Source organism: Hibiscus syriacus, unplaced genomic scaffold (assembly GCF_006381635.1).
Source record: "Hibiscus syriacus cultivar Baekdansim isolate YM2019G1 unplaced genomic scaffold, ASM638163v2 tig00110597_pilon, whole genome shotgun sequence".
NCBI classification, from domain to species: domain Eukaryota; kingdom Viridiplantae; phylum Streptophyta; class Magnoliopsida; order Malvales; family Malvaceae; genus Hibiscus; species Hibiscus syriacus.
The window spans coordinates 7,073,253-7,217,431 of NW_024062795.1; the positions used below are offsets into that span (position 1 = coordinate 7,073,253).

Here is a 144,179-nt window from a genome sequence, read left to right on the forward strand (position 1 = left end):
AAAGTATATTTAAAGAAGAAGAGGGAATTTATTAAGTGTGAAAAAATGGTCGTAAGAGAGAGTTTAAAATAGGAAGGCGGCCCGATGGCTAGCTATATGGCAGTCATCTTCCTTATCCTATGGCTGGTATCGTAAAGGGCACGTATATATATATATATATATATATATTTGTTACTCAATATTTTTTTTAATTTGATTCATCCATTCATTAATTCAAATTAATTATTATATATATATTTATATAAAAAAATTAATCTGATTTATTTCATTTAATATATCATTATTTAAATATTTAGTAATATTTTTAAAAATAATGTTCTACCCCACTAATTAGTATATAGTTTTTTTTACATAATGTAGGCATATCGAGATTTATTTTTTATGATTTCTATATATATATATCTTCCTTGGTTTTGACTGGGATTCGATTTCGTAAAGGATGACTAGTTTTGCATGAGAATATTGTTTATTGTTAATGGTAATGTTCCACTTATTACAGAGAAAAACAATATTTACAGTCAAACATTACCGGTCAGCATATGCGTTCCATTTATTTTAAACGTCTAATCTATCCGATCATTTTTTAAGGTTTGAATAATTAATTTTAATAGTATGATGAAAGTAAATTTGGTCGTGAAAAGTATTCTATAATAAAATTTTATAATTTTTATTTTAAATTAATCAATTAATAAATTAAATAATCATAATGAAAGAAATGTATTATTTTGATATCTTAATTATTGTTTCTTCATTTTTCTAGGAATCGATTCAATGAATATTAAAAAGTTTTTCTTTTGAATAGTTTAAGATGAGTATAATTTATTATTTGTTTAGAATTTTTTTTTGATAGGAAGGAAAAATATTATTAATAAGATACGAATCAACTTATGAGCCTTGTTAAAAACCTCCCTAATTTAATTGGAGGAAAAGAACGCTACATAAGATGACAAAATAGACTACCAAACCATCAACGAAAACCAGGCCTACTGATGCAACAAAAACGAGCAAAGACAAATCTAGAAAAATCAGTTCCATGACCAAATTAAGCTAATACTACAACCAACACAAACCACCAGAACAAAGAAAACAATATAAAGAAAATTGTTCGAATATAAAACATATAAAGAAAACAATATTCTTTTTAACTACTAAATCGAGTAATGAATTGATTGAATTCAATGGATGTAGAGACGTTTCACAGGTGCTGCAACTATTGCATGTCCTATGCTTTTTTACTATAAATCCCAAAGGGGAAGTAAAGTAAAAACACAAAACATAGAGACGAGGACGAGTCATATTGTAAGAACATATGACATTTTAACTATAATAAAATTAATATTTTACATGTCTACTACGTGTAAATAACAAAAACACGTTACGTTTTAGGTATATATGTATGCTCTATTTTAAATTATTATTCAATAATTAAAAAAGAAAATCCACGACTGATTAATAATATGATTCAACAATCACCGTCTCAAAACACATTTCCTAATTATATAAAATTTATCATATTTATATTCACATGGTTAATACTTCATGTTAATATGTATCGTGTGTGAAAATGAGTAATGACACAAGTGGTTGAGATTCATAATTTGAGCTTGTAAGGTCAAGTTCAAATCCTGCCACCATTACTCTTGGTGGACAATCTGTAAATTTTTATATAAATATAAATTAAATTTTAGGTATGCCTTAACGACTGGAAAAATTATTCCAAACCTAATTTTTTTGTAAAATATATATATATCGTGTGTGTGTGTAGGGGCGAAGAAAATTCGACGTGACAATAAATGATTCGACCCATTTTCAATCAATTTTTCCAAGAGAGAGAATGAAGGGATTGAGACTTTTGTGGAATTGTACTAATGAGCTTGAATATTACTTACTTCATTAAACTTGGAAAATTATTATTTTTTATTCCAATAAAAATATTATAATTGAGATTATTTTAGTAAAAAAGATAAAAGTAAAAATATGAAAAATAATATATTTATGATATTAAAAAGATATAGTGTCAAAGTTTACCTTAAATATACGTCTAAACGATTATTCTAGTTCTTATTTTTCTTAAAAAAATAGCTTTCAACATTTAATTTTAATTAATTTTTTAAAATAAAAATTAATAATTGATTAATAATCAATACTTGTTACTAATGCTATATTTTCACAAGTGTCTAATTACTAATTTAATTTATATCATATTAATAAAAATAATAATGTTATATATATTGTATAATCAAAAAATGATATATCATATATCAAATCATCAAAAGTAATGATATATCATATGATATATTAATAATTAAATTTATGTGAAAATATCGTATTAATAAAAATTATTCATCTTAATTAATTATTTTTATTTACAGGAGATTAATTTTAATAAATAAAATAAAATTTTGAGATATAAAATACTGAAATAAAAATACATTATGATAATTTAAACAAAATTATCAATAATTTATTCTCTATCCCAATAGCTAACTAACCTAGCCTGTCATAAGCCAACTAGAGCAGGTGGATTCGGACGTGGTGCGGGACAATATGAATATGATCTAGCTAGCTAAGCCTTTAGATAACAGGGAGACGACGTCGTAGTTGCTTGTTATCTTTGTAACCTGTACATGAAACATTAATATTTAGGGTAGACTACACCAGGGGTCAACCAACTATATGGAAGCATCTTTTTTTTCCCGTCTAATTATAGAAATTTTTTTCCTTCATCACTCAACTAATCTATCTTTTCATTTTGATCATCAATCTTTTAACTTTTGACAGAAAGATGACGTGGTTAATCATAAAATTGACATAACAACAAATTTTGTCTTAACTTTTATACATTTCACCAATTTAGTATAAATTCTAAAAAATTGACATTTAATCTTTACACATTATACTCCTTTTGTTTCATTAAATATCAATTTGATTCTAATTTTAATTTTTTCTCTCAGTTTGTACATAATGTAATAATTTGATTATAATCTTTAGATTATCACCTCATGAGAGTTTTACAAAGCGTTGCTTTCTTGTACATCCCGTTTAGTCTTCATTATATAGATATGGAGATTAGACATCTTTGTCCAATTTTTAATAAATTGTTTAGATTTTTAAAGATTAGGATAAAGTTATTGTAACGTGTATACGTTGAAGGACCAGAGATAAATCGAGTGGGTGAGTGGGGCAGTCACACCGTGAAAATTTAAAATTATCATATATTTTAGATTTTTTCTATGTATTTTTTTATTAAAAATATGTTTTCCTCCCTAGAATTTTATAAATACGTTCCTTCCTAAAAGTTTAGAGATTTATCCCCTAACATAAAATCTCGCATTTGTTCCTATAAAAACGTATAAAACCTAACAGTTAAATTTGTTATTATATAAATTTTAAGAGTCGAATAATATTATTTGATTATTTATAATTTTCAGTATATGTGTAAAGAAATATCTATCAAAACATATCGAGATTAAATAGTTATTTTAAACTCGTCATAAACTTTTAATTAGTTTAATAAAATAAATCGTTTGATTCTTTAAATAAAGTTTAGAGTTTGAATTCTTATATTATGAATGCAATAAATTAAACTGAGATTAAATATTTATTTTTATTTATATGTGTAAAGAAATATCTATCAGAACATATCGAGATTAAATAGTTATTTTGAACTCATCATAAATTTTTAATTAGTTTAATAAAATAAATCATTTGAATCTTTAAATAAAGATTAGAGTTTGAATTATTGTATTATGAATGACATAAATTAAATTGAGAGATTTGCGTAATAGTCTATTTGAATTAGTTATTTAATACATTAGATATCTATGATCATAAAAGATATATATTTAATTTTTTTTGTTAATATGCATATTTATAATATTTTTAAAATTACAATTTTTTTATATTTAATTTATTGAATTAAATTAAAGAATGTTCTAAATTAATTGAGGTGGTAATGGAATTGAATTTAAAAAATATAATTGAGTTACGATAATTACATGTGATATGTGGAGACGACTTTTCTAATTAATTTTACAGAAAGTGGAATGATTTAATATTTCCGAATCCACTTCAATTTTGGCCCATTGTTTTGCAGATGTCCAGACACGGGGTGAATTCACGAGATAATGTTCTCGAACTTTTTTATTCACGATATAATGCACATCCCAGATTAATTGCTGAAATGGGATGAATTCTACAGCAACCTTGGAGGTCGCCATGGCATCCGGGCGACCTGTGTGGAGGTGTAGGTCGCCATGCAATCAAATAGTATTGGAGCATGCATGGGGGAGTTGTGGGATGCATGCTGTGCATGGGACGTGGGAATGCATGGGGGAGTTGTGGGATGCATGCTGTGCTTGGGACGTGGGAACTGTGCATGGGCCATGCACGTCGAACGGTGTAGGTCGCCATTGAGTCACGGCGTGGTAGGTAGGTCGCCATGGAGTCTCGGCGACCAAGCTCTGGAACTTTCCTAGCTGTATGCTTGCGTTGCATCATAGCTGAGAGATTCCTGCATCCGTAGTTGCATGTGTTGCATCTATAGTTACGTTATTGCAGCGTTAATTTAGCTGCCAAATGCAGCAAATATTATTGTTCAATTGCAGCCTTTCAATGCTCAATAGTTATACGATGCAATGCTAATATTATTTGCTTCAACAGTCAAATTTAATGACTCTGTCCAACGCTCAGTTGCTTTATATAAAGGATATGGGGTTTAGGGTAGAAGCACAAGCAGAACCAGAAGCATAAGCACATATAAACTTTGCCGAGAGAAATAAAAGGAAGAAGAAGAAAAGAAGATAAAGGCTCAAACATAGTTCGTGAGGTAATTTTTTTATTGTTTAATTTAGTTTATTATATGAAATTATTAGTTTGTTAGTTTCGGGTTTAGGGTAAAACTAAAATCTAGTTAATTAGTTTGTTAGTATAAATTATTAGTTTGTTAGTTTAAGTTATATTATATTAGTTTATTAGTTTAAGTTATATATTATATTATATAAAAAATTAGTTAATTAGTTTCTTAGTTTAAGTTATTAAATATAAAAAAATATTAATTAATTTGTTAGTGTCTTTAAACGTATATTAGGTTGTTCGTTGAAGTTGAAGTTATATCATAAAAAAATTAATTAGTGCTTAATTAGTTTGTTATTTTAACTAAGTTATATTATAATAAAGAAATAGTTTATTAGTTTAAGGTATATTATAATATATTAGATTATATAAAATTAATTTGTGGGAGCTATTGTTGTTTAAATAAATATTTTGTTTACACATACAGGACATTATTTCACAACATTTGCCCACGTACAGATTGATTCGAAGAAAGAAACAAGGTAGGAAAAGAAAGTAAAGGAAGAAGGCATAAAGACGTGAGTAATTTATTATTTTTTGTTGTCCATTTTTTGTTGTTGTGTATGTGTAAATTAGTTAGTTAGTAAGTTTATATTAGATTATATAAACTAATTTGTGCGAGATAATTTCCGTTTTAAAAAATATTGTGTTTAAAAATATTTAGTGTTGTTTTAAAAATATTTTGTTTAATTTACATTGTATGTGTATATTAGTAAGAAGTAAAAATTAATTGAATGAAATAATCCGGACAACGCATTATCTCGCGAAATAATTATTTCGAGAACATTATCTCGACAGTTTTGCCTAACAAATTTGTTTGATATTTTTAAAAAATAAAAAAAATTATCAAACTAATCATTATTATTAGTAATAATTATTAAATGATTAGTATCAAATCTAAATCATTAAATATTTATAATAAATAATTATTAGTGATTATGACTAAATCATATTATTATTAAATCATTAAATATCAAATCATTAGATTAATAGTAATTATCAAATCATTATTAGGTTTATTAGTAAGCAATCAATAAAGTTAAATAATAAATTTTATTTGATCATTAATATAATAGTATATTATATTATATTTAATAATTTATGAAATTATCTTATCTAATTTTTTAATCTAAATTAATTTATTTTTTTATTTGTAGAGAAAATGAGCAACAACTTTTTCACGATTGTCCATTATAATGGACAGATTATGGAAAATGAGGTCGGAGTAGTTTTTCAGTCTGAAAAACCAATAAATATGATGTTCAAAAAAGACATCACATTTATAGAAATGAAGCATAAGATAGAAAGAAAAATTCGAGCTGCAGTTGATGGTTTGAGGTATAGGTTTATGATATGCTCTAACGCAGTCAGATATGCTGCAGTTCCACTTGAAGAAGATGATGATATTGGAACCATGGTTGGATTACATGAGTCAACCAATATAGCAGTTATTGAATTATTTGTTGATGTGCGTAACATATGTGATGTTCCTGGGTCATCAAGAGGTGTGGCTCAAAATCCATCTGAAATGGCTTTATATAGTCAGTTTGAGGAGCCGACATACAGGTTCCCGAACAGTTTTATGGCACTATTGGAAAGTGTAAATGAAGTCGGGGGACATCTACAGCAGCAGAGTATGAGACGAGAAACATACCGGAATTGGTTGTTGATATTGACGCTGAAAATCGATGAGGAGAAATTCATGATGATTCAAGCGAAGATGAAGAAACTGAAGAACCCGTTTTGGGCGGCGACGAAAATATTTTTGGTGGAGGTGCAATTGATGAAGTTCCGACACCGTATGAAGCTACTCCTCACATGTACGAGATAGACTATGATGCAATGAGGGCACCTGAATTCCCAGACATGCCACATTTACCTCCGTACCAAATGACTGAATCATTCGATAATTCTGGTGAATTTTCAGTTGGGGTGCAATTCAGAGGAAAAAATGAAGCTACGCTGGCGATTAAAGAGTACTGCATCAAATGCCATGTTGATGTCCATGTTACAGAGTCCAACCAGAAAACCCTATACGCAAAGTGTGTAAAATATGGCCCAGAGTGCAAGTGGAAGATCAGAGTGTCGAAAAATCAAAGGCACGATGTTTGGGTCATCACGAGGTACAATGGTTCGCACACATGTTTGCGAAACTCCATCGAACAAGACCACCGACTATTGGACTCCGATGTAATATGTGAATACGCGAAGGCAATGGTTGAAAAGGATCCAAGGATATCTTGTTCAGTGTTAGTTGCATCTATTCGAAGGCAATTTGGATATCAAGTAAAATATGGCAAGGTGTGGAATGTGAAAATGAAGGAAATGAAGTTGACATATGGAGATTGGGATACATCGTACAATGAGCTACCACATTTGCTACAAGAAATGAAGCGATTTATCCCAGGAACTATAGTGAAGTCTCAAACCATGCCCGCATATGACGAAGAAGGTCAACTTCTGCCAGGGAAGAAAATATTTCATAGACTAAGGCATGTATTGAAGGATTTCCATTTTGCAAACGTATGATCCAAGTAGATGGTACGTGGTTGTATGGTCAATATAGGCATGTACTTTTGATGGCAGTTGCTCAAGATGGTGAGCGAAATATCTTCCCAATTGCATTCGCCATTGTTGAGGGAGAGACAACAGAGGCTTGGGATTTCTTTTTGACCAATCTACGTCAATATGTCGTTCGTGAAGATGGAGTTTGCTTGATATCCGATAGAGGAACGGGTATTTTGGCGGCAATTGAACGACCAGGAAGTCGTTGGATACCTCCGTATGCATATCCGACATTTTGTATCCGTCATATTGGCAAGAATAGTATCGACCAGTTTCATAACGCACATATTCGTAGCGAGATAGTCATCATGGGTATGTTTTATTTTCAATATTTGTGTATTTTTTACGTGGTTTTTTTAATTGCGGTTTAACACAATATATTATGGAACAAGATACGAACTACCTCGACCAAATTTTGACAAGAGATTGGAGAATTTGAAGGTATTTTACGATGATCAGCGTGTTTGGAAGTGGGCTTCAAAAATACCGCGGGAAAAATGGTCGCAAGCATACGATGAAGGTCGGAGATACGGACATATGACCACAAACCTTGTTAAGGCCATTAATTCGGTACTAAAAGGTACACGCCATCTCCCAATAGCGAGTGTGGTGAAAGAGACGTACTTTAGACTGGGTAAAGTTTGGTCGGACAAAGGCAAGGAAATTGAGAGTCTCATAAATAGAGGTAAAACTTGGGCTCCTACAGTGGTGGAATCAATTGAAGCAAATGAGCGATTGGCAACATCAATGGTTGTTCATAATTTCGACCGAGTTGGTCATACTTTTGTCATGTCGTGCATATGTCGTAACGTCAGAGGAGAAGACCAAATATTTAGAGTTGATTTACGACACAAATGGTGTGATTGTGGTCGTTTTCAGGCATGGAAATATCCATGTGCTCATGCAGTCGCTGCATGTATGTATGCTGGTGTAAGCGCATACACTTATGTTGATGAATGCTTCCACCTACGTAGGATATTAAATGTCTACAGCTATGTGTTCAGACAGATCCCGAATGAATCATATTGGCCCAAAAAGGATCATGATGAATGGCTACCAAATCCAATGCTTCGCAGAAGTCCAAAGGGTCGACCTGAGTCCACTCGAATTCATACCAGTATGGATTTCCATGCTATAGAGAGAGGTCAAGCAAAGAGATGCGGATTATGTAGGGGTGAAGGCCATTCAAAAAATAATTGTCCTAATTTACCAAGATATAGGCCTCATCATTAGTAATCATATATGTATTTCTATGTATTTATTAATCATTATAAAATAATTTAAAAATGATTTAAATATTTAATGATTTGATGATTTAGTAATGATTTGATAATAATCATTATAGTAATGATTTGATAATAATCATTATAATAATGATTTAGTAATAATCATTATAAAAATGATTTAATAATGATTTAAATATTTAATGATTTGATGATTTAGTAATGATTTGATAATAATCATTATAATAATGATTTTATAATAATTATTTAGTTATTATTTAGTAATTATTTATAATAATGATTTAATACTAATGATTTAATAATTATTACTAATAATTATAGAATACTAACAAATAAGTGTACAAGTGTGGATTACTGAGTTTAAATTTATACATAGTCGAATTTATTAATGATTTTTAAATATTTAATGATTTGATACTAATGATTTACTAATTATTATTAATAAGGATTTATTGTTAATATTTAATTATTTGATACTAATGATTTAAAATAGTTGATTTACTAAATATTTAATTATTTGATACTAGTAATGATTTGATACTAAAAATCATTGTTAAGGTTAAAAAAACTAGTCTAATTTCAATAAATAATTTGTAATAAATAGAAAACGAGTTTACAATTGTTGTTGATGCCGGGGTGTTGTTGAATGATAATGTCGGGGCGGACGTCTGATACGTTGTGGTCGTTGTGGCTCGGGAGTATTGTACCCATCCCCCTCATTCATTGGGGGTATTTGAACTGTCATGTGTTCAAAGCCATACGTCAACGAAAACGTAGGAGAATAGATGGGTGCCTCAGGCTGTACAAACTCTGGTATATATGCCGGGACAGTAGAATCATCAACTGCGTGATGCAACGATTGTGGTGCACTATTATCCATATCGGTCATTTCCGCTTCAGGTTGTAGAGATGAACTCCCACTCCCACTCGGTAGAGAGTATTCAGCTTTACCAAATCTTTTCTTAAACCTCAAAAATTGTCGCCTCTCTACTATTGTTGTGAGGAACGGCTTTCCATTATCCAAAAAATAAGCAAGGTAAGCCGAAGTCTCAAAATTAAAGTCGTCGTCTTGAATGGCGTCAAGAGTTGGCATGAATGAAGCCCTATTGTTCCAAGCATTAATGTAGGTTGCATGCTTCTCAACCCAATTAACGCTTTCTTTACGACGACCATCAAATCTGTACAGGTCGTCATGCGTCTCAACCCAATTCACTGGACGACGACCATCTAAGTTTTGGAGGAGGTCATGATCCCATGGACTCCGCGGAATAGGTTGGTGGAAGTGGAATTGCCTCAGCACACTATCCCCAAATTGGATCTCAACAAAAGCAAAATTGATCAATGGTGTAACAACACACCAATATTGAAACCCATCTAAAATATCGTGTGGTATCAACGCAAATAATTCTTCATTCATATATGGTCTCCAATTAAACTGTAAAATTACAAAAACAATAAAATTGATTTAAATCAAATAATATAGTTAATTTAAATAATAATTAAAAAATACAGATTATGCATACCTCCTTTTTGGCCTTAATGTCGATCTTCAACCTGAACTCTTTAATGTTGTTGTGCACCAACCCTGTGCCTTCAATTTTATGCCTCCATCTGTATATCAATCAAAACAAAAATAGAGACATTTTGTTCAATAATTTTAATCAAAATAAATATTTTTTAATTAATATTTTATATTAAAATAGAGGATTCATATTACCTTCCGGCAAGTGGAAAGTCAACCGCAGTCCGACTAATCGATGTCAAAAACGGAAGTCTATGCCAATCCCATGATTGTAGCAGCAACAGACATCCACCGATTTCTACTGTATTATTATCATTCACGACTAATGACGCCTTGCACATCTCACGATACAAGAACGCCAATATCGCCGAACCCCAGCTATATTGCCTACAATTCTCAAAATTTGTTAAAAAAAGAAGATACTGAGTGTGAACATAACTACCGGATTTATCAGGCATCAAAATTCCCCCAATCAATTGTAATATATATGCTCGTGTTGCATATATAATTTCGTGCTCCGTACTATTTGATTGAAGTTGAAATTCATTCTTCAACCATGACAACCTCACCCGCCACCCTTTACACTCTGGTGGTACGGGCGCTTTCCCAAGAAACAAGTTGCAAAGTTGTTCCACCTTATTAAACTCATGTGACATTACCACCGGCATCCCATTAGTTTGGACCCCGAGTTGTATTGCCACATCCTCCAAAGTTATCGTGCATTCGCCACACGGCAAATGAAACGTGTGCGTTTCTGGTCTCCAACGTTCAATCAACGCACTGATCAAACCTGGGACCAACTTGTAATCTCGCACAAATGTTATATACCAAATCCAGCCTCTTGCAAATTTTCTTCTATCAGTGGGTGTGGCTTGGGCACTTTATGTAGTCGAAGACGAAGGACTCGCTGCTCGTCCTCCTACAATTAAATATTTCAAAAAAATTATCACAATCATAAAATAATATTCAAATATTTATTAATTATAATTCATTAAACAAATATTTTATTCACCATTATTCCCAAATGACTTGAAATATGTTCATTGTCAAGCCTCAACAGTGGAATTTGGTCAGCCATTGGAATGAATCTGTAAAAAAAATTAAACAACAATATTTAAAAAATTATTTAATATAATCTAATATAAACTAACTAACTAATTTACAACACTAAACTTTAATATAATAACTTATAATATAATAAACTAATAAACTAACAAACTAAACTTTTTAAAATATAAGTTAAACGTAAACGCTAAACCCTTAAACAACTAATAAAATATTCTTTTATATAACTAAAACTAACTAATAAACTATTTTTTCATTATAATATACTACTAATAAACTTACTAACTAATTTTTTATATAATATAAATTCAACAAACAAATATAACTTAACTATTTAACTAACACAAACTAATTAAATAATTTTTTTTATATAACTAACTATTAACAAAACAAACTAATTAATTATTTTTTAACTATATAACTATCAAACATATACTAATTAAATAATTTTTAATTTATGTATACTATAACTTAAACTAACAATCATATAACCCTAAACTAACGAACTAATTAACTGCTTTTTGTTTTACCCTAAACCCTAAACTAACAAATTAAACATTTATAATAATAAACTAATTTAAATATAAAAAAATTTACCTTATCTCCCTTTCTTCTTCTTACTTTCCTTTCTCCCTTTCTTTCTTTCTCGGCTGCAATCTCTTATCCCTTTCTTCGGCTACAATCTCGGCAACCAAGCTCTGGATGCAATCTCTTCTCCCTTTCTTTCTTTCTTTTATGTTCTCACGATAATGCACACCCCATATATAACCGGCTGCCTCAATTATTTCACCAATAATTCACGCAGCAATGGTTCAATTATTGTACCAATAATTCACGGCTCAAATGGTTCACATGCATGCATCAATAGCTGTAGGCATGCAGCGGGGAGCATGAGGGGGAGCACGTGAAGGAATCTAAGTTGTGGCTGTATGTGCATGCATGAGGTCTCGTGAGCTAGGACTACATGGGACTACATGGCGACCTACTTGGTCGCCGGGACTACATGGCGACCTACAAGGTCGCCGGGACTACATGGCGACCTACAAGGTCGCTGGGACTACATGGCGACCTACAAGGTCGCCCAGGCTGCATGGCGACCTCTCCATTGGCTCGTCTAAGACTGCATGGCGACCTCTCCTCGTATAAGACTGCATGGCGACCTCTCCATTGGCTCGTATGGCTCGTATATGGCTTGTATGGCTCGTATGTCACCCCGTATGGCTCGTATGTCACCCCGTATGTCGCCTGGATTGCATGGCGTCCTACAAGATCGCCTGGATTGCATGGCGTCCTATGGCCATCACTGTAGAATTCACCCCATTTCAACAATTAATCTGGGATGTGCACTATATCGTGAATAAAAAAGTTTGAGAACATTATCTCGTAAATTCACCCGTGGATTTTACCTTATTTTACCAAACAAGGTTCTTGTGCCCACGTGTCTGGAGGGTGAATTCATGAGATAATGTTCTCGAACTTTTTTATTCACGATATAGTGCACATCCCAGATTAATTGTTGAAATAGGGTGAATTCTACAGTGATGGCCATAGGACGCCATGCAATCCAGGCGATCTTGTAGGACGCCATGCAATCCAGGCGACATACGGGGTGACATACGAGCCATACGGGGTGACATACGAGCCATACAAGCCATATACGAGCCATACGAGCCAATGGAGAGGTCGCCATGCAGTCTTATACGAGGAGAGGTCGCCATGCAGTCACCATGCAGTCTTAGACGAGCCAATGGAGAGGTCGCCATGCAGCCTGGGCGACCTTGTAGGTCGCCATGTAGTCCCGGCGACCTTGTAGGTCGCCATGTAGTCCCGGCGACCAAGTAGGTCGCCATGTAGTCCCATGTAGTCCTAGCTCACGAGACCTCATGCATGCACATGCAGCCACAACTTAGATTCCTTCACGTGCTCCCCCTCCTGCTCCCCGCTGCATGCCTACAGCTATTGATGCATGCATGTGAACCATTTGAGTCGTGAATTATTGGTACAATAATTGAACCATTGTTGCATGAATTATTGGTGAAATAATTGAGGCAGCCGGTTATATATGGGGTGTGCATTATCGTGAGAACATAAAAGAAAGAAAGAAAGGGAGAAGAGATTGAAGCCAGAGCTTGGTCGCCGAGATTGCAGCCGAAGAAAGGGAGAAGAGATTGCAGCCGAGAAAGAAAGAAAGGGAGAAAGGAAAGTAAGAAGAAGAAAGGGAGATAAGGTAAAAAAATTTTATATTTAAATTAGTTTATTATTATAAATGTTTAATTTGTTAGTTTAGGGTTTAGGGTAAAACAAAAAACAGTTAATTAGTTTGTTAGTTTAGGGTTATATGATTGTTAGTTTAAGTTATAGTATACATAAATTAAAAATTATTTAATTAGTATATGTTTGATAGTTGTATAGTTAAAAAATAATTAATTAGTTTGTTTTGTTAATAGTTAGTTATATAAAAAAATTATTTAATTAGTTTGTGTTAGTTAAATAATTAAGTTATATTTGTTTGTTGAATTTATATTATATAAAAAATTAGTTAGTAAGTTTATTAGGAGTATATTATAATGAAAAAAATAGTTTATTAGTTAGTTTTAGTTATATAAAAGAATATTTTATTAGTTGTTTAAGGGTTTAGCGTTTACGTTTAACTTATATTTTAAAAAGTTTAGTTTGTTAGTTTATTAGTTTATTATATTATAAGTTATTATATTAAAGTTTAGTGTTGTAAATTAGTTAGTTAGTTTATATTAGATTATATTAAATGATTTTTTAAATATTGTTGTTTATTTTTTTTTTACAGATTCATTCCAATGGCTGACCAAATTCCACTGTTGAGGCTTGACAATGAACATATTTCAAGTTATTTGGGAGTAATGGTGAATAAAATATTTGTTTAATGAATTATAATTAATAAATATTTGAATATTATTTTATGATTGTGATAATTTTTTTGAAATATTTAATTGTAGGAGGACGAGCAGCGAGTCCTTCGTCTTCGACTACATAAAGTGCCCAAGCCACACCCACTGATAGAAGAAAATTTGCAAGAGGCTGGATTTTGGTATATAACATTTGTGCGAGATTACAAGTTGGTCCCAGGTTTGATCAGTGCGTTGATTGAACGTTGGAGACCAGAAACGCACATGTTTCATTTGCCGTGTGGCGAATGCACGATAACTTTGGAGGATGTGGCAATGCAACTCGGGGTCCAAACTAATGGGATGCCGGTGGTAATGTCACATGAGTTTAATAAGGTGGAACAACTTTGCAACTTGTTTCTTGGGAAAGCGCCCGTACCACCAGAGTGTAAAGGGTGGCGGGTGAGGTTGTCATGGTTGAAGAATGAATTTCAACTTCAATCAAATAATACGGAGCACGAAATTATATATGCAACACGAGCATATATATTACAATTGATTGGGGGAATTTTGATGCCTGATAAATCTGGTAGTTATGTTCACACTCAGTATCTTCTTTTTTTAACAAATTTTGAGAATTGTAGGCAATATAGCTGGGGTTCGGCGATATTGGCGTTCTTGTATCGTGAGATGTGCAAGGCGTCATTAGTCGTGAATGATAATAATACAGTAGAAATCGGTGGATGTCTGTTGCTGCTACAATCATGGGCTTGGCATAGACTTCCGTTTTTGACACCGATTAGTCGGACTGCGGTTGACTTTCCACTTGTCGGAAGGTAATATGAATCCTCTATTTTAATATAAAATATTAATTAAAAAATATTTATTTTGATTAAAATTATTGAACAAAATGTCTCTATTTTTGTTTTGATTGATATACAGATGGAGGCATAAAATTGAAGGCACAGGGTTGGTGCACAACAACATTAAAGAGTTCAGGTTGAAGATCGACATTAAGGCCAAAAAGGAGGTATGCATAATCTGTATTTTTTAATTATTATTTAAATTAACTATATTATTTGATTCAAATCAATTTTATTGTTTTTGTAATTTTACAGTTTAATTGGAGATCATACATGAATGAAGAATTATTTGCGTTGATACCGCACGATATTTTAGATGGGTTTCAATATTGGTGTGCTGTTACACCATTGATCAATTTTGCTTTTGTTGAGATCCAATTTGGGGATAGTGTGCTGAGGCAATTCCACTTCCACCAACCTATTCCGCGGAGTCCATGGGATCATGACCTCCTCCAAAACTTAGATGGTCGTCGTCCAGTGAATTGGGTTGAGACGCATGACGACCTGCACAGATTTGATGGTCGTCGTAAAGAAAACGTTAATTGGGTTGAGAAGCATGCAACCTACATTAATGCTTGGAACAATAGGGCTTCATTCATGCCAACTCTTGACGCCATTCAAGACGACGACTTTAATTTTGAGACTTCGGCTTACCTTGCTTATTTTTTGGATAATGGAAAGCCGTTCCTCACAACAATAGTAGAGAGGCGACAATTTTTGAGGTTTAAGAAAAGATTTGGTAAAACTGAATATTCTCTACCGAGTGGGAGTGGGAGTTCATCTCTACAACCTGAAGCGGAAATGACCGATGTGGATAATAGCGCACCACAATCGTTGCATCACGCAATTGATGATTCTACTGTCCCGGCATACATACCAGAGTTTGTGCAGCCTGAGGCACCCATCTATTCTCATACGTTTTCGTCGACGTATGACTTTGAACACATGACAGTTCAAATACCCCCAATGAATGAGGGGGATGGGTACAATACTCCTGAGCCACAACGGCCACAACGTATCAGACGTCCGCCCCGACATTATCATTCAACAACACCCCGGCATCGACAACAATTGTAAACTCGTTTGCTATTTATTACAAATTATTTATTGAAATTAGACTAGTTTTTTTAACCTTAACAATGATTTTTAGTATCAAATCATTACTAGTATCAAATAATTAAATATTTAGTAAATCAACTATTTTAAATCATTAGCATCAAATAATTAAATATTAACAATAAATCCTTATTAATAATAATTAGTAAATCATTAGTATCAAATCATTAAATATTTAAAAATCATTAATAAATTCGACTATGTATAAATTTAAACTCAGTAATCCACACTTGTACACTCATTTGTTAGTATTCTATAATTATTAGTAATAATTATTAAATCATTAGTATTAAATCATTATTATAAATAATTACTAAATAATAACTAAATAATTATTATAAAATCATTATTATAATGATTATTATCAAATCATTACTAAATCATCAAATCATTAAATATTTAAATCATTATTAAATCATTTTTATAATGATTATTACTATATCATTATTATAATGATTATTATCAAATCATTACTATAATGATTATTATCAAATCATTACTAAATCATCAAATCATTAAATATTTAAATCATTATTAAATTATTTTATAATGATTAATAAATACATAGAAATACATATATGATTACTAATGATGAGGCCTATATCTTGGTAAATTAGGACAATTATTTTTTGAATGGCCTTCACCCCTACATAATCCGCATCTCTTTGCTTGACCTCTCTCTATAGCATGGAAATCCATACTGGTATGAATTCGAGTGGACTCAGGTCGACCCTTTGGACTTCTGCGAAGCATTGGATTTGGTAGCCATTCATCATGATCCTTTTTGGGCCAATATGATTCATTCAGGATCTGTCTGAACACATAGCTGTAGACATTTAATATCCTACGTAGGTGGAAGCATTCATCAACATAAGTGTATGAGCTTACACCAGCATACATACATGCAGCGACTGCATGAGCACATGGATATTTCCATGCCTGAAAACGACCACAATCACACCATTTGTGTCATAAATCAACTCTAAATGTTTGGTCTTCTCCTCCGACGTTACGACGTATGCACGACACGACAAAAGTATGACCAACTCGGTCGAAATTATGAACAACCATTGATGTTGCCAATCGCTCATTTGCTTCCATTGATTCCACCACTGTAGGAGCCCAAGTTTTACCTCTATTTATGAGACTCTCAATTTCCTTGCCTTTGTCCGACCAAACTTTACCCAGTCTAAAGTACGTCTCTTTCACCACACTCGCTATTGGGAGATGGCGTGTACCTTTTAGTACCGAATTAATGGCCTCAACAAGGTTTGTGGTCATATGTCCGTATCTCTGACCTTCATCGTATGCTTGCGACCATTTTTCCCGCGGTATTTTTGAAGCCCACTTCCAAACACGCTGATCATCGTAAAATACTTTCAAATTCTCCAATATCTTGTCAAAATTTGGTCGACGTAGTTCGTATCCTGTTCCATAATATATTGTGTTAAACCACAATTAAAAAAACCACGTAAAAAATACACAAATATTGAAAATAAAACTTACCCATGCTGACTATCTCGCTACGAATATGTGCGTTATGAAACTGGTCGATACTATTCTTGCCAATATGACGGATACAAAATGTCGGATATGCATACGGAGGTATCCAACGACTTCTTGGTCGTTCAATTGCCGCCAAAATACCCGTTCCTCTATCGGATATCAAGCAAACTCCATCTTCACGAACGACATATTGACGTAGATTGGTCAGAAAGAAATCCCAAGCCTCTGTTGTCTCTCCCTCAACAATGGCGAATGCAATTGGGAAGATATTTCGCTCACTATCTTGAGCAACTGCCATCAAAAGTACATACCTATATTGACCATACAACCACGTACCATCTACTTGGATCATACGTTTGCAAAATGGAAATCCTTCAATACATGCCTTGAATGCCCAAAATAGTCTATGAAATATTTTCTTCCCTGGCAGAAGTTGACCTTCTTCATCATATGCGGGCATGGTTTGAGACTTCACTATAGTTCCTGGGATAAATCGCTTCATTGCTTGTAGCAAATGTGGTAGCTCATTGTACGATGTATCCCAATCTCCATACGTCAATTTCATTGCCTTCATTTTCGCATTCCACACCTTGCCATATTTTACTTGATATCCAAATTGGCTTCGAATAGATGCAGCTAACACTGAACAAGATATCCTTGGATCTTTTTCAACCATCGCCTTCACGTATTCACATATTACATCGGAGTCCAATAGTCGGTGGTCTTGTTCGATGGAGTTTCGCAAACATGTGTGTGAACCATTGTACCTCGTGATGACCCAAACATCGTGCCTTTGATTTTTCGACACTCTGATCTTCCACTTGCACTCTGGGCCATATTTTACACACTTTGCGTATAGGGTTTTCTGGTTGGACTCTGCAACATAGACATCAACATGGCATTTGATGCAGTACTCTTTAATCGCCAGCGTAGCTTCATTTTTTCCTCTGAATTGCACCCCAACTGAAAATTCACCAGAATTATCGAATGATTCAGTCATTTGGTACGGAGGTAAATGTGGCATGTCTGGGAATTCAGGTGCCCTCATTGCATCATAGTCTATCTCGTACATGTGAGGAGTAGCTTCATACGGTGTCGGAACTTCATGAATTGCACCTCCACCAAAAATATTTTCGTCGCCGCCCAAAACGGGTTCTTCAGTTTCTTCATCTTCGCTTGAATCATCATGAATTTCTCCCCATCGATTTTCAGCGTCAATATCAACAACCAATTCCGGTATGTTTCTCGTCTCATACTCTCCTGCTGTAGATGTCCCCCCGACTTCATTTACACTTTCCAATAGTGCCATAAAACTGTTCGGGAACCTGTATGTCGGCTCCTCAAACTGACTATATAAAGCCATTTCAGATGGATTTTGAGCCACACCTCTTGATGACCCAGGAACATCACATATGTTACGCACATCAACAAATAATTCAATAACTGCTATATTGGTTGACTCATGTAATCCAACCATGGTTCCAATATCATCATCTTCTTCAAGTGGAACTGCAGCATATCTGAGTGGGTTAGAGCATATTATAAACCTATACCTCAAACCATCAACTGCAGCTCGAATTTTTCTTTTTATCTTATGCTTCATTTCTATAAATGTGATGTCTTTTTTGAACATCATATTTATTGGTTTTTCAGACTGAAAAACTACTCCGACCTCATTTTCCATAATCTGTCCATTATAATAGACAATCGTGAAAAAGTTGTTGCTCATTTTCTCTACAAATAAAAAAATAAATTAATTTAGATTAAAAAATTAGATAAGATAATTTCATAAATTATTAAATATAATATAATATACTATTATATTAATGATCAAATAAAATTTATTATTTAACTTTATTGATTGCTTACTATTAAACCTAATAATGATTTGATAATTACTATTAATCTAATGATTTGATATTTAATGATTTAATAATAATATGATTTAGTCATAATCACTAATAATTATTTATTATAAATATTTAATGATTTAGATTTGATACTAATCATTTAATAATTATTACTAATAATAATGATTAGTTTGATAATTTTTTTTATTTTTTAAAAATATCAAACAAATTTGTTAGGCAAAACTGTTGAGATAATGTTCTCGAAATAATTATTTCGCGAGATAATGCGTTGTCCGGATTATTTCATTCAATTAATTTTTACTTCTTACTAATATACACATACAATGTAAATTAAACAAAATATTTTTAAAACAACACTAAATATTTTTAAACACAATATTTTTTAAAACGGAAATTATCTCGCACAAATTAGTTTATATAATCTAATATAAACTTACTAACTAACTAATTTACACATACACAACAACAAAAAATGGACAACAAAAAATAATAAATTACTCACGTCTTTATGCCTTCTTCCTTTACTTTCTTTTCCTGCCTTGTTTCTTTCTTCGAATCAATCTGTACGTGGGCAAATGTTGTGAAATAATGTCCTGTATGTGTAAACAAAATATTTATTTAAACAACAATATCTCCCACAAATTAATTTTATATAATCTAATATATTATAATATACCTTAAACTAATAAACTATTTCTTTATTATAATATAACTTAGTTAAAATAACAAACTAATTAAGCACTAATTAATTTTTTTATGATATAACTTCAACTTCAACGAACAACCTAATATACGTTTAAAGACACTAACAAATTAATTAATATTTTTTTATATTTAATAACTTAAACTAAGAAACTAATTAACTAATTTTTTATATAATATAATATATAACTTAAACTAATAAACTAATATAATATAACTTAAACTAACAAACTAATAATTTATACTAACAAACTAATTAACTAGATTTTAGTTTTACCCTAAACCCGAAACTAACAAACTAATAATTTCATATAATAAACTAAATTAAACAATAAAAAAATTACCTCACGAACTATGTTTGAGCCTTTATCTTCTTTTCTTCTTCTTCCTTTTATTTCTCTCGGCAAAGTTTATATGTTCTTATGCTTCTAGTTCTGCTTGTGCTTCTACCCTAAACACCATATCCTTTATATAAAGCAACTGAGCGTTGGACAGAGTCATTAAATTTGACTGTTGAAGCAAATAATATTAGCATTGCATCGTATAACTATTGAGCATTGAAAGGCTGCAATTGAACAATAATATTTGCTGCATTTGGCAGCTAAATTAACGCTGCAATAACGCAACTATAGATGCAACACATGCAGCTACGGATGCAGGAATCTCTCAGCTATGATGCAACGCATGCATGCAGCTAGGAAAGTCCCAGAGCTTGGTCGCCGAGACTCCATGGCGACCTACCTACCATGCCGTGACTCAATGGCGACCTACACCGTTCGACGTGCATGTCCCATGCACAGTTCCCACGTCCCAAGCACAGCATGCATCCCACAACTCCCCCATGCATGCTCCAATACTATTTGATTGCATGGCGACCTACACCTCCACACAGGTCGCCCGGATGCCATGGCGACCTCCAAGGTCGCCCGGATGCCATGACGACCTCCAAGGTTGCTGTAGAATTCACCCCATTTCAGCAATTAATCTGGGATGTGCATTATATCGTGAATAAAAAAGTTCGAGAACATTATCTCGTGAATTCACCCTAAAATCCACATTCTTTTTATTGAAAAATACATTTAGTTGAGATATTCATCTTAATTTTAAAATTTAAATTACCAAACATATTTTTTATGTAAATCAAAACATCAATTAATTGAGATATTACATCGAATAATGATAAAATTAATAAAATATATCTTTACTCTCGTGATAAAATAAGAACTATTTTCGTAAACAATCTTATGAATATCCTAATTTAATAAATTTAGAAAATAAAACCATTTATGTTTAAGATGATAATTACAATTATTAGACTAAAAATTTAATTTCCCGCGATAATGACGCGCGAGAAATCTAAAAAAGACAAAACGAGGCAACGTCACGCAATCAACCCCGCCAAAACACACAAGAACAAAGGTACGTACATTGCACGCGATTACCAAACCCCTTCTTTGAAACTCTTCCCCTGTTTAACACAAATCGTCTTATCAGTTATCTCATTCTGTTATTCATTTCTCTTATTCAGAAATAGAAGAAAGAAAAGGGGGAAAAAACAGAAATGGAAGATTATATTTATTCGTTCAGTTCATTCTTAGTTCGCTCTAGAGTTTCTGTCAATCTGTTCCTTTCACAATTCGAACCTCTGGCTCTGCTCCTCGCCCTTCTCCTCACTCTCCTCGTCGCACGTGTGCTTCACTCGCTTTTTTCCGTTATTCACGACAAAGGGCTCAAAGATACGCTCCTAGGCTTGTTCATGAGTTCATTCAAGTAATCTATTAAAATCACTATCTTTTTATTTGATTTTAAGTTTCTGAGCGGAAGTATTCCTTTTCGTTGACTAATCTAATCCATTCGGTTTCCGTTTTGCAAAAGGTTGATTCCTGGCGGTAAGAGTTATATTGACGCGGAGAAGCAAAAGGTCATACGACATATAAAGAGAGAAATATATATTTTTGTATAATTCAAGTCATATTTATTGATTTTTTTGGCATCAAATTTTTACGTGCAGTTTTGTCCATGCAGTGGATTAATTTTTAGTTCTCTGATTCGTACATTAGAAAAATTCTTCTTCTTTTCCTTTTTGTTTGGGCAATAAATGAAATAACTGGAAGCATTTATTTCGTGTCCGCTGAGTTGCATTCAAAGCATTAGTTAGTTTATTGGTATTATGATTCAACAGAAATTCCAACTCTGGCTGCTACAATTCCCTGGATTTATTTAACTGCATTTATTTGGCATCATAGACTATGATTTTCATTTTCTCTCTAATTGGGATTAAGTATTTTGTACCTACTTTTTTTTTTTCATTTATTAAGGAATTCATAAATAGATCAAAGGCTTGCAGTTTGGGTTGTGACACTGTAGTAGGGTCGCAGTTGTCCTATTGTTTGGTATTTTTCAAGATGGAAACGGACTTGATCTTTGTTTGGACTTTTAACTAAGCATGAGTATTGTTTTCATTTAACTGAAAGAGGTTATGAGAGAAATAATGTTGGAATTTGGTGTGCAAAAGCCAAAGCCTAAAATGACACCATTAAGGGTGTTTTTATTTATTTATTATGCAGCGATACAGTGGAAGCTAAGTGTTCCTTACACTCCTTTGACTGTTATATTTTAATTCTCCCTAATGGCTGAAATTTTGCTTAAGTGAGCGATTATTCATTATAGCCTGAATAAAAGAAGGTTTTGTCATTGTTCACGTGTTGCTGAGAAACTTGTTTTCTTGCTTCTAGGACTAGAGTGCCAATTTCTTCTCTAGATGCATCATGCAACTTTATTTTCAAATTTTTGTTCTATAAATTTTATGCGTCACTCAATCAGGACTAAGAACATTTTGTCTTAAATGATAAGATCTTTCCGTCTTGAAATTAGGATTGAGTATAATTTGGTACATGTACCGGTCTGCTGAACAATGCAGATTGTGGACAAGTGGCAATCAGGTAGCAAATCCAAAAGAGACGAATGGAGGACAGAGTTGCCGACCACAGGTTTTGGAGAGGGCATTATAGAAGATATGAAAGATGCAAAGAGCAAGGATGTTGATTGGAAAGGAAAATGCTCTGGTACAGTGTATGTTTATAATTTTCTAGGAATTTTTTTTTTGTGTTTTGCTACATCAAATATAAATATCAATTTTGTTGAATTATGCTTGAGATTGATAAGTTCTTGGTTTACTTTGGTCCAGGTACATTGGTGGAAGTGAATCTGAAGGACATTTTTCTTTGATCAGTGAGGCATGTTCAATGTCAGTAAGATACCCCAAATGTGTCGTCCTATATTCCTAAGAACATCTCTATTCTTTTACTATTTGCAATGCTTGAAACTTACTTGATTGCACTGCAAGTTGCATGGAATTACTATACAGTATCTTGGTTTCCGGCAAAAGGTGTTAAAATACACTATTTGCACGAGTTAAAAATTTCTGTGTATATATATAAATATAATTATAACTGCAAAGAAATTATGTCTGCCCCATTCTGCTTTCAGCTACCCATCTTTAAAAAAGATGTTGACTATTTTCAGGTTTCAACATACCAATCCATTACATTTAGATGTGTTCCAGAGTGTGGGGCGATTTGAGGCTGAAGTGGTTGCTATGACAGCGGATCTACTTGGCAGTAAAGAGAAGGCCTCTGGAGGACAAGTTCGTGGAAACATGACATCTGGAGAAACTGAGAGCATATTGTTTGCTGTGAAAACATCTCGGGATTACATGAAGATGAAGACAGGGATTACAAAGCCAGAAATGTAAGGGATAGCTGAATCTATTCCCAAGCATATTATTTCATTAATTTCTTATCAATACCAATTTTATCAATTTGAATTAATCTATTCCCAAGCATAGGGTGATAGCTGAATCTGCACATTCTGCATATGACAAGGCAGCACAATATTTTAATATCAAGCTCCGCAGTGTCCCTGTCAATAAGGAATTTAAAGCAGATGTGAAAGCCATCAGACAACATATTAACAGAAACACTATCATGGTATAAGTGCTTATATTATTTTAGCTTTTTAGCTAAGTTCTTTGTTATAAAGTTGGCCTGACAAAAGTCTTATGTTTCTGCAGATTGTTGGATCTGCTCCTGGGTTTCCTCATGGAATCATTGACCCTATTGAGGTACGCCACTACTCATTACATTTTTAACAGGGTAGGAAAAGCTTTTAAATGTAATTTTATCAATGTTATATTTTACTTGTGGGCCTTACTGATAAAATATAACATCTTTCTCACAGGAGCTAGGTAAACTGGCTGATAGCTATGGAATTTGTTTCCATGTTGACCTTTGTCTTGGTGGCTTCGTATTGCCTTTTGCTCGTAAACTCGGGTATATGCTTCTGAACTCTCATTTGTATGACATTATATTATTTATTTTCTTTTTGGACTAAGATATTAGAGTTGTGGTTGTCATCTTGTCATTTTTATGTTTGGTTCTTGTTCTTTGAAGGCATAAAGTTCTCTATTGTTGATTTCGTGCCGACTTCCCTCATTAAGCAACTGTCTTCAGGTCATCAGTAAAACGTTGTCAAAATTGATGTCAGCCTGTTTTTAGTGTTTTTAGTTTAAATGACTAACTGATTATTCACTTTATTCTGAAGAAGTTGAGTGTTTTTCCCCTTTAAGGGAAATTTTTTTAATCTCCCTTATGCTGTTGTTGAATGTGCTAAGGTTTTCTTACTCTGGAAAAATGCCTTCACCTTGATCAACATCCTTTTCCCTCATGAATGAATAATTTTCCTATTCGAGTTTTCGATGCCATTGGGATGATGTTATCTGTGTAACCAGTAAATCGGGTGCAGTTTTATCAGAAAACTGTTTTATGAGATTGGGCTAACTTTATTCACCATTTCAGTGTTTCACTATGATACTATCAATACCTTCCTTCGTCGTTTTTTTATTTCATCTTAATTAGCATATGCCTTGTATGGACTACAGGTAGTGATATTCACTGTTTGACGCGTGAATGCTTGTTTGGAAATGTTACTGTTTTGTTTTTGAATCGAGTTAGACAGTATATCTGGGAGCATAAGCTCTTAATGTTTCTGTTCTGTCTTTATCTGAGGAATTTTGCCTAAAACTGGATTGGTTATCTTATCTGTTCCCCTTGTCTCAGGTACCAAATTCCACCATTTGATTTCACTGTTAAGGGAGTAACTTCAGTTTCAATCGATGTGCATAAATATGGGCTGGCTCCTAAAGGAACAAGTGTTGTTCTTTACAGAAATCATGAAATTAGAAAGGTACATATCAGTTCTATTATTTGATTATATATATTTGCTAGCGTAAAAAAATTAAATTGGTGATTTGGAGGTATACATCTACTGGGAAATGTAAATTTTATGCACAAGTTCTGTAATGTGTATTATCTATTTTTGTCTCTTTGATTCTGCCTTTTGCTTATGCACATTCTACTAGCAGAAACTTGAATAGAAATGTCAAGATTAATTTTCTGATAATATTGGATAACCTGTAGGGTTTATCTCAAATAATAGTCTAATATATTTTCTTACGTTTCTGATCAAAGTTCTTTATGATATGTTTTTCTTTTCATGTCATCTTGATTGGTGGCTACAAAATATTATGCTGGACTTCTTGGTTGATAGTTCTCCAACAGCATCAATTTGTAGCTGGCTGGTAGAATCTCTATTGTCAAAGAAAAGGAAAAAGAGAAATAAACTTGAGAAGGGAAAGGAGGGCGGGGAAATGCTTATGGTTGTTTCCAGCATATTAAAACTGAGGCGGCAGATTGCTTCTAGGATAGTATTTCAGATTGTCCCAATTAAAAATTTAAGATGAGACTGGATAGCAATAGCTCGGCATAACAAGGAGGATTACTTTGAAAAAGAGCAAATACTGTATTGATAATAGCCTTCAGATGCTAGAATCAATTTTTGCTTATGTAAGAAATGCTGTAGCAGTTCTCTGCATTATGAATGTGCTCAGGGACGGACACATGATTTTATGTTAGGATGTGCGAACTTAAGAACTTATATTAGAAATTTTGGGATCCAAACTTACCAAATTCCTAGGGACGCGAAACTAGATTATGAACATAAAATATAAAGAAAATACCTAAATTATATGGGAATTTGAAATTTCCAGGGGTGCAATCACATCCCAGCACCCCTCTATCCATCCCTGGCCGAGCTTAATTGTATTTGCTTAATTTTTTGTTCATGGCTAGTTAGGGGTTGTTTATTTACTTCAAAATGATTAAGCGCTGAATAATTCAAGTGTTGAATGATTCAAGTGCTGAATGATTCAGAGGCTCTGAATGTGACATGCTGTTTAATAACTGGCTCTGAATGATTCAGAATGTACTTCTGTGCTGAATCATTCAGTATTGTTTTGCTTAATCAATTAACACCGAATCATTCAGAGGTACGAAATAAACGCGCTGAATGATTCCATTAAGAGGTAACAAACAACCCCTTAATGAGTGGTCAGGTGGGCTGTATGTGTCTCCAACTATAGCTGGAAGCAGGCCGGGAGCATTGATTGCTGGAGCTTGGGCTGCAATGATGTCTCTGGGACAGCAAGGTAGCAAAATTCCATTTTAGTCTTCAACGCCTGAAGCTAGCAAATTGCCATCTGTACTATTAGATTATCCAGTTCTGTTTTTGGGCTGATTCTTTTCCTAACAATCCATAGGTTACCTGTAGAATACAAGAAAAATCATGGAAGCATCAAAGATGATCGAGAAAGGGTTCGAATTTGTTTCACTTTTTTCTACTGAATTCCTTAATTTTGAGATACATAGAATGACCACCACTTTAATTGCAGGATAAAGGAGATTCCGGAGTTGTTTATCATTGGAAAGCCGGACATGACAATTGTGCCATTTGGATCTTCTGTTCTAGACATATTTGAAGTCAATGATAGGGGTGCACAAAAAATTCGAATATCCGATTTTACGAAAAAAATATCCGAAACCGGATTTGGGAAAAACCGGTTTTTTTTAACCGGATCGGATTTTTTTAAACCGGTTATTTTAACCGGTTTGGAGAAAAAAACCTAGACCGGTTTTTTTACCGGATAAAAAACCGGTTTGAAAAAAACCGGTTTTTATCCGAAAAAAAAACCGGTCTGGGTTTAAAAAACTAGCCGTTAATATAGCCGTTGAGGGGGTTTTGTGACCGTTTTTGACCATTTTTTTCTTTAAAAAATTACCATTTTACCACCCTAAACATGTATAAATAGGTTGGGGATGTATTTGGTTGATTACAAATTTCTCAAATCTTATTACACAACACTTAAACATCTCTCAAATCTTATTTTTGTAATTTTTTGTTCATCATGAGTAACACGGTTGAATCTTCCGTCGGGGGAAACCTTGAAGTCGTGAGAGTGATCGAACACACTCGAAACAAAGACATTTGGGATCACTACGATTTATGTGAGATGTCAAATGGCTCGAGGAGGGCGCGTTGTAAACTTTGTCTAAAGTTTCTTGCATCGGAAGGAAACACAACGTTGAAGAACCATTTGACAAAATCATGCAAGACACTTCGCTTAAGATCAGATCCTAGTCAATCGAATCTTACACCGCAATGTGGTGTTTTTGTTTACGACAACGAAAAATTACGAGAAGCGTTTACAAAGTTCTTGATTACAAAAGTATTGCCGTTCGACCACTTTGATGATGAAGATTTCACGATAACAATTCAACAACTAATGCAACCACGTTATACTCAAGTAAGTCGTACTACCCTTAGAAGAGATGCTATAAAAATGTGGCGTACGGCGAGGGAAAAAATGATTTTAGGATTCCAAGAACACCATTATGGTGTGTCGCTTACATGTGACGTTTGGAGTTCCCCTCATAATACCGGAAATTCTTTTTTAGCCGTTACGTCACATTGGTTAGATCAAGATAATTGGCAAATGATGAAAAGAACAATCGCGTTTGAATTATTCGGTGAGCCGCATACCGGTGCTAATTTATTTACACTTTTAAAAAGAGTAATTTGTCTTTATAAATTAGAAAATAAAGTTTTTTCTATATCCTTTGATAATGCATCGAATAATACAAACGCGGTTCCAAGATTGAAAATATTACTTTCACCGATTTTAGACGGTGCGTTTTTTCATACCCGTTGCGTTGCACACATAATTAATTTATCCGTGCAAGCCGGTTTGGAGGTTATTGAGCCGATTAGATTAGAATTTAAAACAATGATAAAATCGGTTCTTTGTAACAACAACAAAAGACTAAATGATTATAAACGGTTTTGAAAGTCCGTTAATAAAAAAGCTTTGGGTCCTAATTTGGATTGTCCAACTCGTTGGAACTCAACTTAGATGATGATGCATACTGCCTTAAGACAAAGGGAAACATTGCAAACATTTCACGATCGGCTTTTCGAGAGGGGTCATGTCCCAAACATTTATCCGGATTCGAGTTGGGAAACTATAGCCAAAATAACCGATTTGCTTGAGGTTTTTAAAAATGCAACAACTTTTTTATCCGGTGTTTATTACCCTACTAGCCTGTTGGTTATTAATCAAATATTTTTGTTGGCTACCCGACTAAATGACTTTGAATTTGAAACCGAAGTTTTTCAAGAAATTGGCTTTGCAATGAAGGAAAAACTTTTAAAATATTTTAAGGAGATTCCCCCCATTTTTACTTGTGCCACCGCTTTAAACCCAACGTTAAATGTTGGTGGGGTTGAAACACTAATTGAACAAATTGCGTTTGCTTTTAATCTAACCGATGATGAACCCAACTTTGTCCAAAACCAAATAAATTATTTTAACAAATGTTTTCGAGACATGTTTGCAATTTATTTAACTAAATACGGATCAAGTAGTGTAATACACGATCAAATGAGAATGAATGCGGAATCATCTAGTAGACGTCCAAGTAACATAAATTTGAATCTTTTTAACACTCTTGTAAATTCCCAATCCAAACGATCACGTACTACCACCCCAAGTAGCGAGTTGGGAAATTACATGTCATGCGATTTTCTATCAAAAATGACATTTGAAGAGTTTGAAAGTTTGGATATTTTGGCTTGGTGGAAAGAAAAGGAAGCACAATTTCCGATTCTAGCCGCCATGGCCCGTGATTTACTAACCGTCCAAGCTTCTACGGTAGCTTCGGAATCCGGTTTTTCTGTTAGTGGCAGGGTTATATTGCAACGGATATCAAGACTAAGTCCCGAGTCGGTGGAAGTATGCATTTGTTTAAAGGATTATTTGGATGGAGCGGCTCGTAAGCAACATATCACCACCCTAGAAGATGCAATTGATGCCGATTTGGAAGCAAACTTACACATTGAAGAAGTCGAACTTGGAATATCCCCTCCAAACGAAGAAGGCGAAGATGATGAAGAAGAGATGACAATGTAGTTTATTTTATAACTTTATTTCAATTATCGTAAACTTTGTTTCAATTATCGAACTTGAAGTTTTTAAGTATTTGAATTTATCAAACTTGGAAGTATTTAAGTATTTCAATTATGTTGAGTTAATTAAGTATTTCAATTAAGTATTTGAATTTATCGAACTTGAGGTTTGATGCTTTCTCTTTGATTCTCTCTTGATTCTAGTTGCTTGATGTTTCTTGTCTTTGATCAATGGCTTCTAAGCTTGCTTAAATACACCTTGAATCAATTCTGAACGTTAGTGATAATTAATGAAGATAATATAGCCGTTTAAGTGTGAAAACATTTAATAAAAATGCTTGGAGCGTGGGGGAATCGGTACCCTCTCATAGGGAATCGGTTTCCTCTCATAGGGAATCGGTTCCCTAAGTGTAAAATTCAAATATTTCGACCGTTGAATAGGGGGAATCGGTACCCCCTATGGGGGAATCGGTTCCCTCCGAGCATTCTGGAAATCTCGGAGCCAAACCATTCAGTGAGGAATCGGTACCCCCTTGGGGGGAATCGGTTCCCTATGAGCAATCTGGAATATTAAAATCGGTTTTTTTATAACCGGGTTTTTAAAAAAATCGGTTTTTTTAAAACCGAAACCGGTTACACCGGTTAGGATATCCGGCCCTCCAAACCGGTTAAAAACCGAATCGGTTATTTTATAAACCGGTTTTTTTTCTATGGGAAAAAACCGGATCGGATAAAAACCGATCCGGATCGGATTGAAATCCGACAAATGTTCATCTCTAGTCAATGATATCATGTCTGGCAAAGGTTGGCATTTAAATGCATTGCAGATAGGGATGGGCATGGGTCGGGTTTTTGGTCCACCCAACCCGACCCGAGAACAAATGATCCTCCACCAGAGACCTGATCTGACCAAAATAAAATTTCACCGACCCGAAATAATTAAAAAATATTATTTTTATTCAATAAAAACAGTGACTTAATTGAAAAAAATTATATCTAGAAGGGTATTATTATAATTATTCATAAATATATAAGATAATTATATATATATATTTGGGTCGGGTCGGATATTTTTTACCCGAACAATTTTTTTTAAAAAACCGACCCCATCGGATCGGGTTGGGTCGAAACCCGTCGGGTTCGTGTCCAATGCCCATCCCTAATTGCATAGGCCCAACAGGTGAGCACTACTCTACCTCATTCTTTCCTTAATTCTGCGTTCGATCGAATTCCCTTTGATTGCGGATTTTAGCTTCTTCCACAGAATACCAGTGGTGTATTGTGTATTACTTGTGTTCGAGTTGGAATCTATTTCGAAATTTAACCTTTGTAGTAATGTCTATTATCGGAGACTAAGATTCTTTCTTTTTTTACGCGATTGAACCCAGCCTTCATATCTGTGTCACTCTTCAACATGTACCGGTTGTCGATACCTTCCTCCAGGATTTGAGGGAAGCCGTACAAACTGTATGCATTTCCGTTTCCTTTTAAATGAAAACACAAAAGTCGTCTTTGCCGCCAATTAACAATCAAATAGTTCATCAGCCATCAGGGAAATAATCTTGTAAGTGCTTTGTTTCAGGTGAAAGCAAATCCAGGGCCGATAAGCGGAGGCCTGGCACCCATATACGGTGCTGCAGGGAAGATGACCGATCGAGGCATGGTTCAAGAGTTGCTGGTAAATTACATGGACAGTACATGCTAATGTCCGATTCTATGCAATGCCGAGATGTCAAGTTTGATTTTAAGATCTGTAAGAGTGCATCCCTGATCCAACGGCTGCAAATAATTAGTGTTCGTCTCAGCCTATGATGTTAATACATGTCATTATTACCTTGTCATCCCATACCTCAGCTCTGATCCATTTGCATTCCGAAAATTAAACATTAGTTGTCATATTTTGTCTTTGAAATACTTGTTTTTCGAAATTGATCTACTTTTGTGATGTTATAATATGTGTTTAAGAAAATATTCAATTAATTGATTATTTTTCACGTGTTTTAACGTTTGACTATGTACAATTATGAATGACCAAGATTTTTTTAAAAGTTAAATTGAATTTAGAATCAGATGTAACTTATCTAAATTTGGATTGAGTCACATGATGGGTGGAGCAATATTATACTTGGATCAAGTTCAAATAAGGTCAAAATCCCGTCTCGACTTGTAACCATCTCTATTTGTAATACTTAAAAAAATATTTCGTTATTATAATCATAAAAGAATCATTATGTAATGTATACGGTTTCTATCTTTCGCAATCGGCAAAATTAGCTCTCGACTCTTTTCGCCTACTAAAGATAGAAAGATCGGTGTGTTCAATTTATCTATATTGGCATTGAATGTATGTTAACTGCATGAGGCTGATCTTGCACTGTTGGAATTTCATTTTCTTCATCTGATTGATTAACTGATGAATTTGGAGTCTCCTGTTGCTGCCTGCGGTGATGACATACATGACGACGGAGGGCAGTCATTACTTTAACCATGACATAGATTGGCAGGATGATTCCGGCAGTCCAAAGTAATACCTGTAAAACAAAAGAAGAGGTAAGTTTATAGTCTGAAAGTAGAGAATTTTCTTATATTCTTCAAATACATGGGGGGAATGGCTTACCGTAAATAACGGGAAAGTGTAGTCGTCGCTTACATTTAGTATGGAAGGAAGAACATGTCGAAAAACCAGAAGCATAAACTGCAGGCAAAAAGCAAGATAAATTAGAAAATCTGTGTATTTCTCCTTCGAAATGGTATACGATGTCTGTGTTCCAATGTTGTAAGAAGTCAAAACATAGACGAACTTACGATTATAGCAACGGTACGGTAACCTATCAAGCTTCTTGTAGTTGAAGCTAAATATTCATCGTAGCCAGAATCCAGTAAGCTATGATCTGTCGAGACCACTGCTATGAAGCGAGAATTGTTCAACTCCCTCCTAGAAATCTGCCAGTTCCCCCTGATAAAATTTGCAGAGAAAAATGAAACACTTTTAAGATCTCTTAACCGAGCTAGGGGTACTTAATACCTAAACAGCCATACTTTAAACAAAAGTTACCTGAAATTCATCGGAATATGCCCAATATGAAACAAGGGAGGTGGCGCAGTATAGCCTGGCTTGAATTGCTGAAATGCAGAAGATTTATGATCACATAAGTTCGGTCTAACATAATGCAATAGATACAACTATACCAATAAAAAAAACTCGCACGCTACCACATTCGAACAAGTCACGAAATGTAAAAATAAATAACCTGAAGGCATATTTCACAGGTAATGTTGCCCTTCTCATTGCACCATCTCTGTATACATCTGCGATGAGCATACTGAAATAAAAACAAAAGAGTATTAACCCACAAAATAGTTATGCCTCCTCAAATTTATACAATAACTTCAAAATTACTAGGGAATCGAAACTGATGATATATTCCAACTCCCAACCAGCAAAATCTACATAAAATTCATCACATCATTCACTGAAGATTGGAAACAAGTTATTGTCGAGAGCTCAAGGTGCACTCTAGGTGTTAGAGCCCTTACATTACGATGATGTGCAAGGTGCAACACGAAAGTGCGAATTCGATAGAAGTAAGGTGCTATATGTTTATGCATAAGCCTAAGATATATAACTATAATAAGAAGCTTGAAAGAGAGATCCAATTTACAGAACAAGCAAATTCTCACTTCTGTTTCGTAGCACTAAAGCGAAAAGACTAATCGCATGCAGTGACAACGCTGCAATCATTCACAACGAAATAATTGTTGGTTTCAAGTTTATCTAACCTTCAAGCTGCCAGAACAAGAACAAGGGGTCTCCATATTTGAATCTTCATCCTCATCCTGACATATCCAACACTCAACGATTTCCCCCGGGGTCGATGATTTCGGCTTCGGAGAAGGGTTGAATACCTTTGTGTCATCAAATGCCAATGCTGTGGCATGCAAAGATTGGTTCCTGCTTTCGATTGCAGCTTCCAATGTGGATTCAGTCAACAACCGGTCCACTAGTAACACTAAATGATCCCCCATATTCAGATGCACAGAAGAACACACAAGAATAGTTTTGATCAAGTTGTCTTGTTTACTTCCTCCTGTGTGTAAAAACTAGGAATCATTAAACACAATTCAAAAGCCAAATCATAGAATAGCTGATAGGAAAATTTTCCCAGAAATGAATGGTACAACCATTAAAAGTTAAAACCAAAAGGAAAAAAGATTGAACAGAAATGAATGGTACAGCAACAAAAGCACAATATATTGAAGCACAGATAAATATAGAAGTTAAAACTTCAAATATCTTTTTCAAAAAGTTAAAGTAGAGGAGGAAGCTGGAGAAATTAAAAGCCAAAAAAAGGACAAAGAAAATCCCAAAAAAGCAAACGAATTGGCATGAACCCATTGAAGAATTTGCATCAAAAAACATTCTAAAGTTAATCAGAATAAAGAAGGGGAAAGTACCCAGAGAAGCCAAAAAGAAAGGGTACTTTACCAAGCATAAATCATAACAAGAAAAGGGGGGGGGGAGGAAGAAACTTACAGGAAAGGGAACGTTTTTTGTTCAAGTAAAGGAGCTTCTTTTCTTTTCTCTGTTTTTTTTTTTCCTGTGAAAATTAAGCTTTGGGTTTTCTTTATTGACTGCAGAGTTCAACTTCGCAGTGTTTCGGGCCCTACCCTTTAGTTATTGGATCTTTTATACTAGGGTATTTTTGGTTTTTTGTATATGGGAGCTCATTGCTGTTTTGATTCTGGTGGCAGAGGAAGAAGAAGGTTCCTGGGATTAGCAGCCCGCATTTTCTAGTTAAACTACCCCTTGCTTGGCCTGATGGCTTGGCCTCGATGCAGGTGACCAGGTCTTGTGCTTGACATTGTCCAAGACAATACAGTAATCAAATTTCATTTCATTTGATTTTAATTTAAAATTTGATAAAAAAAAATAAACAAATAGTACTATTTTTTCTAGAAAAATATTGGGTCAGAAGAGATGAACTATACAAGTAGAGAGTTGTTCAGTTTGGACAACGCCCAGATAATATTTGTTTTCAGACCGGCTAAATCGAATTATATGTTCATAATAAAAAGAATTAATCACGTTTAGATTTATTTAAATGAGTTTTGCAGACTGATCATCGATTAATTTAGAAGTAGAATTTATTTAAAAGTTTAAGTATCACATTTGGTCCTCGACAAATCTTTTTTTTTTAGTATAACAATTAGAAACGGGTTAATTGGAGGTTTGAAGAACTCGCAGCAACGTGAAAGATAATTTCAAAGGTAACTCTAAGTAAATAATAGCAAAAATGGGGGTCATCGGCTCAAAGCAGCCAATCTATCTACAACCATATTCTGCTCATGACATATATGTGATATCTTTGTGATCCATTCAAGTTCGAGCAGTTCACGGATTTTAGTGACCAAAGTACTATATTGATGGGGCCTTTCATTGATCATTATGTAATTACCATTCCCAGTGACATTGATGATCAATACGAGTGAAAGAAAATATATATAGAGAGAGAGATCCAGAACTACCACTCATTTTCAATGCATCATCGGAAGGGCAAACGAATAGTGGGAGTTGAGACCTTGAATTGTAATAGTTGTAAAAGAGAAGTGGAATAACAATACGAGTGAGAGAAAATATTTGATATAAAAATATAGAGATTCCAGTGGTTGCAGTAATTGGAAAGGGCAATGGAGGACATATCACATGGCTTGCAATTTGTTCTTGTTTAAGTCGGCTTTGAAACTCCAAGTTCATAGCTGGGATCTTTAATATATTCTTATTGAGCTTCCCAAGAAGATGCCCACCTTTAGCTTAGCTTAGCTTATAAAATTGAATAATAAATCTAACTTTGTTTATGGACCGTTCAAGTTGCGTACCTTCATCGATACTCGATATTGCAACATTACCTGGTGTAAATGAAGATTTGAACTAATAACATTATATTTTATATTTGTGTTTGCTGGTTTACTTTTTAAAATGTTTATTTTTAATTTATATTTATTTAAATTTTTAATATCGTGTTTATATATATTTATCTATTGCTGCAGTTATTTATATTTGTTCATTTACTGTTTGCGAACATATTTATTTAATGTTTATTTATGGACCGTTCAAGTTGGGTATCTTCATTGATATTCGATTGCAACATTACCCTCTATTATCGTTGTAAATGAAGATTTGAACTAATAACATTATATTTTATATTTGTGTTTATTTATTTATTTTTAAAATCATTTATTTTAAGTTTATATTTATTTAAATTTCTAATATCGTGTTCATATACGTTTATTTATTGTTGAAGATATTCATATTTGTTCGTTTAATGTTTGTTTATATGTTAACAAACATATTCATTTAATGTTTCTCGATTATATTCATTTGCAAACCAAAAAATGGTAAATTTATGTCACTAGTGCTAACTCCTTAAGCTTTATAGTTTAAAATCCAAATTTTACTAACATTTAGTTTAATCTATACATTCACAAATATTTAAAAAATAAAAAAATAAAAAGTAAATGAGTTTATGAAAAGGCTTGACTCATTTATTTAACTTAATAAATAAATATTTTACAAACAACTCACTAAATACTACGTTCATTTACACCTCTACCCTCCATGCATTATTTTCTGAAGAATAAATATAAATTTTATTATGTTATCAACGGTCTAATATATAAGATAATATAAAGTTAAATATATTTAAATAGGGTTAGGATGCACTTACACCTACTATAAAACTTTAAATCAAATGCTGAGAGTAACTTTGTTTTTATTTCCAGTAAATATCTTCTTATTTTCTACTGTTAATCTCAATATTTGATTTTTCTTCATCAAACAATCTTAAAAATATATAAAACTAAAAAATTTATACTACATAATTAAATCTTTACCTATTTAAATATATTAATTTTAAAATAAATTTGAATAGTATGCGTAAATTTATTCTTAATAATTAAAAAATTTAAAACAAATACTATGTTATATTATTTTATTAGGAAAAATATTCGATATTTTTAGATTTACGAAAGAGAGAAAAATTGAAATAAAATTTGTAATAGAATTAATTGGAGGATAGTTCTGTTGTACGACAACTTAATATAAGGCTAAAGTAAGACGTTACCGAAAATGTTAATATTTTTTTTAACATTTTCGGTAGAACGCGACTTATAATGTTATTTTTTCTACTATAAATGTTAATTTCACTACCTAAAATAAGTATTTATGATATTAACATTTCCGGTAGAAAAATAATATTTTAAATAACGTCCGATATTAATATTTCTGATATAAAAATAATATTTTAAATAGCATCCTATCAAAAATTTTAAAAAATATTAACATTTTAGATAAAATCTTTTCTTAATCTTATATTAGAATATTTTCCTTATATATCCCTTAATTGGATGATATGGCGTGAGTCTTGACTTAACGAGCGGAGTTCCTTTGCCATTGTCCACCCAGTTCGTGTCCCACAGCTCGATCTTCAATAAGCCATGTCCTGACAAAACCAAAACCACGTTATTTTATTTTATTCTTAAACCTTCTCTCCACCCCTCTTTATAAGAACCAATCCATGTTCATTACATATTCCGTAGAACCAAACAATCCCACTTATCCCGCCTCTTCTGCTCTGTTTCTTCTTCTTTTTCTTTATTACTCATTAAACCACAAAAAAAATGGCAATTGCTTGGTCTGAGAAAGCTTCATCAATGGAGGTTCTGGCTATGCCGCCTCCTCTATCACCACCCGTCATCCTAACCCAAGACGAGTTGAAGAAAATCGCCGCCTACAAAGCCGTCGAGTTCGTCGAATCCGGCATGATTCTGGGTCTCGGCACCGGTTCAACAGCCAAACACGCCGTGGATCGAATCGGCGAGTTGCTCCATCTAGGCAAGCTCAAAAACATCGTTGGGATACCCACTTCTAAGAAAACACAAGAACAAGCTCTCTCACTAGGCATCCCGCTCTCGGATCTCGACAACCACCCCATCATCGACTTAGCCATCGACGGCGCCGACGAAGTCGACCCGTATCTCAACCTCGTAAAAGGCCGAGGCGGGTCACTTTTACGAGGAAAAATGGTGGAAGGAGCTTGTAAGAAATTCGTCTGCATCGTCGACGAATCCAAATTGGTTAAGCATTTGGGCGGCAGTGGTTTAGCCATGCCGGTCGAAGTCGTCCCGTTTTGCTGGAAATTCACCGCAAATAAACTCCGAGAAATGTTCGAGGATTCGGGTTGCGTAGCTCAGCTGAGGAATGATTGTAAAGGGGAGCCATTTGTGACTGATAATGGGAATTATATTGTGGATTTGTATTTGAAGAAAGAGATGGGGGATTTGCGGGTGTCGAGCGATGCTATTCTTAGGATTGCTGGTGTTGTTGAACATGGAATGTTTCTTGACATGGCTACTACTGTTATTGTTGCCGGTGAGCTTGGAATCACTACAAAAAACAAGTAGGATTTCACATTGTTCAAATACGGGGATAGATTTTTTATTTATTTATTCCTCTTTATCTTCTATCCATTGACGAAGGTGATGAGAAGAGTGTGTTTCTCAAGAAAGGATTTAGGATGCATGCGATTGTCATGATAATATAAAATCATTAATGGTTAGATTCAAATTCTATAAACTCAATTTAATTGAAAAAATTATAAAATATAGTCCATTTATTTTATTAACACAACAATTTTAATTTAATTCCATCAAATAATAATCTCCTTAATTTTGATTATCACTTCTAACAGTTTCATAATCTATAATATGACAGTAATTGGGAATGTCTACTGAAAAGCATATTCTATAAGGTCTTTTTTTTAATAAAAAAATAGTAATATACTTGATAGGATGTATTTTTATATTATATAATATAAATATGTATTAGATCGGAATATTAGAGTAGTCATAAAAAATGTTGGGACGGCGGTACAGTGGTCGAATCCCCAATAAGCAATGTGGATTCTGAACATAAATGGAATTCATAAAATAAGTATTTTTCTTGTTTCCGCAGGAAAATGATAAATGAGAGCGTGGTTTCACAAAGCATATTGGCAGTACAAACAACTTATTAACAAAATTACAATGTGGTTGACGACTTCCTCGCTTATATAAGATTATGAAAAAAATAATTTTTTAATATAAAACATTCATCATATTATTTTTAAAATTAGAATTATTGTTATAGTGTCAATGAAAATATGAAAAATACTATGTGATTGCATTATTTCCGGTAGAAAAAACATAAATTACTTTGCGTCTTTTCATTTGTAGAACTCAAATGAAAAGAAGTTGTACAATCCTAAGATATTTTGAAGACGAATAAAACACTTTACGTCTTCACATGATTATTGTAGCATTCATCCTATATTAGAAGATAATCCGTGAATTGAATTATTTTGGGAATTCTTTTTTCCTAAATCCATTTTCTGTCATTTTGTCGGAGTTCGACATTACGCTTAATTGAGTTGTAGAGATTGGTGCTAAATGAGTTGTCAATACCGTCAATGAAATCATGATAAAAAAATCATTCAACATGCAGAGGCGGATCCAGGACAAAAATTCAGGGTTGCACAAAAATTCAGGCGTATCCCAATTCTCACAAAACTGAAAATAGGTGCTTGATTCATGGGTTTGATCTTTTTTTAATTTTAAATATGATATTAATTTTTTCCTATAATAAAGACCAACATTTACACACAATATTAGGGGTGACACTTGTATTAATTAAAAAAATTAGAAAAATTAACACTAAGTAGATAATTTTGAGGGGTTGCCTGAGATATCCAGGATAACTATAAGGTCTGCCCCTGTCAACAGGCATTTTAGTGAAAGATTATGAGATTTTTTTTAAAGAGGGTTGAAAACATATTATCTTTTGTATGGTGAATAATTATACAAATCTTCTGACGAACTTGATCTAAGATCAATACGACTCCTCAATATTATTAAAAGAATCTCTTGTTCATCTATTCCCCTTCTAAATAATGGTGTGAGAGGAAAAGACACTTTAAGATTATAATTTATTTATTTATTTTAATAAAAATATTATAAGTGAGTGTTAATTCAATAGATAAATATATCAAATATAAACAATGGTAAATTTATCCTAGCCAATTAGGCATGACATGAAACAAAATTGCCGTCATTGAAGTGGGCAAGCTAAACAGAAGAACTCCCATCCACAAAGCAACGCCAGGCCTCGTCTCCATCACCTTCGATTGCAAACTCCCAATGGCTTCGCAAACATCCAGGTCGTACTTCTCCCTCTTGTATTGTTTCTCCCACTCCATCCAATGCCGCAGTATTCCGTAACTCTTCTCCGCCATCTTCATCTCTTGAATTCGCTTTCTCAACTCGATCATACTCTCGTCCATTAACTTTCCGTCGAAATCGTGACTATAAGACTCAGATCGTTTCGACGCTGTTGCTTTTACGTTTACCGTTTTTGGTCTTTTGAACTCCACTCTCCGGTATATCGAATTACTGGAGACCGAACTTTTGGGAAATAAACATGGTACGAGTAATTTTCCTATAACCAGATTAGTGAGAATGCGAAATAAAAGCGGAAAAATAATACCCGAAATTAATAACGGAGTTCAGCCAATTTTGCCTACGTCTCCGGACTGCTGCAGATCTTTTACTAAGAAGAGAAAATTTACAAGTGTTTACAAAACACACTTGAGAGAGAGCTAGAATGATTTGGGATAATTTTGAAACTAAATGGGCTAGGGTATTTATAGTTGAAGCTTAAGGATTTATCTTGTAAATACCCTAAAATATGCAGTAGCTAAAATGTAATTAACCCAAAAATATTTTAATTAAAAAATTGGTTCCACCGAATTCATGCATTTCGATGCTCTTATTTTCAACCCCTTTTGTTGAAAAAATATTAGGTTGTGCGGTGCCCCCTTTGTTGACTTTTATTTTCAACAATCTCCCACTTGAAGACTGATTTTAATCTGTCTTCACACCTCGATTAATGCAATAATATTTTTAGTCTTGTTAGTCTAGCATATCAACTGAAACTGAACACAACTTCAGTTTCAGTTTGTCCGTAGTCACCGTCTTTATTAATATGTCTTTCGGATTTTGAGCTCCGCTAATCTTTTCAAGTTTCAAAATCATATCTTCCAGAAGAGACCAGATAAAATGATATCGCAATTGTATGTGCTTCGTTCTGGAATGAAAAGACGGATTCTTTGCTAGATGGATATCACTTTGACTGTCGCAATACAATACATTGTTTTCTTGTTTATTGCCTAACTCTTCCAAGAAACTTTGGAGCCAAACCATATCCTTGCTGGCTTCCGTAACAACGACATATTCTGCTTCAGTTGTGGAGAGAGCAACTATCTTCTGTAGTTGAGAAACCCAACTCACTGCATTTCCTCCTAGAGTATAGACATACCCTATAGTGCTTCTTCTGATGTCAACATTTTCGGCTAAGTCAACATCTACATAGCCTGTCAGTATTATATCTCCATCTTTGAAACAAAGTGATTTATTTGTGGTACCCCGCAGATATCTGAGGATCCATTTGACTGCTTCCCAGTGTACCTTGCCCGGATTATTCATGTACCTGCTAACAGCTCCCACTGCATGAGTAATATATGGTCTAGTACAAATCATGGCATATATTAGACTTCCAATTGCTGAGGCATACGACATCTTCACCATGTGTGCACGTTCTTCCTCTGTCTTTGGTGACTGTTCTTTGGAGAGTCTAAAATGAACATCTAAAGGTGTACTTACTGGTTTAGCATCTTGTATGTTAAACCTGGAGAGTACTTTGTTGATTTACTCAGCCTGTGATAACATCAAAGTCCTCGACTTTGTGTCTCTCTTAATCCTCATCCCAAGAATATGCTTTGCAGCGCCCAGATCCTTCATAGAAAAATGCTTTGACAATTTTTGCTTCAAGTTTATAATTTCTTGCATGTCTGAGCCTGCAACGAGCATGTCATCAACGTACAATAATAAAATAATGAAGTTGTTATCGAACCTCTTGATGTAGCAACAATAATCTGCTTGACATCTGGTAAAACCACTGCTACTCATGTAGCTATCGAACTTCTTGTACCACTGTCTAGGAGCTTGTTTTACACCATACAAGCTCTTCTTCAACCTGCATACCATGTTTTTCTTGCATGCCTCTATGAAACCTTATGGATGCCTCATATAGATTTCTTCCTCCAAATCACCATGAAGGAAAGTTGTCTTTACATATAACTGCTCAAGATGTAGATTTTCTGTAGCTACAATCTTCAACACCAGTCTAATTATAGACAGTTTCACGACTGGAGAGAAAACTTCATTGTAGTCAAAACCTTCTTTTTGCTGAAAACCTTTGACAACTAATCTTGCTTTATAGCGTTTCTCCCATCGTTCTCTTCTTTGATCCTGTAAATCCACTTGTTATGGAGCACTTTCTTGCCTGGTGGTAATTCAGCTAATTCCCACGTCTGATTTGACATAAGTGAGTCCATTTCATCTTTCATGGAAGAATCCCACTTGACTGAATCCTCCATCTGCATTGCTTCATCATAGCACTCTGGTTCACCATTGTCAGTCAGTAACAAGTAGTGCAAAGAAGGCGAATAACGTTGGGTTGGTTTAGGAATTCTGAATGAGCGTCTCAGTTCTGGTGTGCCTGGTTCTTCTTGAGCTGTTTCAGGACTGATCTGAACATCATTTCCAAAAATGTCCTCGAACTCAACAAATTCCTTTGTTTCAACTTCGGTATTGGAGCTACTTGATTCTATGGTTGACCTGTCTTTGTACATCACATTCTCATTGAAAATGACATCTCTGCTTCTGATGATTTTTTGATTTTCGTAGTCCCAAAACCGGTAACCGAACTCATCACCACCATAACCAACAAAGACACATTTGTTGGACTTAGTATCAAGTTTACTTCTTTCAGCAGAATTTATGTGTACATAAGAAATACAATCAAACACTCTTAAGTGTTAAAGGTTTATTTCTTTCTTACTCCAAACTTCCTCTGGTATTCCACCATCCAAGGGAACTGAGGGCCCATGGTTGATCAAGTAAGCTGCAGTGTTGATAGCTTCAACCCATAGAAATTTGGGCAATCTGGCATGTATTCTCATGCTTCTTGCACGTTCATTCATAGTTTCGTTCATGCGCTCTGCTACGCCATTCTACTGTGGTGTCATGGGAACTGTTGTCTCCATCTTGATCCCATTGTTTGTGCAGAAATCTCTGAATCTACTATTTCTGTACTCTCTTCCATTGTCAGACCTCAACCGCTTGACTTTCAAACCAGTCTCATTTTCCACCATAACCTTCCATTTTCTGAAGGTATCAAAGACTTCTGATTTCTTCTTCAGAAAACAAACCCACACATTCCTTGTATAATCATCGATGAAGGTGATATAATATAGTGAGCCTGCAAGAGATGGAACTAGAGATGGTCCCCATACATCAGTATGAACCAACTCTAACTTTTCAGCCTTGGGTGTCTTGCCAATCTTTGCAAAACTGACTTTATTTTGTTTGCCAAAGATGCAATCCTTGCATAGTCCGACATCTAGACTCTTTAGATCCGACAGTTTTCCTTTTGACAAAAGTGTCTTAATTCCTTTCTCGCTCATATGGCCAAGCCTTTGGTGCCATAGGTTTGATTTTCCATCAACATCTGCTACTGCAATGATATTCTCTAAATTTGAGGTTACATAGAGAGTACCAGTCTTTTTACCACGAGCAATGCCGAGTGCTCATTTGGTAATCTTCCATTCACAGCCTGAAAAGGTTGTATTATAACCTTCTCCATTAAGTTGTCCTATAGAAATCAAATTTCTTTTGAGGTCAGGAATATGTCTCACACCTTTCAGCGTCCAGGTGGTCTGGTTTGGTTGCTTTAATCGGATGTCTCATTTTCCGACGATCTTCAAGGTTTCATCATCATCTAGATGAACCTTCCTAAAATCACCACTGACATAGTTCTCCATGATTTCTCGGCATGGGGTGGAGTGGAAAGATGCCCCTGAATCCAAGATTCATGATTCAATCGGACTGTTGACACTTAGAATCATGACATCACCTGTCTCATCTGTCACGCTGGCAGATTCTTGTGAGCCGGTATTTTTCTTTGGTGCTCGACAATCTCTTTTAAAGTTATCATTCTTTCCGCATTTATAACAGATAAAATCTTTCTTTCTCGTTCTTGATTTTCCCCTTCTGGATTTGTATCTGCCACGATTTGAATTTCTTTATGAAGTTCCCCCTCTGGACTCCGTGTGCAAGGCTGAGGAGGTTGATGCTTCACCCGATTCTCTCCGTCGAATTTCTTCGCTCAATACCAGATCACGAACATCGTCGAATTTTAATTTGTTATTTCCCGACGAGCTGCTAACTGCTGTAACAGTAGCATTCCAACTGTCTGGTAGAGATGATAAGAGAATTAAAGCTCGAACTTCATCATCGAATTTAATTTCCACGGAACTCAACTGGGTTGTGATAGTGTTGAGTTCATTTAGGTGTTGAGCCACTGATGCCCCTTCCGCTATCCGCAAATTAAATAATCGCCTCATCAAGTGAACTTTGTTTGAGGCCGATGGCTTCTCATACATACTGGAGAGACCCGCCATAAGACCTGTCGTGGTATTTTCCTTTGCTATGTTGAAAGCAACATTGCGGGATAACGTCAGTCGGATAACTCCGAGGGCTTGTCTGTCAAGAAGAGCCCAGTCTTCATTTTTCATGCCCTCTGATTGCTTTCCTGAGAGATGTTGATATAGATTTTTCTGGTACAAAAAATCTTCAATCTGCATCTTCCAAAAGCCAAAGTCTACACCATCAAACTTTTCAATTTTCACATTTCCTTCGTCTGCAGCCATCGTTCCCACTCGAATCTGGCTTATTTGGACCGTTTTTGACAATTCTTGCGAACCACCATGTATTATAACACCTCCGTCGACAAATTCGTATCGCCGACAAAATTTTTACTATTCACAAAATTCACTATTTACGTGAATAGTAACCTCATAAAAAATTAACAAAATTCACAACCAAAAGCTCTGATACCAGATGTTGGGAAATAAACCGAGTACGCGTAATTTCCCTATAACCAGATTAGTGAGAATGTGAAATAAAAGCGGAAAAATAATACCCAAAATTGATAACGGAGTTCAACCAATTTTGCCTACGTCTCCAGACTGTTGCATATCTTTTACTAAGGAGAGAAAAATTATAGGTGTTTACAAAACACACTTGAGAGAGAGCTAGAATGATTTGGGATGCTTTTTGAAGCTAAATGGGCTAGGGTATTTATAGTTGAAACTTAATGACTAATCTTGTAAATACCCTACAGTATGCAGTGGCTAAAATGTAATTAATTAAAAAAACATTTTAATTAAAAAATTGGTTTCACCGAATTCATGCATTTCAGTTCTCCCCTTTTCTTATTTTCAACCCCCCTTTGTTGAAAAAATATTAGGCTGTGCGGTGCCCCCTTTGTTGACTTTTATTTTCAATAACCGAACGTGGCGGAAGAAGAGCTGAAGTTGAGGAATTACGAAGAGAACTACTTGTTGCTTCCATGCTTCTTGTACTTTTTTTTTTTGGATTTGAAGTTATCCGTCGAATGGATGGTTGATAAAATGAATAGGGCAAAGGTTTTGCGAACGAGTATTTATAGAAGAAGATATGGTCGTTACTGAGATAAGATCGTGGAACATACGGGATTGAATTCCCTGAAAGTCATGTCTTTATTTCGAGAAGATTACGTAATTTTACTTGGAAGATTCTGTACTAAAAACTGGGAATTTACGTGGTATTGCACTTTACCCTGTGAGTAGCAGTGGTCGATTGCGCAGCGTGATTTGGTATAGAAACTTTATATAATAACGGATGAAGTGTATATATATATATATATATTAAATTATGTTGAAATAATTTTAAAATTTTATAAAATGATTAATAAAATAATCATTAAATATATTAACTTATTATAAAATAATTCTTAAATTTGTCATAATCATTTTTTGACTAATAAATTTATCATAATCTATTATTATTTTATAATGTAGAATGATATTTTGTAACAATTATATAAATTTAATAATCGTTTTAAACTAAATGATATTTGGTGACTATTTGTGTATTTTCTGCAAGTCCGAGTCTGGACCCTTACCTCACCAACTGAGTCAAATGGCATTCCTTGGCAGAAGCAGTACCGCAAGACATTGACACACGCGCTATTTCATAGGCTTGAATTAGTCCACTAATTGGCTAAAGAAAAGAGTTAAATCGATCTACTAAATGTGACGAGAAAATATTCATTCAACTATAAGGCCAAGTGGTTGTAATCTCTAGAATTATATAGCACTTTTCCGATATGTGCCGACTAAGCGAAGAAATTTTCATACAGAGCACGAATTTGAACTTTCTTCTTTTAGGTATCTATGCTCGACAAAGTTTTTTAACCTTGCAAGTAAAAAGAATTTTGTGAGTTAATTGCACAAAGTCCTCAAACTATGATCCTATTTTAAATTAGCTCTTAAACATTAAAACATTCTATTTCATCTCAAAATTTGACACCTAAACCCAACCTGGGACGACTATCGGATCTGGGAGTACCACATTGAGTCACCAAAGTGACCCGACAAATTAAACCGACAACATTTTTCGTTTTTAATCCATCATTAATTTCATAATCGTTTTGTTAGGAATTTGCAAGCCAAAATAATAATATTAATAATGATAATTAAATAAATAACATTAGGAAAACTAGATGTTCCTGGTTTTAGCCATTCATTAGACAAAAGATGTCAAAGATATCTGTAACTGTAGCACAGATTATTCATATGGATACCATAAAGATCCATTACGGACGATCAATTTTACATGGAAAGGTATACAATTGATGTAAATGTAGCTTAGAAAATGCATGAGACCCTCCTTTATTGCAAAGATATCTCCTTTACTTGGCACCTGTATGACATAAATCAATAAATAGTAGCACTTCTTATTACATCATCATTAATGCCTAAATTTTTACAAACCTTCTAGGACGAATGGTTCGATTCGGTCAACTAGAAGTGATTCAAGTTGCTCATTTTGTTCATCTTGTTTGATTGGAGGAGGTTGGTTGGTTTCTAATAAAGGTTCAAGCTTTAGCTTTGGTTCAGTTTGCTCATATGCAGGCTCCTTAAGCTGCAGGTATTTCGGTTTGTTTTTCTCGAGGAGGATGTAAGTGGTGCTATACCAAAACAACAAAATTCTAATTTGAGCAATAATTGTATCACTGATAGGAGATCCTCCCAGGGAGTATCGCTCGAGTGCCTGCATGAAGTAAGGAAAAGAATATCTTACCATAGACTAGAAATGACTACGAGGAAAGCCTCATGCGAATACTTAACATGAACTGAAAAATCTTATTGTAGACACCATCTGGCTAAAAGGAAAGCTCATGAGACTGCTTAACCCCCATTATGTCATCTACATTAGCCCTCCTATAAATACAAGTTATTCCTAGCACAAAATGATAACCGCATTGTTGCAAATAAATTTGAGGAAAGCATGTATCTTTGTCGCTTTCTTTGCAGATTAATTTGTTCTAACCAAACCAAGAACAAGGAGGTCAGTTATTGTTTGAATATCTTTTAATAATATCAGTTGTTCTAGAATGTAGTTAAAGAACCTGACTACTCATCATGCTAACTTCGGTTACATACACTGGAACACAGATTCAAACATTAATAATGTTTATTTTATCTCATTCTCAAACAGAACATTCATTTTCATAGTTTTGTCTTGATCTATGCCAGGTAGTCTTTCAATTTCAGCTTGAAATTAAAATAGAGGGAATTATGCTCCCTAAATACCTGTTCTCCTGCCTGAATGTCAAAGGAATGCTGGCGATCAAATTTAAGACCGGTAAATTCATTGACACAAAACCCTTGAAAGGCCTGAAAGCATGTAAACAAAGATGCGACTTATCTTCCAAAAAGCACAAACAACTATGGTTTTGGTTTATAATCAAATTATCAGATCTTAGTACTAATGCATTTACCATCTTATTAGAGAAGCACGGGGAATTTAACGGAAGATAATTGGTGTATTATCTGCATTTTCGTAATACCCTCTAAACACGCTGAAGACCGTCATAAGAGAGGGTCCCAAGGCCATTGCTGCTTCAGTTGTTGGGACCATGGCCCCTACTGTCAGACCCATTGCAGATGCAGCAAGACTCCACAGTCACAATTCCGCAGAACTTCCCAAATCTAAAAAGTCAAACTTCAAGGTCGGATCACCAAATCACCATGATAGAACTAACCAAATTATCACCCAACTGTTGATCTTAGTGCCTCAAGTTTTGTCATATATTTCAACCTTGACAATCATAAACCAAAATCCGTGTTTTTTATGCACATTGACAAAAATACTAACAATAATTGTTTGTGTTTTTCTTCATGTTCTTCAGAAAATGAGGCAAGTGGTAAGCAATTACTTCAACAAAACATGACAATTTTAGATTTCGTGCAACATATTTACGCCTAGTGTAAATAGTATAAGGGTAAACTGTACCCGTGGTCACCAACCATGGGTTTCTTTTTTGTCACCCTACCATTAAATGTACTTAATTGGTCACTCAACTAATTGTTTCTCTTTATTTTGTCACTAGCAGTTAACTAATTGACGGGAAGATGATTTGGCTGTTCATAAAATTGGTATAATACTAGATTTCGCCCTTAAACTTAACACATTGTAACAATTTGATCCTAAAGGTTATGGCCTACGGGTGAAATCTATTATTATAACTATTTTATAAACAGCCACATCACATTCCTATCAATTAGTTAACGAGAAACTTGCCCATAGTTGGTAACCATGGCTGTAATTTACCCATAATATAAAGAACTTCATTATGAAATACTATGAAAAAGAACTGGACAAGGTTGGATGAAGGCCAGCCATGGGATACAGCAAAGTCCCAAACATTAGAGGAAATGCTGCTCCCACAGGTATCTCAGCTATCAATTTGGAAAGAAGATAGGGTCCCAATGCATAAGATCCCTTAGAACGTTCCCTGTCTACAATTGCACGTTCCTTGGGAAATACACCCAGAGTCTTTGTGAGAGCTGCCATTGCTGTGTTTATTGCAGTAACCTGACACAAGGCATATGATTACTAACAGTGTTAAGGAACTTTAATACTTTTGTCACTTAAGAATCACATATATATCAAATGAAAACACCACATACTTTGTAGAACGAAAAAGAATCAATTTTCAGGAAGGGGCATGGTTAATGGTTGGAGGAGTTAGTGTGGACTCCAGAGTGCCTATGAGCTATGAAACCACTGGGAGAGGATGGAAGTCCCAAGGCAACACCAGTGAAAGTCTGAAATTAGCCAGATTTTTCATTAGATGAACTACCCACCGGAGTTCAAGAACAAACTACTAATTATATCCATAATATGAGAACCGTAAAAACCTAAAAACCCTTTTGAATGAGGGCACATAATCCAAATGGTTCATTTCCATTTATCAGGTGCAACAATTTCTGCCATGGTCAAAAAGAAAAATCCTCCACAATACCTTCCACACTCAACCAATCTCCCTCCACCAACCTCCCCCACAAAAAACACTTGAACTATTCATTTCGGCCACTTTCTTATAAAAGACATGAGTCAGAGCCAAAAGCAGGATCAAAGAGACTTCACATACTGCAAAAATTGCATGGTCGCAATTTTAACACACAAAAGAAAGCGAGAATTTCAAGGAAACTGAAGACTTCATACCTGAAGCAACCTCATTCTGTCTTGTATGGACGTTTGAGATCTTCCCATTCTCCAGAAAACAGACCCAAATATTATAGCTGACGCAATTGACATTCTAGCTCTAACTTTATTTGTTGGTCCATCACGAGGAGCCTGGTTAACCATTTTTTCAATTGACAATAAGGAACAGAAGTTAGGATCATTCTGAATACATGCACTGGTACAGGTACACACACAGCCACCCAATACAAAAGAAACAAAGAAATTAGCAAGATTTGTATGGAAAAAAAGTCAAAAAAGAAGACTAACATTTTACAATGATTTTATTGATTTTAGGCTCTCTTTTCATTCTTACTCTAGCTTCAAGGAAGGAATAAAGCATTAGATGTTGGTTAAATAGAAATTAACTGCATTAGAATGCTTAGCCAGAATGGGTAAAATGAAGCAGTTATATACCAGAAAAATGGAGTACCAGAATTTCTTAATCAAACCAAAGAATGGAAAGGAGAGATTATTGTTATATTCTATCATGTCTTTAAACCTTTAAGACAGCAATAAAAACTAAACAGACATAAAGTTTATACTAAATAGTAGAAAAACCAACTTGCATCCATGCACGTTTTAGAAGCAACCAGAACTGTCTCCACTAAACCCATTTCCTCTTCGCAGTAATTTTCCTGCAGAACTTCATGCCATGCCTCGGACCAGTCTTTCCGGTAAGTGAAGTGGTGTAAAGAACCGCTGATGATTGTGTTGAGAATGCTTCAACAAGAGCATCGATTCTTTTCTAAGAAGAGTAGACACTATCAGCAGAACTGTAGTCAATGGATATAAGATCAGCCAAAAATTCAGCAGGATTTGCATGATCTGGGCACTGGTACCTGTTGACTAACCAATATTCAAGCATAAGTCTCATTATTTCAGATTCTGGTACACTGTTGTTAGATAATTTCCATCTAGAAGCAGAGGTTGAAACAGTCATTATTTAATGAAGCAAACAAAAGCAGAAGAAAATAACCAGTTCATGATCCTCAAAAGTCTTTCAAACATGGAATCAATGAAACAATAATATGCATGTGTGTGTGTGTAATACATATAGAGAGAGAATGTGTAGATCATCCACTTTCCTAAACAAAATGGAAAAACATAGCGAGTTCACATGCTAATGTATAAATCACAGATTAACAGTATATTGATAAATGATGAGGCTATAGCAATATTAACTTTTCCCCTGTACTACTAAGTTTTAAGCAGACAGATGCGCAAACATGCAGCTATACTTCAAGCATAATGTGAGTGCTAGTGTTGCATTAGAAACCTCGTCCAGCGTACAAGTATATCGATGCTAATCAGGATTCGTAGCAAGAAAACAATGGATAATTTTCGTCCTAAAATCCAACCATGCACCTTTTAGAGGTTAAATATTTTTAAACAAAAGATATCACGTCGCAGGCTTTGGCAGGTCTCTTCCAATCACAAGTCACAGTCAATAAAAATCACTCTGATCAGTATAAAAAAGAATTAAGACAAAACAAAGAACCATGGTATGCAGGCAGGCAGTGCATTCCATAATTAACAGGAGCCAAGTTTGATTACAACCCAAATCTGGAGAAGTATTCCAGTGGCTGATCATGTGCAGGGCCAGCATAAACAAGTGTGCCCTCTGTTAGCAACACGATGTCATCAAATTTACCATACACAGAACCTCTAGGCTGATGTATTGAGCAAATTATAGTATGACCATCTTGTGCAAGTAGGCGGAGTGTTTCCATTACTTGCTCAGCTTGGAAAGCATCCTGTATGCACCAAAAGAAATTGGAAGATCAAAGTCAAGTCTGGCAAAAATAGTAATGGTGATACACTAATTCTAGTGGGGAGTGTTAACTATGGAAGAAACTTAGCACGAATGTAGCAAAATGGAGTTCTGTTATGAATGAACTTCATTATCATTTACACTGGTTGAGCAGTTATTTAAAGGCTGCAGTACAAGACTGTTATACCTAACTACAACCGATTAACTACTTAACAACCTCTAACCACTACTTAATCGAAAGTGGTTTAACATTCACCCTGTTTCTTACAAACCTCCTTCAACTCAAAAACACACAATTTACTCTTAAACAAATCAAATTTGACCAAGGGAAGAGGTTTTGTTAGTATGTCTGCAACTTGGCTACTGGTTGGCACATAGTTGATTTGCACTTTATGTGCTGCCACCTTCTCTCGCACGAAATGCAGATCGAGCTCAATGTGCTTTTTTTTGCATGCAATATGGGGTTTGCAGCCATAACTATTGCACTTGTATTGTCGCACCATAGCTTAGGCTCTTCAGGGAGTGCAATATGCATCTCTTGCAGCACAGCCTTGATCCATACAACTTCAGAAGTGACATCTGTGAGGCTCATGTACTCAGCTTCTGCAGTGGACCTGGACACTGCGCGTTGCTTTTTTTAGCTCCATGCCAGCAGGTGGTTTTCGTTATACACACAGTAACCAGAGATCGACCTTCTGTCATCAACATCCCCTCCCCAATCAGAGTCCGAGAAGGCATTGAGTGTCACCAGCTTTTGTGCTTGAGTTAGAAACCAAAGGCCAGTTTCTAGTGTTCCTCGTAAGTACCTCAGGATACGTTTGACTGCAAGCCAATGAACCTCAATGGGCTCTTGCAAGAACTTTGCAACTTTGTTGACTGCAAATGAGATATCTGGCCTCGTATGGAAGATGTACTGCAGTGCCCCAACTGCACTTCTGTACTGTTGAGGCTTGTTTAACACTTCCCCATCATTCTTACTAAGTTTGGTTGTGGTTGCCATAGGAGTGGAGGTTGAATTCACACTTGACATTTGATTCTTATGTAGCAGTTCAGTAATAAACTTCTTTTGACTGAGGAACAGTCCATTATTCGATCGGTGTACTTCTATGCCAAGGAAGTACTTAAGCTGCCCGAGGTCCTTCAGGGAAAATTTCTCATGCAGTGCATGAACTATCCGATCAACCTCGAGTTGGGAACTACATGTGATGAGAATATCATCCACGTACACGACCATGTACACCACTTCATGATCTTCTTGGCGAATAAATAGTGAGGAGTTTGCCCTCGAAGGTTTGAATCTTAAGCTAAGCAATAAGTCTCTTAGTTTAAGGAACCAGTTTCTTGGAGCTTGCCTTAATCCATATAGTGCCTTCTTCAGCTTGCACACCAAAACAACTCCATTGGACTGTTCTTCAAAGCCAGGAACCTGTTGCATGTATACATCCTCGCTTAAATCGCTTTTTAGAAATGCATTGTTGACATCCACCTGTCTGATTTGCCAGTGACATGAAACAACCAGTGAGATCAATATGTTTACTGTGAAAAACCGAACCACAGGACTAAAAGTGTCCATAAAATCATAGCCTGGTATTTGAGAATACCCCTTGGCAATCAGTCTAGCTTTCAACCTCTCAACTGAGCCATCAACATTCTTCTTTACCTTGAAGAGCCATTTGCAGCCAATGGCTTTCCTACCAGGTGGCAACTCTACAATGTCCAATGTATTGTTACTAATAAGTGTATTATATTCAGCCATTACAGCCATCCTCCAGTCATCATCTTTAAGAGTAGCTCGAATGTCACCAGGCACTGCTTTGCATTGAACTGAGTAGATTTTTGGCTTAAAGATCCCATGCTTGCTACGAGTTATCATGGAATGAGTATTGCTCACCCGAGTTGCTGGGACAGTTTCTGGGTTTTGAACTTGCTCAGTAGAGGAAGACTGTTCTTGCTCAGCAGAGGCAGACTGTTCTTGTTGAGAAGAGACATCAACAGCAAATTCATGAGTAGGAGAGCCAGGTTCATTATTTACTGAATGCTCTCCAGAATGCATGTGCAGTTCATTTCCTGTTGCGGCAGGTAGACTAGCACTGCTTGCTTCCACTCCTTGACCAATACTGACATCAGTGTTAGTACCTAACCTTGGGACAGTCCTGGTTTGCTTGTGTGGGTTGCTAACAACTGGTACAACCCATGATCGAATTGCTTCATCATCATATTTCTTATGAGTTACTGCTTTGTGAGAAAAAGGAAAAATGTATTCGCTAAACACTACACTTCTGGACACATAGATCCTGCCATGCTCATCCATGCACTGATAACCATGATGCATTCGTGAATACCCTAGAAAACCACAAGCCTTGAACCGAAAATCCAATTTGTATGTATTGAACACCCTAAGGTTGGGGAAGCATTGGCAGCCAAAGATTTTCAGGAACCTGTAATTAGGAGGCTTGTCATACAACTTCTGATAAGGAGAAATATTGCCAAGGGTCTTAGAGGGCATTCTGTTTATGAGGTACACTGCACTAAGGACTGCATGTAACACCCTAACCCATACCCGACCCGGATACGAGTATGAGATGTCACATTAACTTTTAAAACCTTTATTCTTGTAAAATATCAGAACATTTGAACTCTTTTAAAGAAAATACGATCATATATTGTTGAATTGTGTTTGTTATAAAATTTTGAGGCAAAAACATATTTATGAACAGTAAAATATGGTATGAACAGTAACGTATGAACAATAATGTGAACAGTAATACACAGTACTATGAACAGTCCCAAATGTTAAAATTTTCCAGATTGTCAGAGGGAAACCGATTCCCCTGCTACAGGGAACCGATACCCTGCTACATTATTGCTACAGTACTTCCGTAAAATACGTATAAATTCATAAAAATCTAAGGTTTCATCCGTATAAAATTTTCATTTACATATACACATTTAAAACATTAGAAAATTCAATCATATGATTTTACAAAACCGATTAAAACATATCGGATTCAAATCTTTGTTTACATGCCAACCCCTATAAGTATTACAAAATACATACTATTAACTTCTTTTCTGATCTGATCTTTGGAAAGGAGAAACTGACATGTCTTGCATAACTTTTATCAATCTTTCTCTCTTCTCGAAACCTACGTGTGAAACAATCACATGCTAAGTTATAGACTTAGTGAGGCATATAAAACATGTAATAAAACTATAGAACATTTAAAATAATAATCAACATCATACTCTCTATTTATCATATGACTTTGTACTTATCATTTCTGTATATCGTATAACACACATAACATCATACAATTCATGTAACATATTTCATATCACCATAAGCATATACATCATAGGTATTGTATTTGTTATTGTCTCTTTATTAGCCCATGTACATTACTGAGAACTTAAGGTATTTGAGTACATTGAGGTTGTGCACAAATGCTGTCACCACAGCTCATATAAATTGCACCGAAGTGCCACATAGAATTTGTCTCGAAGGACCGCGTAGAATTACACCGAAGTGCCACGTAGAAATGCACCGTAGTGCCATATAAGATTTGTCCCTAAGGACCACATATAAATTCCTTAAGAATCATATACATATACCAAGGATCAAGTATGTGTCTCAAAAAACCTCATACATGTTCCAAAGAATACATATATGTTCTGAAGAACCACGTAGAATTATCCCGAAGGACCGCGTAGACCCTCGACTCTTGACATGCCAACTATACCTCTAGATCTCATGACACATAACATGGGCATTATTTTTTCATATTTAACACTTATTCATATCGACACATAGTTCACTTATACGTAGAACATTTTCATATGATTCATGTTCACATGTCACATGGCTTATACCTTGTTCTTATGTCTTCTCATAGACATATATTCTTTCTCACGTAGTCACATAGATCCTTATCATATAACATATATTACATGTGCATGTAATCATATAAATCATATCATATAACTTATATTATTTCTCATGTGTTCATGTAAACATGCATGTCCTATTTTGTTCACATATGTTTATATATACATCATATAATCCTTTCTTATAGTTCATATTTTATTTTCACATATGGCATATCACATAAATCACATAGCACATATAAGCACATATCAGTTCATATAATCAAGTATACATACATTTCATGTCATTCACATCCTTATAATCAATATTCCATACACTATAACTATTGGAAATAGACTTATCAAAAGTCCAATTCCTTATAATCCTGTAAACTAAAATGCACTCATAAGAATCATATCAATCATATAACATTTTAGGAGTCACTTCTTACCATAGTAACTCCATCATTGGCTCATCGCAAGCCAATGTTTTTCGATAGCATAAGTACAATTAAATTGCACTCACCTTAGCCTTGCTTTGATTCAATCCTAATCCTTTGATTATTCCAGAACTTGTTTAGGCTCAATATCTACATAAATATAACATTTCAAAACAACTATCAGAAGCCTAAACCTTAAACTTGATGTTAATAACTTAAGCCGGTTCAATGAACCAAAATTCTATTTTTTATTTAGGGGGAATCGATACCCCCCAGGGGGAAATCTGTTCCTCCTGCACATACTGGAATTTTCGTTCAAGAGGGGGTATCGATACCCCTTCATAGGGTACCGATTCCCTATGCCTAGAAATTGTAATTTAAGCCCGAAAATCATCAATTCTTCACTCAATTCTTATATTTTAAACCCCTATCATGTCATTAAACCCAACCACCATTACTTAAACCAACTTATATCCATGAAAACCATCTTTAACCTCAAAATCCTATCCATCATATGTAATTCAAGAATCATACTCAAATTTCAATATGTTTTAAATACAATTCTAACACTTCATATTCCTTAATTAGCATGATGACAAGTCAAATTTAACTTCAAATTCAACTTATCAACTCTTTTCCATAAATTCAATTAAAAACCCATTTTCTTTAATCTCTTAAAACTTCTTCATCTTTTGATTATAAGACAACTTAAGCTCTCCTTAAGCTTAGTGATCATCTAATAATCAAAACCCAACTTAAAATTCAGCTAAAAATCAAAAATTAAGAAATCTTACCTTTGCTCTCTTGCTCACGATGGAGAAGAAAAAATGAAGAAGAAGAAGATAACTTCCCCCTTTCCCCACGTGATTCATTCATATATATAGGAAAAAATATCTTTCCTATCAAATGACCATTTTGCCCTCTCATTCTTTTAATAATTACTAATAACCCTTCAGGATTTATTTTTAAATAAGTCATTGAACTATTCAACTTTTTTCACTTTAATCATCAAATTCTAAAATTTTACAATTTAGTCACTAACCCGTAGTTTGGGATGTTACAAATCTCCCCTCATTTTAAGAAAATTCGTCCTCGAATTTTCCTTGCCCACATTAATAAGAACATATCTTCTAATATTCTCATGTTGCTTTCTTTCCTTAATCTTTCCTGTTTATCGCTAACATACTTATCTTTTTCCCTTACTCAATTCTTCATATACATTCGACTTTTATAAATCCATATAATGTCATTCATTATATAGACAATACTCTAATCCTTACTACTCAATATTATGAATCAATTGATTTCCTTCATCATTCTTTAATCGCTTTACACCATAAACCAAATCTTTACTCATTCCTTAATTCTTGTATGTACTACAATACGCAAAAAAATCTTTTCATATAATCTCACGTATTTCTCTAAGGAATAATCACCCTTTTATAACAAAAGGTGCTAACTTACTTCAATCCTTCAATTACCTTTTTCTTTTATACATCTATATCATATCCCTTATCATATAAATAGTAACATCAATTCTTATCACTCAAAATATGAAATCATTCACTTTCCTCATAAGTCTCTAATTACCAACTTTTATTCTATCATTATTCATCTACATCTTAACTTCCTTAATACGTATGAATCATTCTTTATCTCTCTGTACACGTCCACTTGACCAAGAAACATAATCTTAAATCCTCATTACAGATGATTAATACATACACTTTGACAAAATCCAACAATTTTTCATATAGTCTTACGAACATTTTTTTCTATACTAACTCATACTTTATACCTCACATAATTCTTGTCATACTTGAGCTTTTAAACTTCATCATTTAATTTCCTTAGTTCTTCATTCCTTCACAAATCCAAATCTCCTTACAACCTATGTCATATCTTTTTCTCAGACTCTCATACTCTTTTCATATCGCTTATACTTATCCCTGATTATTGATCTTCATCGCATCTTCGTAACTTTGATAATTCCCTTTATTTATACAAAATGTTTTCCTTTACCATCTCATGTACTTATAATTTCTTCCAATCTTATAACTCTATCACCTTTACTCTTACAATTGTTCAATTTAGGGCACATGCCCTAATCAATTAATCATATACATATTTTCCAATCAGAAATATCTCAACAATAGTTTACTTAACTTATCAAATCCACATTCATTCTCATGCATCATGAAATTTTATTTGTTCACACTCAACATTTCAACGTCTTCTATCTTATAAAATAATCATTGATGTCCCTATTTCTTTAAACTCCTTCCGAAACAATATTCACATTAATGAATATTCCATTATTCCCATTATAACATTTATTTACCATATTTTAGCTCAACCGCATAGCAACTAAATTACTTCATCTAATTTTTCCACTTTAAGATAGTGGAGATTCTCTAACATTGTTCTGTTGCACATTCTATTTTCTGAACACAATCCTTAACTTTTGAATCTAGGATACAACCCTTATCAATCCAAATCATATACATTCTTTTCCATCAAAATTTTCCTCAACCATATCTTACTCAATTTTTTTTAAAACTCGAACTCTTACTCACACACATTACTATTCTTCTATTTCAAAATCAAACTTTGTAATTTGCTTTGTCTTATAAACCGATTACCAATATACTCATTCTTAAACTTTTCTTATCAATCCTCAGCTTTACTCAACCATATGAATCCTCACTTCAATTTTATCACATTATTATGGTCAAAATATACAATTGTATCCAATACATTTTTCATCACAAAATCTTGTTAGCCAATGCTAACTCTTTCCTTCTAAAGTATAAACTCTTATCATATCCATACTCTTGCTGATATACAATACTATCTACACGTTTACTATTCCTTTTCTCATACCACCTCTTCAATAAATCTTTCGTGCTACCATATACTTCACTTCATTACTTTAATTCTTTCATTACCCCTTTTTTCCCTTATACTTTTTCATTCATTTCATATCATGTCCTTTATACTCACATGCTCTTGTATATCACATATATTTATCCTAACTATCACTCTTTATCATATTTTCATAAATTTGATAGTCAGCTTTACTTGCACAGAACCTTATTCTTTATCATTCTTATACTTGTGTTTTCTCCACTTGTTTCAACAATTACCCGATCTCAATACTCATATCATCCCTTTAAAATAATTTTCCTACTTAAATTTTCATAACTTCTAACAAATCTTTTAACCCAATTCACAAAGGTTGTCTCTAACCCTGACTTATTATCAATTAACTCCTTGTTTAATCTTTCAAGATCAAACCCTACTGCTTGAGTCTGTCGGAATCTCATCTGATTTGATTCTCTGGCGGAGAATACAACTAATTCATATCTGATTTAAAGTTGAAAACCAGAATCTCTATCTTTCTTTGATGGTGCTTAACTCTATAAAGCATTAATTCTCTTAATCATCTAAGACTTTTATTCTCCAATCCTTTCATTCTGAGCTCTCTCTAGAGCTTTAACGCAATTAACCATTTCTTGAAATGAGAACAAATTCAAAACCAGTAACACTTTTTTTAATTTAAGGCACAAGCCCTAAACAACCAATTACCTGTATCTTTCTTATCCTTCTTAATCAGAATCAACTCAACAATAAATCTGCTTAACTTATTAAACTTATACTCATACACATGTATGTATAGTTCCCTTGCTTCAAGCTCATATATTCCAGCTTCATTTGTCTTATGAACTGATCATTCATGTACTTATTCTTGAATTCTTCTACAAATGATAACCACATCACTTGATCTTTTAACATTCTTATGGTGACATTTGTTCACCATACTTCTAGCTTACCGACATAGTAACGAAACTACTCAATTTAACTTCTTCACTTTGGAGAAATGAAAACATTCTAACATTATCTTTCTATCATTTAATCAAATTTCCATAACAATGGAACATTTCTCAAATTCACCCTTAAACTCGGGTGTTCCCAAATCTTTTCGATATATTCATTATATGAATTATAGAAGTATAAAATTAAAAACACATCATAATATCATTTAACATCATGAAACATTCTCTAATCTTGTACATGCACGCCCTAAGATTTTTCGCTCTTCTCCCTGCCTGGCCAGGGCAGGTGAATGCTATTACCTTCAGTCTATTATCTTATGTTTCACTTTGGAAACTCTTATAATCATACATCTAATATAACATAACATTTTAACTCTATTATCAAGACAGTACACTCCTTACATTATCAGATCAGAAATTTTTTCAGTTTAAGTTGGCATGTATACTTTTAAAAACACTTTTGACTTTGTTTTTAGCCTAGAATCAGCTAAATCGTAGCTCTGATACCATTAAATGTAACACCCCAACCCGTACCCGACCCGTATACGAGTCTGAGATGTCACATTAACTTTAAAACCTTTATTCTTGTAAAATATCATAACATTTGAACTCTTTTAAAGAAAATACGATCATATATTGTTGAATTGTGCTTGTTAAAAAATTTTGAGGCAAAAACATATTTATGAACAGTAAAATATGGTATGAACAGTAACGTATGAACAATAATAAACAGTACTGTGAACAACATTATGAACAGTGCCCAAATGTTAAAATTTTCCAGATTGTCAGAGGGAAACCGATTCCCCTGCTACAGGGAACCGATACCCTGCTACATTACTGCTACAGTACTTCCGTAAAATACGTATAAATTCATTAAAATCTAAGGTTTCATCCGTATAAAATTTTCATTTACATATACACATTTAAAACATTAGAAAAATCAATCATATGATTTTACAAAACCGATTAAAACATATCGGATTTAAATCTTTGTTTACATGCCAACCCCTATAAGTATTACAAAATACATACTATTAACTTCTTTTCTGATCTGATCTTTGGAAAGGAGAAACTGACCTATCTTGCATAACTTTTATCAATCTTCCTCTTCTCGAAACCTACGTGTGAAACAATCACACGCTAAGTCATAGACTTAGTGAGACATATAAAATATGTAATAAAACTATAGAACATTTCATATAATAAAATGCATTCATATACCATCATCATCATACTCTCTATTTATCATATGACTTTGTACTTATCATTTCTGTATATCGTATAACACACATAACATCATACAATTCATGTAACATATTTCATATCACCATAAGCATATACATCATAGGTATTGTATTTGTTATTGTCTCTTTATTAGCCCATGTACATTACTGAGAACTTAAGATATTTGTGTACATTGAGGTTGTGCATAAATGCTGTCACCACAGCTCATATAAATTGCACCGAAGTGCCACGTAGAATTTGTCCCGAAAGACCGCGTAGAATTACACTGAAGTGCCACGTAGAAATGCACCGTAGTGCCATTTAAGATTTGTCCCTAAGGACCACATATAAATTCCTTAAGAATCATATACATATACCAAGGATCAAGTAGGTGTCTCAAAAGACCTCATACATGTTCCAAAGAATACATATATGTCCCGAATGACCACGTAGAATTGTTCCAAAGGACCGCGTAAACCCTCGACTCTTGGCATGCCAACTATACCTCTAGATCTCATGACACATAACATGGGCATTATTTTTCATATTTAACACTTATTCATATCGACACATAGTTCACTTACACGTAGAACATTTTCATATGATTCATGTTCACATGTCACATAGCTTATACCTTGTTCTTATGTCTTCTCATAGACATATATTCTTTCTCACGTAGTCACATAGATCCATATCATATAAAATATATTACATGTGCATGTAATCATATAAATCGTATCATATAACTTTTATTATTTCTCATGTGTTTATGTAAACATGCATGTCCTATTTTGTTCACATATGTTTATATATACATCATATAATCCTTTCCTATAGTTCATATTTTATTTTCACATATGGAATATCACATAAATCACATAGCACATATAAGCACATATCAGTTCATATAATTAAGTATACATACATTTCATGTCATTCACATCCTTATAATCAATACTCCATACACTATAACTATTGGAAATAGACTTATCAAAAGTCCAATTCCTTATAATCCTATAAACTAAAATGCACTCATAAGAATCATATCAATCATATAACATTTTAGGAGTCACTTCTTACTATAGTAACTCCGTCACTGGCTCATCGCAAGCCAATGTTTTTCGATAGAATAAGTACAATTAAATTGCACTCACCTTAGCCTTGGTTTGATTCAATCCTAATCCTTTGATTATTCTGGAACTTGTTTATGCTCAATATCTACATAAATATAACATTTCAAAACAACTATCAGAATCCTAAACCTTAAACTTGATGTTAATAACTTAAGCCGGTTCAATGAACCAAAATTCCATTTTCATTTAGGGGGAATATGTTCCCCTGCACATACTGGAATTTTTGTTCAAGAGAGGGCATCGATACCCCTTCATAGGGTATTAATTCCCTATGCCCAGAAATTGTATTTTAAGCCCAAAAATCATCAATTCTTCACTCAATTCTTCTATTTTAAACCCCTATCATGTCATTAAACCCAACCACCATTACTTAAACCAACTTATATCCATGAAAACCATCTTTAACCTCAAAATCCTATCCCTCATATGTAATTCAAGAATCATACTCAAATTTCAATATGTTCTAAATACAATTCTAACACTTCATATTCCTTAATTAGCATGATGACAAGTCAAATTTAACTTCAAATTCAACTTATCAACTCTTTTCCATAAATTCAATTAAAAACTCATTTTATTTAATCTCTTATAACTTCTTCATCTTTTGATTATAAGACAACTTAAGCTCTCCTTAAGCTTAGTTATCATCTAATGATCAAAACCCAACTTAAAATCTTACCTTTGCTCTCTTGCTCACGATGGAGAAGAAGAAGAAGATAACTTCCCCCTTTCCCCACGTGATTCATTCATATATAGGAAAAAATATATTTCCTATCAAATGACCATTTTGCCCTCTCATTCTTTTAATAATTACTAATAACTCTTCAGGAATTATTTTAAATAAGTCATTGAACTATTCAAGTTTTTCACTTTAATCATCAAATTCTAAAATTTTACAATTTAGTCACTAACCCGTAGTTTGGGATGTTACACTGCATGAGACCAAAAAGTTAGAGGCATTGAGGCTTGTGCTAGTAGAGTCAAGACAGTTTCAACTATATGCATGTGTTTCCTTTCCACCACCCCATTTTGCTGTGAGGTATGTGGGCATGATTTCCTGAGTTTAGTGCCAAGTTCAAGAAAATGAAACTCACCTCCATTGTCAGTTTGCAATGCAAGGATGGTTGTTTTAAATTGATTTGAGACCAAGGTAACAAATATTTCAAAGGAGACAGCAACCTCACTTTTATTCTTTAACAGATAAACCCAATTGTTTCTCGAGTACAAGTCTACAAAGCTCACAAAGTATCTAAAACCACTAGAGATAATAGGAGCAGGGCCCCATACATCAACCTCTACTAATTCAAATGGTTGTTTGTACATAGTTTGTGACATAGGAAACGGCTGAGTTTTGCATTTTCCCATCTGACAGGCTGCACACACCTCACTCTTATCTACACTTAGCCTCTTGTTGAGGATTGTCATCACCACCTCAGCTGCTGGATGCCCTAACCTTTTGTGCCACAGCTAATATTCATTTGCACTTTTTACAACAGTGTTGTTTAGTGTTGCTGTGTCTTGAATGGTTTGATAGTCAAAGCTATACAGTCCTCCATCAAGCTTCCCTTCTACTAGCACGATTATTGTGCTCTCATCCTTAACATAACAAATATTTTTGTGAAACTCAAAGAAAACTAAATTATCTTGAGTGAATCTCAAAACTGACAAAAGATTTTTATTAATATTTGGGACATGCAGAATGTGATCAAGCAAAAGATCTCTAGAGTCAATCTTTAAAATATTTGTACCAATATGTGCAATTGGAATAGTGGAACCATCTCCTAGGTGAACCTTACCACTGCCAGTGTAGGCTTGTTTGCTCGAGAGTGCAGAGGTAGTGCCAGTCACATGGTGAGTGGCTCCTGAATCAGGAAACCATTTAGCATAGCTCAGATGACCATTGACCATTAATGCATTGACCTGTGCATTATCATGTGGCTCGGTGTCAGCTGAATCTTTATCTCCTGCGTTGGTGTTTATAAAGGGACTGTAATAACAGTCATTTGTATGAGGGAAACATGAGCACATGTTCGCTTGCATGGCATTAGACGAGGAGCTTTGCTGAGCAGTTACGTCTTTGAAGTTCTGGTCAAATTTATGCCAACACCTGTCAACTAGATGAACTAACTTTCCACATAGTTGACATTGATGTTTGGGTTTCCCCTTATACTTGTTACTAGCCGTATTTTTAGACTTAGCAGGCCCACGATTCTTATATTGTTGAGTGTCCGAGCCCTGGTTGGTGTTGTAGCGTGTGAAATTGACCCATATTGAGAATCTTGAAGAGTCATCAAGGCGAGACTCAACATCAATGAAGACCGAAACCACATTGTCGAGGGCAAATGGTTCTCTGCTCGCAATAATCGTAGCCACTATTGGCTCATACTCGGCTGGAAGCCATTAAGAACGGTGGCGATGTGATCAATATCTGAGATAAGGTTGCCACACGTGGCTAAAAGGTCACAAATTTCTTTAATGACCATGGTGTAATCTCTCATAGATTGAGAACCTTTCTTCATTGATCTAAGGCGACAATGCAAGGCCATTATTTTTGTGGTGGATAACTTCGAATACAGCCTGGGGATGGCATTCCAGACAGCAGTTATAGATTCAACACCAACCAATTGAGGAAGAATGTTGGTGCTTATGGTGGAAAGAAGCCAATAAGCCAAGGAGCTATCTTGTTTGACATAGCATAGATAGGCTGGATTAACAACTTGCTCACTAGCATCATTAAGCGTTAGTTTTGCTGGAACCACCATGGAATCATCAAGAAAGCCTTCGAGTCCGAGCCCTCTGATTATGAGAATTACTTGTTGCTTCCAAAGAAGATAGTTTGAGTCGGTTAGATAGACATTGATTCTTTTATTGGCAAAGGTATGAGAGCTAGCTTCTGTCAGTTGTTCATCCTCAACCATCATCGTCAAGCCTTGCACCACGACTTCTCTTCGAAAGCATACAAGAACCAGAAAAAAGAAAGAACAGTGCACAACAAAAGCCTATTCAGGATCTAAAGGCGAATGATACCATGTTAACTATAAAAGAAACTTAGCACGAATATAGTAAAATGGAGTTCTGTTATGAATGAACTTCATTATCATTTACACTGGTTGAGCAGCTATTTGAAGGCTACAGTACAAGGCTGTTATACCTACTACAATCGATTAACTACTTAACAACCTCTAACCACTACTTAACCGAAAGTGGTTTAACTGGGAGGAGAAAAAAATATACTTTACTTAACCTAATATATGGAAGTGTTACCTAATTCGCGATTCCCTATGATTCACAAAAGAGTACGGAATCATAATTTGTTAATTTTATCGTTTGCGGTTCGTTGGGGGTAGGTTTCTTTGGAACGGATTTTGGGATCATTATTCGTGATAATTTTTATATAATAGTAATTGGCAGTGATTAATATTTTAGTTTTTTATAAAATAAAAGGACTAAATTTATTTAATAAACCATGTAAAGTATAATAATGAAAATACTATATATTAAAACAACAGCTGTTATTTTTTATGGGGTTTCGTGCGTTCTTCTCTTTTTATGTTCCTCTTCCTCTTCCTCTTCACAAGCTTCCAGTCTTCTGGTCTTCCCCCTATCTTCTTTTCCTTTTCTTCATCAAAATGCCGATCAAAAGATATATGTTGATTCCACCGTCAACGATGGACAACATCGACCCTTACACTGTTTTTATTACCCTTCTTTCCACCCCCTATCTTCCTTTCCTTTGTTTTTGCATTGAACCCTCCTTCCACCCCTTCTCCCACAGAACTCTTCTCCTATCTTCCTTTTCTTTTGCTGTGATGGGTTTTGGATACACCAATAGAAAAGGCACACTTTTACACCAAATTATATTTCATGAGTACAACAAGGACCGCTTATGCAGTTTCTCCATACCTTGTGCTCTTAACTGTAGTCTATCCATGGACTACAAGCCTACAATTCAAATCTGCATGCTACACTCATTGTGGAGGTTGTCTATATCTGTCACTTGCATTTAAATACTGCCTTATCCCCCACGATACAGGTAGTTAAGGATATCCAGCCTTAATTTGTCAAATGTACAATAGAGCACTTAATTTGTCAAATGTACAATAGAGCATATAAGCACCAGTCACCCCTTTCTGTTACCATAGCTGATCTCTGATTACGGCATTACGCACGCATACAATTCAAATAATAAGCATTTTATCTACGTCCCTGAATGTGCTTAAGAGCACAAACCCTGAATATCTGCTCAATCAATAAATTATTCTTTTTATATTGATGTTCTACGATAAATATTATAACTAATTGATTTGGGCATGGCATGATATGTAAAATCTTATTTTCTATTGTTCATCCACTTTCCTATAAATGGCAGATATTTTATGAAGAACTTCTGAAAATTATTACTCTTAGCTACATTCTTTTCCTTTGCACCTCAGGTGTCTGACATATGTTACTCGAGGATAGCAAATCGTTAGTTAAGCATTGACATAATCATGAGCCATGACAGATGGTTCATGTTAAGCATTGAAAGACCACTTAGAAGCAGTGAGATGAAATGTAACATAAGAAAAAAATTTGAGTTATCAAGACTCAAGAGCAATCTTACAGGAAGAATTGTATTATGCTTAATCGTGCATACCAGTTGTGGGTTCATCAGCAAATATGACAGATGGGCTTGCAATCAATTCACAACCTAATGCCAAGCGTTTCTTTTCACCACCACTGATCCCACGAACTTTGGCATCACCAATAATTGAATCAGCACAGCTGACCTTTTGGAGAATGAATAAAAGAACACCCAGAAAGAAAATTAATATCAGGATAAAGATGTTAATGATAGATAATTGAGTACTAATTGAACAATCCTCTTTGTACATCTTTTGTATTAACCCTAAAGCAAAGATCATACAATTTGTTATATATGGTATTAGTGTAGCAAATTCTTTCCAGTGGAGCACCGAATATATATGTCACTAAATAATCTTGTAAAGCAAACGGCAGCTAAGACAGTGAAAGTAATCTGTTTCCAACCCTCACAAGTTCATATATCTCCAGCATAGGGAAATCAAGTAATTCTTACCAAGCCTAGTTTAAATAAGAGTTTGTTCACATATTCATCTATCTCTTCAACAGAAGATATCTCTGGAAGTTGAAGTTCTGCAGCAAGAGATAATGTTTCTCGAACTATCAACTGTGAGAAGAAAAGATCCTCCTGTTGAACATAAGCAAATCTACAAGAACCAGAAACAGTCTTATAGATGCCATCAAATCCAGATATATAGTACTCTACAAATGATTTCAAAGTTAATAATGTCATTACTTGTAAGCTTTATTTGAACTAGGCTTCCCATTGAACTCCAAAAGACCTGACAAATGCAACTTCGGCGATGCCAAAATCTGACCTGCCAAAAAGTTTAAGAGAGTGGTTTCCCTGATCCTGATGGCCCCATTATGGCGAGTAATCTTCCAGGTTTTGCCTCTCCACTCACATTTTTAAGCAGAAACCGAACCTATCACAAGACAAATAGTACTATCTTTTATATTTAAAAGACAAGAAATCCTACCATTTTCAATTCTAAGCTCAAGTATGTTTTCAATTTCCTTGCATTTCCTCAGAAGCCATGCAAAAAGAAATAAATAAAAAAGAATTAAGAAAACACAGGAAAATTGTTACTACTATTTACTTACTGATTGGAGTAATTAAAGGTGAAGATGGTCAATTTTATGACACTTTTGAGGGCATGGCTACTGAACTAGTAAGTTTTTTCACTAGTCTAATTGGAGTTGAGGACCCTCTTGTCAAGAGTAGTTCTATTGAAGATCTGAAAGGCCTGTTAAACTACTCCCTGCCAGAAGGAGCTGCTAATTGTTTAATTAGTGAAGTGACTGATATGGAGGTTAAGGAGGCCTTGTTTAAGCAAGGTAAGGACAAGAGCCCGGGTCCTGATGGGTACACCTATGGTTTTTTCAAGGCTGCCTGGGACATTTTAGGTGCTGATTTCACTTCTGTTGTGAGGTATTTTTTCCAGACCTCCTGTTTGTTGCATGCATTCAATGCCACTACCATTGTTTTGGTTCATAAATCCCTTAATGCATGTCTTGCTAAAGAATTCAGGCCTATTTCTTGTTGTTCAGTAGTTCACAAAACTATTACAAGAATTCTAGTCAATAGACTTGCTCCTTTATTTCCTAGTATGATATCACTTAGTCAGTCAGCCTTTGTTAAAGGCAGGAACATTGTTGATAACACCTTGCTAGCTCAGGAAATTGTTAAAGGCTATTCTAGAAAGAGCCTTTCTCCTAGATGTGCAATCAAAGTTGATTTACAGAAGGCTTTTGACTCTGTTAGTTGGGATTTCTTGTTGAAGGTTCTTGCTGCTATGGGTCTCCCTTGTACTTTCTGTAATTGGATTAAGGCCTGTATTACTACACCTATGTTCTCTCTTTCCTTAAATGGTAGCTTGGTGGGGTTCTTTAAAGGAGGTAGGGGGATTAGGCAAGGAGATCCTTTATCTCCTTACCTATTTGTTTTAGCCATGAATGTTTTGTCCTCTCTCTTAGATGCTGCTGCTAAGCATGGTATTTTTAAGTTCCACCCTAAATGCAGAAGAATATCTCTCACTCATCTCTGCTTTGCGGATGATCTGCTTGTTTTTTGTCATGGCTCTTTGGGCGCTGTGTTGGGAGTGCAATGCACTTTAGATAAGTTCTATGAGCTTTCGGGTCTTAAACTTAATGCCCAAAAGATAGAATTATATTCTTATGGTGTGAACATGTTTGACTTGGAACATATCAGAATGGCTACTGGGTTCAGGGTGGGACAGATGCCTGTGAGGTATCTTGGTGTGCCCCTGGTGACCCACGAGCTCACTGGCAAAGACTGTGAAGCACTTCTGACCAAGATAAAGGACAAGCTCAAGATTTGCTCTAACAAGAACCTGAGCTATGGTGGTAGGCTCCAATTGATTAAATCTGTTTTATTCAGTATTTTTAACTATTGGAGTAGGCAATTGGTTCTGCCCAAGGGTGTTATTAAGGATATTGAATGCCTCTGTATGCTTTTTTTCAGGAAAGGCAGTGATTCTTCAACTAAAGGGGATCGTGTGGGTTGGAGCCATATTTGCTCCTTGAAGTCTGAGGGTGGTTTGGGTCTTCGAAGCCTTGTGATGTGGAATAAAGCTTGTTGTTTGCTCCTTATAAAGAACATTTTGGCTAATGAAGGCTCTCTGTGGATTGCCTGGATCAATGAATATTGTTTCAAATCAGTTAGCTTTTGGGATGTTGAGTGTAAAGCTCACTTCAGTTGGATCCTGAGCAAGCTTCTGAGTATGCGGGAGGAGGCTAGACGTTTATTCCTCCCTTGCCCCAACTAGAGTCTTATTAACGGCAAATGGATTTGGGACAATATCCGGGATTGCAAGACGAAGGTAAACTGGCATAGACTGATCTGGTTCCCTGCTCACATTCCAAAATTCTCTCTTATCTCGTGGATGGTCATTCTCGACAGATTGCCTACTAAATACAGGCTTGTTCGGTTTGGTTTGGATATTGATAATGTATGTGGTTTGTATGGCTCTGGCATTGAATCTCGCGATCATCTTTTTGCTGAATGCCCTTTTGCAAAAGAAGTGTGGGGGATTGTTTTAATTGCTTGTGATATTCGTTATGACCTTAACAGTTGGGGTAACATTTTCAACTGGTTGATTGTAAACTTGAAGGGCAAATCCATCAGAGTTCGTATCATGAAATTGGCTTGGACTGGTCTGTTGTATTTTGTCTAGGAGGAGCGTAATCATAGACTCTTTCGAGGCTCGACTCGCTCGGTTGATGTAGTCGTAAATAACATAAAAGAGGATGTTATAGTCAAGTTGTGTAGATTTGGATGTCCTAGGATTGAGGATGTTAATAGCCATTTATACTTGAACTGGGGTCTGTATTGATGTTCTTTGTTTACTGTAGTAGCTAGGCTGCTTTCTTGGATGGAATATAAATTACTTATCCAAAAAAAATATTTACTTACTGATTTTGAGCGTTTATCAGAGAGGGAACAGTTTATGTTCCTCCATGTTAGAGTGACCGAAAAAACTTTTCCAGCTAACGGCGGAGCATCATCTCCATCGATGGTGACGTTCTCGTTGTTTTCATGGAAGGTTTCATCTTCCGGCGAGATAGCTGGACCAGGCCCGGAGAGCAAGCGAATCAAGAGCGCCGCCGCCATGGCGGCCAAAATCTAGCCCACGTTGTTCCCACCAATACCGGATACCACATGGCCCACCTTATTGGCGCCGAACGCCATAATTTTTTATTATAGTTATAAAAATTCTTATATATTTCTCTTCTTCTTCGTTTGTGTCGCTCTGCAAAAGAAATAAAAGGAAGCAAGCAGGAGCTGGGTTAAATTCACGATATAATGCACTCAAAATAAACAAATCACGATCTGATGCATTCCCTATATTATTTGTTGAAATAGGGCGAAATCAACAGTGTGGTCGTAAGTCGACATGCCTTCCGGGCGACCTACTACGTCGCCATGGCTTCCCGGGAAAGTTAATGGACGTTTGCATGGCACATGCACGTCCCCAACAGGTCGCCATGCATTCCCCAACACCCTTACAAGGTCGCCAAGCACTCCCAGCGACCTACAAGGTCGCCATGCACTCCCAACGACCTTGTAGGTCGCCAAACAATCCCGGCGACCTTGTAGGTCACCAAGCAATCCCGGTGACCAAGCCTCGACCAATTATCCCTGGCGACCAAACTTAACCCTGCTCCCTCGTGCATGGGTTGCATCCATAGCTGGCTCCCTCGTGCATGGGTTGCATCCATAGCTGGGAGATTCCTGCATCCATAGCTGGGAGATTGTAGCCAAGCTTTAACCCTTTGTTCCCTCATGCATGCGTTGCATCCATAGCTGGGAGATTCCTGCATCCATAAGCGTTAATTTAGCTGCTAAATGCAGCAAATATTGTTGTTGAATTGCAGCCTTTCAACTCTCAATAGTTACACGATTCAATGCTCAATATTATTTGCTTCAACAATCAAATTTAATGACGCTCTCCAATGCTCATTTTCTTTATATAGAGGATATGGAGGTTTAGGGTTTAGGGTAAAAGTAGAAGCAGCACATATAGAAACTTTATCGAGAGAAAGAAAAGGAAGAAGAAGAAAAGAAGATAAAGGCTTAAACATTTTTTTGAGGTAATTTTTTATTGTTTAATTTAGTTTATTATATGAAATTATTAGTTTGTTAGCTTAGGGTTTAGGGTAAAACTAAAATTTAGTTAATTAGTTTGTTAGTTTAAGTTATATTATATTAGTTTGTTAGTTTAAGTTATATATTATATTATATAAAAAATTCGTTAATTAGTTTCTTAGTTTAAGTTATTAAATATAAAAAAATTAATTAATTTGTTAGTATCTGTAAACGTATATTATGTTGTTTGTTGAAGTTATATTATAAAAAAAATTAATTAGGGCTTAATTAGTTATTAGAAAGGAAAGGAAGAAGAAACAAATACGCGGGTAATTTATTATTTTTTGTTGTCCATTTTTAGTTGTTGTGTATTTGTAAATTAGTTAGTTAGTAAGTTTATATTAGATAATTTGTGTGAGATAATTTCTGTTTAAAAAAATATTGTGTTTAAAAATATTTAGTGTTGTTTTAAAAATATTTTGTTTAATTTATATTATATGTGTAATTAGTAAAGAGTTAAAATTAATTGAATGAAATAATCCGGTCAACGCATTATCTCACGAAATAATTCTTTTGAGAACATTATCTCGACAGTTCTGCCTAACAAATTTGTTTGATATTTTTAAAAAATAAAAAATATTATCAAACTAATCATTATTATTAGTAATAATTACTAAATGATTAGTATCAAATATAAATCATTAAATATTTATAATAAATAATTATTAGTAATCATGACTAAATCATATTATTATTAAATCATTAAATATCAAATCATTAGATTAATAATAATTATTAAATCATTATTAGTAATATTAGTAATCAATCAATTTGTCCATTATAATGGACATATTATGGAAAATGAGGTCGGAGTAGTTTTTCAGTCTGAAAAAACAATAAATATGATGTTCAAAAAAGACATCACATTTATAGAAATGAAGCATAAGATAGAAAGAAAAATTTGAGCTGCAGTTGATGGTTTGAGGTATAGGTTTATGATATGCCCCAACCCAGTCAGATATGTTGCAGTTCCACTTGAAGAAGATGATGATATTAGAACCATGGTTGGATTACATGAGTCAACCAATATAGCAGTTATTGAGTTATTTGTTGATGTACGTAACATATGTGATGTTCCTGGGTCATCAAGAGGTGTGGCTCAAAATCCATCTGAAATGGATTTATATAGTCAGTTTGAGGAGCCGACATACAAGTTCCCGAACAGTTTTATGGCACTATTGGAAAGTGTAAATGAAGTCGGGGGGACATCTGCAGCAGCAGAGTATGAGGCGAGAAACATACCGGAATTGGTTGTTGATATTGACGCTGAAAATCGATGGGGAGAAATTCATGATGATTCAAGTGAAGATGAAGAAACCGAAGAACCCGTTTTGGGCAGCAACGAAAATATTTTTGGTGGAGGTGCAATTGATGAAGTTCCGGCACCGTATGAAGCTACTCCTCACATGTATGAGATAGACTATGATGCGATGAGGGCACCTGAATTCCCAGACATGCCACATTTACCTCCATACCAAATGACTGAATCATTCGATAATTCTGGTGAATTTTCAGTTGGGGTGCAATTCAGAGGAAAAAATGAAGCTACCCTGGCGATTAAAGAGTACTGCATAAAATACCATGTTGATATCCATGTTGCAGAGTCCAACCAGAAAACCCTATACGCGAAGTGTGTAAAATATGGCCTAGAGTGCAAGTGGAAGATCAGAGTGTCGAAAAATCAAAGGCACGATGTTTGGGTCATCACGAGGTACAATGGTCCGCACACATGTTTGCGAAACTTCATCGAACAAGACCACCGACTATTGGACTCCGATGTAATATGTGAATACGTGAAGGCGATGGTTGAAAAGGATCCAAGGATATCTTGTTCAGTGTTAGCTGCATCTATTCGAAGCCAATTTGGATATCAAGTAAATTATGGCAAGGTGTGGAATGCAAAGATGAAGGCAATGAATCTGACGTATGGAGATTGGGATACATCGTACAATGAGCTACCACATTTGCTACAAGCAATGAAGCGATTTATCCCAGGAACCATAGTGAAGTCTCAAACCATGCCCGCATATGATGAAGAAGGTCAACTTCTGCCAGGGAAGAAAATATTTCATAGACTATTTTGGGCATTCAAGGCATGCATTGAATGATTTCCATTTTGCAAACGTATGATCCAAGTAGATGGTACGTGGCTGTTTGGTCAATATAGGCATGTACTTTTGATGGCAGTTGCTCAAGATGGTGAGCGAAATATCTTCCCAATTGCATTCGCCATTGTTGAGGGAGAGACAACAGAGGCTTGGGATTTCTTTCTGACCAATCTACGTCAATATGTCGTTCGTGAAGATGGAGTTTGCTTGATATTCGATAGAGGAACGGGTATTTTGGCTGCAATTGAACGACCAGGAAGTCGTTGGATACCTCCGTATGCATATCCGACATTTTGTATCCGTCATATTGGCAAGAATAGTATCGACCAATTTCATAACGCACACATTCGTAGCGAGATAGTCAGCATGGGTAAGTTTTATTTTCAATATTTGTGCATTTTTACATGGTTTTTTTAATTGCGGTTTAACACAGTATATTATGAAACAGGATACGAACTACGTCGACCAAATTTTGACAAGAGATTGGAGAATTTGAAGGTATTTTACGACGATCAGCGTGTTTGTAAGTGGGCTTCAAAAATACCGCGGGAAAAATGGTCGCAAGCATACGATGAAGGTCGGAGATACGAACATATGACCACAAACCTTGCTGAGGCCATTAATTCGGTACTAAAAGGTACACGCCATCTCCCAATTGCGAGTGTGATGAAAGAGACATACTTTAGATTGGCTAAAGTTTGGTCAAACAAAGACAAAGAAATAGAGAGTCTTATAAATAGAGGTAAAACTTGGGCTCCTGCAGTGGTGGAATCAATGGAAGCAAATGAGCGATTGGCAACATCAATGGTTGTTCATAATTTCGACTGAGTTGGTCATACTTTTGTCGTGTCGTGCATACACCGTAACGTCGGAGGAGAAGACCAAACATTTAGAGTTGATTTACGACAGAAATGGTGTGATTGTGGTCGTTTTCAGGCATGGAAATATCAATGTGCTCATGCAGTCGCTGCATGTATGTATGCTGGTGTAAGCGCATACACTTATGTTGATGAGTGCTTTCACCTACGTAGGATATTAAATGTCTACAGCTATGCGTTCAGACATATACCGAATGAATCATATTGGCCCAGAAAATATCATGACGAATGGCTGCCAAATCCAATGCTTCGCAGAAGTCCAAAGGGTCGACCTGAGTCCACTCGTATTCATACCAGTATGGATTTCCATGCTAGAGAGAGAGGTCAAGCAAAGAGATGCAGATTATGTAGGGGTGAAGGCCATTCAAAAAACAATTGTCCTAATTTACCAAGTTATAGGCCTCATCATTAGTAATGATATATGTATTTCTATGAATTTCTATGTATTTATAAGATTTAGTAATGATTAGTAATGATGAAATTATTATTAATATTTAATGATTTGATAGTAATGATTTAGTAATGATTAGTAATAATGAAATTATTATTAATATTTAATGATTTGATATTAATGATTTAGTAATGATTAGTAATAATGAAATTATTATTAATTTTTAATGATTTGATAGTAATGATTAGTAATGATTAGTAATAATGAAATTATTATTAATTTTTAATGATTTGATAGTAATGATTAGTAATGATTAGTAATAATGAAATTATTATTAATATTTAATGATTTGATAGTAATGATTTAGTAATGATTAGTAATAATGAAATTGTTATTAATATTTAATGATTTAATAGTAATGATTTAGTAATGATTAGTAATAATGAAATTATTATTAATTTTTAATGATTTGATAGTAATGATTAGTAATAATGAAATTATTATTAATTTTTAATGATTTGATAGTAATGATTTAGTAATGATTAGTAATAATGAAATTATTATTAATTTTTAATGATTTGATAGTAATGATTAGTAATAATGAAATTATTATTAATTTTTAATGATTTGATAGTAATGATTAGTAATGATTAGTAATAATGAAATTATTATTAATATTTAATGATTTGATATTAATAATTTAGTAATGATTAGTAATAATGAAATTATTATTAATTTTTAATGATTTGATAGTAATGATTAGTAATAATAATTTATTATTAATATTTAATGATTTGATATTAATGATTTAGTAATGATTTACGACTTGAACAATGAACAATGTTTGGTTCAATTAACCATATTTTCGTTACATAACTAGTAATGAAATTATAATAATGATTTGATACTAAAAATCATTATAAATATGTCGAATTTGTTAAGGTTTGAAAAAACTAGTCTAATTTCAATATTAAATTTGTAACAAATAACAAACTAGTTTACAATTGTTGTCGATGTCGGGCTGTTGTTGAATGATAATGTTGGGGCGGACGTCTGATGCGTTGTGGCCGTTGCGGTTGCTCAGGAGTATGGTACCCATCCTCCTCATTCGTTGGGGGCATTTGAACTGACATGTGTTCAAATTCATACGTCGACGAAAACATGGGAGAGTAGATGGATGCATCAGGCTACACAAACTCTGGTATGTATGCATCGCTGAACGGTTGTGGTGCGCTATTATCCACATCGGTCATTTCCGCTTCAGGTCGTTGAGATGAACTCCCACTCCCACTTGGTAGAGAGTATTCAGCTTTACCAAATCTTTTCTTAAACCTCAAAAATTATCGCCTCTCTACAATTGTTGTCAAGAATGGCTTTTCATTATCCAAAAAATAAGCAAGGTAATCCGAAGTCTCAAAATTAAAGTCGTCGTCTTGAATGTCGTCAAGAGTTGGCATGAATGAAGCCCTATTGTTCCAAGCATTAATGTAGGTTGCATGCTTCTCAACCCAATTAACATTTTCTTTACGACGACCATCAAATCTTTGCAGCTGGTCATGCGTCTCAACCCAATTCACCTGACGACGACCATCTAAGATTTGGAGGAGGTCATGATCCCATGGACTCCGCGGAATAGGTTGGTGGAAGTGGAATTGCCTCAACACTCTATCCCCAAATTGGACCTCAACAAACGTAAAATTGATCAATGGTGTAACAGCACACCAATATTGAAACCCATCTAAAATATCGTGCGGTATCAACGCAAGTATTTCTTCATTCATGTATGGTCTCCAATTAAACTGTAAAATTACAAAAACAATAAAATTTATTTAAATCAAATAATATAGTTAATTTAAATAATAATTAAAAATAACAGATTATACATACCTCTTTTTTTACTTTAATATCGATCTTCAGCCTGAACTCTTTAATGTTGTTGTGCACCAACCCTGTGCCTTCAATTTTATGCCTCCATCTGTATATCAATCAAAACAAAAATATGGTCATTTTTATTTTATAATTAATATTTTATATTAAAATAGAGAATTCATATTACCTTCCGGCAAGCGGAAAGTCAACCGCAGTCCGACTAATCGGTATCAGAAACGGAAGTCTATGCCAAGCCCATGACTGTAGCAACAACAGACATCCACCGATTTCTGCTGTATTATTATCATTCACGACTAATGACTCCTTGCACATCTCACGATACAAGAACGCCAATATCGCCGATCCCCAGCTATATTGCCTATTGTTCTCAAAATTTCTTAAAAAAAGAAGATATTGAGTGTGAACATAACTACCGGATTTATCTGGCATTAAAATACCCCCAATCAACTGTAATATATATGCTCGTGTTGCATATATAATTTCGTGCTCCGTACTATTTGGTTGAAGCTGAAATTCATTCTTCAACCATGACAACCTCACACGCCACCCTTTACACTCTGGTGGTACGGGCGTTTTCCCAAGAAACAAGCTACAAAGTTGTGCCACATTATTAAACTCATGTGACATTACCACTGGCATCCCATTTGTTTGGACCCCGAGTTGCAATGCCACATCCTCTAGAGTTATCGTACATTCGCCACACGGCAAATGAAACGTGTGCGTTTCTGGTCTCTAACGCTCAATCAAGGCACTGATCAAACCTGAGACCAACTTGTAATCTCGCACAAATGTTACATACCAAAATCCAGCCTCCTGCAAGTTTTCTTCTATCAATATGTGTGGCTTGTGCACTTTATGTAGCCGAAGACGAAGGACTCGCTGCTCGTCCTCTTGCAATTAAATATTTCAAAAATTTTATCACAATCATAAAATAATATTCAAATATTTATTAATTATAATTCATTAAACAAATATTTTATTCACCATTATTCTCAAATGACTTGAAATATGTTCATTGTCAAGCCTCAACAGTGGAATTTGGTCAGCCATTGGATGAATCTGTAAAAAAAATTAAACAACAATATTTAAAAAATCATTTAATATAATCTAATATAAACTAACCAACTAATTTACAACACTAAACTTTAATATAATAAACTAATAAACTAACAAACTAAACTTTTTAAAATATAAGTTAAACGTAAACGCTAAACCCTTAAACAACTAATAAAATATTCTTTTATATAACTAAAACTAATAAACTATTTTTTCATTATAATATACTACTAATAAATTTACTAACTAATTTTTTATATAATATAAATTCAACAAACAAATATAACTTAACTATTTAACTACCACAAACTAATTAAATAATTTTTTTATATAACTAACGATTAACAAAACAAACTAATTAATTATTTTTTAACTATATAACTATCAAACATACTAATTAAATAATTTTTTATTTATGTATAATATAACTTAAACTAACAATCATATAACCCTAAATTAACAAACTAATTAACTGATTTTTGTTTTACCATAAACCCTAAACTAACAAACTAAACATTTATAATAATAAACTAATTTAAATAAAAAAAATTACCTCACAAGAGCCTTATCTCCCTTTCTTCTTCTTCCTTTCCTTTCTCCCTTTCTTTCTTTCTCGACTGCAATTTATTCTCCCTTTCTTCTGCTGCAATCTCTTCTCCCTTTCTTTCTTTTATGTTCTCACGATAATGCACACCCCATATATAATTTAGGTGTCACCGGCTGCCTCAATTATTTCACCAATAATGTCACCGGCTGCCTCAATTATTTCACCAATAATTGTGCAATTGCAGCAGCTGATTTCACGCTGCAATGGTTCAATAATTGAACCAATAATTTACGGCTTCACATGCATGCATTGCTGCATGAAGCAGGTGATTTCACGAGCAGAAGAGGAGCACGAGAGCAGAGGGGCACATGAAGCTTGGTCGCCGGGAGTGCTTGGCGACCTTGTAGGTCGCTGGGAGTGCTTGGCGACCTTGTAGGGGTGTTGGGGAATGCATGGCGACCTGTTGGGGACGTGCATATGCCATGCAAACGTCTATTATCTCTCCCGGGAAGCTGGCGACGTAGTAGGTCGCCCGGAAGGCATGGCGACCTACGACCACTGTTTATTTCGCCCTATTTCAGCAAATAATATAGGGAGTGTATCAGATCGTGATTTATTTATTTTGAGTGCATTATATCGTGAGTTTAGCCCAAGAGCTGTATGCGAAATAGTGTTCCAAACAATGTTATTTACTGAAGTTCAATGTCGTTTTATCTGTTATACATGTCGGGTACAGTAATTAGCGATTGAACGAAATCTCTTAGCAAACAAACACGTGTCCACTTTTGTGATAAGGCAATCCTTATTTTGAACCAAAAAAAAAAATTAAAAAAAATCTTATTTTTGGTTTTGAGTTTTAACAAAATAACAAGGATAAATATAACTTTTGGTACCTAATGTTGGCATTTGTGCAATCTAGTATCTAATTTTTTTTATGCAATCAGATACCTAAAATTTTCTAAATGGTTAAATTAGGCATCTAACATTTTTCAGGTGCAATTAGGTACCTAATTCTTTTAGTACAATTAGGTACCTAATATTTTTTTAAAAAAGTACATATATTCATAAGTAGGACTTTATAATTTTTGAATTTGTATCATATATTATCATTTTAACTAAACGACACAAAAATTATAAGAATTAAACATTTATATTTTTTAAAATAAAATGTTAGATACTTGATACACTAAAGAAGATAACTTAAGCACCTAATTGTATAAAAAATAAGTTAGATGTCTAATTGTACCATTAAAAAAGTTAGTGCATAATTATACCATTAAAAGAAAATTTAGGTATCCAATTACACAAATAAATTAGGTGCCACCAGGGACGAATGTATATGGTTTCGATAGGGTTCAATTGCATACTTATTATTTTAGAAAATTACTAATTTAATATATTAAAGAAAATGAAAAAAATAAAGATTTTTTTCTTAGAAAATAAAATATTAACATTTCTTAAAAAACAGGCATTGATAATTGAATAATTAATTATAACATTCATGATGCTGTCTCAAGCTTACAACACTTTCTTGTATTAATTAGCTTAGAAACAAAACATTTACTTCGCATTTATAAATTATTATTATTTATTATTTTAATTTCATAATGCTGAAATAATTTTCAACTTTAAAATAATTCGATAACTACTTTAAAAATTAATTTGAATATATTAGAGGCGGATAAGTTGAATGGTAGGAAAGCTAAAAATATATGGGTAAATTAGTCAAGTAATCCCTCGAGCATAACATGCTTTAGAAACGTCTTTCAATTATAAAATTATAAAATAATTGGATATTATTTTTTAAAGTGTTTTAATATTATTTTTTGACTATTTTATTGAATAATTATAATTAAGACCCTACATATACATTATAATTAGTGCCACTTAATTTATGATTTTATGTTTCTGTCTTTAACACGTAACTATACGTGTTTTAATTATTTTTCTTTCAATTTATTTTTTATTGATATAAAGTATATAAATGGTCTTTCAATTATAGGTTTTGTTTTATTGAGCCTCTTGATTATTAAAAATTATAAAATGATCCACAAATATAATGTATTATTTTATTAAATCTTCGACTATTAAAATTTACAAAATAGTCACTCCACTAATCATATGTTCCAAACTCATTCTTTTTTCGTTAGATGATTGGCAATTGTCTGAGCTGTATGTTACCATGTTGAATGAGATATGATAAAATCATATTTAAGTGATGTCTACTAGCATAAACGTTGCTTTCAAACACTGACTCGACAACATAATATTTCAAGCATTGAATCAACGACATAATATAAACAAAGATTCGATCCATAAAATACAGATAAAGCAATTATGTGATCAGATTTTATCATAATCATTTAATAAGTTAACATTCAGTTCAGACAGTCACTAATTTTTTAATAAAAAATGATGAGTTTAGAACATATTAAATAATCGAGTTATCAATTTATAACTTTTAATAGTTAAATAACTTAAAAAAGTACCATATAATTGATGAACTTAATAAAATAATATCCAATAATAACAACCATTAGTTTACTTTATCCATTTATTTAGTTAAATATCTGTCTGATTTTACACATATGAATCCTATTTGACCGAGGGTACAGTCGTCCATGTGCAAATGAGTTTCGACTTACGAGGTTAACCTTGACGGAAGCGCGTGATTTCACGCGTACGAAGCTGGTATAAGGAAATTTAATTAATTTGGTAACTAATCATTTAGGTGAATTAGAATTGATCTAATCATCAAAATCACATCAAATTATAAAGAAAATTGAAAAATCATAACCCAAATTAGCTCTTCGGTATCAGCTTCTAACATTTAATTTTATCAATCATACAAACAAACTGGAAATTACAGAAGAAAAAAAAAGGAGAGCTTTAATAATTTTTAGGATAAAGTTACAAATAGTTCTCAAACTTTTAAGATACTTTTTTAGTCACCCAACCTTTGAAATTTATAATACAATTATTAAATTTTTAGTTTGTTTTCAATGAGGTCTTTGTCTTACCTCCCGTTAGTTTTTACTGACGGCACTTAACTTTCGTTAACTCACCTCCTCTTCCTCTTTTTTCTTCAAACTTTCTTCTTCTTCTTCTTATTCTATTCTTGGTGCCAACGACTTCACCCTATAAAATATTGAGAAATTTTAATGAAATATCACTTTGATTTTCTTCTCCAACTTTATATTAATGGGAACCAAAAACCCATTTCTATTCAAGGGCTGATTTGAAACTAGGAGAATTTGGTTGGTTTAAATTCTGTTTTTTTTTTCTTCTCTGGGTTACTTATTCATAGATTCCGGATTCTAGTTTTTCCATGAATGTTTATTTGTAGCTCAATTTGTGGGGAAAAAGAAAGAAAGCTTAATAACCCCAAAGAACTAATAACTTGGACACTACTATGATGCCAGAAACATGTGGTTCTAGCTTGTTTCTTGCTTTACCTGAAGATGTGTTTGCTATTATATCGCGACCCCTTTTACCAGAGGACATATAATCTCAGTATATGATGTAAAAGTCTATGTAATGCCAAGTTTTGTTTCTGTTGTTGGATGTTGAATATGTTGAAAGTATTGTTAAAACTTAAGTTCAAAGTTTGGCAACCAACTTTGAAAAAATGATTTTCAAAGTTTGGTAAATGTTTTTTGAAAATGGTTTTCAAAGTTTGGTAAATGTTTCTTTGAAAAATAGTTTTTCAAAATTTGGTAGATGTTTGTTGAAAAATGATAATGAGATAATCACAATTAATCCCTAGACTTTAGGGTATTTACAAGATTAAGTCCTTAAGCTTCAACTATAAATACCCTAGCTCATTTAGCTTCAAAATAATCCCAAAATTGAAAATCATTTCTTTCTCCCAATACTAGAGTGTTTTCTGTGAGTAGTGAGTGTTTTGTAAACACCTGTAAATTTTATCTCTTAGTAAAAGATCTGCAATAATCCGGAGACGTAAGCAAAATTGGTTGAACTCCGTTATCGATTTCGGGTATTATTTTTTTGCTTTTATTTCGCATTCTCACTAATCTGGTTGTAGGGAAATTACTCGTTCTCTGTTTATTTCCCAACAACTGGTAATCAAAGCTTTTGGTTGTGAATTTTGTCAATTTTTTGCGAGGTTACTATTCATTATTATTCACGTGAATAGTGAAATTTTATCGACGATACGAATTTGTCGACGGAGGTGTTCTAATACACGGTGGTTCGCAAGAATTGTCAGAAACGATCCAAACGAAGCCAGATTCGAGTGGGAGCGATGGCTGCAGACGAAGGGAAAGTGAAAATTGAGAAGTTCGATGGTGTAGACTTTGGCTTTTGGAAGATGCAGATTGAAGATTTTCTGTACCAGAAAAATCTATATCAACCTCTCTCAGGAAAGCAACCAGAGGGCATGAAGAATGAAGACTGGACTCTTCTCGACAGACAAGCCCTCAGAGTTATTCGACTGACGTTATCCCACAATATTGCTTTAAATATAGCAAAGGAAAAGACCACATCAGGTCTTATGGCGGCTCTCCAGTATGTATGAGAAGCCATCAGCCTCAAACAAAGTTCATTTGATGAGGCGATTATTCAATTTGCGAATGGCGAAAAGGGCATCAGTGGCTCAACACCTAAATGAAGTCAACACAATCACAACCCAGTTGAGTTCCGTGGAAACTGAATTCGATGATGAAGTTCGAGCTTTAATTCTCTTATCATCTCTACCAGATAGTTAGAATGCTACTGTTGCAGCAGTTAGCAGCTCGTCGGGAAATAGTAAATTGAAATTCGACAATGTTCGGGATCTGGTACTAAGCAAAGAAATTTGACAGAAAGAATCGGGTGAAGTATCAACCTCCTCAGCCTTGCACACGGAGTCCAGAGGGAGAATTTCAAAAAGAAATTCAAATCGTGGCAGATCCAAATCCAGAAAGGGAAAATCAAGAACAAGAAAGAAAGATTTTACCTGTTATAACTGCGGCAAGAAGGGTCACTTTAAAAAAGATTGTCGAGCACCGAAGAAAAATATCGGCGCACAGGAATCTGCCAACGTGACAGATGATACAAGTGATGTCATGATTCTAAGCGTCAACAGTCCGATTGAATCATGGATCTTGGATTCAGGAGCATATTTTCACTCCACCCCATGCCGAGAAATCCTGGCCTCAAAAGAAATTTGATTTCTGTAGGAAAACTTGATGGAGAATGATATATCACAACTTTTTCAGGTTGTGAATGGAAGATTACCAAAGGAGCACTCGTCATTGCTCGTGGTAAGAAGACTGGTACTCTCTATGTAACCTCAAATTTAGAGAATATCATTGCTGTAGCATATGCTGATGGAAAATCAAACCTATGGCACCAAAGGCTTGGCCATATGAGCGAGAAAGGGATAAAGACACTTTTGTCAAAAGAGAAGCTGTCGGATCTAAAGAGTGTAGATGTCGGACTATACGAGCATTGCATCTTTGGCAAACAAAAGAAAGTCAGTTTTACAAAGATTGGCAAGACACCCAAGGCAGAAAAGTTAGAGTTGGTTCATACTGACGTATGGGGACCATCTCCAGTTCCATCTCTTGCAAGCTCATTATATTATGTCACCTTTATCGATGATTATACAAGGAATGTGTGAGTTTATTTTCTGAAGAAGAAATCAGAAGTCTTTGATACCTTCAGAAAACGGAAGGCAATGGTGGAAAATGAGATTGGTTTAAAAGTCAAGCGGTTGAGGTCTGACAATGGATGAGAGTACAAAAATAGAAGATTCAGAGATTTTTGCGCAAACAATGGGTTCAATATGGAGACAACAGTTCGCATGACACCGCAACAGAATGGCTTAGTAGATCGCATGAACAGAACTCTGAATGAACGTGCCATAAGCATGAGGATACATGCTGGATTACCTAAATTTATATGGGTTGAAGTTATCAACATTGCAGCTTACCTAATCAACAGTGGGCCCTCAGTTCCCTTGGATGGTGGAATACCGGAGGAAGTTTGGAGCAAGAAAGAAATAAACCTTTCACACTTAGAGTGTTTGGTTGTATTTCTTATGTACACATAGACTCTGCTGAAAGAAGTAAACTTGATGCTAAGTCCAACAAATGTGCCTTTGTTGGTTATGGTGGTGATGATTTTGGTTACCGATTTTGGGACTACGAAAATCAGAAGATCATCAGAAGCAGAGATATCATTTTCAATGAGAATGTGATGTACAAAGACATGTCAACCATAGAATCAAGTAGCTCAAATATCGAAGCTGAAACAAAGGAATTTGCTGAGTTCGAGGAGATTTTTGGAAATGATGTTCAGATCAGTCCTGAAGCAGTTCAAGAAGAACCAGACACACCAGAACTAAGACGCTCCTCCAGAATTCCTAAACCAACCCAGCGTTATTCGCCTTCTTTGCACTACTTGTTGTTGACTGACAATGGTGAACCAGAGTGCTATGATGAAGCAATGCAGGTGGAGGATTCAGTCAAGTGGGAGTCTTTTATGAAAGATGAAATTGACTCGCTTATGTCAAATCAGATGTGGGAATTAGTTGAATTACCACCAGACAATAAAGCTCTCCATAACAAGTGGATTTACAGGATCAAAGAAGAGAACGATGGGAGCAAACACTACAAAGCAAGATTGGTTTTCAAAGGCTTTCAGCAAAAAGAATGTATTGACTACAATGAAATTTTCTCTCCAGTCGTAAAATTGTCTACAATCAGACTGGTGTTGAAAATTGTAGCTGCAGAGAATTTACATCTTGAGCACTTAGATGTAAAGACAACTTTCCTTCATGGTGATTTGGAGGAAGAAATCTATATGAGGCAGTCAGAAGGCTTCATAGAGGCAGACAAGAAAAACCTGGTATGTAGGTTGAAGAAGAGCTTGTATGGTTTAAAACAAGCTCCTAGACAGTAGTACAAGAAGTTCGATAACTTCATAAGTAATAGTGGTTTTACCAGATGCTAAGCCAATCATTGTTGCTACGTCAAAAGGTTCGATAACAACTTCATTATTTTATTGTTGTATGTTGATGACATGCTCGTTGCAGGCTCAAACATGCAAGAGATTATAAACTTGAAGCAAAAATTATCGAAGTAGTTTGCTATGAAAGATCTGGGCGCTGCAAAGCAGATTTATGGGATGAGGATCAAGAGAGACACAAAGTCGGGGACTTTGATGTTATCACAGGCTGAGTACATCAACAAAGTACTCTACAGGTTCAACATGCAAGATGTTAAACCAGTAAGTACACCTTTAGGTGTTCATTTTAGACTCTCCAAAGAACAATCACCAAAGACGGAGGAAGAACGTGCACACATGGTGAAGGTGTCGTATGCCTCAACAATTGGAAGTCTAATGTATGTCATGGTTTGTACCATACCAGATATTGCTCAAACAATGGGAGCTATTAGCAGGTACATGAATAATCCGGGAAAACTACACTGGGAAGCTGTCAAATGGATCCTCATATATCTGTGGGGTACTACAAACAAAGCACTTTGTTTCAAAGGTGGAGATACGATACTGACATGCTATGTAGATGCTGACTTAGCTGGAAATATTGACATCAGAAGGAGCACTACAGGGTATGTCTATACTCTAGGAGGTACTGCAGTGAGTTGGGTTTCTCAACTACAGAAGATAGTTGCTCTCTCCACAACTGAAGCAGAATATGTCGCTGTTACGGAAGCCAACAAGGAGATGGTTTAGCTCCAAAGTTTCTTGGAAGAGTTAGGCAAGAAACAAGAAAACAATGTCTTGTATTGGGATAGTCAAAGTGCTATTCATTTAGCAAAGAATTCGTCTTTTCATTCCAGGACAAAGCACATACAATTGAGATATCATTTTATCCGGTCTCTTCTGGAAGATGGGATTTTGAAGCTTGAAAAAATTAGTGGAGCTCAAAATCTGGCAGACATGTTGACAAAGACGGTGACCACTGACAAACTGAAGTTGTGTTCAGCTGAAGTTGTGTTCAACTTCAGTTGACATGCTAGAATAACAGGACCAGAAATGCTGCTGCATTGATCGAGGTGTGAAGACAGATTAAAATAAGTCTTCAAGTGGGAGATTGTTGAAAGTATTGTTAAAAGTTAAGTTCAAAGTTTGACAACCAACTTTGAAAAAATGATTTTCAAAGTTTGGTAAATGTTTTTTTTGAAAATGGTTTTCAAAGTTTGGTAAATATTTCTTTGAAAAATAGTTTTTCAAAGTTTGGTAGATGTTTGTTGAAAAATGATAATGGGATCATCATAATTAATCCCTAGACTTTAGGGTATTTACAAGATTAAGTCCTTAAGCTTCAACTATAAATACTCTAGCTCATTTAGCTTCAAAACAATCCCAAAATTGAAAATCATTTCTTTCTCCCAATTCTAGAGAGCTTTCTGTGAGTAGTGAGTGTTTTGTAAACACCTGTAAATTTTCTCTTTTAGTAAAAGATCTGCAGCAATCCGGAGACGTAAGAAAAATTGGCTGAACTCTGTTATCAATTTCGGGTATTATTTTTCCGCTTTTATTTCGCATTCTCACTAATCTGGTTATAGGGAAATTACTCGTTCTCTGTTTATTTCCCAACAGAATAATTCCTCAAGAGCTTGGTCCATTAGGAATTGAGGATGACCCCATTTTATGGGCACTGATGTTTGAAATTCTGGTTCAATGAGACTTGTGGAGCATAATTGCACTGTGTTATTGCTTGAGGTTGAGCCTAGAGCAAAAAGGAATGGAGGCAAGTTGTTCCCTAGTAATAGCTTTGCATATCATTCCAATGAGGAGATTTCAAGAAAGGTTTGTAGGTTAAATAGTGGTTTATCGAGATCCTCGGGATAGAGTGAGGTCGTCGTTCCTTTTAGTCGGTTGAATTTATGTGACAGGAGAAAGTTGTCTGAGACTGTTACTAGCCAAGTTCGTCTTAAGCTTACCGATTTTTTAAGTGGGCCTCTATTCCCTTCATTGAGGATGAGGAGAATTTCCTAAAAAATGGTCATATGTTGTAGAGAAAATCACTGCTTCTTCAGATGTCAAAGTCTGGTAGTGAACAGGGTTGCACAGATTTGAAGAAAAAGAATAAGAAGAGGATTTAGAGGGTTAAGTGTCACGTTAACACAAACTAACGGAGAGACTATTAAAAACAAACTAAAAGTTTAATGATTGTATTAAAAATTTCAAAAGTTGGGTGATCAAAATGCAAACATCTTAAAAGTTTAGAGACTATTTATATACTTTATCCTAATTTTTATTGACATTTTGCTCGAGAGTTTATGACCAACAATAGTGTTAAGATAATTATCCAAAAAAAAAAAAAACAATGGTGTTAAGTCTTATGAAATCAATGGTGAACTACCCATTTCCTAAAACATATTCAAAAACCAGATTCCTCCTTTGATAATCAATATTCAATACACCTTGTGCTAAAAATTCAACCTTTGAATCAAAACTTACCAAAAAAGCACAATTCTTTGAATAGCTTAAATCATTTTATTTTGTTATGGGAGCTGAAAAGAAATGGCTTTTCATTCTCTTTTCAATAACACTATTCTCCATTCTCCTTCTATTACTTTACTCAATCTCTGTTTTCAGCTCCCTTAGACCTTTCCCTTCACCCGTCCAGAATGGCCTTCACTATCCACCGGCTTTTGGGTATTATTTATATGGTGGTAAAGGTGATAAAGATCGGATCTTTAGGCTTTTGCTTGCTGTCTATCATCCGAAGAATCGATACTTGTTGCAACTTGGAGCTGACGCCTCTGATGTGGAAAGGTATAGCTTGGATTTGGCTTTGAAATCCGTGCCTGCTATTAGGAGCTTTGAGAATGTGGATGTTATAGGGAAGCCTGATAGGTTTTCATCTATGGGTTCTACACATATTGCCGCCACGTTGCGTGCTGCTGCTATGTTGATGAAGCTTGATCGTGGCTGGGATTGGTTTATTGCTCTGAGTGCTTTGGATTATCCCTTGGTTACACAGGATGGTAAGCAGCTTCAGTTCGTTTGTTCCTTTGTTTTTTGACTTAAATTGTTTTCTTTTTGTATGGAGTAGAGAATTAAGATTTTCTTATTTTGAGAAATTACTAGTTCTTGAAAATTTCAATGATTTGCATTGGTTCGGTATAGAAAGTTTAGTGCATTCTTTCCGAGCTTAGAGTGTTTCTCACTGTCTAAATTTGGGATTTGATTCAGGAATGTTGTACACCACTAAAGGAAAATTGTCGATCTTGATCATGTTTTGGACTAGTTTCTAGTTCCATTTAAGTTGTCATAATTCCAAGAATTCTTTTGCCATTACTTGTTGTCAAGTTATATTTTACTTAAAATGTAGGCTTTATAGCTGACTAGTGACTAAAGAAAATTTTCTGGATGAAAGCATGCATTCGCCTAGTTAGCAATCTATATTTTGAGGCGGTTTTAATTATGCAAAAATGAAACTTAGAAAGCTATCAAGCAGATGACAAATTTGATTCTGCATACTCGCTCAGTATCAAATTGGGAACTTAATGGTTAAGTAGTATGTTATATATGTCGTATGAGTGTCTTGAGCAGATTTATATTGATGATTCATGAGGTTTCAGTCGGACATCTCCGTTTTTGGGTCTAAATCTGCAGCGAATTGGTGAAACATTTAGTTTAGTGAAGGGAAGCAACTTTTGGACCAAATTTCCACCTGTTAAGATATGTTACATTGTTAGAGTAGTGATGCATCCCCTATGTTTCACTTTTGAGGCTTGTTTCAGAGACATCCCGGCATTATTATTGGTGCATCAGTTCTGTGATTATTTGTTGTTTTACGTATGAAGTTAGATCCTTTAGCTAATACACTTTGGCATTTAGATGAAGTGCCATTTTCCTCATACCATTACAACCCGAGGCCGCTGAAAATCATATCATTTGCTTTTCTGGATGGAACTTCTATAGAGACCTTACTGATACTGATTTTTCTGCAAGGTGCTCTGCGACCTGCGTCTACAGTTCTTGCTGCCAGTGGACGTCTGCCCAATTATTAAAAGATTGTTTGGTTGTTAAGTATTTTAAGGTTTAGTATGCTAGAATGAAAGAAAATGGCTTACTATCCTTTGTTACTGTGGTGAGATGAATTCTCGTAACGAACTAATGAAAATATGTGTGTGTGAGTTTTTGGAGCTGAAAGTGCTATGAGTTCTGATGCTCTTTACTTATTTTATCATGCTTGGGTGCAGAGTCTGGACACAGTAACAGTTTTGCAACTAGACAGCTCAGGTTGAAACCGATATCCGGAATTTTGTTTTAAACTTAATTAATTTCTGTTTATTTCTACTTCATTGTAGATAGGGTATATTGAAAATATTGAATAACATTTCTGCTACCGAGATGCTTTAGACTGAATGAAATGGAAAATACGAAGGATTAGTTCCTAATGCTACTAGGCTATAAAGTCCTCTTATCCATAGTCTTCCCATTATTTCTCTCTCCGGATCTCAATCTACCCGTGCACATCATTTGCCTGCGCACTATGCGTTTCCCCCCTTCATAATGCTACCTTGTATTTTCACACTTATGCTTCTATTGTTCTTAATTGTATCTATTGTAACCCTTCTTTTTTATTGGTTTTGTTTCGTATCTCAGATTTGTCCTACGTGTTCTCCTCGGTTAGAAGGGACCTAAATTTTCTTGATCATAATAGTGACCTTGGGTGGAAAGCGTAGGCAAAATCCTTTTTATAAGATCTATAGGTCCTTCTGCTGCACATGAATAATTAAAGCTAATTGTATCGGTTCCGTTTTATGCAGAGAACAACGGCTCGAGCCTATTGTGGTTGACCCAGGGCTTTACCTAGCTAGGAGGACCAAAATTTTTCATGCTACGCAGAAACGACCAATGCCTGAGGCTTTTAAAGTATTCACAGGCAAAGTCTACAATCCATATTGTTGCTTGAACTTTTTCTGAAACTAATTACATATATACATGATTTCATTTCTCTAGCAATGCTACTCTCATCTACAGTTTGGTACTGAATCGCAGGTTCCCCGTGGGTTGTCTTAAGCAGATCCTTTCTGCAATTTTGTCTTTTTGGCTGGGATAATCTACCCCGAACCCTTCTGATGTATTTCAACAATGTTATGTTATCTGAAGAAAGTTATTTCCATTCTGTCATTTGCAATTCACCGGAGTTCAAGAACACTACTGTAAACGGTGATTTACGATATATGATCTGGGACAGTCCCCCGAAGACGGAACCCCACTTTCTCAACATTTCTGATTATGATCAAATGGCTGCAAGCGGAGCAGCATTTGCAAGACCATTTCAAAAGGATGATCCTCTGTTGGACATGGTTGACAAAAAGATCCTCAAGCGAGGGCGAAACCGAGCTGCCCCAGGGGCATGGTGTACTGGCCGGAAAAGCTGGTGGGTAGATTCTTGCTCACAATGGGGTGATGTAAATATCTTGAAGCCCGGACCACAAGCAAGGAAGCTTGAGGAAACTATGATAAACCTTCTCGACGACTGGAATTCGCAATCTGATCAGTGCACATGAAGGTGTGTGACGAGACTCTGTGCATCGACTTTTCGTACGACTTTTACCGGGGGGGGGGGGGGGGACTCTGTATGATATATGATATCTGAGGGGAAAACAAGAGAATTTTCCATTGAACTTTTTGAGGAAGAAATCATTGTCGTACGTGAATATTATAAATAGTTAAAAGCTATAGAGAAACACGCATTAGAATGTCACAATCACAACTTGCCGTGGAGGAACCATTTCTTCATCATTTGTCACCTTCTCTTCATCATATTATTTCCTTTTCAACATCATTTACTTTGTTTTGATCGCCTAAAGTGTGTATATAAATACACATACACATATGTATTCATTTCCTGTCTTTGATAATCATGGAAGAAACAACCATGAAAGAGAGCAGACTTTTGATTTTTGAAGGCGGCCAGTCAGCAGATAACATGACGATGCCTGGTCTTCCTCAGGAAGTAGTCGTCAATATACTATCCAGGCTTCCCTTCACATCTTTGTTGAGTTTAAAGCTGGTCTGCCGACCCTGGCGAATCCTCATACATGATCCATTTCTCATTAGCAAGCACTTGGATGAGGCTGCCGGCAATGATCCGAGCTTCATCTTGGAAAGCAACTGGCCTATCCCCGACCAACGCTACTTCATAGATTTCTTCGATAACAGTGAAGGCAAAGTGACCTCGAAGAAGCTCCCCGCCATTAATTCTTCTACTAATCCCATGTGCTTGATAGATTCATGCAATGGGTTGCTTTGCATGCACGATTCATCACGAAGGATATTCATTTGCAACCCTTTTACCGGGCTTTACATCGAGCTCCCCAAATTGGTCAAGTACCCATCGCTAGTGGGGCATTTGGTGTTCGGATTTCATCAAACCACAAAGGAATACAAGGTGATGTACATGCACGTATCTTTTGACATTAGATATGTTATTTCATATTATTAACAATAGCTGTTGGTAATATTAAAGAGCGTAAAGCATGTAATCCTAAATTAGGAAGAGAAATTATTTTAGATGAGAGACAACACTCTTACATACGTGCGTCACCGCCGTCCGATCGGTTTGTATACGTGTTAACATATGTTAACACACGTACGACACTTATTATCTTTTTAAAATTTTAAATTGTTGTTATAATTTACAACGTTCCAACATTAATTTAGGTTGCTATAACATCTGTTAATACAACTGTCATAAATTCATTTTCTCTCTATGTTTTCTCTTGTTTTTAAAGATTTTTGCTTTCTTTTAGAAATTTTGACTTTTGAGAAAAATAATATCATTACCGTCTACTTCAAACTTCGAGTGTATAATTTCTTTGAGTATATGTTAACCTCGTAGACCTTGTTCACTGCAGCGATTAAAACAATGATTCACGACGACATAATATTTTGTTCCTTTTCGATTTATTCATTTATTTATCATGTTAGTGTAATGTCTAGTTTTTAAGTAAATTTACCAACAGTGTCAACTATTTACAGATAATTCAGATAGTATTTCGAAGACAATTGAGAAAAGTCTACTCAAGTACTATACCTACATCAACATCTTCAACTTTATCGGAGGTTCAGATATTTACCATCGGAAGTCCTTGTTGGAGAAATCTAGGAACAATACCGTATCGTTTTATTCTTTCGAAACCCAAAGCTTTGGTCCATGGGAGATTCCATTGGCTTTCCACGCCTAACAAGAACACCACGGCTACCTTGCTTATATCGTTCGATCTCGACACCGAGCGATTCCGGGAGATACCGAAGCCTGATTGTTGTTGCGGTTCAGACAAGTGTTTCCGTCAACTTATGGTTGTACGAGGTTGTCTCTCGGCAATCGCGTTTCACGATAATTACGGCGAACGATTGGAGATTTGGATTATGAAGGAATACAGTGTGAAAGAGTCTTGGATCAAGGAGTTCAGCATTGGAGCTTATTGCTTGCCTCCGACATTGATGCAGCAAGAGATCATCCAGTTCAGTGCTTATTTCAGACCTAACCGGTTTGTTCGATTTCTGTGTGTGTTGAAAAGTGGCGAGATCTTGTTGGAGTTCAAAAGAAAAGCACTTGTTGTTTATGATCCACGGGATGGAACATTCAAGGAGTTTACGTTTCCAGAAATGCCTAATCGCTTCAAAATAGTTATTCATGTGGGAAGCTTGAATTGGCTTCACAATTGATTCTATGTTTTCACAAGCTTGTATCAATGATATATATATATATATATATATATATATATATATCACTTATACAATGTATATTAAAAAAACTCTTTTAATTTTACATAAATTTAAAACTATTTAATAAGTGAAAATAGATGAGTGAGATTAAGTTAATCTCAATTTTTATTTTTATTCATCCAACAGTCTTTTTGTGTAAAACTAAAATAATTTTACACTATAATAAGATCTTATCCTATATATACGAGTTAGGATTCACTTATACAATGCAAACTTTTTTAGTTTTACATAAATTTAAGATCATTGGATTAGTGAAAATAGATGTATGTGACTAATTTCTTATATTTTTTAGTGAACTACAATTAATTTCAATAGTCTATTTGACTAATGATTTCATTCGTAAAATGACATTTTTATCCTAAAATAAAATATTAAAAGATAAAATACTTTAAAATAACATTAAAATGAATATTTAATCAAATATTATTATATTTTATATATTTTAATTAATTAAAAAAAATTTAAATACATATAAGTAGATCAATATTGAAATAGAATATAAATGGTACAAAACAATCATTTATATAATTATATGTTATATTTACGTAGGAAAAAGAAAAGAGGACGAAAGAGACATATTTACCGCCGCGAAATCAGGCACGAATAGCTGGAAACGTCGGCTTTACTCGTTTTCTAGTTAGTTGCCGTTGATTGACGATGTCAAGGAATTTTTTTTAGTCTGTTCGTTGGACTATTTCTAATCCGACATATTAATTATTAAACCAAAATATATATTTTGGAATACAAAGTTTTTGATAATACGTTTTCTCATCAAAAATAGGCAGAATAATATTTTTACACTCGAATATTCTTAATTTAATTATTTCAATTATTAAATTTGTGTCATATTTTTAAACTCTATAATTTTTATTTATTTTTATTAAGTTAATCCAAATTTGATGGAATAATAATAACGTCGGGCCATTGTCGATCTCTAAGATTGATGAGAGAAGATTCACAGTCAAATAATCAGTTGCCACTATTCCACGTCAAAATCTCTTGGTCTCATAAGAGTTGCAATTCATCGAGAATAACCCAAAGCTCTGCATTAAGGCTTGAGCAAGAGCCGATCATACGTCTACAAACCAACATTAATTATTTTACTTTTTTCTGTTCTATCATCAATAAATTAATATTCATTATTAAAATATTGATATCAACTCTTTTTTTTATAACTTTCAATGTCTTTTAAATTTTTAATAATATGACAGAAAATGATAAAATAGTTTATGTAAACATTTTAATAACTATAAATTAGCGTCGTTGTTTTGTCACATTTGAGTTAATTTGACAAAAATAATAGCTTGAAGGTAAAAACGAATACAATGCAACTTTAAGTGTTAAAATAGACCAATTTATAAAGTTAAGGAGCAAAAAAGACATTTTACCTAAAAAAGAGTTTTTTTTTAAATAATCCGAGTGATTATAACATAATATGTGTTCAGAAATTTTCTTAACCTATTAATAATGCATACATATTTAGCGAATGCAGTTGTTTGAATTCGGGTTCTCAAAAGCTGGTAAAACCCTAGCTCTGCTTGTCCTAGTGTCCTCTCCATTTTTGTGTCGCTTGGCCATTTTTTTCATTTGTCTTGGTCAGTGGAAGGACTAGCTTTGGTGTTGATCGTCGATATTCGATATTCATTATTTTTTTGACTTTCTTATATTGCATCCTTGCTTTTCTTTTATTTTTTTAGTTTCTAATAATTGTCTTTATAATATGTTTTTCTCTATCTTTATGATATGTTTTCCTCTATCTTTATGATATGTTTTCCTCTGTATTTTGACACACTTTCGGTATTTTTAGCGTCCATTTGGTTGTTCTATTTGTTTAATTTTCTCAGGATTAGAATTGATGTCGCATTGATTGATAAATATGACATATGTTTATTATCTTGTTGATCTTCAATGTTTTGGACCATCAAATTGGATTTGGATATGTGATTTGTGTTTAGAGATAGTTTTCTCACGACGCTCGACTCTGATTTTGGTTATCCGTGATATTTCAGTAGTTTGATTTCTTGTTGTGGTTCGTTTTTCGATGCAGTCAGATATGTTTGCATTTATATTTTGTTCGAGTTTTTTGGATGAGCTTTTAACATTTTCTTTGTATGGTTCTTGCAAGATCTCAAGTGGCTAGTATCTTGTCTCTATGGTTATAATAAATGTCATAGTTATGTGTTTAATTTACTTTTATGGTTGTAAATTTTCATTGTAATTTTGCCACACCCCGATTTAGGGGTTAAATTATAAGTTTCTGAAATTTTTAAATAGATTTAGAAAGTGCGGGAAAATCAGGGACTCGATCCTGAATTTACCTATTTTTGCTGGACATGGAAAAATAAGGGTGAAATCCCTAAAACCCAAAATTCCCCGAATTTTTTTCTACCCCGATCAAAACCTCGTTTCCCTCCACAAACCCTCGTCGTCCGACCACCGTTCGACCAACTGCTACCCCGTTCGACTCGTCGTGTATCACCGTGAAACGCCTCCATGCGTCGTGTATCATCGTCGTAACCTTCTTTCGTCGCCATACATTTTTGCCTCGATTCTGGTGAATCTAGCGATCGCCTCACCGCTTGTGTAGTTAGCATCGTCGTCCTCGGGTGCTCGTGACCCAATCCGTGGGTCGAAGCATTGCCGCCGTTCGTCGGCGTCGGTGTGGGTAAGGGTTTCTGTTATTTGTTTTATTTTAATTCAGATGGATTGGGGCTGATGTTTGAGTTGTTTATTGCTTGATATGTTGTGAGGATGATCAGGAAAGAATCGGCCGCCTGAAACATCCCCTATCGTCGCCGCACGTGTCGGAAGTGCACGTGGGGCGCCTCCACCAGTCCAAGAAGTTTTTGGAACCGGTCCAGATAGACTGAACCGGTCTGAACAGGGTCTAGTTGACCCGACCGAGTCAACTCAGACTTAGTCAACACGTCAGAGTTAACCCGTTGACTATGGCAGTTGACTTTGAACGTTGACTTTGACCCAAAAGTTAACTTTTTTGGAAATGTCTTATTTTATGTTTTTCAATTTCATGAGTCCGAATTCGAAGTTCGTTTTGCCAAATTCGTGCTCGGTAATCCGTTTTTCAATGTTTTATCTTGAATTCAAATTGGTTTCTCAATTAAGTTCAGTTTCTGATGTAAATTTGTGCTATGTATATAAGGAATTATTGGACGTTGAATTCAAGTTTGAAGGTGATCAAATGGAGTTTAAATGGTCGATCTATATGGTATGAAAATCGAGGTAATATATTACTACCTGTTTCATACTTTATGGAACACGTTGGCATTGATTTCTGTATAGATGAGTATAATTGGTCACATGTATGTAGTGATCACTTCCTAAACTCGATCCGAATATTATAAAAAGTCGGTAATCGGATATGACTTATATGGCTCGCTTAAGAAAGTGGAAGATCAATCGGAAATAATAATAAAAGTTTGGTGATTCAATAATAAATGATTTGATTTTAAGGTTCGAGAATTTTGATACATTTTCTTGAATATTAAATACCTGGATTATTTGGATATGATATTATCGAAAAGAGCACCATGGGATAAAATTACGAAAATGCACTTGTAATGGAAAATGACCAAGACTTCCCCGGATGGTGAAAAATAACTCTAGAATAACATATCTGACTAATTATCAGAGAAACTGCATATGCTTGAATTTAAATGAATTGTTGAAATGTTCTCGAGCTTCGTAATAACTATAATAACCTCCAATTATCAAAGGAACAAAATACCATGAACGTTAAAGGAACTAGAATTCATTTAAGCCTAATTTATCCAAAGTATGACACTGACAAAATTGAGTGGAATGATGATGATACGCTTAAAGTGTAAAAAATACAATGGATGACTATAATAACGGAGACGACCTAAGAACTTATGTTTTGATCCACTTGAACTTTGGAATCATTGAATTAAATTATGGATCTATATTGGAATTATAAAATGCCCATAAAGTGTAAAATGGCCTAAAGTATCTCCAAGCCATGGAATAACGAAATACATTCAAGCTCTGAAATGATTAAATCAACCTAAAATACCATAATGATGTTATTATATGACAAAGTTGAACTGAACAGAAGTACCATATGTATCTGAAATTTGGAAACATCCGAATTACTCTGGAAAACTCAAAAGTGACTCGACGAATTTAACTACTAAATGACGTAAATACCTTCATGACCTAGAAATGAGTGATTGTTATTGGATAAATTCTGGAAACACCGAGAAAACCTAAGTATTGTATCGGCCCAAAAGGTTGGGGAGTACGAATCAAGTGTGTTAGTCATATTGGCGATTGTTGCATTTCATAAATTGAGTTAATACCATCGGAATAAGTAGAGTTCCTCAAGCTCCGTTCAACGATGATTCTGAAGATGATCAGTTCGAGTCGATCCGGTATCCTAATAAATTGACATGAATCTTGAATACTATGAATCATTGATTCATCCTTATTAGATTAAGTTACTAAGAATCCACTAAATATCGTAATGTCTAAAATGTCCTTGATGGCCTGGATAATGGAATCACTCTCAGTGAAATTGAATCTTGAATTATTATTATGTAAAGATTCCTGAACATATTCCTGATACACCTGAACCATAAAGGGGTCCTAAAGTATCAACTTTAAATGTCTTATAGATCCGTTAGTAATCAATCCTTTTCAATAGGACCTCGTTTCTGGAATCCGATAAAAAATTCATAAGTTTCATGTTTTCCATTCTTAATAACTATTAAATGCCTCTGAAAAATACTTGGATTCTCTAGTGTGTTTCCTATATACTTCATGATTGATTTATATGTTTTGAAATGTGTTTTACCGAAATTTATTGATGTACTGGCTTATGAACCATGGCTACAATATGATTTTGATTTTCACTAAAAAATATGCTTATTCCTGATTTACGAATCATGGAATTTACTAGTTTATGAACTATGGTTTCTGTTTTCACTTGTTATACTTGAATTGTTTTGTTGGGACTTTATCTGGTAGGTAGAAGGTTCAGCTCTGATCAAGCTGGTAAATCCTTACGGACCTAAGGTGACCCTTAGGTAGGCTCTGAGTCCCCTATAAACTTTCTTGGGTAGGCTCTCAGGCCCAAGGCATTCCCTTGGATTAATCATGAGACTATATATAGTGTACATGTGGAGGGCAATTATATAGTTTATTACAATGTCACATTTACGAGATTTTACTTGATCATGCTCCAGATATTATGGTTTACTTTTAAAATTGATTTCTATTGGGTTTTATATGGTTAGAATTCTGAAGTATGGAGGTTCAACCCTGATCCAGCAGGTAAATATTTACGCCCTAAAATAACCCTTGGGTAGGTTCCGAGGCCCCGAGATCTTTCTTGGGTAGGCCCTGTGGCCCCGAGTAACTTTTTTTGGGTAGGCTCTCGGGCCCCAAGGCATTCCCTTAGGGTGGCTCCCTCTGTCGTGTGCTCAGGGTAAACCCTTATGGATACAGTTCTGAGAACTGCATAACGGCGTTTGGTTGGAGGGTTCTACTATGGTTTTGAAAACATGTTTTAAACGGTTACTATTTTAAAAATATCTATATTTTTTCATTGGTTTTGGTTGGAACACACTAGACATCGTATTCCAATCTCTTGAAAGCATTGTTCTTTGAATGTTTTATATGAACTGAGATCTTCATGACTTTCACTCGATGAACTATCAGTGGAACCCCAGCTCATCCTAAAAACCTGTATATGTATGATTCAACAAGGAAATTTTATTGTTCTACATTTATCTGCATGTCATGTAGCATCAATTGGTAGTTTTGTATTACTGAGCTTCCCAAAGCTCATTATTTGAGTCACTATTTCAGGTTGAAAGAATCAAACTAGTGTAGCTTTCGACATCAGTAAAGGAGTTCCACCGGTGTTGCTTGCGGAGTACGATGCATGGGATTAGGGGGCATGTAGGTTGTATTTTATTTTATATACGAGTCTGAAATTTGTTTTATTTCTGAATATTAGAAAAATTTTCTTTTGCATTTAAAAATTGTTTTTATGATTTTACATGTTTTAACAAAAAAATTAATTTTTTTTCCTGAATTTTTTTACGGTGAGTATCTCTGGTGGCTCTAATGTGACACCCCGAATCAGATCGGGCCACCCGTATCGGTCTGAGGGTGTTTCAAATTTTATATATTTCTTTTTTAAATAAAAATAGTTACTTCTATTTATATCAATAAATAAATAAAATTAAATCGTTTAAAGAGAACAATAATCTATTTTACATAAAATAGAGTTTTTAAATTATATCTAAGATAAATATATATATCTTTTTTAAAGATATATATATATATATATATATATATTCATTTATTATAATATGATATTTTTTAAAAAATATTTTTTTTTGAAAACCTTTCAAAACTAAAATATAACGACAAATTAATTCATCAAAAACATAAGAACAATTCAATATCTAAAATAAGTGACAAAATTATGCAAAAAGGTCATGCCATAAATAATAATGGACAAATTGAGGTGATATATTCTCCATAACAAAAAAGTTGAAATATTGGTTGATTTATTTTAAATAAATAAAATATGAAAATGTATTTTTTCCTGGAAATAAATAAAACTAAAAAAAATACAGTTGTAAAACATGCAGAAATAAATTAATAAATAAAGCATGACATTTTAAACTTTTTTATATTATTTTAATCATACAGCTATGGTGGTGGACAAAATGAATGTAAGGCAACAATGATGGACTTTACAACCTAGCCAACAATAGTCAATCTTCTTGCAATCAAAAAAATAAAATGTTGAACCATTTTGTTCAAATAGATAAATTTTATTATTACTTTTAGTATAATTATTGACATTTGATTTTTTTCCGATTAATTTAGATTAAATATTGTGAAGATTTATTATAAGGGCTCTCCTAATCCAATCTTCTTCATTTACAATGTCATGAATAAACTTTCCAATTTTACTTAAGGGGTCTAGCATCACATCCTACTAAATCAATTAGTAGTTAGTGATAATTTTTATTGATATTTAATATAATATTAATAGTTACATTTAATGTAATTTTCTTCATTCACAATGTCATAATTCAAACTCCGTATCTCATTTTAGGGATTTAATCCCTCATCCGACCATATTGACTAGCAGTTATAGATAAATTTTATTATTATTTTATATTATTATCTAATATATAATTTATTGATCGACTAAGGGGTTGTTTGTTTATTTCAGAATGATTAAGCGCTGAATGATTCAAATGCTGAATAATTCAGAGGCTCTGTATGAATTATCTCTGAATGTGACATGATGTTTGATAATGACTCTGAACCATTCAGAATGTACTTCTGTGCTGAATCATTCAATACTGTTTTGCTGAATCAGTCAACACTATCATTCAGATGTGCGAAACAAATCATTCAGCGCTGAATGATTCCATTAAGAGGCAAACAAACAGCCCCTAATTTAATCTAATATTATAGAGATTTATTGTAAGTGACACTCTAAATCTAATTTTTCCATTCACAATTACATAATTTAAACTTTTTTGACATAACTGCTCGAACTCAAAATTTAAAAAAAAAACAATACTCTTCTTACCATTAAGACCATTTAATGATTCAAACTCAAATTCAATTTTTGAATATAAATTATTATTACATGTAATATTTTTTTATAAAACTAAATATTTAAGTAATTTAATTTAAAGTAAAACGTCATATCTAATAAAATGTTATGATAATTAAATGAATCATTTATTGATAAAATTGTTCAGATAGTTTAAGCAGAAAAACTACATAATGCACTTTATGAATTATTTTCTGAAATAGAATGATTTAAACGTACTAAGGGTTAGATAAGAGAAGCACACATCGTCTTTTGCATGTTCGGGGACAACAAAACGTCTTCCCCATTCTTATTGCATGACTGGTCTCCTTTGCTGTTTTGTCGTTGTCCGTCATAATAGCAAAGATGTTGTGCCATCGTCCTGTATTCATAAAAATGCTCTTATGCTCTTTGCGTATTTCCGGTGATATTGTTACAAAGATCCTATTTTAGAGAATAATGTTGCAGGTGCACTAGTTCAATTTTTTTACAGTGCATTATTTATCCGATTTTACCATCATTCACTCATGCCTACAAACTAATTGATAAATTGAAAAAAAAAAAAATATAAAGTCATTGGCTTAATGACAAATTTGAGATTTTATATTCTAATTTTGTGTAAATTATGTATGGGTTAATTTTATAATTATTTATGAATTTATTAATTTGAGAAGGAAAATTTATTTATTTACTACTATAGATTTGTATATTGTATATATTTTTATAGGAGTTGTCTTTTTAATTCAAAATATTCTATTAAAAATTATAAAATTTAAAAATTATGAATTTTATGTAAAAGATTTAATGTTATATCTTAAGATCTAATATTTATAAATTTTGAATTATACGAATCTGGATTTATAAAATTTGTTTTAAGAATTTAAATCTATGCACAATCTTAAATTATCTTGAGTATTACTATTTAAATATAAATTAAATATTATTATCCATTATATATTTAAATTCATAAAATATTTGAATGTAAAGTTTTAAATCATGTATCGAAATTCAAATTTCTTGAAAAATTAAGTATATTTTCTATTTTATAATCTAAATTCAAATATTGAAGTATATATAATACATAATCAAATAATTATATCCAAAAAATATTAATTCGTGTTAACTCTTCACTCCATAACGGACAATAATTTATTTTCCTGAAAATGAAATAATAATTCATATTATATATAAAAAATAAATAAAAGAGTGGCAGTGGTAGCTGTATAACAATTCACAATATTCCAAATCCAACTGTATCCTCTTCTTCTCTTACCTTTTTCTCTCCCCCGCGAATCTGTCTATTTCAGTGCTAAGTTGTTAATTCATTCAATACGAATCCAATTATAATAAAAAATAAATAAATCATCGTTCTCCTCTCTCTCCAAATGCAGCATCACCATCTCCCTATATTCGTCAATCCTTTTCATTAAACCAAAATTTTTTTTGACGCCTGGCTTTCAAAAATGGCCGCCGGAGTCGTCGCCGACGCTTCCGCCGCGTTTTTGCTCCGCCTTGTCCACGACATATTCGCCGTGAATGTGGCGGCCGGAGTGTTTAAAAAGGATTGCACGGATCTGGTCAGGAGGATAGCTCTCTTCACGCATTTGCTCGAGGAGATCAGGGATTTTGGACCGTCTGACTCTGATCATGATCACGCTTCCTCCTCTTCTGATTCTTCATGGTCGGATGATCTCGCCATTTCTCTGCAGGCTGCTAAGCTTCTTTTGTCTGCTGCTTCAGGCTACCAGTCCGTTAATTCCTCTGTAACGCCCTTATCTCCCTTCTTTCATTATTTTGAAGAACATGTGTACTAATGATGTCCGGCAATGGCAGATTGACAGTCGTTTTTTCACTCAAATACCTGAGCTATGTTTCATTTTGATTTTAGCTGATACAGTCAATTCTATTGCAAAATTGCCAGAATTAGTCAACTATTTTCTTATCGGAAAATTTTCCACATACTAATTACCGAGTCAATTTGTATTGACCGCCATAGATCATCTCCATCTCGATTTTCTTCTTAAAGTTTTTAAGATCATGTGTCTCTATCCATGTCTTGAATATAAGTAAGAGATAGATTATTTTAAGAAAAATAAGAGTTGGAATAACGTAATCTATCCCAAGTGATACGTTTTGCCTCGGTAAATGTAGCAATTCCAATTAATCTGCAATTACAGATCATGAAAATTGGAGAAGGATTCAAATTTTTACAGTTTTTTTGTTAGCAGATCGGTTTTTATTGTGGTTATATGCATTTTTTCTTAGTATGTTATGTTATAGGTACTACTTCGTCTCTGAAATTTTCTATATCTTAATTTAAAGGATGGGACTGCCAAAAGAATTTCTTTCCAATTTCAATGTGTTACTTGGAAGCTGGAGAAAAGTTTATCCAAAATTCCATTTGATCAGTTTCAAATCTCAGAGGAGGTTCAAGAACAGGTTTAGTTCCAACATTTATAATTTCTTCAATTTTTTATTTATTTTTCTCTATTGACTTGATTTTCTAAGATCAGCTGCTTTCCTGTTTCTTTTTCCAGATCTCATTGGTGAGAGCACAATTGAGAAGAGCAACAGAAAGATATGGGTCTTTGAATTCAAGTAAAGTTTCGAATGCCATTTCCCATCCACTGGAAAAAGGTCGTGATAGCAACAACCATGAAATTTCAGCAAAGATGGATACTGTTCCAGAAAATCGTGGTGCCTTAAGACATGCCGCAGTTGAGGAAACTAAAGTATTGGAAAGAGTGAATAGCTCTTCAACTCCTTCCGAGGCCTTCCTTTTGAACGAATCCGATTCCAAAGGGCAAGGGAATCTGGCCACTAAGGGTACCGACCAAACCAAGAAACCTGATACACTAGTAATTCCTGTTGATTATCTATGCCCGATATCTTTGGAACTAATGAGGGATCCGGTGATTGTAGCTACAGGGCAGGTATATTGTGCCACCACAGCTTCTGCTTGTAGTTTCTATGTTCATTTTCCATGATCAACCTTTGTCTTCCGAGTTGCCTTCTTATTCATTATCATTTTGATTTTACAGACATATGAGAGGTCTTACATTCAGAGATGGATAGATTGTGGCAACGTAACGTGTCCAAAAACTCAGCAGAAGCTCAAAAATTTAACTCTAACCCCTAACTATGTTCTGAGAAATCTGATAAGTCAATGGTGTACTAGGCATAACATTGAGCAGCAAAGTGGATTAGCAAACGGTAGGCTCAAAAAAAGCGATAGGTCTTTCCGTGATGTTAGTGGTGACATGGCAGCCATCCAGGCACTGGTCTCTAAGCTGTCAAGCCGGTGCTTAGAGGAGCGTAGAGCAGCTGTGGCTGAAATCCGATCACTGTCGAAAAGAAGCACTGACAACAGGATACTAATTGCAGATGCAGGAGTGGTACCAGTTCTGGTCAACCTCTTAACAGCAGATGATGTTTTATTACAAGAACATGCAGTAACTTCTATTCTTAACCTGTCCATATTTGAAAATAACAAGTCTCTTATAATGCTTGCCGGTGCAATTCCTTCCATTGTCCAAATTCTTCGAGCCGGAAGCATGGAAGCGAGAGAGAATGCGGCGGCCACCCTTTTTAGTTTGTCACTTGCAGATGAGAACAAAATAATAATTGGCACATCAGGGGCAATACCAGCTCTGGTGGATTTGTTACAACATGGAAGCACTCGAGGGAAGAAAGATGCTGCGACTGCTCTATTCAATCTATGCATTTATCAGGGCAACAAGGGCCGGGCCGTCAGAGCCGGAATTATAACAGCATTGTTGAAGATGCTCACGGATTCAAGAAACTGCATGGTTGATGAGGCTTTGACGATACTGTCGGTTCTTGCTAGCAACCATGATGCTAAGACAGCTATAGTAAAGGCTAGCACCATACCCGTCTTGATTGATCTTCTTCGAACAGGTTTACCCCGAAACAAAGAGAATGCAGCTGCCATTTTACTTTGTTTGTGCAAGAGAGATTCTGAGAATCTGGCCTGCTTAAGTAGGCTCGGTGCAGCGATACCGTTGACGGAGCTTACCAAGAGCGGGACCGAGAGGGCCAAGCGGAAGGCTACTTCGTTGTTGGAGCATCTTCGAAAATTACAGCAGCCGTGACCCTTTTGGTTGTTGCATCAGAGAGTTTGTTAATTGTTTTTCTATTGACTTTTAATTGTTTGACAAAACTGACATTCTATTCGTTTCAGACATGAGAATTGAGATAAGAGCATGAGGCACAAAGCCATTCTATTGCTCTTTCTGTGTATTCATTTCTTTTATTGATGAGTATGTAAAAAATTGATTTAATCTCAATAATTTTAACTTATGAATAATTTTTTTTAAGGATTTTGTCATTTTACGAGAAGCAATTTTTTTTAATAATGGAAAGTTTATTTCAATAATACTATATAAGAAAGAATAAATATATAAATAAATAATTCCAAAGAAAAATGATAGAAACAAGCAAATATTATTATAGCTGTCTAAAGGTAACTAATATCAACACTAACATAAAAATTACGGATAATCTATACGGATGATCCCTATATTTTTTTATCTTTCTGATTTTGATAATCGATTTAAAAAAGTAGTTTTGATAACTTATATTATCTATTCGTTCGATTTTGATTCCTCAATCGTTAATCTATTAACGAAAGTTTGAATTAACAATTAAAAAATAAAAAATAAATTTATATATCATCATACTTCTTATTGAAGTTAATATTTAATTTCAAATATTTACAATTTTTAATATAACATTTGAAAAATTCATATTCTATTATAAAATTATACATTCATTTCACTATTAAAATCCTTTTAATTAAAATAGTTTTCTAGAAGAAGTCTGTGCTGTGCACAATCTACGACGCCCCCATGTGCAATCTGAAATTGAATAATAGAGTGAATATTAGTATTATATTTTCGTGAAAAACGTATTTCAATATAGCAAGTAAAGTGACTTCCAAGTTGATGAGGCGACTGTCAATTTAGACCCTTTGGGTCATTCAATTCTATATACAGGCCAAAAGTTCATGTACGTCTACAACTTAGATTATTAATTCACTTATGTATTTCTAGAACTTCGATTATTACTTTCTTTCATGTAAAACAGGTCAAATCATTGACCATTCTTCTAAAAGTGTTACAAATGAAACATTTTTTAGAAATATCCTTAAATATCTAATTAAGTTTTTATTTTTTACGTATAAATTTTTTATTAAATTAAGTTATTTCATTGAATTTTAAAAACAAATATTTTTAAGCATTAAGACGATATGTAATTTTGCGTTTTAAAAGAAGTTTCATATTAGTAATTTTAAATCAAATTAAGTTAAAGAATACTTTTAAAATAATAAAGTGTGATTACAAGTTAATATTTATTGAGAATTTTTTTTAGTAATTGATAACGTTATACGAACCCTGAATATCTAGAAAAAATAATATCTTATTTTACTATCGATGTTGCTAATGAATTTTAAATTAAGATATATAAATTAAAGTATAAGGACAAAAATCGAATTAAATTAAATGTAATTTTTTTCAAGTTTTCAAAAATTATACTAATAACTAATTCAAATTAAATTTAATTGATTGATGTATTTAAATAAACAAATTCGTGATCATTTGACCCTTCCTAGTTAATTCCCCACAAGTTACGGGAATGTACTCTGAATTGTCTTAAACGATTCTCTGGTTGGCTAACGTGTACTTAAATTTATTTATAAACCCTTATACTTAAATAGTGTAATAAATTCTTAATTGGAAGTTGTCGTAACCGGTTTTCGTCCGGACACGAAATATTTATTACTTGGCGGAATAAATGATGTGAATAAATGGTTTTAAAAATAATTTGTGAGTCGCCATCGACCTTTTGGGTCAGGTAGGTCGAATACCTAAAAATTATCTTTTAACAGAGTTTTTAAGAAAAAATCAGTTAAAAGATGAGTTGATCTGCGTTTATAATCAAAAATTCTTTCTTTTTAATAATAAAAAGGGATTCGTGGTCGGTTACGTTTAGGGAAGGATTAGCACCCCTACAACGCCCAAAATTGGTACTTTTTAATTATAAATTGTCTCTATTATTAGAAATTTAAAAATTCAAAATATATTTAATTTATAATCTTATTATTTCAAAATTATATAAAATATATTTATTTATTTAAAAATATCAGAAAAGGACTTCTAGGTGCCTTAAGACAGCTCTTTTCTTTGATATTAATAAAATTAAATTTAAATAAAATTAAATAATAATTTTTAATAATATTTAATTTTAAAATACCAGAATAGGACATCCAGTTGTATTAAGACTGCCCTTTTCTTTGATATTGAAAAATATTAAAATAATTTATTGAAAAAAATATAAATTATTATTTATTATATATATTTATGACTATATAATAATAATAAAAATATTTAAATAAAACAATAAAAATACAATTAGAACGATATATTTAAAAGCAGTAAAATAAATGAAAACATTTAAAATTAGTGACTAAATTATAGTAAAATTAAAATTAAAAGCCTAATTCATAATTAATCAAAATTATAGGGATTAAACATGCTATTTTCTTATTTTATTAATTTAGTGACTAAAATAAAACTATATAAAATTCGGATATTAGATTAAAATAAATTAAAACATACTATTCAGATTAAAATATTAATTATTAAAATTATAGGACTAAATCTATTATTTACCCTATATATATTATTTTAATATAAAGGACTAAAACAAATAAAAATGAAATTAAAGAACCGAATTAAAAGGATTATAAACTCGATTTAGTGACTAAAATGTAAAAGTTACAAGTTATAATGGCTGCGGACGGGATTTAACAATTTAAATTTGCACAAATAGTCCTTCCCGAAACGACGTCGTTCGGGAAGGCCTATTTAAGGTCCAAAACGGCTGGCCCGAAGGGCCAGCCTTCATTTCTCTATTTCTCCTCTCTCTCTCTTCTTTGAGAGAGCAATTTCTCTCTCGCTTCTCTCTAAAACAGAGAGAAGCCAGACGGCCGGCAGCCGTCCGCCGGTGTTCTTCCGCCGCCAGCCATCGCCGCCGGCCACCGCCTTCGGTGGCCGGAAATTTTTTTTTTATACTAAAACATAGATCGGACCGTCCTAATGACGGTTCCGATGGCTTTTTCTTTTAAACGGCTCCCGATCGGAGCAAATCTAAGAAATATACCTTCGGTTTTTCAAAGGTTTTGGTGAGGTCCGGTGGTCGTGGCTTCCTCGGTAAGCTTCTCTTCTCTTCTTTTTTTTTTTCTTTTCTGTTTCTTTGCTGCGTTGTTGTTGACTGAGATCGTTGGTAGTTTTTTTAGTATCTTGTTTCTCTGTTTCTCTCTCGGTCTCCGTTCTTTCTTTGCAGGTTGGGTGATGGCTTTATAGCCATCACCGGTGCTCGTCTCAAACCGGTCCGAAAGGGGTTCTTCGGTGAGTCACCGGACTTCCAGTGGTGACTCACCATTTGGGAAAGACGTGTGCGGCTGGAGTGGTGGCGAGACTGAAGCAGCGCCGCGTGGTCTTCTGGAATCTACGGCGGCGCTGGGACGTGTCCCTAGGGTTTTGATACCCTAGGGTTTCCTCTGGCAAACTGTGGACCGTTGGATCAAACCAGATCCAACGGCTGAAACTGAGCGGCGGCAGCTGGATGATACAAACCCTAAATTAGGTTTAGGATTTACTGTAGGATTTTGGATCCGGACCACTGTTTGTAATTGAGCCTCCATTTTGGGCTTGTAATATTAAATAATATATATTAATAATAATAATAATAATTATAATTATAATAATAATAATTATAATAATAATAATAATATAAATAACATTAAAATAAAAAAAATGAATATCTTCAGAAGTCATATTGTAGGTATTTTTTAGACGTAAACTATATCAACCTTTTAATGATTACTTTTTATATTTTATTAAAAAATAATAATAAACTAAACAATATTATAGATTCGAGTTTTTAAAATAAAAAATAATAGTAAAATAGTTTTTAAAAAATATTTAATTCTCTGCTCTCTTTTGTTGACCAGTTATCCCTGAACTCTTTTAAACCCGACCAGACCAGTTCTGCACTTTTAACTCTTTTTTCAAATCCAAAATATTGATAAAAATGGGGAATTCACTAGCAGGGAAAAGCACGACCAAGATGATGAAAATAAACGGCGAAACATTCAAGCTGAAAACTCCGGTGAAAGCTGAGGATGTTATAAAACATCATCCGGGACATGTCATGTTAGAGTCCGAAGCCGTTAAGCATTTCGGCACTAGTGCGAAGCCATTGGAGCCGCATCAAAAGCTGGAGCCCAAGCGGATTTATTTCCTCGTCGCGTTGCCCGAAGCTCCGACCGAGAGAGTCCCGAGAAGGGTTCGGTCGGGTACTGTGAACATGAGCGCGAAAGACAGGCTCGAGAGCCTGATGTTGTCGAGGAGGTCTGTGTCGGATCTGACGATGATGAAAGGAGAGAGCGTGGTGGCCGAGGAGGGCGGTGGAAGTGGGGCGACGGCGATGAAGGTTAAATTGAGAGTGCCTAGGGCTGAAGTGGAGAGGTTGATGAAAGAGAGCGACAATGAAGGTCAAGTGGCTGAGAAAATCATGCAGCTTTGCATGGTTAATGCTGGAAGGAACAGCCCACGTGAAGGTGGGCTTTGGACACGTAGCCATGGGAGCACTGGAGAAGGTTTCAAGGCACGTGAGGTTAGATCCCTGTTATCAAGGCATCTTATTTATTCATCATTCAAATATTCTTTAAATATAATTATTATATCTCAATTCCATAATTATTTTAAATATCTTTTTATAGTATACTATATTTTTCAAAATTCAATAAATTTTGTTACAATAAAGTAGATAAATGGTCTTATAATTATAGAATATTGTTTTGTTGAGTCCTCGATTATAGGACGTTACTTTGTTAAGTTTATCGACTATTAAAAGTTACAAAATAATCAATTAATTATTTATTATTTTTCAAATTTATCATATTCTGTTAAAAAATTAATGATCGCCTAAGTTAGATATTAACATATTGATCTAAGATAGGATAGTTGTTTAAGATTATAAAATCAAAACTTATATATATATATATTCACAATCAGTTTATAAAAACAATTTAAAAATATGAAAAAGACTAAAAGTAGCTTCCAATTGTTAAGTTATTTTTAGTTTTACTAAATTTTAAAGTAGCCACTATAAATCATTTAATTTCCTTCTACTTCCTCCAAGAATAGTCTTGTTATACATAAGAAAATCTTTCAATAGACACTATATTTAGGTTCAATTCTCATACAAACCCAACCCCTCAACTTATATCTTATAAATATAACGAGGAGTATATAACTTTTACGTTTGGATATTTTTCAAAATTCTCATATTCTTATGTCCACGTGTCGTAATCGTATTACGGGTTCGTGCTTCCAATTTTTTACATTTTATTTCACAACTTGAACATAAGAAACCTAAAAAATAAAACTTTTTTTTTAATAAAACAAAGATGGACTTTTCCATTCTCTTTACTAGAAGGAAGAAAGTTAATTTGACTAAACTACATGGATTTGTTGACCACCACTTTGAACTTTTCTACACATGCATATGCATATAATTATCTTTTATTTAAATAAAAAAGGGTTTAAGTATATAATAATTTTGGATGTTTGATGATGCAGAAACGGGTGAGTTTCGTGGCAATGAATGGAGGAGGGACCCCACTAGCAGCGCCTTCCTAAGAGAAATTTAAAATTTAAAATGAAAATAACAGAGAGAATTCCAGATATCCAGTCTTAGCTCTCACCCTATATTATAATGGATAGTGGTGGGTTGTTTTTTGTGTACAGAACAGCAGATGTAAGGGGGGGGGGGGGTTGAGAAAGCCCAGGGATTGTAAACTTTGAGGGGCATGGTTATACGTGTTTGTCCCTCGATGATGATGCATCTCATTAACAAAATGCTGGTTTTAGGGTTTCTTTCTTTTGGGCTTTGTTGGTGCAACGAGCGTGAATGATAAGGTGCATTAACGTCCTCTTTGGTAATGATGGAAATGGTGCCGGATTAGTATTTCTTATCACCGTCTCTTTATTGTTGACATGTTCTATCCCGTCTTTTCTTCGGTCTTATTTTATCGTAAATGTTAGTAAGATTTAGATATTATTATATAAAATACAATTTACATCAATTATTAACTTCGTTACAAATAAATTATTATTTAATCATGTAATTAAAAATTATTATAAATAAACTATTAAGCTGCTAAAAATGAAATGAAAATTTTATATATTTTGATAAATTAATATTAATTCTTAAAATTTATATATTATATCAATTTTTTCCTAATTCAAAATGATTTAATAAATTTAATTATTCATATTTAAAATTTTCATTAATATAGTTATTTTTCTTAATGCAATTAAAACAAACAAGTTCATCAAATCAAAGGAATAGTTAAATAATTACATGGCACTATAAAACAAGCTACTGATAAAAATCTGCTAAAAATGAGTACTGGTTAATTATATGATTGGATTAGTTCATTTTTCAGCCTTACAAAATACATTTGTAAGAAAACTTACGGAAGGGATTAGTCGTAAATTATCCTCTAATTGTATGACGAAAAACAAATTCCAAAAAAAAAAAAAAAATCTTACCTATTTCCCTACCGGATGTCTTACACATAACAATAAACACGTCCCATTAATAAATTCATCATATCAAATATTATAAATAATTCAAGTAATATTAGAATAACAAATAATTTGAAAGAAGAATTAGGAGAAAACTTGAGCACATACACAAGAGAAAAGATATAAAGTATATACATTACACAAGAGCCCTGGATTCTTCCCTTTCTTTAGAGGTCACTAAAAGGAGTCCTCAAAAGGAAAACCATGTTCACCCTCCCTCTTCACAGTGTACATTTGTTTAGTTACAGGCCAATTCCAACCACAATGCAAAACAATTTGCCCAACGGAAAAACACGAAGATCCAATGGTACCCGACCGGAGAGGGAGAGAGCTCACTTCTCATGTTGCCAGGCATTACAATTTCTCATGCCCTTGTTAATGAACCAATGATTAAACCATGTCATGAACTCCATTGATCAGGAATGGTGAGAAAATAAGTAGTCATCGCCTTTCGGAATCTTTTCTTGTATTGTTTCGGCGAAACGATCGTTGGGGATGCATTCTTCGGGCCACCTAGTATCCCGGATGCCTTGACCCATGTCTCCAAGTGCTTGTCCCACGTATATTGTCGCATGAAATCAATAATTCCCAAAACCAGCTCTTTGCGCTCCTCGTCCACCCCAACAAGTAACGAATAGTCCATGACATCAACCGACTGAAATTCACAGATCATTAGATGATAATATTCTGAAGAATTTAAATACGGACTGATAAGAATTTGAAAGACGAGAAACCATATTTTTATAGTTACAATGGTAGAAGCAACTTACTGCCAGAAAAGATGTATCATTCCAAATAGCTCTCTCGAGATTTCTCTTCGCCTTGCTTCCGAGAAAAATGGGCTCTGTTCGCAGCGTTTCCAACAGATTCATATCTAGCAGTACTTTGTTTTCCCCTGTTGTATCCGGGTTATATCGTGATCTGATAGAACCCTTGAGATCATAAACCGTTGAGATACTTCTTCTGAAAAACAGGTTCTCCATCACCATAACATCCATTTTTGTTTCTTTGCCACCTTTCAGGTGTTTTACGGATACCTATCATCAAGCCAACCATAAAGAATTACAACTCGACTGGACGCACGAAAACAAATGGTTTTAAAAAGGTAAAACACGAGCACAAACCTGATAAATGCCAAGAACTTTTGCTAGGCAAGTAGGGCTTCCAGAAGTGAGAGACTCTGTCAAATACCTGAAGTATTCCGGAGCAAATTCATTAAACGATTCTAACTCCGTCTTTTGGACTTGTTTTATAATGAATCTCTCATCCAATGTTTTGGCAAAAAACACACTGGTCTTTCCCCCTTGTGCACTCCATTTTTTAGAGCGGCTCAAAGAACGCAGAAAATCCACTTCACTAGGGCAACATTTTCTCCTAAGAGAATCAAATTGTTTTGCAAAATAACAAGTCACCGAGAACTTCACTTTGCCGCCAGCAGCAGAAGAATCATCTCCAAAAGAAACCATTAAATGTCGAGACCTTTCCGTATCAGTATATGCAGTACTCACAGATGATGAAGCATCTTCGGAGCCAAAATTTCCATAACGAATATAGTCCAGATCGAGAGAACCAAATGACTGCCAGGGTGAAAAGCTGGAAGCAGAAGAATCTTCTTTGCTCTTGTCACTAAAACTCCAGGCTCCTCCAATTTCATTGGACTTATCGGTAACCCACTCATCATATTCTTTGGAACAGAGAGCATATGATATTATACTTGCAGGATCATTGTCATAAACAGCGATAACAATATCACCGTGACCCTTCTGCGAAAGAAGTAGCCGAGCCCCTTCAACCACATGAGATGCAGAGGTGATTAAAGTGGGAGCGGAACTGAGTAACAAATTCATCTTTTGTGCCTCCAGAGGCAATGTATGAGAGTAAGTCCTTGTTACATTAGAAACCGGATCTCTAATCATACTTGTGTAATCTCCAGAAGCATGGAAAGATCTAAGCATCGATAATTGTGTTGAAGATGGGTGCAATCCTTTCTGAATTCTTTCCTGGAATCTCATTGCAGAATCAAAAGAACAAAGTCTCCTAGGAGATGCTACCCTACTCAAATGAAGATTATTGATTTTACTTGTGCGCCTGATCAAAGAAGGTTGGAGCTCATCTTCTTGAAATGCTTCTGGAGGCTGAAGTACATCAGTACCTGTCCAAGCAGAATCTATTTGTGCAGATAACGCAGATGCAGGAGATGAGAGGCTTCCATCTAATTGTGTATCCTCCTCTATCTTCTGATTATACACTGCCAAGTCAGATTCTTTTGGCACAACAGATTCCAAGTTCGACAGAATAGGGTTCTTCCCCAACTGTATGGAATTCGTAGGAGACTCCTGTGAATCTGGGGATCTGTAAGCATTTTGTTCATTAGCACCAAGTTTCCCATCATTTGAATGATCCACTTCAGCTATGACAGCAGAACCTTTCTTAATAAGAGAGTCCAATGAATGAAGTTGCCGATCCCAAACATATAAACTGATTAGAAGTGAACGCCTTAGTCGATTCAACTCTAGGATGTCCAAGGCTGCTACACCCAGTTGTGAAGTCTCCATAACAACTGGTTGCAGCAAACCCTATAATAAACCCCCGCAAAAAAAACAAAAAAAAAGATCAACAATATTAAAATTATCAAATACATATTACCAAACAATATTCGAGGTCATATCAGTTAACTAATATTCAGTGTTCTTACATTGTAATTATTTATCTCCTTCCACATCTGTTCTCTCAATTCCATGATGTGATTCTGTAAATCGCTTGCATTTGATGATAGACAGCCAGCAGAATTGATCTTCTGTTCAATGCTGTCGAGTAAATCAGATACCTCCTCATACAACATTTCCATTTTGACCATCAACTACAAGGGACAGAATGGTCAATAATTTTGTAATAAAATGATTCTAACCGTATAAGAACCGGAGGGAAAATAGATGATAAACCTCGGCTGCCTCTTTTCTAATCCACTCCTGCTGAATGTTTCCACTAAATTCAAGTGTTGATGGGGGCACATGCACCGATAGAATATCTATTGGAGAATAGCGGAAGAAGGCAACCATGTTGCCAAACCTGTCAAATGATACTCATAACTACCAAAATCATCCTTCAAATGTCAAAAATGATTAAAGGTTTAACCGTTTAAGCATTTACCCATAGAAACGAAGGCAGTCCCTCTGCAATGAATGACCACATGTGGCAACACGATTAGCGGTCGCATGGTTTGAAAAGCTAAGCTCCAAAAACTTTCCAAAAGAAAGTCCCCAGGCAGCATCAGACATGACTACTCTACGAGTTGCTGGAGGAATCCCATTTATATGAACACACTTTAGGCACCGGTGCCACATCCATATCTTCCCATCCAGTTCACCAGGCAGCTTAAGAGAGGAAAGGCGTCTTACATTGATCATCAAATTTCCAAGCTGGTGGGTATAACAAATGACATGGGCTTCAGTTGGCTCATTACATGACCGGCAACATGATGCCTGCAACGAAAACCATTAAATTAAATAACTGATACATAGAAGAACCAGTTATTTCAGCTGAAGACAGCCAAAATCTGGAATGAATTACTTGATCAAACAGGTCATCACGAAGATATCTTCCCAGCGGTTTATCAAAAGAACCATAAAACTTTATTCGCAGGGGCCGAGCACGTTCACAAACTGTTCCTTTCAGTACGGATCGGCTTGAAAACGAAACCAATATACTCTGGTGAGTGTCAGAAGCTGAAAAGTATTCACTGGAAGTTTCATCATCATCAATCTTTTCAGATTTTACCAATTCTTGAATCTCACCAAGACGACCCTCCTCTTCAGCCATGGTTTCTTGCAATTCAGATTGTGAAAAATCTCTATTATCACAAGGTAACATAGTGAACAGCATTGAATCCTGGAATTGTTGCGAATACATGTTCAAACCTGCACTAGGGAATATATCATCATTGTATGAATCGAGAACAGAACCACCAGATGAAGGGAAAAAATGACTTTGATCACACTGCTCAGACAAAGATTCCATTCCTCCATGTGCTGGATTGAGACTCAGAGATATATCATTCTGTGGAGAAGCATCGATAATTGCATCAAAAGTGGATGAAGAATAGGAATTAGGAGCAACTGAAACACTACTGTCAGCCTCCATTTTCTTTGAAACAGAAACTGAAGGTTTTACTTTCATCTTAGGCAGAGTAGCGCCTTCATCAGCAAGAAAGGAAGTCTCAAGGGATAGGTGATAGGCAGCAAAAAGAGCATACTGGACAACATGTTTAACCTTCTTTAGTTCTTCACGAGATCTGCCCCTCAGCAGGACCTATAAAGAGAAATTGGGCATGAAGATCAGTCAATACATTCTTATACGATAGTTTGATGTGTTAATTTCATCGTACAAGCAAAAGTCTACAACTCTACTTGCCCTATGCTATTTTACCATTCACATGAGCAACCCAATTACTACCCTCAACAGCCTAAAATGATCTGAGCAAAAACATTGATCTGAGCAAACCAATTACATAAGATCTTTTTACACATTTCTCCTTCCACAATCTCAGCACTGAATATATAAATAGAACAGGTATCGTGTAATGTGGTACAACAACAAAAAAAACATATATAATTAAACCACTCAATTCCTGATAGTATCACAATGACATGTGCACACACAAATGGAGGGAAGGGCATAAAGCCAATTCTTAGAAAGAAGAAAAAAGTAAGATGAAGCATAGGACCATGGTATTGTTGCCCTAGAAAGGGAACAGAATCTAAAACAAAGAAGTTTAGAAAGACAACAACAAGAAGTGTTTGTGACACATGGTGAAGAAAAAGAAAAACAAATCGAAACAAAGGACATGCAGTAGAGTTTTACGACTGGATGGAACTAAAGCATCAAAATGCTCATAACTTAAACATGTGACACCCCGTGTACCTATCAGGTTTACAAAAGAAGAGGGAAGCTTGGTTCAAAATCCACAATTCAGATGATACAACAAACAAATTACATGCACCAATAAGTTACTGGTACTGCGGGAATTGCCTCTTTGAGTTCAAGTTTTGTTGGCAAGGGGTCCAGGGTTCAGTCCCTGTTTGTAATCCCTTCCCCCTCCCCCTTTATTATAATGTAAGCATCGACTGTAGCATAAGAATAAAATATGAAAATTACCGTGCAACACAAACGTCTTGGACAACCTTCAAAGAACATCAGTGTTTTTGATGGTTTCTTGTTGAACTGATTGGCCATCTCATGTTCTTCGGATACTTTTTCCAACCGGAACAGTTCACAGTGCCCCAATTGTGTAGTAGATAAATTATCGGTAGATGGACAAACAAGAGCTCCAGTGCACCTTGCTATACGCTCCAATAATGGACTTTTCACATTGAGCACTAATGAAATATCCTTTGCAAGTAGATACTCTTGGGCATATGAAGACGCACTCTTTTCTACCAGCAAAACATTGGGGCGAAGAGACTCAATTTTTTTAATGATCATCTTGAGATGATCATTTTCCTATTCAAAGGAATAATATTTAGAACACACATAAATGCAATTGCTTTAATGACATAAAAATCTTCTATTGACCCGCATAAAGGGGATAAGACTTTTGAACAAACCTGTTGAAGCAATGTGCTAAAAGATGCCAGCTGATTTGGAACTTTTAGAAATTCAAGGGCACCTCCTAAAAGAAGTAACCTTGGCTTTTTGTATTGTGAGGTCATTCTTTTGTGCTTTACATTTTTTGTACAGACTACTCCCTTGACAAGGGTGCTGCAAGAATGATGGAGTTCACAAGTTAAGAACCCATAAAATGAGAAACAAAATGGTTAAAAACAATAGAACATTTGAACTATAGAACAACAGAATAAAATAAAGGCAGACCCCACCTCTCACTGGGATTTCCTGATGCAATACACTTGACCTTCACATAATCCCCAGGATCCATGCTGCCTCCTCTGCTAGTATCTGGTTTCACAAAATTCGCAGCTTGCCATGCTATTGCTGTCACAATGTCAAGCCATCCCCCAGCATTGTCCTCAACTTTGATACCCTCACCCAGTAATAGTTGTGACACAAGAGCCCTAAAATGCCCCTGGATTACAGCTCTAATAGGTTCTTTGTTTCCCTCTTGTTTCTCCTTTGCTGGGAACATATTTGAAAGGCTACTACTTGATAAGAATATCGCACCAGAATCCCCAACATCATCATCTTCATCATCATATGAAAAGAAGTTGTTCTCTGCCTCATCATTCTCATCCTCAGCAGGTGGGGGATACCATATTAGGCCATTGTTTTCGAAATCTAATGGCTTTTGAATAATAGACGAATCATCAGAGTAATCATCGGTATTCTCTGGTTTCTCAATAGCTGTCTCTGGTAGCTTTCTTAAAACAGCCATGTTTTCTTGACCAAAGGGTCCAACATATTGAGCCATTGGGCTCCCTTCTTGCCTCTGCTGTACAAAATGCCCATCTCTATGAGGAATAAAACTGTTCCTAGAGGGGCTATCTGAAGGACTTGATCCCACAGATTTACAACTATAAAACTCATTTCTAGCACTGATACTACTAGAATCTATGTCCGAAACATCCTGACCATATTCAGTGGAAGGGCTAAGAAACTGCTTGCATGAATCATCAGCATCACTCCTACACCAATAAAATACACAGATAAAAATCAACTATATACACATATAACAAATTCATTACCGATTAAGAAAACTACCAACTTTAGGAGGTTTATGTTCTATATGCACGAGAAATAATGTTTCAGCATAATTCTGCTAAGTAAGTGAGTGTACCTGCTGGCAGATTGCTGAGTAGATACAGAAGGGGGATGGGTACTAAATAAGGTTATGCTCTTGCCAGTTACCGCTGGCAGAGGAAACCCACACTCACGAGCTTCAAGATATTGAGCAAGATGATCACTTCTAATGGATTCATTGTTCATAGAACAAGGGGATAGTAATTCCGGGCTCTCCCGGGGAAACTCAGAAGGGTGCATTTTCTCAGAAAACTTCCTTCCTTCACTTTCGAGCCTCGAGTTAACCCCATCACAGCACAACTTGCAAGATTTAACACTTATCGTCCTTGCAAAATCATCACCTTTTACATTATCTGATTGATTGGCATCATCAACAGCATGGGATTCATATCTTTCAACACATTTAGAACACAACAAACAACCACAACTTTGGCAAGGGTATCTATGAGAGAATTCATCAGCAAACTTCACATGACATTCGGAACAACACATTTTCTGCCAAGCACCGTTTTTTAGCATCCCAAATTCTTCACCGGCAAAACCAGAAAGATCTCTTGTTTCAAACGAAATCCAATACCTAGCTCCTTTTTGTATTAGATCTAATGGTGAACTATCAGGGACTCCCATAAGAATCCCAAACCCCCACAGTAATTCCTATCAACCTCTTCCCTCCTTTTTGTTTCTCTTCTTCTAAATCAGTATCAAAACATATACGAAACCCCACAAAAAAATGGTGAGTTTTAATTGATTTTTTTGTTAACTGTTTTCTGATGAGCTAAAAATTGATTTATTTTGACTCTCTTTTTCACTTTATTTTCTCAAAGATGTCAATTAAAAGTAAAACTGAATAAGAAAAAATTAAAAGCCCTCCCCGGAATCACAAAATATTTCTCCAATGAAGAAACTTAATCAATCTTACCACAAATTTTATACAACAGTATCAATAACAAGCACAACAAATTCCGCAACACAGAATTCAACAACATAAACCCAATAATTGAAAAAACACGCAGAAACTTTGACCCGATTGGTCCGAAATGAAAAATAACAGAAAACCCAGAAACAGCTAAAAATATTGAAAGCCTAACCAATCCCGGATTTATGCATCCATAGATCAACTCAAACACCATGGGTTTTAGTTTTTCAGAACGAATATAAAGAGACCCTGAAGTTGAAGGACTAGAAGAACAACTTCAGCAGTAAACTAAGGTAAGCAAAGCAAATTAAAGGAGAAGATTTGAAAGTAACAGAGAAGAGGAGGAAGAAGAAGAAGATTATATAGGAAACAAAATGAGGATCAAAAGAATAAAAAGGAGTGCAGAGAAGGCTCCTTTTCTACCGGAATCAGCACGCATTTCCATCGTCTCTTTTTTACTCTCCTCTCTCAACAACGACACTCTTCCTTTCCCTTTTCTGAAAATTATTATTATTTCCATTTCCTTCCCTTTTGTTAATTTACTATTATTATTATTTTATAACTTTCCGTCTCTACTTTCCTTCCCTCTCATTTGCTTTCTCTTTCCTCCCCATCTGTCAATACTATAATCTATCTCTTTCTTTCTTTCTTTTATTGTAACTACCCAAATATTTAGAGAATAGTATTTAATTGAAATTTGAGGTTAATTGTAAAATTTGGCAAAAATTTAAGGATTAAATTGAAAAATTTTAAAATTTGGATCTTATTTTAGAGTTAAAAAAAATTTAGGGATTAAGCCCTGAATTTACTCAAAAAAATTAAGTAAGTTTGGGTTATATATTATATACGTGTGGTTTCTGTTTCAAAAACAGAAAACCACACTCCCAAATTCCTTTCCCCTACGCCGGTTTTCGACTTAGATCCCGACGCCGTCCGAATTCCGATCGTCGTTTTGAAATCACCATCGTGTTCGTTATCGAGTCAGGAACAAATCTTTCAATTTAATTGAAGCGAAACGCTACCAAACGTCGGGAATTTACAGTCAAAGTCTCGACGTTTTTGTTAGCTCTATCGCCGGGAAAATCTTAAATTCACCGCCGATCGTTGCTCCGTTTACGACACCTCCTGCACCATCGTGTTCCTTGTGTCGTTGTGAGTCCGCTGGTGTCAACCTTGTTCGCTGTCGACGGCGGCGCGTGAGGAGGTGGAGCAGTCAAAGATTCGGCCGAGTAGAAATCGAGCTCTCCACCGTTCAAAAATTTTGAACCGATCTTTGTAAGTATCTCAAAATCGCTCAATATAATTTTTAGAAATTTTTCCGTAATTTTTAGATCCCCGGAGGAGGCCTCACGCGCCACACGCGCCGCCGCAGGGAAAGTGAGTGGCTGAAAACCGGTTTGACCGGTCAGAATCGGTCTGACCCGACTCGACCCGACCAACCCGACACGACCGTTGACCCGACCGTTGACCGTTGACCGTGACCGTTGACCTTCTTTGACCAAAACTTAAAATGACTTTAACCGACCATTAAACGACCGTTAATCATTTATGAGTATACCTATTCTGATAGTTTTCGACGTCCCGAATCCGTTTCCAAAGTCTGTTTTATCAAATTCGAACCCAAAGGCCTCCAAATCGACGGTCAAAGTGGTTGACTTTGACTTTGACCAAGAATTTAAATTTTCGAAAAGTTATACTTTATGTTTTTCGACGTCCTGATTCCGATTCCGCAATCCGTTTGACCAAATTCAGACTCAAAATCCTCCAAATTGATAGTTAAACCCTGAAAATACTTATATACTTAAGAATTTTAGCTTTGAACAATTAAGTAAGATTTGGGGCTGATAAATTATTATTATTTGAAGGTATAAGAGACTTTCCGGATCGTTCGACAGCTCGACCCAACTCTTCTAGATCAGTTAAACCACGTTCGAAAACTATAGCAGAGCGTGGTGAAACCAGCAATCAGTAAATCTACTATTTGAACCTATTATCGAGGTGTGTTCCCTAATTATTACTGAATTGTTTTATTGGTTTTAATATGAGGTACACTGAGTTCTTTGGTTACTATTTTATTGATGCACCAATTTAATGTGATGATTTATGGAATTTGTGTCACAGTGCAATTGAACTTTTGGATTGAATTACAATAGTATACCTCTGATCAAGCTAATAAACAGAATGAGCCTAATGTGACTCTTGGGGCCCCAAGATACATTAGGTTTACTTCCCTTGCTGTGTGCTTAGGGTAAGCTATATGGACTTGGACTTACGGGCCTAAGGATACAAGATCTAAAGCTTATCCTTAGGTTGACTTTCTTTTTGTTGTGTGCTTAGAGTAAGCTATATGGAAAATAGTTTTGGAAATTACTGATGGTGTACAAGAAAAGAGTTTAAACTATGATTTTCAAATGCTAAACTCTTTTATGAATTTATGAGATTTACTGGACTATGATTTGTTTATTGTACCTATTGTGATTTTATGGTAATGTGGGACACACTGAGCCTAGCTCACTTTTCGAAAATGTTTTTCCCCCTTTCAGATACTGTTGGTTAGATACCCCGGATTGAGCACTTGGAGGATCAACATATCTCTTGAAGTATATATGATTGTAATGTTTTTATCTTTCAGGTTGACTTTATTTTGGTGACATGGACCTTATTTTAAAGTATTGGATTTTATAGTGATTACACTTTTGCTATTAATATCCGGTTTATCGTGATTATGATTTTTAAGACATGTTTTAAATTAATTTATTACTTATTGGTATTATATTTACAAGTTGGGTTTTGATAGTATAATTTATTTCATGATATTTATAATGTGATTTTACATTGATTGAATAACGGTTTCAGAAAATGTCTTTAAGAATCATGTATGTGATCCACTAGACTTAGTCGAAACGCATAGGCCGGGTCTAGGGGGTTACATTTATTGGTATCAGAGCTTTTGGTTTTTAACCCTCGGACTGTGTATGAGTCCACATCGAAAATACGGTTTTAAAAATATTTTACAAAACAAGTTACTAAGGCCATGTCACAAGTTATTAAGATTTTAACTGTGTTCGAGACTCCAAGTGCTTGTCTAACCCTAAGTTTTATCTCCTGTAGTAAACTCGAGATCCACAAAAAAAAAATGAGTGCTAGACGTGGTCGTCGAACTAGTCGTGGACGAGGTCGAGTTGTTAGATTTGTAGACCCGATCGATGAGATACGAGTAGATCCCCCACCTATGATAGGTGATCCTGCTCCTACGACCCCAACGAATCTGCCTCCTGCCGCTGGTATTGGCATGACTACACCGATCATAGGAGCGACCGATATTGAGTCAGAGTCTACCGGAGTTGCTTTGGATGAGAATTTTGGTAGACAATTTTTGCAGTTGATACAGGGAGCAGTCAGAGCTACTGGTGTTGTATCAGAGGTTCCTATTTCGCAGACTTTGATTGCCAATGGAGTTAGAACTTTTGGGGGACAGATTGGTGGAGCTCCTACTGAAGCTGAGGATTGGCTCCAGGATACAGAGAGACGCATGGATCAGTTGGGTTTAGACTCAACTAAGAGATATCATGATGTTGTGGCGATGTTAGATGGCAATGCCTACACTTGGTGGGAGTCAGTGACCAGTAGTGTTCCTACCGATCGTTTGACCTGGAATTTCTTTAAGGATCGCTTTCGGAGTCGTTTTCTGGGATAGCGCTACTTAGCTCAGAGACGTCAGCAGTTTTAAGACCTGGTTCAAGGAGACATGACTGTTTCTGAGTATGAGATCGAGTTCTTGAAGTTGCTGAAGTATAGATTCAGTATGGTACCCACTGAGAGAGATCGATGTCGTAAATTTGCCCTTGGACTCAGATACGAGCTGCGTAGGCAAGTTGTAACCTATCAGGATGAGATATTTGATGTGCTGGTGGGCAGAGCCAAAGATGCTGAAGAGGTGGAGGTTTTAGCTTCTGGTAGAGAGCGTGTTGAACAGGAACGATCTAAGAAATTTTCAGGCCCGATGGAGTCATCAGCACAGTCCGAAAAAAGGACTCGTACTTCAGTCCCTCAAAGAAGCAATACACGTTTCAGGCCTGCAGCATCCTCACCGTTAGTTGGCAGTCGAGGCGGTTCCTCGTCGTATTATCATGGGTTCCTCTGTGAGTTTTGTGGTAAACAACACACAGGAGAGTGTCGTAAGAAGATGGGTCTTTGCTATCAGTGTGGATCTAGTGGTCATTTTCGGAGGGATTGTCCTTAGCTAGCTTTGTTTGAGCAGACCGCTACCCAGACTCCTGTGCATTCTCAGACTACAATACAGACCCCAATTAGAGATTGTAATCAAGGAAAGACTCGAGGATCAGCATCCAGGACAAACAGTAGAGCCCGACCTCAACAAAATAGAGGGCCAACAGTTTCTGAGGCTAGACAACCAGCTTTGGTTTATGCCACTAGACGTCGGGATGACAGAGATGAGCCTGAGGTTATTGCAGGTACATTTACTATATATTACATTCCATACTTTGCATTACTGGACAATGGCTCCACTCACTCCTATGTATCGAGCTCGGTATCTCAAAACCTTCAGATTCCGATCAAGAACACTGAAAATAATGTTACGGCTATGAGTCCAGTAGGACAGGCGATATTAGTGAATAAAGTATTTCGGCGTTGTCCTTTAGAGGTTAAGGGAGAAATTTTTCTCGCTGATCTTATGGAGCTTCCTTTAGAGGAGTTTGATCTAATTCTTGGGATGGATTGGTTGACTAAGCACAAGGTAAAGCTGGATTGCGAGTACAAGAGAGCTACTCTGAAAACTTCTGATGGTCGGACTGTTGTGTTAAATGGTGAACGTCGCGGCTATCTCTCCAATATAGTTTCAGCGATGGAAATTGATCGTATGATCCGGAATGGATATGAGACTTTCATTGCTTGTATTTTGAACACCAAAGGTGCATTGTCCACGATCGAGGAGATTCGTACAGTTAGCGAGTTTCCTGATGTTTTTCCGGAGGAGTTGCCTGGGTTACCTCCTGATAGAGAGGTAGAGTTCGAGATTGAGACTTATCCGGGATCTGCACCTATTTCTATGGCACCTTATCGCATGGCTCCAAAAGAACTTAAGGAGTTGAAGGTCTAATTGTAAGAATTATTCGATCGAGGATTTATTCGGCATAGTACTTCACCATGGGGAGCTCCAGTTCTGCTCGTGAAAAAGAAGGATGGGTCGCTAAGATTATGTATTGACTATTGGAAGTTGAACCAGATGACGGTCAAGAATAAATATCCACTACCTAGGATTGATGACTTATTTGATCAGTTACGAGGAGCTACTGTATTCTTTAAGATTGATCTTCGTTCGGGGTATTATCAATTGAAAGTTAAAGGATCTGATGTTGCAAAGACGGACATTCGCACTAGATATGGTCATTATGAATTCTTAGTGATGCCTTTTGGTTTGACGAATGCTCCTGCAGCTTTCATGGATTTGATGAATCGGGTGTTCCGACCAATTTTGGATCAATTTGTGGTGGTCTTTATTGATGATATTCTGATCTATTCTCGTACTGAGGCAGAGCATGACGAGCATTTGAAGATCGTTCTCCGGACTTTGAGAGAGCATCGTCTATATGCCAAACTAAGAAAGTGTGAGTTTTGGCTTCAAGAAGTGTAGTTTCTGGGGCATATTATTTCTGCACGAGGTATTCAGGTCGATCCAAGCAAGATCGAGGCTATTGTGAATTGGAAACGACCCAAGAATATCTCTGAGATTCGCAGTTTCTTGGGCTTGGCTGGTTATTATTGACGTTTGTTGAGGGCTTCTCGATCATTGCTTCTCCTTTGACAAAGTTGTTAAGCAAGAATGTGCCGTTTGACTGGGGTGAGGCACAACAGGAGAGCTTTGAGAAATTAAAGGTGGTATTGACTCAAGCATCAGTGTTGATTCAACCAGAGTCCGGGAAGGATTTTACAGTGTATAGTGATGCGTCACACTCAGGACTCGGCTGTGTTCTAATGCAGGAAGGTAAGGTTATGGCTTATGCATTCCGTCAGCTGTGACCGTATGAGTGTAATTATCCTACTCATGATTTGGAGTTAGCAGCAATGATTTTTGCCTTGAAGATTTGGAGACACTATCTTTATGGAGAGAAGTGTTACATTTTCACGGATCATAAGAGTTTAAAGTATCTTCTGACCCAGAAGGAGCTTAATTTGAGACAGCGACGCTGGCTAGAGCTTTTAAAGGATTATGATTGCGTGATTGATTATCACCCTGGTAAAGCTAATATTGTAGCGGATGCTTTGAGTCAAAAGGCGGTAACAAAGTTGAGATCTTTAATGGCCAGGATTAATTTATATGACGATGACACTCTATTAGCAGAATTACAAGTTAAGCCGACCTTGGTTGATGAGATCAAAGCTAAGCAGCCCCTTGATAGCTCCTTGCTTTCCATCTCTGAGCAAGTAGAGCAAGGGACAAGCTCAGATTACGCCCTTGATCAGGATAAAGTTTTATGCTTCAAAGGTCTGTATTGTGTGCCTGATGATGCTGAGTTGAGGCAGACTATCCTTACGGAGGCTCATAGTAGTCCATATGCTATGCACCCCGGTGGAGATAAGATGTATCAGAATTTGAGAGAGAGGTATCATTGGGTCGGCATGAAGAAGGACATCTCGAATTTTGTGGCGAGGTGTTTGACTTGTCAACAAGTTAAGGCAGAACATCAACATCCATCAGGTTTGTTACAACCTATCAAGATTCTTGAATGGAAATGGGAGCGTATTACTATGGATTTTGTTACTGGTTTACCTATGACTCATTCGAAAAAGAACTCAATTTGGGTGATTATTGACATACTTACAAAGTCAGCTCACTTCATTCCTGTACGGATAAATTATACGTTGGACAAGTTGGCGAGTTTGTATATTTCAGAGATTGTCAGATTGCATGGTGTTCCGCTATCTATCATTTCAGATCGAGATCCGAGATTTACTTCAAGATTTTGGAAGGCGCTACATACGGCTTTGGGTACAAGATTGGATTATAGTACCTCATTCCACCCACAAACTGATGGTCAATCTGAGAGAGTAATTCAGATTCTGTAGGATATGTTACGGGGTTGTGTAATTGATTTTTGTGGTAGCTGGGAGAACTTTTTGCCTTTGACTGAATTCGCTTATAATAACAGTTACCAGACCAGCATTCGTATGGCACCCTATAAAGCACTCTATGGGCATAGGTGTCGCACCCCGATTTGTTGGACTGAGTTGCGTGATAGGAAGACTTTGGGACCTGAGTTAGTGCGGGAGACAGAAGACACAGTCAGATTGATCCGTGACCGTCTGAAAGAGGCATTTGATAGGCATAAATCTTATGCAGATCAAAGGAGGAAGGATATACAGTTTGACGTTGAAGATCAGGTTTTTCTCAAGGTATCTCCATGGAAGAAAGTATTGAGATTTGGACGTAAGGGTAAACTGAGTCCGCGATTTATTGGGTCGTATCGTATTCTGAAGAAAGTTGGACCTGTTGCTTATCAGCTTGAGTTGCCTTCCCATCTTAGTTGTATTCATGATGTTTTTCATGTGTCTATGTTAAGGCGATACCGTCCAGATCCAGATCACATTATTCAAGTTGATGAGGTAGAGTTGAGACCTGATTTGTCATATGAGGAGGAGCCCATCCAGATCTTAGAAAGAGATGAGCGAGTTCTTCGGAATAGGCGTATTCCAATGGTCAAAGTTCAATGGAGTAACCGAGGCCCCTCAGAAGCTACTTGGGAGACATTGGAGTCAATGGAGGCTCAGTTTCCTCAACTATTCTTATAAGGTAAATTTCGAGGACCAAATTTCTTGTAGAGGGGGAGAATTGTAACAATCCGAATATTTACAGAATAGTATTTAATTGAAATTGGAGGTTAATTGTGAAAATTGGCGAAAATTTAGGGACTAAATTGAAAGATTTTAAAACTTGGAGCTTGTTTTAGAGTTAAAGAAAATTTAGGGACTAAGCCCTGAATTTACCCAAAAAAGTTAGGTAAGTTTGGGGTTATATGTTATATACGTGTGGTTTCTGTTTCAAAAACAGAAAACCACACTCCCAAATTCCTTTCCCCCTACGCCGGTTTCCGACTTAGATCCCGACGCCGTCCGAATTCCGATCATCGTTTTGAAATCACCATCGTGTTCGTTATCGAGTCAGGAACAAATCCTTCAATTTAATTGAAGCGAAACGGTGCCAAACGTCGGGAATTTACAGTCAAAGTCTCGACGTTTTTGTTAGCTCTATCGCCGGGAAAATCTTAAATTCACCACCGATCGTTGCTTCGTTTACGACACCTCCTGCACCATCGTGTTCCTTGTGTCGTTGCGAGTTCGCCGGTGTCAACCTTGTTTGCCGTCGACGGCGGCGCGTGAGGAGGTGGAGCAGTCAAAGATTCAGCCGAGTTGAAATCGAGCTCTTCGCGGTTCAAAAATTTGAACCGATCTTTGTAAGTATCTCGAAATCGCTCAAAATAATTTTTAGAAATTTTTTCATAATTTTTAGACCCCCGGTGAAGGCCTCACGCGCCACACGCGCCGCCGCAAGGAGAGTGAGTGGCTGAAAACTGGTTTCGACCGGTTCGAACCGGTTTGACCGTTCTGACCCGGTCTGACCCGACCCGACCGTTGACCGTTGACCGTGACCTCCTTTGACCAAAACATAAAATGGCTTTGACCGACCATTAAACGACCGTTAATCTTTTCCGAGTATACCTATTCTGATAGTTTTCGACGTCCCGAATCCGTTTCTGAAGTCTGTTTCGTCAAATTCGAACCCAAAGGCCTCCAAATCGACGGTCAAAGTGGTTGACTTTGACCAAGAATTTAAATTTTCGAAAAGTCATACTTTATGTTTTTCGACGTCCTGATTCCGATTCCGCAACCCGTTTGACCAAATTCAGACTCGAAATCCTCTAAATTGATAGTTAAACCCTGAAAATACTTATATACTTAAGAATTTTAGCTTTGAACAATTAAGTAAGATTTGGGGCTGATAAATTATTATTATTTGAAGGTATAAGAGACTTTCCAGATCGTTTGACAGCTCGACCCAACTCTTCTAGATCAGTTAAACCACGTTCAAAAACTATAGCAGAGCGTGGTGAAACCAGCAATCAGTAAATCTACTATTTGAACCTATTATCAAGGTGTGTTCCCTAATTATTATTGAACTGTTTTATTGGTTTTAGTATGAGGTACACTGAGTTCTTTGGTTACTGTTTTATTGATGCACCAATTTAATGTGATGATTTATGGAATTTGTGTCACGGTGCAATTGAACTTTTGGATTGAATTACAATAGTATAGCTCTGATCAAGCTAATAAATAGAATGGGCCTAATGTGACTCTTGGGGCCCCAAGATACATTAGGTTGGCTTCCCTTGCTGTGTGCTTAGGGTAAGCTATATGGACTTGGACTTACGGGCCTAAGGATACAAGATCTAAAGCTTATCCTTAGGTTGACTTTCTTTTTGTTGTGTGCTTAGAGCAAGCTATATGGAAAATAGTTTTGGAAATTACTGATGGTGTACAAGAAAAGAGTTTAAACTATGATTTTCAAAAGCTAAACTCTTTTATGAATTTATGAGATTTACTGGACTATGATTTGTTTATTGTACCTATTGTGATTTTATGGTAATGTGGGACACACTGAGCCTAGCTCACTTTTCGAAAATGTTTTTCCCCCTTTCAGATACTGTTGGTTAGATACCCCGGATTGAGCACTTGGAGGATCAACATATCTCTTGAAGTATATCTGATTGTAATGTTTTTATCTTTCAGGTTGACTTTATTTTGGTGACATAGACCTTATTTTAAAGTATTGGATTTTATAGTGATTACACTTTTGCTATTAATATCCGGTTTATCGTGATTATGATTTTTAAGACATGTTTTAAATTAATTTATTACTTATTGGTATTATATTTACAAGTTGGGTTTTGATAGTATAATTTATTTCATGATATTTATAATGTGATTTTATATTGATTGAATAACGGTTTCAGAAAATGTCTTTAAGAATCATGTATGTGATCCACTAGACTTAGTCGAAACGCATAGGCCGGGTCTAGGAGTTAAATTTATCTTGTCAAATTTTACTCTCAATCCCTGTATCCTTCATCTATTTGATATTTGATCTCTTTATTTTTAAAACCTGTATTTTTTTTTATGATTTTCAATTTAATAATTAAGGTCCAATTAAATTATACGATACTTTAAATTAAACATATTTAATCACATGGTCAATACTATATATATGGAATTTTAAATTGAAATCTAAATTCAAAGTTAGATATAATTTTAAAAAGAAATAAAGTTTAGATACTAAAACAGAATACAAGTGATAATTTAAGTACTAAATATGTAATTTATCCTATTTAATTAGAGTGATCTGATTGGTCATCGATCATCATCATACATTTTCTTAATTCCTTTATTTATTTATTTATCATTAACTCAATAGGGAATAACATATTTCATAAAATATTATACTCTATTATTATATTTACATGGATACGACTGATATTAAAAGATAATACAAATTTTAATTTTTTTATGCATGTTGGATATTAAAATATTATTGAGTATGAATAACAACCGTTCGTTTTATAACAACAAACTTCTTATCTAAATTTGTAAGAAAAATTATGCACAATGACCTTGCTTTACACATTTTTTATGAACTTTGTCCCACTATTATTATTTGATCAATTATAATACATTTGATTATATGATTAAATAAATTCAAAGTCTAAATTCAAATTTAACATGGTATAATATATCAAATTAAATGTTGATGAAATATTAATCACTAAATTATATATCATTTTTTGATTAAATATGTGGTATATAGATAAAAAAATATCGATTCAATTATGATTTAAATTAAGTCTCAATTTCGAACAATCAAATTCTTTTCTTTATAAAAATATATATCATTGGTCACTAATGATATTGTTATTATTTAAAAAATGCAAAATTTAAAATTATAGTTACCTGAAATAAATTTTATATTTTGTTGATTAAACTTTAACTTTTCTTGATATTACTTTAAGCCTAACACGCTTTCTCTAATAGCGTGTAATGCACGCTCCATTGGCAATCCCTATTGGGCCATTATACCGGCTAAGGTTGGCGGGTCTATTTTGACCCGATCACTCAAAAATCTTTCCACAAATTATATTGATCAGGTCATTTGGCTTAAAAAAAACTATTTGTTTTTTTTTCATATTCAAATGTTCCTTTTTATTTGAATAATATTTTTCTTAATTTACAAGAAAAAGTGTTCCTTTTTGTTTAAATAATATTTTTTTCTTAATTTACAAGGAAACTATGGAGAAGGGCTTTCCATGAACTTTACTCTTCCTTTTAATATAAAAAATATTTTCACATATGCTTTAATTCATAAAGTTCTAAATGAAATTAACCTTAGAAATTCATTAGATTAATTTAAATTAATTATTTAGAGTTTGAATTCAAATTAAACGTAAACCGAATATGTGATATCGACACAAATTTTTTATCACTATATCAATGACATAATTAACAGATATAAACCACTTCATTATAAGTATATATAAAATCAAATATTTTTACATGAACTAAATCCAAGAAAGAGCCGAACTATAATGTATAGGCAATGTGGGATGGCATGTCTCGTGACCAAAATTTACAGCTTCAGTGGGTTTGGTAGCATTAGTTTGGCATTTGGTTGGGTGAGAAGACGGCATATCTACCAAAGTTGTGTGCTGCCAAGCCAATGTGTGCCCAAAGATATGAGCCCCTTTTCTTTTTCTTCCAATGTGTTCTCCCTTCTTTATACATTTGCATGTTGCGAGCATTTTACATGTATTTTTATTATAAACGCAATTAAAGATTACGATTCAAATTTATTTTTAAAATTTTAATCTCTTTTTCTTTTTAGACGTGAGATTATTATCCAATTCATTAGTATAGTCGACGAGAAATATAACAGACAAATAATCACTCTAATGCCACTTATCATAAATTTATAATCCTATTTTTATATTTAAACTCCATAGTCTCCATTTCCGACGTGAGATTATTATTTTCCACCCTTTTAAGACGTGACAAAAACTTGAATCATTGTTCTTTATTCATGAGCAGTAAATAAATTAAAAACTTTATAATGTTTGTCAAATTAGGGCTGCAAAGACCCCACTCATACATTTCTCTTATTGGTTTTAGAAATTAAATTGACCCCCGAAAAATCAAGACAAAAAAAATTCTTTCTTTTCTTTTCAAATTAAAAACCCTCTTGATATTTTTGGATAATCATGATTAGTTTCAGTAAACACCATTGAGACTGCCATATTTACCCATACATATAAATAAAAATATCCCTAATTAAGATTTAAGTGGACCCCTTCACAGTTTATTATTTGATTCCATTGTCCACCGACAAATTATAAACTCTAGGATGGTTTGTCATGGTGTTGTAATGTCACCATCCACTTTTTGATATTCATGGTAGAATAATTAATCCTTAAAATGAAAAAAAGTTGGGCACTACAACCCCTTTGACATCCATCAAAACAATGCCTCACAATTTTGGGGAAACTGCTGGTGTACTTGCACAACACCCATTTATAATTTAACTACACATAAAATTACAATATCAACAAAAATATATTCCACGTCAGATCCGAACTGACATTTAATGCTTAAGCAAATTGCTAAACTGACTAAAGAGAATAAAACTATATTAGTGGCTCCTTTAAAGATAATGGAAGTTGTCTAGTTTTCATAAATGTCAAAGATATAAAGTTTTCTAATAGGATTAGAAGCTTTTAATTCTGTGTAACTTTTAGTGTATGATAAGTAATGGAAGACAATGGCATGATGCAAAGTCAGATGGTAAACATCCCCTTTCCCCCACCCACAAAATGCCCACTAAAGCTGAACTAATCCTTAACACTGCAATTAGGCCTAGAAGAAGAAAAAAACAACTTTTAAAGTGGCATTATATCATCATCAGACAATGCTTCACTTTAGCACCAAGAACTAACATTTTTTACTCGTGTTGTCACGACAACTCCGGCTCGGCCATGATTACAGTAACCTGACCCTAGGACGGATATATTTTCAACCGAATTAAAAACCATGGTAAAAGCTCAGACTTTGCTTCAGCTGATGTCACCTATAACCAAACACAGATTCTAGAAATGAATTGAATTCTGAAACAATGGATGGACAAAAAGTAAAATCTATGATTAATACACTGAATTAGCACAGGTATGCTCAACTTTTTCTAACATTTTTCATAGATTTTGAAGAATGTGTTTTCATACTTATGCCCGGCTTTGATCATATGCAAAATAAATTCCCCTTTATTTTCTCTGAATTCCTCAAACCATTGTTAGAGCATGGGAAGAGAGGCACCGACATGTTCTTGGTCTTTAGTTTCTTTCGGTGGGGAAGAAGAGCTTCCCTTATTCAACAACATAAAAGATTAACCCATCAGGCCCTTTTTGTTCGCCTCCCAACTTCGAGAGCCAACTCCGTATCAATTTTGAGGGATATATCGAGTGCTCTCACAGAATGTGTGAGTGCGCCACTGCAAACACCCAAGCAATAAAATCAGCAAGACATAACAAGAATTTTAGTACCAAGTTGGCTAGTTACTTGAGCTAACATTTCCGTAACATGTCAGAAAAATTGCCCAAGTTCCAAATGATTTCCCAGAGAATGAACAGTCCTATTCTATTTGAAATCCACTTACACAGATCTCTAATAGATATAGTTCATTGCACAGGTCAAATGTAGGCAATATCCGTAGGTTTAATAAAGTTCAAATTTGATGTATAATCCCTATATTTTCTAAGAGACGAAAGGATAAAATCATAATGCTTTAAAGAAATTTATCAAACACTGTACATAGGGAAGACATGTTCCCATATGGAGCTAAAGAAAGCAGTGGCATATCCTATCTACTAGCAATAGGTTCCACTAACAATAGTGAGATGCGTGTGTATAATATTATTTTTCTCGGAGCTTTGTATTTAATCTTTATACTAAAATCACTTATTAATACCGTTAGAACTAGCTTTTCTCAGAAGTGAAGAGGGTTATACGAATTTTCTAGGAAAGTTACCTCCATGGTTCAGATAAAGTTTAGCAACTTAGAACTTTTCTCTTTAAAAGCAGATTATACATTAAAAAATGTTGCACTGCCTTACCTGGATATGTAGGTAACTCCAGTTTTTCCGATTTTATGTACGGTTTCAAGAGTAACATTGCCAGATGCCTATCACAATGACAAATATATATCACTTACAAGCCTCAGAAGTCAGAACAGTGCTAAGTAGAACATTAAAATAGAAGTTAGAAGTAAACCTATAATGACATTTGACGGCTAGCAAGATGCAAGAATACCAAGCCAAAGCACCAAAACGGATTACAATTTAGAAACTATTCAAAATTTTAAGTAGCAACTAGCAAGAGCTTTCATACAAATATTCCTAGTTTAATTTGCTCATGTTTCATATATTTGAAGACCAAAACGGCAAGCAAATAGAGTGAACCATTGCGCCACACACCCTTCCATGACCCTCGAATAAAGGAAAAGAAAGAACAAACATACACAAACTAACCCAGTATAGCTGATTTTCTGCAAAGTCCGCAGGCACTAAATGAATGATCTGAAAAAGTACATGATAAAATCATGATTCATGAGATACCTCTGTCCCAAATTTCCCATTGATTAGCTCCACAGCTTCTTTAAGCATAGACACATCAACATCGCCATTTGGAAGAGGAATGACCATATTATCCAACATTATCCGAGTCAAGGAAGTCTTCGTTTGAGATGCATACTGCAATACTTCCTTTACTTCCTCAAGTGTCCGGGTCTCAACCTTGAAATAGACATTGTAAACATATCTGTTACGGTTGCCACAATGCAACAAACTGATTGATTCATTTCCACATTCGCACAAGCGGACAGAGCGAAGAGAACCACTCCAAAGCATTGCAAATTAACTAAACAAATCCACTCAAGCATATTTTTTTGGCAATGATGCGTACTTCTACACAGAATTAAATAAAGTTACAGGTAGGGGTGCTTATCGAGCGAGTCGGGCAGTGCTCGACTCATGCTCGTTAAAAATTTTTGCTGCTCGACTCGTTGCTCATTAAGCTCGTTAAAATTGTGCTCGACTCATGCTCGTTAAAAACATTCGCTGCTCGACTCGACTGATTGCTTGTTAAGCTCGACTCGTTGCTCGTTAAGCTCACTAAAAAATTTACCTTATTTTTTAAACTAAAAATAAAATTTACTAATACCATATGAGGATATTAGGGTTGGGTTTTTTTTTGTATTAAAATAATATTATTAATTAATAATATTTTATTATTTATTTAAAAAATAATAGATAGGTTAACTTATTATTATTTATTATTTATTAATAAATTAATAATTATTATTTAGATTTATTTTTTTGAATGAAATAATTTTGAAGTAATTACTAAAAATATATTTTAAAAAATTAACAAACTGCTCGCAAACTTATCGAGTCGAGTTAGACTTTGCTCGACTCAGCTCGTTAAGGTCTCGAGTCGAGTTCGAGTCAAGCCAACTCGAGTTGAGCGCTTATCGAGTTTTGACTGAGTCGAGTTTGAGCTGCTCAACTCGTTAAGCACCCCTAGTTGCAGGATACATGATATACCATGAGGAAATTTACATATTTGTACTCGACTCTGTTAGCTGGTCTACAGCACAAAACTTTTAATTTGCTATAGTTTTAATATCGGAAGAAATTACCTCAACCTCCATTTGAAGAGTTTCTCGCTTTAGATACTGGTCAACAGATCTAACAGCATTACTGATTCCCCCAGCTATTGATATATGATTATCCTTTATCAACACCATATCAAACAAACCCAGCCTATGATTCTTTCCTCCACCAATTAGTACCTACAAAAAGAAAGGCATAAGAGAAAGAACTAAGAAAAAACTAAGAGTAGGGTCAAGGAAATAATCCACACCGCCCACTTGTCCACCAAACGTAAGCCTGGAGCTGTTTTTCTTGTCTCTAAGATGTATGCAGGATTCGCAGCATCAGCCATTGCCTGCAGGAACACCTTGTGAAGTTATTCCAGTGCTAAGCTTTGCTAGGAGTCTAGTTTTATATAGCTACTGAGCATAAACTCTGTAATTTGCATTCCGTGAGTGAATTCACAGATTAAAATAGATTTGAATTTCATTTCATGCCCCGTTTCTTCATTATATTCATTGTGCATAGATGACTAAATAATGACATGATTTGCATTTTTGATTAGTATGTGAATTAGCCACGTTCTGATCATATGTACAGGTGGCAAAACAAGGCCACAGAATAAGTAACAAAAATTCAAACTTCTACAAGAATATAGAGTATATAACACTAACAATCCAAGCAGTTATATTTTTGTCCGAATGAAACTTATACTCATCACCCATATTGTTTTGCATTTCTGATTCACACCAATCTAAAATGAAACATAAGCATTTACGGTTTTGTTATTGCCATCCCTGTTATCTGCCTTATATTATATAGTAAACTTTTTTTTTTGATAAAACTTATAAACTTCAATTTGCTTGATTACAACAGAGAAACATAGAAAGATTATGAAACTCGTTTGTTCATAAAATTCAAAGAAATGGACGAACCTTAGTTAGTGTAGCTATACCACTCATCCGCTGCATGAAGTTCAGAGCTATTCTTTCAGCTACAACAATGCTGTGTGCTCTTCCTATATGGATAGAGAGTAATTTTAGTACATCCTTCTTACACAAAATTAAGAAAACACCCTTTTCGGATTACCATAAACTTTTCCAAACTGCAGTCCCTTGTGAACATAATCCCCATCCTTTCGAGACCACTCCACCTGATATCATAGTGTACAAAAGGCGAGTGTGTGTGATCCAAAGCACGAAAACCTTAAGGGTGATCCAAAGACGGAAAATACAGTCGTGTACCTTCAAAGAAGGATCAACCTCTTGAAACACCATCTCAGCAAGTGCAATTCCTGCAATGATACCATCCTCCTTTGCCAGAAAATAGGCTTCCACTTCCATGTCAAATGGAATGGTGGCCATACAAGTTACATCCCCTGCACTTGAACCCAAATATCGCATATGATATCAATGCAAGAAAGAAAATCAATAGACTTAGACTTAACTAAATATTTGCTCCATGTACATCAAAATTTTCATCTCATCATTATAAATTCGGGAGAGCAAAGATTATGAAACATTAAAACACCGAAAAAACGGAGACACCAGAACCTCGATTTCCAGCATCTTCAGCTAGGGCAAGGTTAATGATGTCCCTTAAATCATAAGTAGGGTGCGAAGGAGGTTTAATCGCCATGGCTTCCAAAGATAGTCCAACATTTGCAGTTTGAGCAGCAGCCATTCTAACAACACGCCTACAACTCCAGAACAACAAAATCAGGCACCACCAACTGCTAAACAAATAAGCTATTCATAATTCAAACATAAACACAATTTACCTTGAAATCGTGCACCAATTGGGCAAAACTATTGAGGAAAAAGAAAGTATTCCAGACATGAACTCGGTCTGTTAAGCTCTTCTAGTTCAGTGAGCTTTCTGCCTGTTACCTGCTAAGAGATACCTTCCAGTAACAACCCAGAAGCGTCAGAAAACTATATGGGAAATGGAAATTGCTATATGAAACAACCATTAAACATAAGAAATTTCATGTTTCAAAGGCCGCCCAGCAGGGTTTTAGATAATAATATCGACCCATACAGTAATTCGAGCAGAAAATGACAAAGAAATGAACGTGTAAACAAGATAGGTTGATTGATGGTTCGTACCTCTCGCCTAATCGATATATAGAGTAGGCGGGTTCGGGAAGTTGGAGCTCCTTGTGACGAAATGACCCAATTCCCAATTCCCAACTCCCAATTCCCAACTCCCAATTCCCAATTCCCAATTCCCAATTCGCTTCTTCTTAACCCCTTGATGATAATTAATTAATTAAAAAAAACCCTTGGGATAAACAATTAAACACAACAAAAACACCAAAAAGGCTTTGTTTTGATTATATATAGCTTTTTGTATAAAACAAATGTAAACGTTATTTTTTTCGTTAGGGTAAGGTAATCATCAAAATGGTCAATTTCTTTATTTTTATTGTTCTAATTAAAATATATATATTGATCATTATGTTTTAATTTCGAATCATTAATAATTTTGATGATTTATGCAATTGATTTATTATAATTTTTTTCATGTAGTATATTAGGATAATTGCCATTGAGTTTTGTAAAACTCACTGTTCAAACATATTTTCTATATATATGTAGTTAGATTTGAATTTGAGCATCAAAGCAATTTCAGCAGCTCTTATTCTCTGGAAGCATCATATCCTGCTGATAGTTGACGGTTATGGCTTGCTTTGGGTTTTTTCCTATGAGTTGGTGTCCCCGATGCAATTCATTTCGATGGCTGATGGTGCTTTGGTAGAGAATCCTAAGTTCTTGGTTTATCGTCAACAAGATAAACTTCTTGCCTCGTGGCTGTTGTCCACGGTTTTATTTGAAATTCTGCCTCATTTGATTGGTTTCACCACTGCAGCAGAAGTTTGGACTGCTTTGTCTCGTTTGTATGATGCTCATTCGGCGGCTAAGGTATTTGCTCTTCGTCATGCTTTACATTCTCAAAAGAAGTGTGAGTCAACGATTGGAGAATATTTAGCCAAAATCAAAATGATTTGTGATACGTTGTTTGCTGCTGGGACGGTTATTTCTGAACAAGAACACATTAGTATGATTCTTGTTGGCCTTCCTGTTGAATATGAGTATGTGATCGCCGTTGCCTCCAAGGATGATGTTGCTCTTTATGCTCTCACTGAGATGATGTTGGATTGTGAGGCTCGACATAAGACTTTTTTCTCTTATAATCTCTTGATGCAAGCTAACGTTACTGCTCATGAGGATTCTTTGAGGACTTCTGCTGTGAATTCTTCCTCTGAGGACTTGTTTTTCTAGTTTGATGCTTCAGATGTTTACCGTAACAGTGGTTCTCGTGGAACTAATGGCACTAACCGTGACAGAGGGCGTGGCCGTTCTAGTGGGCGCCCTTAATGTCAGCTCTATGATAAGTTCGACCATGTGATGTAGAAGTGTTACTACCACTTTGATCATATGTCTCGTGGGAATGAGTCTTACACTACTTCTGGTTCTCAGCGTGATGGGGGTGGTTCACGTAATGATGGTGGTGCTAAGGGGAGATCCACCTCTGGACATCAGGCTTCTCCTCAGGCTTTGACCCATCAAGCCATTGGTCAAGGTAGGGTAACTGTGGTAGGCGGATATGGGTTAGGTCAGTCGTCTGGGCCTCTTCCTTTGCTCAACCCATTTTCTTTTTTAAAGGTGTTATTTGGTCATTATAATTATGGGATATATCCCACTTCTCATACGGGGCCTCTTCTTTTTCCTACTTCTTGTGTAGCGTCTGTGTTTTCCTTAGATAATGGATTGGCAGGTTTTAATGTGTCGTTTAATGCCTCGGTTACTTCAACGGTCTTCTCTTTTTCTGGATTCTTTTATCACCCATCGGTTGCATCGTTTGTCCCACCTGTGTCTCTCTCTCATTCTGTCATTTTTTCCTCACCCTCTCAGTTTCCTCAAGGGTTGTTTATTGCTTCTGTCCCTTCGAACTTACATATTGCTAAGAGTTCGGATCTGTGCTGGTATCCTGAGTCTGGTGCTACTTGACACATCACTAATGACAAGCGTGTTTTGCGATCAGAAAATCCATACACAGGTAACAACTCTCTCCTTATGGGTAACGGTGAGGAAGTTTCCATCTCTCATATTGGTCATGGTGTTTTGCATGTGGGTTCTAAGGTTTTACAGTTAGAAAATTTATTGTTTGTTCATTCCATTAAGAAAAATCTTCTTTCGGTTTCGCAATTAACGCGTGATAATAATATGTTTTTTAGTTTCATCATTCTGAGTGTTTTGTGAAGGACTCCCGGACTCGAGCAATTCTTCTCTGAGGGAAGCGTACTTCTGATGGGTTGTATAGTTTTCAGGTTTATGCTACAGATTTTTTACTTGGAGGGCGGTGTATTGAAAGTAATACCATTTCCTATACGTTGGAGTCATTATTTTGTGGCATCAGAGGCTAGGACATCATGCCCTTAGTACTCTTAAGTTGACACTTAACTCATGTAATATCTCAGTTTATGGTAATAAGATGCATGTTGTTTTGTTCACCTTGTTTGAAGGGAAAGTCACATAAGCTTCATTTTTCTCCTTCGGTAACACAATATACTTCTATGTTTTAACTTGTTGTTTTTGATGTTTGGGGTCTTACACCCGTTGCTTCTGATGGTTATTGTTATTATACGTCATTTGTTAATGTTTACAGTAGACATACCTGGCTTTATCTTCTAAAACGTAAGTCTGAAGTCTCAGTGTTTTGTTAATTTCTATAGACTTGTTGAAGTGCAGTTTGGTTGCAAAGTTCAGTCTGTTCAGACTGATGGTGGTGGTGAGTTTTATGCATTGGAGGGTTGGTTGGCCTCTCGTGGTGTTCAACATCCTGTCTTATGTCCGCATACCTCTGAGCAGAATGGTAAGGCTGAACGTAAGCATCATCATATTGTTGAGATGAGATTGACGCTGTTGTCTCAGGCTTCCTTGTCCATTAAAATTTGGAGCTATGCCTTTATTATTGTTATATTTCTTATTAATCGTTTGCCTACTGATGTGCTTGTTCTAAAATCTTTCCATGAGGTTCTGTATGATGCCAAACCTGATTATTCTTTTCTTAAGGTGTTTGGTTTGCTTGTTGTCCTCACTTACGGCCTTTTAATAAGCATAAGCTGGATTTTCTGTCACGACAGTGTGTTTCTTGGCTATAATGTCTCTCATAAAGGGTACAAGTGCCTTGATGAGAGTGGTAGGATTTTCATCTACAGACATGTTGTTTTTGATAGTTTGTTTTTCCAAGTGCAGGGAACTTTCGTTCTATTAAGGCGCTTGGTGAAGGTACCTCTGTTGTGGTTCCTTTAAGTCTGGTCTCTATTCTTTCTTCTGTATCAGATCAGGGTGTTCTGAGTCCTCTGTTTGTGTCTTTTGACACTTTTCCTGATTATTTACATGATCAGTCTGAGGAGCTGTCTGTTTTGATGTTAAGGTAGTGTGTTGATGATATTTGTTGTACAGGTGTTGTAACAAAAGGTGTTGATGGTTTATCTGTTGAGTGTGACCCTGTTTCTATTGCTCAACCCTCTGATTTTGTTTGTGATCAACGAGATGTTGTTATTGATGGCACCGAGGTTTGTTGTCCAGTTGATGGTTTTTCTGGTGTTGCTTCTAATATTCCTGATTATGTGTCCAATAGGCATGCTATTGTGACTCGGAGTAAGAGTGGTATTCGGAAGCCAAAAGTGTTTGTTGCAACCACAAAGGTTGATGAACTTCATGAGCCTCGCAATATTGCAGAGGTTGTTCAATGTCCGATATGGCAAGCAACTGCTTAGGCTGAGTATAATGCTCTCCTCCGAAATAATACTTGGACGCTTACCTTCTAATTGGAAAGCTATTGGGTGCAAGTGGATTTTCAAATTGAAGAAGAATTCGGATGGGATGGTTGCACGACATAAAGCTCGCCTGGTGGCTAAGGGTTTTTTTCAACAATTTGGGTATGATTATCATGAGACGTTTAGTCTGGTGGTTAAGTCAACCACATTTCGTACAATTTTATCCTTAGCTGTGACAAGGAAGTGCGACTTACGCCAAATTGACATTAATAATGTTTTTTTGAATGGTGATTTCACCGAGGAAGTGTATATGACCCAACCTCCTAGTTATGAGAAAGGTAATCCTGATATTGTTGTTTGTAAATTGAATAAGGCAATTTATGGTCTTAAACAGGCACCTCGAGCTTGGTTTGAGAAGTTACGTGATTATTTGCTAACTAAGAGGTCCGTTTTGTCTAAGTCAAATACTTTGTTATTTCTCAGAAAGACTGGTGATCGGTTGATGTATCTTTTGATTTACATAGATGATATTATTGTTAATGGCAGTGGTTTTGATGAATTGAAATATGTTATTATTGGTCTTAACATAGTGTTCTTTGAAAGATCTTGGACGTTTGGAGTATTTTTTGGGAATTCAGGTTACTTATTCGTCTACGAGTGTATTTCTTTCTCAATATAAGTATGTTAAGGAGTTGCTTTGTAAGTTTGGTCTTGACAAAGCCAAAGCTCTTCCGACCCCGATTATTGCTAATTGTAAGCTATCAATGTATGGTGGTTGTCGTAACCGATTTTTGTCCGGACACGAATTTTTACTTGGCGGGAAAAATAATTTGAATAAATAAATAATTTTTATATAAAAAAAATATTTTGGGAGTCGCCATTGACCTTTTTAGGTTAGGTAGGTCAAATACCTAAAAACAATATTTTAAAATAGTTTTGAATAAAACATAATTTAAAAGATAAAACTGATCTGCGTATAACTAAAATTTTATTAAAAAAGAGATTCGTGGTCGATTACGTTTGGGGAAGGATTAACACCCCCGCAACGCCTAAAATTGGTACTCATTAATTATAAATTGTGTCTATTATTGGAAATTCAAAAATATATTTAATTCATAATCCTGTTATTTCAAATTCATTAATATAATTTTAAGAAAATATATATATATATATATATATATATATATATTTATTTATTTAAAATATTTATTTACTTAGAAATATCAGAAAAGGGCTTCTAGGTGCTTTAAGACAGCTAAACATTTATATAAAAATAATTAATTAAAAAAAATAGATTATTATATAATTTAAAAAATAAGATATTTATTTATTTAAAAAATATCAGAAAATGGACATCCAGTTGCTTTAAGACTGTCCTTTCTTAATATTGAAAAATAAATAAATATTATTAATTTACAAAATTAATTAAATAATATATATTAAAATAATAAAATAATAATAATCAAAGTACTAAATTAAACATTGAAATTGAAATGATAATAATACAAATTAAATTGCAATTAAATAGTGACTAAAACACATAAAATTAAAATAATATGATTAAAATATAAAATATTAAAATTAAAGGTCATAGTTCGTAATATTATAAAAATACAATTACTAATAGTGTAATTAACCCTTACTTATTAAACAATGATTAAAATAAAATTTATCAAAGTTAAAGGCCTTAACTCGAATAAATAAAAAATCTAAGTGCTAATAATGTAATTTAGCCTTATTTAATTAATTCGGGTTAAAATATAAATTATAAAATTTGTAAAGGACTAAATAAGGCATTTAACCTAAATATTAATTATACTGGAAATGACTAAATTATAATAAAATAAACTTACGAGACCAAATTAAAAGTTTAGAATTCGATTTCCAGTGACTAAAATGGAATGTTACAAAACCTGAAGGGTCTCGGACGGGGTTTAACCTATGCGTAAAATTACACGGGTATCCCTCACCAAAACGACGTCGTTTTGGTGAGGGTATTTATACTCGTTTTGGTGAGGGTATTTATACCCCTTAAAACCGGCCCCAAGGGCCATTTACTCTCATTTCTCTCCTTTCAATTCTCTTTCTAACTGAGATAAAAAACTCTCTCGCCTCTCTCTAGAAATATTTGGCCGGAAAGAGCTCGGTCACCAGCCGGCCGCCTCATTTCGGCGTCGACAGCCCCCGCCGGCCACCATCCTTGGTGGCCGAAAATGAAATTTTTACACCAAAAGTTCCCCCTTATTTTCTTGAACCCGAATATGAGTACTTTTAGTACTAAAAACCCCTTTAAACCCGTAGATCTAAATAAAACCGAAGGTTTTACCTTGATTTTCGGTGGTTCCATGGAGGTTTGGAGGCTCCGATGATGTGTAGTCCTCTCGGTGAGTCTCTTCTCTCCTTTGTTTTTCTTTTCGGGTTGGATGTTTGTTGTTGGTTGCTTGTTGGTGGTTTTTGCTACTGTGTGTTCTTTAGGTTTTCTGTTCTCTGTTCTTGCTCGTCTCTTTTTGTTTTGCAGGTGTGGTGGCTTTTATAGCCACCACCGAGCTCGCCTTGGACCGGATAATAGAGCTCTTGGCGGTGAGTCACCAAGCTATGGTGGTGACTCACCATAGGGCTTCGACGTGGGGCTGCTTCTGGAGTATTTAACGAGGCGGCGACGTGGTGGCATCATCGGAGTGGAGCACCTGGCAGTGGCGTGGCCTTGGCAGCGGCGTCTGGAAGCTGGAGAGGTGGCTGGAGTCTTCTGGAAGTAGCGTCGGCTGGGACGTGGCCCTAGGGTTATGATACCCTAGGGTTTCTTTGCTGGACTGCATAAGGGTCATTGGATCAGATTAGATCCAACGGTTGAGGATCTGCGGCGGCTAGGTGTTGGGATAGAAACCCTAATTAGGTTTAGGGTTATAATTGGGTTATCCGGGTTTTGGTTTGTAAACGGGCTGTGATTTGGGTTCCGGGATTTGTATCCGGGCTTCAGTTTTGGGTTTTGTAATATTTAATAAATAATACAATAATAATATTAATATTATTAATAATAATAATAATTTTAATAATAATATTAAATTTAAATTTAAAATGGAAAAATTGATGTCTACAACTGCCCCTCTTTGCTCATCCTTGTGTTAACAAGAATAGAGCAAAGACGAAAAAGACAATAATTTTTTCATTTGGCTTCTTTTGAGCAGGATGGAAATGTTGAAAACATCATGCACTGAAGGGCTTACAGATGACCCGAAGGTTTTTGAAAACATCATGCACTGAAGGACTTACAGATAACCTAAAGGTTTTGAAAGCATCATGCACTGAAGGGCTTACAGATGACCCGAAGGCTTTAAAAATATCAAAAAGCTCCCGAAGGCTTTTTGAAAACATCCTGCACTGCAGGGCTTACGGATGACCCAAAGGTTTTGAAAGCATCATGCATTGAAGGGCTTACAGATGACCTGAAGGTTTTGAAAATATCAAAAAGCTCCCGAAGGCTTTTTGAAAACATCCTGCACTGCAGGGCTTACGGATGACCCGAAGGTTTTGAAAGCATCATGCACTGAAGGGCTTACAAATGTCCCGAAGGCTTTGAAAATATCAAAAAGCTCCCGAAGGCTTTTTAAAAGCATCTTGCACTGCAGGGCTTACGGATGACCTGAAGGTTTTGAAAGCATCATGCACTGAAGGGCTTACAGATGACCCGAAGGTTTTGAAAATATCAAAAAGCTCCCGAAAGCTTTTTGAAAACATCCTGCACTACAGGGCTTACGGATGACCCGAAGGTTTTGAAAGCATCATGCACTGAAGGGCTTACAGATGACCCGAAGGTTTTAAAAATATCAAAAAGCTCCCGAAGGCTTTTTGAAAACATCCCGCACTACAGGGCTTACGGATGACCCAAAGGTTTTGAATTCTACCTTCTTCTTGTAAGGTATTTTTCACCATGAATCTTCTTGTTCATACGAAGATCTGTAAAATTTCATGTTTGAATGCACTCAGATGTATCGATGTAATACATTGTCTATTGTGTAAATGATGTTCTTATGAATGCATGAATGTTGGTGCAATCTTCATTTGACTTCAAAGTGGTGAACTTGGTCTTCTTTTACTTCATCATTTATTGCCAGGGTTACCTTTGGATATCAGTATAACAACCTATGCCAAAGAACCATCTGAGCAATTTTGTATCTTTGTATCTTCTTTGCTTGCATTAAAATCTTAGAAGAAATGTTTCATTTACGGAACTCTTGCCGTAATCAGAATTA

The 144,179-nt window shown here is 34.9% G+C and overlaps 8 protein-coding genes and 2 pseudogenes across 11 annotated transcripts; 6 read left to right on the plus strand and 4 right to left on the minus strand.

Moving 5' to 3' along the window:
• Positions 1 to 10,258: 10,258 nt before the first annotated feature.
• Positions 10,259 to 35,001, plus strand: LOC120133952 (annotated as a pseudogene).
• Positions 31,804 to 33,614, minus strand: LOC120133951. The gene is made up of 6 exons (XM_039150436.1): positions 33,307 to 33,614; positions 32,778 to 32,849; positions 32,582 to 32,649; positions 32,332 to 32,482; positions 32,142 to 32,221; positions 31,804 to 32,058 (listed from the first exon to the last, which is right to left on the minus strand). The coding sequence occupies exons 1-6, from the start codon at positions 33,550 to 33,552 to the stop codon at positions 31,854 to 31,856; spliced, it is 822 nt and encodes a 273-aa protein (XP_039006367.1). The 5' UTR covers positions 33,553 to 33,614; the 3' UTR covers positions 31,804 to 31,853.
• A 2,139-nt stretch (positions 35,002 to 37,140) lies between the features above and the next one.
• Positions 37,141 to 38,007, plus strand: LOC120134079 (probable ribose-5-phosphate isomerase 2). Its single transcript, XM_039150554.1, has one exon. The coding sequence runs from the start codon at positions 37,204 to 37,206 to the stop codon at positions 37,984 to 37,986; it is 783 nt and encodes a 260-aa protein (XP_039006485.1). The 5' UTR covers positions 37,141 to 37,203; the 3' UTR covers positions 37,987 to 38,007.
• Positions 38,008 to 46,267: 8,260 nt separating this feature from the next.
• LOC120134638 lies at positions 46,268 to 69,965 on the minus strand (annotated as a pseudogene).
• Positions 69,966 to 87,010: 17,045 nt separating this feature from the next.
• LOC120133865 (beta-glucuronosyltransferase GlcAT14A-like) lies at positions 87,011 to 90,268 on the plus strand. The gene is made up of 4 exons (XM_039150363.1): positions 87,011 to 87,667; positions 89,295 to 89,370; positions 89,459 to 89,574; positions 89,691 to 90,268. Exons 1-4 carry the CDS (start codon positions 87,184 to 87,186, stop codon positions 90,203 to 90,205), a joined length of 1,191 nt encoding a protein of 396 aa, XP_039006294.1. The 5' UTR covers positions 87,011 to 87,183; the 3' UTR covers positions 90,206 to 90,268.
• A 293-nt stretch (positions 90,269 to 90,561) lies between these two features.
• Positions 90,562 to 92,369, plus strand: LOC120134307 (F-box protein At3g07870-like). The gene is made up of 2 exons (XM_039150750.1): positions 90,562 to 91,089; positions 91,680 to 92,369. The coding sequence occupies exons 1-2, from the start codon at positions 90,562 to 90,564 to the stop codon at positions 92,367 to 92,369; spliced, it is 1,218 nt and encodes a 405-aa protein (XP_039006681.1).
• A 37-nt stretch (positions 92,370 to 92,406) lies between these two features.
• Positions 92,407 to 118,845, minus strand: LOC120134611 (putative 1-phosphatidylinositol-3-phosphate 5-kinase FAB1C). Of its 2 annotated transcripts, XM_039151053.1 has the most exons (13): positions 117,648 to 118,844; positions 117,502 to 117,563; positions 116,588 to 117,349; positions 116,318 to 116,471; positions 115,869 to 116,213; positions 114,285 to 115,022; positions 113,865 to 114,196; positions 113,657 to 113,783; positions 113,410 to 113,574; positions 111,839 to 113,290; positions 111,485 to 111,751; positions 110,850 to 111,369; positions 92,407 to 92,434 (listed from the first exon to the last, which is right to left on the minus strand). In XM_039151053.1, the coding sequence occupies exons 1-12, from the start codon at positions 118,089 to 118,091 to the stop codon at positions 111,115 to 111,117; spliced, it is 5,103 nt and encodes a 1,700-aa protein (XP_039006984.1). In that variant the 5' UTR covers positions 118,092 to 118,844; the 3' UTR covers positions 92,407 to 92,434; positions 110,850 to 111,114. The 2 variants fall into 2 exon arrangements, with proteins under 2 accessions (XP_039006984.1, XP_039006983.1); XM_039151052.1 differs by having other exon boundaries at positions 117,502 to 118,845.
• On the plus strand, positions 101,417 to 104,331 carry LOC120134612 (U-box domain-containing protein 11-like). Its single transcript, XM_039151055.1, has 4 exons — positions 101,417 to 101,798; positions 102,358 to 102,474; positions 102,573 to 102,968; positions 103,077 to 104,331. The coding sequence occupies exons 1-4, from the start codon at positions 101,499 to 101,501 to the stop codon at positions 104,145 to 104,147; spliced, it is 1,884 nt and encodes a 627-aa protein (XP_039006986.1). The 5' UTR covers positions 101,417 to 101,498; the 3' UTR covers positions 104,148 to 104,331.
• Positions 108,116 to 109,783, plus strand: LOC120134613 (uncharacterized protein At1g66480-like). The gene is made up of 2 exons (XM_039151056.1): positions 108,116 to 108,735; positions 109,704 to 109,783. Exons 1-2 carry the CDS (start codon positions 108,151 to 108,153, stop codon positions 109,761 to 109,763), a joined length of 645 nt encoding a protein of 214 aa, XP_039006987.1. The 5' UTR covers positions 108,116 to 108,150; the 3' UTR covers positions 109,764 to 109,783.
• Positions 118,846 to 128,765: 9,920 nt separating the features above from the next.
• Positions 128,766 to 136,333, minus strand: LOC120133915 (nicotinate-nucleotide pyrophosphorylase [carboxylating], chloroplastic-like). Of its 3 annotated transcripts, XR_005517134.1 has the most exons (12): positions 135,922 to 136,234; positions 135,695 to 135,837; positions 135,386 to 135,519; positions 135,231 to 135,294; positions 135,077 to 135,159; positions 134,413 to 134,496; positions 134,189 to 134,341; positions 133,107 to 133,283; positions 132,606 to 132,673; positions 131,771 to 131,983; positions 130,952 to 130,960; positions 128,766 to 128,779 (listed from the first exon to the last, which is right to left on the minus strand). XR_005517134.1 is itself a non-coding variant. In XM_039150407.1 (11 exons), the coding sequence occupies exons 2-11, from the start codon at positions 135,978 to 135,980 to the stop codon at positions 131,887 to 131,889; spliced, it is 1,062 nt and encodes a 353-aa protein (XP_039006338.1). In that variant the 5' UTR covers positions 135,981 to 136,030; positions 136,250 to 136,333; the 3' UTR covers positions 131,739 to 131,886. The 3 variants fall into 3 exon arrangements, 2 of the variants coding, with proteins under 2 accessions (XP_039006338.1, XP_039006337.1); XM_039150407.1 differs by lacking the exons at positions 128,766 to 128,779; positions 130,952 to 130,960 and adding an exon at positions 136,250 to 136,333 and having other exon boundaries at positions 131,739 to 131,983; positions 135,922 to 136,030; XM_039150406.1 differs by lacking the exons at positions 128,766 to 128,779; positions 130,952 to 130,960 and having other exon boundaries at positions 131,739 to 131,983.
• Between the last annotated feature and the right edge of the window lie 7,846 nt (positions 136,334 to 144,179).

Bases quoted from the DNA above. Each gene is read 5' to 3' on its own strand.
- LOC120133865 (XM_039150363.1), top strand. From the start codon at position 87,184: ATGGGAGCTGAAAAGAAATGGCTTTTCATTCTCTTTTCAATAACACTA. The intron at 87,668-89,294 runs GTAAGCAGCTTC...TTCGTATCTCAG, and splicing joins TCCCTTGGTTACACAGGATG to ATTTGTCCTACGTGTTCTCC. The intron at 89,575-89,690 runs GCAAAGTCTACA...ACTGAATCGCAG, and splicing joins GGCTTTTAAAGTATTCACAG to GTTCCCCGTGGGTTGTCTTA.
- LOC120134611 (XM_039151052.1), bottom strand. From the start codon at position 118,091: ATGGGAGTCCCTGATAGTTCACCATTAGATCTAATACAAAAAGGAGCT. The intron at 117,350-117,501 runs GTACACTCACTT...TTATTGGTGTAG, and splicing joins ACTCAGCAATCTGCCAGCAG to GAGTGATGCTGATGATTCAT. The intron at 116,472-116,587 runs GTGGGGTCTGCC...TCATTCTTGCAG, and splicing joins TCAGGAAATCCCAGTGAGAG to CACCCTTGTCAAGGGAGTAG.
- LOC120134079 (XM_039150554.1), top strand. From the start codon at position 37,204: ATGGCAATTGCTTGGTCTGAGAAAGCTTCATCAATGGAGGTTCTGGCT.
- LOC120133915 (XM_039150407.1), bottom strand. From the start codon at position 135,980: ATGTCTGGAATACTTTCTTTTTCCTCAATAGTTTTGCCCAATTGGTGC. The intron at 135,838-135,921 runs GTAAATTGTGTT...CTGGAGTTGTAG, and splicing joins AATTGGTGCACGATTTCAAG to GCGTGTTGTTAGAATGGCTG. The intron at 135,520-135,694 runs GTTCTGGTGTCT...GTTCAAGTGCAG, and splicing joins TGAAGATGCTGGAAATCGAG to GGGATGTAACTTGTATGGCC.
- LOC120134612 (XM_039151055.1), top strand. From the start codon at position 101,499: ATGGCCGCCGGAGTCGTCGCCGACGCTTCCGCCGCGTTTTTGCTCCGC. The intron at 102,475-102,572 runs GTTTAGTTCCAA...TTCTTTTTCCAG, and splicing joins CAGAGGAGGTTCAAGAACAG to ATCTCATTGGTGAGAGCACA. The intron at 102,969-103,076 runs GTATATTGTGCC...TTGATTTTACAG, and splicing joins TGATTGTAGCTACAGGGCAG to ACATATGAGAGGTCTTACAT.
- LOC120134613 (XM_039151056.1), top strand. From the start codon at position 108,151: ATGGGGAATTCACTAGCAGGGAAAAGCACGACCAAGATGATGAAAATA. The intron at 108,736-109,703 runs GTTAGATCCCTG...TTGATGATGCAG, and splicing joins AAGGTTTCAAGGCACGTGAG to AAACGGGTGAGTTTCGTGGC.
- LOC120133951 (XM_039150436.1), bottom strand. From the start codon at position 33,552: ATGGGGGATCATTTAGTGTTACTAGTGGACCGGTTGTTGACTGAATCC. The intron at 32,483-32,581 runs GTAACTTTTGTT...AAATTTTATCAG, and splicing joins CATATTCCGATGAATTTCAG to GGGGAACTGGCAGATTTCTA. The intron at 32,222-32,331 runs GTAAGTTCGTCT...TTTTGCCTGCAG, and splicing joins ACCGTACCGTTGCTATAATC to TTTATGCTTCTGGTTTTTCG.
- LOC120134307 (XM_039150750.1), top strand. From the start codon at position 90,562: ATGGAAGAAACAACCATGAAAGAGAGCAGACTTTTGATTTTTGAAGGC. The intron at 91,090-91,679 runs GTGATGTACATG...AACTATTTACAG, and splicing joins AAACCACAAAGGAATACAAG to ATAATTCAGATAGTATTTCG.